This window comes from Hyperolius riggenbachi, chromosome 1, assembly GCF_040937935.1.
Source record: "Hyperolius riggenbachi isolate aHypRig1 chromosome 1, aHypRig1.pri, whole genome shotgun sequence".
NCBI classification, from domain to species: domain Eukaryota; kingdom Metazoa; phylum Chordata; class Amphibia; order Anura; family Hyperoliidae; genus Hyperolius; species Hyperolius riggenbachi.
Window position 1 is genome coordinate 198,657,998 of NC_090646.1, and position 144,179 is coordinate 198,802,176.

The 144,179-nt window shown below is 44.3% G+C and overlaps 1 protein-coding gene across 2 annotated transcripts; it reads right to left on the reverse strand.

Moving 5' to 3' along the window:
• Positions 1-3,864: 3,864 nt before the first annotated feature.
• On the reverse strand, positions 3,865-114,913 carry NAA15 (N-alpha-acetyltransferase 15, NatA auxiliary subunit). 2 transcript variants are annotated; one of them, XR_011031290.1, is made up of 21 exons: positions 114,533-114,913; positions 79,792-79,876; positions 74,267-74,371; positions 72,772-72,929; positions 72,497-72,631; positions 56,636-56,789; positions 54,284-54,403; positions 47,923-48,018; positions 47,731-47,837; positions 47,570-47,642; positions 40,662-40,831; positions 37,872-38,024; positions 36,113-36,241; positions 34,463-34,676; positions 31,630-31,823; positions 23,025-23,133; positions 22,039-22,137; positions 19,948-20,091; positions 15,005-15,102; positions 5,492-5,880; positions 5,257-5,342 (listed from the first exon to the last, which is right to left on the reverse strand). XR_011031290.1 is itself a non-coding variant. In XM_068279729.1 (20 exons), exons 1-20 carry the CDS (start codon positions 114,584-114,586, stop codon positions 5,142-5,144), a joined length of 2,598 nt encoding a protein of 865 aa, XP_068135830.1. In that variant the 5' UTR covers positions 114,587-114,911; the 3' UTR covers positions 3,865-5,141. The 2 variants fall into 2 exon arrangements, 1 of the variants encoding a protein (XP_068135830.1); XM_068279729.1 differs by lacking the exon at positions 5,492-5,880 and having other exon boundaries at positions 3,865-5,342; positions 114,533-114,911.
• Positions 114,914-144,179: the final 29,266 nt, after the last annotated feature.

Below are 144,179 nucleotides of genomic sequence, written 5' to 3' on the forward strand. Positions count from 1 at the left end.
TGCATTTACTGGTGCAAAGCTGTCTCTTATGTGCATTTATTGGTGCAAAGCTGTCTCTTATGTGCATTTACTGGGGAAAGGCTGTCTGTCATGTCGTGCATTTACTGGGGAAAGGCTGTCTGTCATATCGTGCATTTACTGGTGAAAAAGCTGTCTCTTATGTGCATTTACTGTAGAACCGCTGTCTGTCATTATGTGCATTTACTGGTGAACAGCTGTCTGTTATGTGCATTTACTGGGGAACCACTGTCTGTCATTATGTGCATTACCTGGTGAAAAGCTGTCTCTTATGTGCATTTACTGGTGAAAGGCTGTCATTTCGTGCATTTACTGGTGAAAAGCTGTCTCTTATGTGCATTTACAGGTGACATATTGTACGGCTCACGGAATTTCATTTTAAAATATGTTGTGTTTATGGCTCTCAGCCAAAAAGGTTCCCTACCCTTGCCCTAGATGCATGGACAACAATGAGACCTGGCATATTTATAATGTGTATTTGGCCAAAGTTCAGAGTAACCCTAACCCCTTTGGGACTAATAGGCTGTGGCCCCTTAAGAGCCAGAGCCTTTTTTTCTCCTATGTTAGTGCTGTGATTTGCTCATGGAGTGTAGCGGCAGCTAGAGTGATAGGAGCGCACAGTGACAGGAGACGGAAAGCCATGCCCCTGGCAGGGATAAGAGCATATATTTCAATCAGCAGCATCTGGAACAGGTTAAAGGGATCCTGAAGTGAAAGGTATATGGAGGCTACCAATTTTTTTTTTTACAGCGCCACAGAATATGTTGGCACTTTATAAATCACTATTTCCTTTTAACACCATGCCGATTGCCTGGCATCCTACTATCTCTTTGGTTGCAGTAATTTCAGAATCACCCATCACATATAGGATGCCAAGGAACAGCTGCTAAGGTGTATGAAACCTGCTGATAAGCCGGTACCAAGTCTCGACTGGATCGCTCAAAACGGTCCTGGAACAAACCACTTTAAAGAAGAAACGGCACACCACTGGCTACAAAAACATTGCTCTGTTCCGCAGTACACAGCAACATTTTTGCAGCCAGTGCTGTGCCGTCTCTTTGATGTGGTTTGTTTCAGAATCACCCACCTGAAAGTAGCTAATCTTGCCAGACTTTTGTCAGACATATAATCTACATGGTTGTTCAGGGTCTATAATTCAAAGTATTAGGGTACCCATACACTACGATTTCCCATTGAAATACAGAAGACTATCACTGTGTTCGAATCTGCAGTGAAATCGCTAACACAGATGGTGACCAAAAAAAACTATTTCCATTCGAAATCGATTGATTCAGTCGATCTATCGAGACAGAAAATTTTGCTTGATCGCCGGCAGGTCGGGAGCGCATCGTTAGCCTCGTTCGATGCGGCAACGACTGACACAGCAGTAATATCACCTGTCCGCTGGCGCGACTCTCCGGGTCCCTGCAGTCTCTCACTTCTTCCGGTGTCTTTCTCTTCACTTCCTGTCCCGTCCTGTGAGAAGGCGAAGTTCAAACCGTAAAATGCCCTCTACTGCTTTTACTTACGATTGTCACAGGACGGGACGCAAAGTGAAGGGGAGAACGGAGGACACCGCCGGAAGAAGTGAGAGACTGCAGGGACCTAGGGACTCGCGCCAACAGACAGGTAACATCATTGGGGCGGCAAGGCAGGCGGCAGCTCCACAGGTTGTGAATCGATTTTATGCTGAAATCGATTCAAAATCTGTGTGCAGTGTATGGGCAGCCAATAGATCTCTCTCTGATCAGATTCGATCAGAGGAAACTATCTGTTGGTCGATCTGGTGGCAATTGACCAGTGTATGACAGCCTTTAGAGGCAGAGGATCAGCAGGACAGCCAGGCAATCTGTATTTTTTTTAATTATATTCATTGTATTTATGAACCACCAGCATATTACGCAGCGCTGTACAATAGATACATGAGTTAACAAAGGAAATGAATAGGTCATCCTTAATATTCCTGTTGCTTCAGGTTCCCTTTAAAGAGTAAATCTGCAGAATATGCAAGATTCTAACAAAGCCAAAAAAACTGCAAAACATGCTACTTACAGGCTATTTTCCATTCTGTTAAATATAAAATACTATTTAAGATCCAGAGTCCTGAAGATAGTGTAAAGCACATAAATACCCCCTAGGGGACAAGAAAAAAAGGTTCTTTTCCGTTAGCCAGGCGCATCCACTAGGTGGCGATAAAACGTCACCAGAGTTACATCTTTCCCTACTATCCATTGCGGCCTGGAGGGGGAATAGTAATTAACGCCACCTGGTGGTTGCGCCCGGCTAAAGGAATAGTACCAGAAAAAAAATTACAAGCAGTGCAGATAACAGAAGACATGCAAAAAAAAATCCCACAATTTAACTTTACAATTTTAATAATTGTACCCCTGAGAGCGCAATGCCGTGAACTAATGACCGCTTATGCTGCTGCATGTTCATAGAGCTAATGTCCAAAGCCTCCAATTTGACCACTTTCATATCATACGAGAGCAAGCAGATTTTAAATACTATGAATAGATTGTGTAAGCAAGCTCTTATATTACATAGAAGTGTATACCACATGGATACTACATGGAAGTGGTAACATTGGCCAATCAAAATTGGACCCTTAAACCTGGTACACACTTTCAATAATGATTGGCCCATCACTGGTCAATTTTACCACTTCCATGTAGTTTAACCGCTTACCTACACAATGTATTCAGTATCTGTTGATCCTCATGCTGAGAATACACGATATGGGGGGGGGGGGGGGGGGGCAGATTTACTTTTGGATCGATTTCCATTCACTTATATAAGAAAAATTGATCAGAAAAACGATCGAAATCAGATCAGACCTGTTGGAAATTGGTCAGTGATTGTATCAGGATTTAGATTCCTATTTTTTTTCTAAATGATGCTAGAAAATGAATGCAAATGCAGCTAGCAGTGTGGTCAAGCCAATTTATGCAGGACACAGACTACTGAAAGTGGGAGTAGTTCTTTATTAAAAAGTGGAAAAAAAGGCAAGCAAGGGAGGGAAGAACATAGTATGTAATTTTCTCTGCATGAAAACAAGGTAATCTGAGCTGATAAACCTGCTAGACTTACTTGCCATGGTAAGTGAAAAAGTCTCCTTTGTAGCTTGAACTCTTCATTCTTAGGTGGACACGTTTAGATGTACAGGGTGGTATATACTAATCTGCTTATTTTAGGACTTTGAGGAATAAACAGTAAATATTCATGATAAAAATTATTTAACAAATGTTTTGGTAAAGCAACCAAAACTGATTCCAGAATCAACATGACAGGATTCTGAATCACACCCCATCTTCTACCATTTGGGGGCTCTGTTGGCCCGAGTCCTCAGGGCTTAGCTTCTCCTGCAGCCACCATGGAGCTTTTAAAGCCAAACTAAACCCACCCTCAAGCAAGGCAATTTGTAATAGCAATAAGGATGACGGGTGAATATAAACAGTGTAGAGAATCAGTCAGAATACCTGTTTATGGGCCAAACATGTTCTCCATAGCTTGCATTGTCACCTCTAAAATCAGCTGCTGGGCAGCTCAGTCTGGTGTGATCATGTGACACCCAAAGTAGGAATCACAATACAATATGGGTTCAATTCAAGGTTTAGTTGGGCTTTGAATGTGAACTTTACAGACTGCTGCAGAAGTGAGATGAAGCAGTGTATGGAACCGCTGAGAATGAGGACAATCTCACTGCAGCATCCCATGACAGATAACAGTGGCTTGAGAGTGACTGAACATGCTGACATTCACTTGAAGCAAACACAGAATATCATAGCATTTAGCGTATGCAGCAGCTGTATCCGAGGAAGCACATGACTGTCAGATTGGCTCACATATTTTTCAAAAGGTTTTATTGCATTATATTTGGTACCTCATGTTTGACAACAAAAAGGAAACATCATCGGTAACTGCAGAGTAGAGAAGCTGGTCTGGGGAACAGAATCTGCAGCTTTACTGCAAAGTGTGGAGCTTCTCTGATAACTGAGAGCAAGTAGTAGCCATTTAAGAAATAAAGGGCTTCAAGTATTACAAATCTGTGACACTGTGGAAATAATCCAAGAGGTATCTAAACTGCAGTATCTGCTTGACATGAGCAAGGCCTGCTGAGGTGATACTTGTCCTAAAAGACCACCAGCCTACTGGGATGCCACGCCTCCAAGCCAAGTGCGGATTACACTGCATTTCCTCCCAGAAACAATAAGGCAGCTTCCTGTCAAACCGCTTCTGTACATGTCACAATACGGTGCATGATCTCTTTTGGTTCTCGCAACAGAGTTTGGCTGTTTGGCAAAAACTGTAATCTTTAAAAAAACAAAACGAAAAAAATTGCAGGGGCCTAAGTTTTATAATAATAAGCATTACTCAAGTTTTTTTTTTCAAATAGGTTATTCTAAAATTGATCAAAAATAATAAAAAACTGTGTAAGCACAAACACCTTTAAGTATCTCGAGAACATTTTTTTTTCTTTTTTTTTTCCTTTTAAAGATAATATACTGTAAGTTGAAGAATGTCCGCTATTCCCAAGATTCCCATTGTGTTGCATGTCACTGAATATCACACTTCCTCTAGGTCTCTGCAAACCGTGGAGTACTTCAAAAGACCTGGAAAGCCCAGAACATCTCTTGTGCTCATTAAAAAGAAAAAAAAATCCAGTGCTAAAACAGCATCCTGACCCTGTGCAATGTCCGAGCTGTCTGTACAACGCAGGCCCCTCTGACATTATGGGAGTGTGCTGTCCAAGGACAAAGACAAGACTGGAGGTAATATTTATGCCACACACCTGCTCTAACCACTGTAACACCCTTTTGGCCATCTCATAAATGTAACTGTTTTAAAAACAGGGTAGTTTATTCAGATTTTATTCCCTCCTCAAATTTTAGCAGCAAGTTATTTTTAAGAAACCGCTCCACCCATATTCTCTAATACATCGTTATTCTCTAGATTTTTTTTTTATCTTCAGCAGAATATAAAAAAAAAAGTAAAACAATCTTTAAAGGCAACAATTCTTTTACTCCTTTCATTCTCCACATAAGTTACAGAGTAATACAGCAGGTGCGTGACAAAAATATTAGATAGCTGATATGGTCCAATGTCTGTTCGATATCAGATGTTCACATTTCATTTGCCAGTTCTTCTGGTTCTGCTGAACTGTCTCCGTTAATTGTGATACTCATGTCCTCTTCATAGCCAGGTGGCATGAAAGATAAAGCATAAGGATAGAGCTTGTGGCAGCTGACTCTGTAGGATTCAGCAATTTCCTTGTTGTCTCCTAAGTTGCCATCCCGCAAGGCTTCTAGCACATCGGTGCAGGTCTGCATGGCACAGAAAGGGAAAGAAGAAAATAAAAACCCTATATATGCATGTAATCTATCACAACATTAGTTCATGGTTATCCTACTAAAAATGTAAAGTAAAAGTTCTGGCTGGCAAGTGCTTTGAAGTGTCAGTAAGTTTCACTTACCTGGGGCTTCTGCCAGTCCCCTGCAGCTGACCTGTGCCCACGCCGTCCTGGACCGGTCCTCCGTTCCCCAACAGCAGCTCACTTTTCTTCACGCAGTGGAAGACTTATAAGTCGACAACCACTGTGCCCTGGCCACAAATATCCTCGTACGCGTTCCCGTAGCCAGGAGGCACAGTACGAGAAAACCTCTAGTGCACCTGCACAGTACGCGCTAGCTATGGGAGAGCGAACGAGGATGCGTGCGGCCAGGGCTGCGCAGGCACAGTGCACTCCAACTGCGCAAACTGAAAGTGAGCTGTCGCGTGGGAATGGAGGATCGGTATGTCACATAGCGGGCACAGGTCGGCTGCCTTTTTTTAAGGAGATTTCAGTTCCGCTTTAAAGCAAACCTAAAATGAAAATAAACTTATGAGATGATTGAATGTGTAGGACTGATGGTAAATAGAACATTAGTAATATAGAAAAGATTCTTATATTTTTATGTTAAGTTGAAGATGTGAATTTTTAAGATCGTTTTCACATTCGGTTTTCCGTATACAGGTAGTCCCCCTGTTAACAAACGAGATATGGACTGTAATTTCGTTCTTAACCTGAATCTGTTCTTAAGTCGGAACATTGTGCCATCTCTGTCCCCTGTACCTCCTCTGTGCCCCCCTCTATGTCACTTCTGCCCTCTGTACCTGCTTATATAGTGTAAAATCCATTTTTTCTTTGAATTTTTTAAAATCAATTTTCTCAAAAATTCCAATTTGAAAAAGGTTTTTGAGTTGTTCCCATGGAAACACAGAATCCATGAGTCAGAGACTACAGGTAGCCATACACTGGTCGATTTGCCATTAGATCGACCAGCTGACAGATCCCTATCTGATCGAATCTGATCAGAGAGGGATCGTATGGCTGCCTTTACTGCAAACAGATTGTGAATCGATTTCAGCCTGAAACCGATCACAATCTGTGGAGCCGCCGCTGCCGCCTGTCCTCCTTCCCCCCCTGCATACATTACCTGAAGCTGGCTCTGGGTCCTCTTCTCCGCGCTGCACCGCATCCCAGCATCCTGCACCGCATCCCAGCATACACTGTGCCACTCCGTGACCAGGAAGTTCAAATAGAGCGCCCTCTATTTGAACTTCCTGGTCACTGGAGTGACACAGGAAGTTAATGTACGCTGGGATGGAAGCAAGAGCGGTGCAGCGCGGAGAAGATGCGGAGAAGATGCCCGGGAGCCAGCGTCAGGTAAGGTATAACTGTATCGGATCGGCCGCCGCTAGCGACCGATGGAAGTAACCCGCACAGCGCGATCGGCGGACCGATCCGATTTCGGGAGGAAATCGGATCGGCGGGTGCGTTTAGCACGAACGATTGGCAGCAGATTTGATCCCAGTGATCGAATCTGCTGTCGAATCGGCGGCAAATCGGGCCAGTGTATGGCCAGCTTACCTGTATAAACTTCCATGCTGTTTTATGAGATTTTTCATATGCGTGTAACTGGCAGTCATTACATTGGAAACTGATGCAATGTCCTAAAACATACAGCATGTTGTCAGTCTTTTTTTACCCACACATTTACATGCAGAGATTTGCATTTTATGAAAGTAAGCACATTAACTTTCATTGTAGTCTGGTCTTATGCATTTTCTTCATGTGGTAAAACGCTCAAATCTGCATGGTGTGGAACCCCAGCCTGAATTCTACAGAGCAACCATAAAAAAAGTAAAATCTGCTTCATTCCATTGCAAAACCAAACAGAATGAATGACCATATGAACTTCTCAGCACTAAAACATTATCAGCTTTGCTTCCTCAGCCAAAATAAAGTGTTTTGCTTTCTAAATACTTTTCAGGACGTTAGACTAAATTTGACTATTTAACTCATTTTTATAGATAACGGCAGTAGATTTTTTTTTAAACAACTGCTGTACAGAAAAAAATGGAAAGCAACTTGAATTTCTTAACCTTCCTGGCGGTAAGCCCGAGCTCAGCTCGGGCTATGTCGCGCAGGAGGATTTTTCAGGCCCTGCTGGGCCGATTTGCACAATTTTTTTTTATTACACGCAGCTAGCACTTTGCTAGCTGCGTGCAGTGCTCGATTGCCGACGCTCCGCACCGATTTGCCGCTACCCGCCGCCCCCCCCCCCCCCCCCCCAGACCCCATGCGCAGCCTGGCCAATTAGTGCCAGGCAGCGCTGAGGGGTGGATCGGGACTCCCTTTGACGTCACAACGTCGATGACATCATCCTGCCCCGTCGCCATGACGGGGAAGCCCTAATGGTAATCCCGTTTAGAACAGGATTTCCTGATGGGCCTGATCGCCGGAGGCGATCGGAGGAGGTAGGGGGATGCCGCAGCTCAGCGGCTGTCATGTAGCTAGCGCTAGGCTAGATACAAGATTAAAAAAAATAAATAACAAAAAAAAAAAAGTTTAAATAGTGCGGCGCTGCCCCCTGGCGTTTTAATTGACCGCCAGGAGGGTTAATAGGACTATTCCTATATGTACCCATGTTTATTTTATGTCATGTCAGTTTTGGTATCCTTTAAACACTGATAAAGTGAGTCTTCAGGCAGAAAAATGTTACCATTTAGCAGGGCTGTGGAGTCGGAGTCGTGGAGTCGGAGTCGTGGAGTCGGGCAATTTTGGGTGCCTGGAGTCGGAGTTGGGAAAAAATGCACCGACTCCGACTCCTAATGAATTTGTAACTGTAATTAAAATAGAAAATATGATAAAATGTTCTATTTCTCAGATAATAGTCATTAAAAATAATGTATATATACAGTATATATACAGTAATAGCTGTGCTTAGTCTACAAAAATGAAATAACCCAATCAAAATTAGTTACTTGTGCTGCTTCAATAAAGCAGTCCCGTATTTTTAAGGTCAGATATACAGATCTGATTGTGACTGTATATATGATGTGTACACAGGAATCTCTTCTATATACTAAATAACATCTATGCTGTAAGTATAAAGCCTGATGTGTAGCTGTGTCACTAATAGAGATGGTCAACGAGATGGAAATAATTCTGCATTGATGCTGATTTATGCAAATGTATGCACTCCCTTTGCTGATGAAATCAAATAATTTGATATGTTGTTAAAATTTGGTTTGGTGACTACAAATTAAAGGGTACCTGAGACGGATGAAAAGTAAAGTTTTATACATACCTGGGGCTTCCTCCAGCCCCCTTCAGGCTAATCAGTCCCTCGCTGTCCTCCACCACCCGGATCTTCTGCTACGAGTCCTGGTAATTCAGCCAGTCAGCGCAGTCCGGCCGCGTGCCGCTCCCACAGCCAGGAGCGTTCTGCACCTGCGCAACAGTGCTGCACAGGTGTAGCATGCTCCTGGCGGGGGAGTGTGTGCATGCGCACTACGCCCGACTGGCTCAAGTACCTGGACTCATAGCAGAAGATCCAGGTGGTGGAGGAGGACAACGAGGGACTGATTATCCTGAAGGCGGCTGGAGGAAGCCCCAGGTAGGTATAAAACTTTAATTTCATCTGTCTCAGGTTTACTTTGTCACACAGTAGTACTATACTCTACATATGCACTCCCCACAGAGCTGCAGGGAATCCACTGAGAATGCTGTGCACATTGAACACAGAGGTGTTGTCTGTCACCCATAAACCTTGTTCAGATTGTGCATGAAGAATGTGTAATAGAGGAAGAATCTCCTCATTCCTCTGCAGAGTACCTGCACATCATTCTTACATGTACCCACACCTTACATTGCCTAGGGCCTGATAGATGTTCTTTGTTCCGGTTTATACCTTTTACAAGTACTCTTACCAAGGACTAGTTTTAGTCTAAAGGGAATAAATATAGTAGTCTACATATCCTTCTCACTTCAGTTGTCTTGTAAAATTCCTAAGCGTTGGCAGTTAAGAGACGAATTTCATGTTACATACTTTTAATCAACAAAATTGTAATATGCAAATTAGAGTAGTCGGAGTCGAGGAGTCGGTGGAATCCTAAACTGAGGAGTCGGAGTCGGTGGATTTTTGGACCGACTCCACAGCCCTGCCATTTAGACAGGTATTTAATGTTGTCGTCATCAATTATCTGGCTACTTCCAGCCCCCTGCAATCCTGTGCTGTCAGCGTTATTCCGCGCTCCTTGGATAAGTGGCAGTAGCCTTCTGACACCTGCATGTGAGTATCTGGGCTGTTGCCTCCTGAGTGCACTACCATAGGTGTTTGTGTAGTTAGTACAAATTAGAATTGTGCATGTGCAGAATGCTCCCGGCCTCGACAGCACGATCGAGGAGACGCACTGCCGGGGCCACACATATGCAGTAACTTGCAACTGGCGAGTTGGCCCGCTTTCAGAAGAGCACTGCTGGTGAACAGAGCCACGCGGAATCACAGCGAGGGACCAGCGGGCTGAAGAAACCCCAGGTAAGTTAAACTGGCATCATTTATTAATTTTAGGTACCCTTTAAGATACATGTACAATGTTATTTTAACAGCACTTCTTGCTGTGTTTGGTGGAAAGAGGCAAATTTGCAGCCGTGTGTCTTTTTTTAAAGCTGTGAATCATGGTGAACACATATTTGATATATTTGCAGTCTTTCAAAGTGGTGCACATGGTTTAGTGACCAACCAGTAATCCCCCAATTCTTGAAATAATCTGCCACCAAACGTGTCTCCCCTCTGCCTGTTGCAAGCGCAGTAGTTGGCAGTTGTATTATGCGTACACAGCTCTGCGTCCACGCCAAGCATATTGCAGCTGCCTTTTAGTTATATAGATAAGGTGGTGATCACGCACGGTTGTGTGACACTTTATAGGTATTACCACTGAAACGTATTGCAGAAAATCATCACAGGGAACATGTGAAATATTTAAAAGTGGCAATCACTTAAAGGACACCTGAACTCAGAGGTATGGAGGCTGCCATGCGTTTCTTTTTAAATAATACCACCAGTGATCTGATCTTTGGCAATAGTAGTGTATGAATCACACATCTGGAACATGCATTCAGCTAATCTAGTCAGACTTCAACCAGAAACATCTGATCTGTTTTCAGAATAGACCAAATCTTGTCACACATGAGGGATCTCACACTGGTGAGGAACCCTATTCATTCACTGTGTGTGGGAAATGTTTTGCACAGAAATCAAACCACCTTATACATGAGATCTCACACTGGTGAGAAGCCCTATTAATGTACTGAGTGTGGGAAATGGTTTTCAGGGAAATCAAACCTTATCAAACATGAGATATCTCACACTAGTGAGACACCCTATCCATGTGCTGAGTGTGGGAAATGTTTTGCACAAAAATCAAACCTTACACGAGCTCTCTATTCATGTGCTGAGTGTGGGAAACGTTTTACACAGAATTCAAACCTTTTTGTACATAAGAGATCTCACACTGTGGAGAAGCCCTATTCATGTACTGAGTCTGGGAAATGTATTTGAAAAAACTCACTGCTTATCAGACACTTGTGTTGAGTGTGGGAAATGTCTTGGCTATAAGTGTTCTGATTCACTGTTTTTTTTTTGCACAAGGAATCAGTTTCCTACAATGAAATCCTGAAGACTCATGTTGCTCAGTGCATTAGTTTGTAAAGCATTAAAGTCCCTCAACTGAGGTAACATAAAGTGGGGTGTGCGTAATTATTCAGCCCACTTTGGTCTGATTGCAATCAGTTGCCCATATACATTGCCTGATGAGTGCTAATGACTAACTAGAGTGCGCCTGTGTGTAATCTAATGTCAGTACAAATACAGCTGCTCTGTGACGGCCTCAGAGGTTGTCTAGGAGAATATTGGGAGCAACAACATGCTGAAGTCCAAAGAACACACCAGACAGGTCAGGGATAAAGTTATTGAGAAATTTAAAGCAGGCTTAGGCTACAAAAAGATTTCCAAAGCCTTGAACATCCCAAAGAGCACTGTTCAAGCGGTCATTCAGAAATGGAAGGAGTATGGCACAACCTGTAAACCTACCAAGACAAGGCCGTCCACCTAAACTTACAGGCCGAACAAGGAGAGCGCTGATCAGAAATGCAGTCAAGAGGCCCATGGTGACTCTGGACGAGCTGCAGAGATCTACAGCTCAGGTGGGGGAGTCTGTCCATAGGACAAATATTATTTATGCACTGCACAAAGTTGGCCTTTATGGAAGAGTGGCAAGAAGAAAGCCATTGTTGACAGAAATCATAAGAAGTCCCGTTTGCAGTTTGCCACAAGCCATGTGGGGGACACAGCAAACATGTGGAAGAAAGTGCTCTGGTCAGATGAGACCAAAATGGAACTTTTTGGCCAAAATGCAAAATGCTATGTGTGGCGGAAAACTAATACTGAACATCACTCTGAACACACCATCCCCACTGTCAAAAATGGTGGTGGCAGCATCATGCTCTGGGGGTGCTTCTCTTCAGCAGGGACAGGGAAGCTGGTCAGAGTTGATGGGAAGATGGATCTAGCCAAATACAGGGCAATCTTGGAAGAAAACCTCTGAGTCTGCAAAAGACTTGAGACTGGGGTGGAGGTTCACCTTCCAGCAGGACAATGACCCTAAAGTTTAGGGCCTAAACATAAAGCCAGGGCAACAATGGAATGGTTTAAAACAAAACATATCCATGTGTTAGAATGGCCCAGTCAAAGTCCAGATATAAATCTAATAGAGAATCTGTGGCAAGATCTGAAAACTGCTGTTCACAAACGCTGTCCATTTAATCTGACTGAGCTGGAGCTGCTTTGCAAAGAAGAATGGGCAAGGATTTCAGTCTCTAGATGTGCAAAGCTGGTAGAGACATACCCTAAAAGACTGGCAGCTGTAATTGCAGCAAAAGTTGGTTCTACAAAGAATTGACTCAGGGGGCCAAATAATTACGCACACCCACTTTGCAGTTTTTGTTTTTTTTAAATGTTTGGAATGATGTATGATTTTTGTTCCACTTCTCACATGTACACCACTTTGTGTTGGTCTTTCACGTGGAATTCCAATAAAATTGATTCAGGTTTGTGGCAGTAATGTGACAAAATGTGGAAAGCTTCAAGGGGGCCGAATACTTTTGCAAACCACTGTAAGTAGATAAGGCAGCATGGTGGCATAGTGATTAGCACTCTTGCCTTGCAGCCATGAAGTTTGTATGCTCTCCGTGTGTCTGCATGGGTTTCCTCCAGGCACTCAGGTTTCCTCCCACATCCCAAAAACATACAGATAAGTTAATTGACTCCCAGCTAAATTGGCCCCAGACTACAACACATACACTACATGATACATACATAGACTAAGGTAGGGGCTAGATTGTGAGCTCCTCTGAGGGACAGATAGTGACAAGACAATATACTCTGTACAGCACTGCAGAAGATGTCAGCGCTATATAAATAATAATGCTTGCTCAGGGTCTATAGCTAAGAGTATTAGAGGCAAAGGTCAGCAGAACTGCCAGGCATCTGCATTGCTTAAAAGGAAATATGGCAGCCTCCATATCCCTCTCAGTTCAGGTGTGCTTTAAAGTTAACCTAAGATTGAGAGGGAGAAAAAAAAAATAAACTCCCTCCAGCCCCCTTGCCGTCATCCTCTGCCACAAGGATTGTCCGCAATTGACCCTGAAAGTTCTCCTGTCACAGGTGTTCCGTGTATACGCGGGCCCGGCCGTGCAGACTGAAGGACTTTCCAGAACAAATTGCAGACAATACAGGCGGTGGCCGGCGAGGGAGTAATAAGCCTGGAGTGGGTATGTACAGTGGAGGAAATAATTATTTGACCCCTCACTGATTTTGTAAGTTTGTCCAATGACAAAGAAATGAAGTCTCAGAACAGTATCATTTCAATGGTAGGTTTATTTTAACAGTGGCAGATAGCACATCAAAAGGAAAATCGAAAAAATAACCTTAAATAAAAGATAGCAACTGATTTGCATTTCATTGAGTGAAATAAGTTTTTGAACCCCTACCAACCATTAAGAGTTCTGGCTCCCACAGAGTGGTTAGACACTTCTACTCAATTAGTCACCCTCATTAAGGACACCTGTCTTAACTAGTCACCTGTATAAAAGACACCTGTCCACAGAATCAATCAATCAAGCAGACTCCAAACTCTCCAACATGGGAAAGACCAAAGAGCTGTCCAAGGATGTCAGAGACAAAATTGTAGACCTGCACAAGGCTGGAATGGGCTACAAAACCATTAGCAAGACGCTGGGAGAGAAGGTGACAACTGTTGGTGCGATTGTTCAAAAATGGAAGGAGCACAAAATGACCATCAATCGACCTCGCTCTGGGGCTCCACGCAAGATCTCACCTCGTGGGGTGTCAATGGTCCTGAGAAAGGTGAAAAAGCATCCTAGAACTACATGGGAGGAGTTAGTGAATTACCTCAAATTAGCAGGGACCACAGTCACCAAGAAAACCATTGGAAACACATTATACCACAATGGATTAAAATCCTGCAGGGCTCGCAAGGTCCCCCTGCTCAAGAAGGCACATGTGCAGGCCTGTCTGAAGTTTGCCAATGAACACCTGAATGATTCTGTGAGTGACTGGGAGAAGGTGCTGTGGTCTGATGAGACCAAAATAGAGCTCTTTGGCATTAATTCAACTCGCTGTGTTTGGAGGAAGAAAAATGGTGCCTATGACCCCCAAAACACTGTCCCCACCGTCAAGCATGGGGGTGGAAACATTTTGCTTTGGGGGTGTTTTTCTGCTAAGGGCACAGAACAACTTAATCGCATTAACGGGAAAATGGACGGAGCCATGTATCGTGAAATCCTAAACGACAACCTCCTTCCCTCTGCCAGGAAACTGAAAATGGGTCGTGGATGGGTATTCCAGCACGACAATGACCCAAAACATACAGCAAAGGCAACAAAGGAGTGGCTCAAGAAGAAGCACATTAAGGTCATGGAGTGGCCTAGTCAGTCTCCGGACCTTAATCCAATAGAAAACCTATGGAGGGAGCTCAAAGTTGCACAGAGACAGCCTCGAAACATTAGGGATTTAGAGATGATCTTCAAAGAGGAGTGGACCAACATTCCTCCTAAAATGTGTGCAAACTTGGTCATCAATTACAAGAAACGTTTGACCTCTGTGCTTGCAAACAAGGGTTTTTCCACTAAGTATTAAGTCTTTTATTGTTAGAGGGTTCAAAAACTTATTTCACTCAATGAAATGCAAATCAGTTGCTATCTTTTATTTAAGGTTATTTTTTCGATTTTCCTTTTGATGTGCTATCTGCCACTGTTAAAATAAACCTACCATTGAAATGATACTGTTCTGAGACTTCATTTCTTTGTCATTGGACAAACTTACAAAATCAGTGAGGGGGTCAAATAATTATTTCCTCCACTGTATATTTTTTCCTCCCTCCCTGTCTCAGGTACCAGTTAACGTGATCACATGTTTAAATGATCCGCAAGAACTAACCGCACCTTCCTAGTGACCAGATCACCATTATAAATCTCACCTCCTGCACTCTGCAGGATGCGCTCACTTTTCTCGAGAGCGTTCTCGCTAATCCCTATTCAGCAAACCTTACAGGCAGCAGGCCGTACAGACAACAGACTTACTTGGAGGCTTCGGTTAGTGAGAGGTTCATCCAATGCTGTGGCTAGCTCTACTGCTCTCTTCTGACTTGAGGCATCCAGATAGTACATCATTTTGGCAGCTGTAATAGGAAAATAACTTATCAGTAAAATAGCGATTCAAATATACAGGTACAGATCACATTAACCACTGGTGCTGCGTCTGATCGTGACGTGTGCAAACTTGTACACTCCTTGTCAAGTTTTTGATACTGACCTTAAGTTTAACTCATTGACTTCTTCAAGCCTGAGATAGTATAACTGGAGGTTCAGCAAGCTATGGAGGTATGCACTTTGCAGCATTCTAAAAATCAGAATTCTGCAGCAATTTTTCTCTCAAAATAGAAACGTTTTTCACGGCTAAGCAGTGTTTTTACAGAGAGCTTTGTAATGATTTAATCGGAGCATCACTTGATGCATTAAGCTGTCCAACCCTTCAAGTGAAGCTGAACAAATATCCATGCATAAAAGTTCTAGTAGCCATGTGTACAGTATGTGAAAATTATCCTGCGTGCTCAGTAGTATCACAATGTAATTTGTGGCAATGATCTATTTCACACTAGGGGATTGGGAGGACTGTTTTGGGGGCAGCGATAGTGCATGCGTGACATTACACAGCGGCGGAGGAGCGGTGCAAACAATGGTATTGGCATCGCTGGGGGTGAGTAGATCCACCGGCCGATCGCTCGCGGGTTGGGGGTTGCTGTGCAGGTCTGATTTTTGCCTGAGGCGGTCATTATCGCCGCTTAAGCCATGCATGTGTACTGGGCCTTTAGTCTCCAATCTTTTGTTACACTAAATTCCTGTGAACATGTTAAGCAACTTGTGAAACAATAGGAAAAGAGAACACACACCATATACTGTACATAAACAGAAAGGATCAAGATGCAGTGTCCTCCCCAGGATCAATCAGCCGGGCGGAGCGCCCGGGTAAGTTTAATTACCGCCCGGCTGATGAGACTACATGCCCCGTTGTGTCCGAGCCCAAGTAAAATAAGTTACTGCCTGGCTGATAAATCTGCATGTCCCTGTCATCCCGAGCCGCAAGTGTCCGTCCGGCTGTCAGATGCGCTGCTTCCCCTCTACACTCGAGATCTCGCGCTTCCCGGCGAGCTCGTGCTTTGATAAGCTTATCAAATAAGAGGCATGACTTTAGCGCTAGCCGCGTTCTGCAGAGCAGTGTGCCGCATGTATGTCTGTGAGAGCTGTGTAGGGACGTGTGTAGAGAGGCATGTGCGCAGCTCACTGACAGATGAATCAGTCTTGCTCCATATGCAGGCTAGACCTGCAGTGGTTGGCAGCGCGGCGCTGGCTGGCAGAGGTGGATGGTGTGCTCTGGGTGATCAGCAGGGTTGTGCCCTGTCTCGCAGCACGGAGCAGGTACTGAAGCTCGGGGAGACCTTTGGGGAACAGCCGAGGATCAATGTGAGGAGCGATCTGCTGCCATGCTATCTGAGAGGGAGGGAGGGGGGCGCTATCTACCCACCCCACTAGCCTGACCTACCTACCCACCCCACTAGCCTGACCTACCTACCCCCAACCCCACTAGTCTGACCTACCTACCCACCCCACTAGCCACCAGTCTGACCTACCTACCCACCCCACTAGCCACCAGTCTGACCTACCTAACCACTCACCCACCACACTAGCCACCAACCTGACTGACTTACCCTCCCACTCACCCCACTAGCCTGACTTACCCACCCACTCTACTAGCCACCAGCCTGACCCACTTACCCACCCCACCCCACTAGCCTGAACTATTACCCACCCACCCCACTAGCCTGAACTACTTAAGGTGGCCACTAATGATCCAATCTTTTTCATCCAATTTTACCAAATCTATGTAGTATAAGGGTAAATTGAGTGAATATACTGAATGGATAATTTAGGCAGCTACCTTATATTACATAGAAATGGTAAGATTGTGTGAAAAAGATTGGATCATTAGTGGCCACCTTTACCCACCCACCCCACTAGCCACCAGCCTGAACTACTTACCCATCCACGCCACTAGCCTGAACTACTTACCCACCCATCCCACTACTAACCTGACCTACCTACCCACCCCACTAGCCTCCAGCCTGACCTAGCAACCCTCCCACCCCACTAGCCTGACCTAGTAACCCTCCCACCCCACTAGCCACCAGCCTGACCAACTTAGCCACCCACCCCACTAGCCACCAGCCTGACCTACACCCCACTAGCCTGACCTAGTAACCCTCCCACCCCACTAGCCACCAGCCTGACCAACTTAGCCACCCACCCCACTAGCCACTAGGCCTGAACGATTTATCGTTTTAATATCGAAATCGCGATCACGATTTTTGCCGATATTCCGCTGGACCTGTGCCCTCCCGCTGTGCGCAGCTCTGTGTGTAAACTAGCAGCGGCTCTCACTCCCTGCGGCAGCTTATCTTTCCTTCTGCCTAGATCCCCCTCCTCCCCCTCCTACGTCATCAGCCCTGCTGCGAGAGCGCGGCTCAGGCTCTTGCTAATGTGACACTTTCCTCCGCAGATTGTTTGTTTATAATTCTGCAGACCACGGGGAGAGATTTAGCTAATGTCTGGCTGAGTTTTCCTCCCCCTTATTCAACAGTTCCCATGCAAGCAGGGAGCAGAGAAGGAATTCCCTCCCCCTTCATTGCCGAAGTATAGGAGAAGAGAGCATGTGGATTGAGCTGCACAGCCTGGGGGAGATTGAGTAAGCAAGACTGAGTGCATGACTGTGTATATCTGTGAGTGTTTCACTGTGTGTATCAGTGAGTGCTGGAGAAGTTTGATTGTGTGTGTGCGCATATTAGTGTGTGCTGCAGGATGTGTGTATCAGTGAGTGTGGATAAGTGTGTATGTGTGCATATCAGTGTGTGCTGCAGGATCATCTGAGTGTATCAGTAAGTGCTGCAAGATGGAGAGGTGTGTGTGTGTGTGTGTGTGTGTGTGTGTGAGATGGATGTGTGTGTGAGATGGATGTGTATCAGCGCAAAGGCCCCCCCACGGCTTACTTTTACGCTACCTATCCCACACCTGACATTAACCGTTCCCACCGCCTCTGTGACATGACTTTTATCCCAAGCACACACCCCCAGCATAGTAATATGTACTGCATGGGGAATCAAGGGACAGTGGCATGATAGCTCCCCACCCCCTCGACTTGGTCTAATTTTTTCAATTTCTACTGTCTATTTGTTTGGGCTTAGGATTTATCACAGCTCTGCTCCGCCTCCTTTGCGCAGACGAAGAGGCACATGCTTAAGCTTGATTTTGCAGAAAATCGTGAATCGAATCGAAATCGCAATTTCTGACAGAAATCGTGCAATTCAAACTTTTCCTAAAATCGTTCAGGCCTACTAGCCACCAGCCTGACCTACCCCCCACTAGCCTGACCTAGTAACCCTCCCACCCCACTAGCCACCAGCCTGACCTACACCCCACTAGCCTGACCTACTTACCCACCCACCTCACTAGCCACAGCTTGACCTACTTACCCACTACATTACAGTTGGCTACGCCCATGTAATGGTTCCACCCATTTTCCAGCATGGTCACGCCCATTTTACCCCACCCGGCTACTTTTTCATGCCACCCAGCTGAAAAAAATGTCTGGGGAGAACACTGAAGATGTGTAAAGCCTGTTACACCCCTTCTATCTCTGTAAGATACTTAAAGGACAACTGTAGTGAGAGGTATATGGAGACTGCCATATTTTATTTCCTTTTAAGCAATACCAGTTACCTGGCAGCCCTGCCGATCCTCTGCCTCTAATACTTGTAGCCATAGACACTGAACAAGCATGCAGCAGATCAGGTGTTTGTCTGTTTTGTCACATCTGAGAAGATTAGCTGCATGTTTGTTTCTTGTGTGATTCAGAGACATGTCTGCAGCCAAATAGAGCAGCAGGGCTGCCAGGCAACTGGTATTGCTTAAAAGGAAATCAATATGGCAGCCTCCGTATGCCTCTCACTACAGTTGTCCTTTAAAGGGATCGACCCTTCAATCTGATGGAAAAATTGCATGGTCTGTGCTAGGCATTAGACAAGATGGCAAAAATATTGTCCAACAATCATTCCACCTTTAAACTCTCAGACTTAGTATAAGGCTATGAGTGGTACTCACATAATGTTGCAGCCAACACTTGGTGCTGTATTTAAGCAACAGCACTGTGAAGGTGGCCACTAACTATCCAATTTCTTTCAAAAAATCATTCGAGCTATCAGATAATTCTGATCGGAAGTGAAATCTGTCACTACACCATCAACCAACCAATCTTTGCTTCCCATCACAACAAACAAGAAAATCCAAATTTTGGTTTGACGAAAATCCAATCGGACAACCATTTTTATAAATGTTTGCAATCAATTGTGCCCATCAACGGAAATGATTTACAACCAATCCGATCAAATTTTTAATCGCTCAATCGATTTTTGCTAGAAATTGGACCATTAGCGGCCACTTTACGTTCACACTCCAACAGAAAACAGTCTGTTTTGCCGGATCACAAAAAATGACAGTAAACAGATCCTATGTTCATCGGGCCTGTTCACACTGTCAGTCCATGATGGATATGTTCCAGGAAAAGCAAAGCAAACTCCCGACCTGCACAATGTTTCCGGACAGCGCATGCGTTACCCACAGAATCCTGTGGTAGAAACGCATCTGCTCTCGACTCAATCGGAGTATACACTGCAGCATTTGTGATCCGGCTAAATCTGGACCAAGCCTAAAGGAATCTCTCTTCAGAGAACATCCTCAACAGAAAAACATACACAGTTGTGAATAGATTTAGTGCTGTGACAACTACAGACTTACTGTTTTAATCAGTCCCTAGTTGTCACCTACCATGATGCGGAATCTATGTGAACAAATAAGTTTGACATACTACCTGACTGTATTACACATAGTAGTTTGGAGACAAGTTTATGGCTCACCTGATAACCGGTGGGGTATCGAGTCCTTGTTCTCTTTCAGGAAAGTATTGTTAAAATTTGCAGGGCTTGTTTCCCCAAACAGCCTGTTCATTTCTTGTTTTAACACTGTTCTAACGGATTCATTTAGTTCTTTGCTCTCAGATACTGAAAAAACAAAGTGATTTGCATTTCACCCTTCAAAACAAAAAACTCTTGTGTGCAACTATAATATAACAAAGTATTAGCATAAAATGTTCTGTTACCAGTAACTCCTATTCTAAATACCTATTACAATCCCATGATATTGTCTCTCTCTCAGAAGGTTACACACTGAGAGAAGCAGCACAAATCTAACTATAATCCCAGAGAGAGGATGCATCATACTGAAGTCCCACCACACTATCAGTTTATTCTGATTGCAGGGCTGATGCAATACAGGAAGATCTTTGCTATACGCTTATTTGCTAGAAATTTATTTTTATGTTAAAGCGGAATATAACCCTGCATTTCAACTTTGCTCTAAAACATTATTTACAGTATATTATATGCAACCAGCATTTTTTTTTTACTAGACCAGCATTGGAAGGGTTACACAGTGCTTTAAAGTTCCTGGAGATTTCTGCAGATGCATCCGAACTTGAGAAAGATACATTTTGTTTACATAAATGTATCTAAGTGTTGAATGTGACTCATCTCTCTCACTGAGAAGGAGTTGGAGGACAGCCAAAGAGTGTGTAACATTTCTAAATATATACATATAACTAAATAGAATGTAACTATCTGAACGTCTGCATATCTCTCCACGGAACTTAAAACCTCTGTGTTTAACCCTTCCAATGCTGGTCTAGTAAAAAAAAATGCTTTTTGCATATAATATGCTGTAAATAATGTTTTAGAGCAAAGTTGAAATGTAGACTTATATTCCGCTTTAAGCAAGTGGGCATTTTTAGTGTCAGGAATCCTTTAATTGCTTGACCTGCACCTCACAGTCAATTTCTCCCGGCAATTCATTGAATAGTTTCCTAGCATTTGTTGCAGATGTCAGCAATATTACCGTAGTCATAGTCTAAAGTAAGTTCAAATAGCATTCATCTTAAAGAGAAGCTAAAATCAAAAGTGATATTTATGGGCAGACACAGATGTTCAGCCTGTATAGTTGTCCTGTAGTCTTGTTACTACTGTCTCTCAGAGTTGCCAACCATCTAATCCCTACCTGCTTCATATGTCCATTATAGGACAACGCCAATTTTGAGGGGAATTTCACCATTTGTGGCTCTTATCCAACTCACTTTTTCTCCTAAGTTTTCTCCTAGGAGAGAGTTTTTCATCTTCTGTTTAAAAGGACCCTGGAGCAGTGCGATAAAAAATAATTTGAATATCTGAACTCACCTGGGGCTTCCTCCAGCCCCCCCCCCCCCCCCAGCCTGCGAGGTCCCCCAGCATCCTCCTGGTCCCTTCCATGATCCCGATGGCGGTTCTGGTAATCCAGCTACTTCGGTTGAAGTCGTGCATGTGCGGAAACTGGGAGTGCCCAGGGGAAAGCCATGCAAACATGGGACGACATAGAAACCTCATGCAGACACTATCTGGGAACCAGCACTGCTATTCATTAAGCTACCATGACATGGTGCAGGCTAACTGATATTCCTTCCCTGAATGCACCAGTTTTTATGGACTCTGTAAACTGTAGCTTTATCTGTATTTTGTCATTTATATGTTACTCTTGATGGAGAAAATAAAAAAAGATCTAAACCACCATTTACAATGGGTGGTGCCCGTTGTACACACACAGCAGTGAAAGATTTAAAAAAAAAAAAAAAAAAGCCAGTACATTCACAAAACATTGTATAAATTGAGAAGTATGGAATTGTTATCAAAAATTTACACAGCCACAAATGTAACCAGACTTTATAAACATTCACTCAGCGATCTGCAGTCAGGATGACAGTAATAGCTAAGAGATTGTAAAATATTTGTGAAAGCGCAGTCTTCATATTTATACCTTAGAAGAGTACATGCACAGGATAAATCTGTAGATGGTGGTTACTAAGAAGCAAAATAAAGGCTGGATAACATGTGATGTACCCTCTTATGCTCGACACAAACTCTTACCTGCACAGAAGAAACGGACCAAACACTGGTGGAGCCAAGGGTGGTTCGGATCAATAGCAAACGCCCTCTTCACAGATTGCAACATCAAAAGGAACTTTTCTGTTGTCAAATAAAATGAACATGACATAAAGAGAGCCAAAGTGACAGTAATATTAGCACCGGTGTGTGACAGCTTTATGAAAAACCATGAAAGAGAGTTACTAAACGACCAAGCCACGAGCAGACATTACAATGACATGTCTATATTCACATATACCTACTAACTGACTCGAAAGCATATCATCCTAATGAGTTTGCCTCCATACACTCTAGATTTAACCTGTACTATAGAGGTCCTGTGGAGGTAGTGGAAAAAAATCTTCAAGCATAAAAAAAAAAAAAAAACACCAAAAAAGATCAAATGTCCATGCTGTTGTCCGATAAGCAAGTCTTTATGCGCCGTCATGACATGGCGATTATGACAGAAAAAAAAAAAGTCCATAGCTGAACACAGATTAACATTAAAGAGAACTCGAGGTGGGTTCTAAGAATGCCATCAGCACACAGAGGCTGGGTCTGCATATAATGCCCAGCCTCTGTTGCTATACTGCCCCCCCCCCCCCCCTCCCCCCGGCGTGTTGCAGCTGGCTGTTTACCTTTAGCAGTGTCAGTCCCGCTCCCTCACCTCCTCCATAGCGCCGCCCCCATTTAGCGGGGAGGGAAAGGACACAGGCAGGGAGTGGCGCCAGAGGAGGTGGGGACCGGCGAGACTGACACTGCAAAAGGTAAACAGCCGGCTGTGACCCGCTGTGTGTCGCTAGCACGACGTTTGATTTATGGGGGCATAGCCGAGCGCGGGGGGGGGGGGGGGGGGGGGCTGGGGGGAGCAGTATAGCAACAGAGGCTGGGCATTATATGCAGACCCAGCCTCTGTGTGCTGATAGCATTCTTATAACCCACCTAGGGTTCTCTTTAAGCTTCAGCACAGGCAGAACAAACATGCTTACCTTTCCTGAAGTAGATTTCAAAGGCATATAGATGAGTTTCTATTTTGTTCTTAACCAAGTTCTTCAGCGGCGTTAAAAATTTTATAGCTTCTTCCAATGGATTTTCCACCTTTGTATTTAAAGATAATGTAGATGTAAAAGAATACTCACTGCAGCTGATAACTACTGAAGGCTAGTATAGTAATTGAAAATCTGATTTTAACAAAATAAAGCACTTTCCTTGAGCGTTTTGATTTAGCAAAACATTTCAAATAGCATAAATGAAAATGGCATGCACAAAAATGATGGAACATATGACCTAATATATGTAGAGGCAATCACTGCACACAAGCTATTCCTGTAGCTCTCAATGAAACTTCAGCACCTGGCAACAGTTCCCACTGTTCCTGAATAAACTGTCCCAATTGTGTCAGGATGTCAGGATTTAGGCTTTGTTCACATCTAAAATTGAAAATCGCTGGTGGCAGCAATTTTTGCTTTTTTGAGTGAGTCCCCCCCCTTCCCCCCCAGTGCTCCACTACACGCTACGATTTTGTGCAAATCGCTTTTCTAGGCGCTTTTGCAAAGAGATTCCGTTTTGTCACTTCCTGTTGTCAGTCAGGAAGTGAACTCTTTGACCCGGAAGTAATGTATTTATTCTTAAAAACGCAAACGCAATTGCCGCATAAAGCAATTTTCTGAGAGTTTAGTGCTGTTCCTATACCTTCCATTAAAGCAAAATCGCCTCAAAAATGGTACAGGCACCGCTTTGCAGAGTGCAAAGTGGACGAAATGTACAGATATGAACCTTCTCAGAGAATCATTGTACAAGCGTTTTGTGGGCAATTTTGAAATCGCCTCCCATATGAGGATGACTTCTCCGCAGTGGGAGGGACGAGTACTTAACCAGTTGCATGCAAGCTGTCACAGGAAACCAACATCCTCCAATGGTAGACAGGTCATGTGTATGCTAGGTGTGTATTTTATCCCACAAGTGGGGCTTGCACTCTCTTGCAAGTAGGCACTTATCTGTTTTTAGGTAGCGCTGTTTATTTCTTTGCCACGTACTAATTTAATTCATTTTTGGTCAGCTGCTCCCACTTAACAGCCATGCTTTTGGTGTATATGCAGAGCTTCTGTTTGGGTTCAAGGTGCGTTTGTAGTTTCTGGGGGGGCTCAGCGCACCTCTGATTGTAGGCCATTCGGAAGTGGCCTGGTGATGCGCTGGTCCACCTTTTGCGCAATTTTCAATGTTCAATTTTGAAAATCGCCTGCACTTGAACAAGGTATGAAAACGCCCTAGATGTGAATGAGCCTTTTCCAAATTGGATGTTTTCTCCAGAATATTTTGACATTTTCTTACAATTGCCCTCTGAACAGATTCAAAGCACCCCCGTCAGATGCAGCAAAACAATCAATACTGCTCCATGTTTCGCAGCAAGTATGGGGTTTTCTTTTAAAGCTTGTCCTGCTGGCATCCCTCCATCCTCCCTCTTATATGATCAGTGTGTCTGGGCCTCTGTGGCTCCTCACAGCCATGTTGCTGTTCTTGCGATCTTTCCATGAAATGTCAATTTAACATGTTGGGAGGAAACAGTGATACAATGCTTTTTCAGCGTGGCAGGAAGCAATTAAGACACTAGTCTAGTTTAGGGGACCAGCAGGAAGCTCTGCTAACATGATTGGGTGTACAGCACCCTCTCAATCCATTAGGTTTCCGATAGGTTATAGTAAACTTCCCCCATACTATCTGACCAATTGCATCACTTTGTATTGCATCACAGGGTGACGTGGATCCCCTAAACTAGACTTATGCCACAATAAAAGCCCAAGCATACTGATTGGACTGGAGAAGGTACTGTGCTGGCAGGAGAGGTAAGCTATTTTCTGCTTGGCACTTAAAGCTCTGTACACATGCTGGACGTGTGAGCGCGCATGTGTGTATATGTGTATGTGTGTATTGTGACACCCACAACCCCATGTTCTCCTACTCATCCCACATGTTCAGTTGTGTGTGTTGCATTGGTGCCCCTCCCCCTGCATAGCAATAGAACATGTCGCCATCCTGCAGGCTAGCGATGCGTCCATACAGCCTCAGCCCCCAAATGTTAAGAGTCATGGGCAATAGTCCTCATCCATGTGTAGAAGGCTTGGCCTTTGCCTTGGGAAACAATGGCTGAAGGTGGCTCTTATAAACAGGGCTGTGGAGTCAGAGTTGGAGTCGAGGAATCTGAGCAATTTGGGTAGCTGGAGTCGGAGGTTACATAAACTGAGGAGTTGGGAGCCGGATGATTTTTGTACCAAATCCACAGCCCTGGTAAGTATTAGACTAAGGAGTCGGAGTTGAGGAGTCAGAGAAATTTTGTGTACCTGGAGTAGGAGGTTTAAAAAAATAAATAAATAAAACACGGATTTTTTTTTTATTCCACAGCCCTGCTCATTAAACAAATTTGTAGTGAAATAAAAAAAAAAAGTCAGACAGTATCGGGCATACCGCTAAGGAGGCTAATGACTGTAGTGTCTCACAAGTAATGCTGGGAATACACAATGCGTTTTTTCAGTCGATTTACCGCTCAATTCTCTTATCTTTTCTTATCAATTTCCATTCACTTCTATGAGAAATCAAGTGGTAAAACGAAAGTAAGATCAGACATGTCGGACATTATCTATCGAACCATCTATCAGCTGGAAAACCGCATGGTGCGATCCCAGCATAAAGATCTAAGTGCCTCTGTGAATGGAGTTTGGCATGCCTTCTGTAAAATAAAAGCCTAAGGATTTCCCCATCAGTTCCACTTCTCATCTCCATGTAATTTACTACAGTGTGTCCTCTTTGTAACCCTAAAGTGCCCAATGCTCCAACCTATTACATTTTATGTTTTTATGTGTTTTGTTTTTTTTTGGTTGGGTGATGCTGGAATACACTGAAGTCATGCCAATTCCTGAAAAAGAAGATAATCCAGCCCTACAAGGCAGATGTAAAATGTACTTTTTTTTGCAGCAAATTCACATATTAAAAAAAACCACAAAGTTTCCCAATTAGCCCCTTCCTGCCCACCTAACGCCGATAGGCTTCAGGAAGGTGGCAGCTCCAGGACCGCCTAACGCAGAAAGACGTCAAGTTCGCACGAGCATCCCCGCTTGAGTGACGGAGCTCAGCTTCCTCAGCCTTCCAGTGGCGATCGCCGCTAGGAGACTGTTAGATGGTGAAACCGCCGTCTATTTACATTGTACAGTGCTGCGATCTACTGCAGTGCTGTGCTGGGGACAGCTGTGTCACTCGGCTGTCCCCTGGAGAGGCTACAATCGTGATTCCCTCTCATAGGCTGAAGCCTATGGTCCTGAACTGGTTAAACAATATGCACAACATATAAACAATATAGATGGCATTAAAATAATATAACAGTTAAAGTGACACTGAAGTGAAAAAAAACTTCCGATGTAATGATTTGTATGTGTAGTACTGATAATTAATAGAACATTAGTAGCAAAGAAAATGGTCTCATTTTAATATTTCGATTTTTTTTTATAACATTGCATCATTCTGACATATTTGCCATTACAAGCCACACTCTGAATTGTAAACTATAACACAAGCAGAGCTAATGTACCTGCAGTAAAAATCCTATCTAAATCTGTCTCTGTGATGTATAAATGCTCCAGAAAGCAGCAACCAATTTGGTCATGGAGCTCAGAGAAGCTCTTTTGCATAAATAACTGTAGTTTCTTAGCTCTTCCTGTACCGGAAACAATATCTGTGCTGCTAATGTTCCTTATCTTGGCTTTAGTTTATTTTCACTTTAGATTCCCTTTAACCACTTTGTCCTTTAATACAGTATATCTCGACGTAGATATACTGACCTGCTTGCAGCCCTGTTGTGCAGGGACAGGTGCGCTTCAGAGCGCACCTCCCAGCACTAACAGCTACAATACTAATTGGTGAAAGGGAAAATGTTCCCTTGTAGCCAATTAGTAACCCCTCCACGGATGAACGATCACCACTGTAGCAAACAGCGTGATCATTCATCCCTCCACTCCGTGGTCGGATCTGCTAAAAGAAAAGGATTAGAAAGCAGCCTGACTCACCTTTTCCTGTTCCAGCGACCAGCCTGCAGCCCAAGCCTCCGATCGCCGCTCTGCACGCAGCCCTGTGATGCTGAATAGCCGAGTCCCGGCTTGATGACGTCATCAAGCCGGGACCCGGTAACCGGCATCACAGGGCTGCGTGCAGAGCGGCGATCGGAGGCTTGGGCTGCAGGCTGATCGCTGGAACGAGATAAGGTGAGTCAGGCTGCTTTCTAATCATCTTTTTTTAACAGATCTGGCCACCGAGGGGGCTGCCTGGGTGGGGGGTGGGGCATCTGGCTGGCTCCTATGGGGGTGCGTGGACCCCTGGTGGGGGGTGGGGGGGGTAAAATGTGCAGCTGGGGGGGGACGACAATAAAATAAGAGGGGGTACAATTTTATTTTATGCTTATAATTTTATACTGGGGGCAGATCTGGCTATAATGGTGGGGGGCCCTAATCCAGGGTGCACCCGCTAATCCTGAGGGTGCATCTGGCTATAATGGGGGACCACTATTCCTGGGGACACATATGGACACATGAGGGGCAGCAATCCTGGGGATACATCTATCTATCTATGCTGGGAGGTGCCAAACACAGAGGACACATTGGGCTATACTGGGGGTGACTGATATTGGGGACACATCTGGCTATAAGGGGGGGTCTGATACTCGGGACACATTTTGCTATTTATACTGGGGGACAGAATACTGGTGACATGTTTTTATCTTCTGTGGCACTTTTTATTTTTAAACTGGAATTGATAAAAACTGAGCAAAAATGCATTTTTTTAATTTTTCCCCTCTTTTTCCCATTAAAATGCATAGAAAACTTTTTTGGTCTAGGGACAAAATACCCGCCAATGAAAGTCTAGTTTGTCCTGAAAAAAACGATACCTAGATCATTTAGGTGTCGTGAGTAGGGATAAAGTTATGGCTGATTAAAAAGGGACACCGCTAAAGCGTCAAAGCTGCTCTGGTCAATAAGGGGAAAACAAGGTCTGGATGCGAAGTGGTTAAAGCAGTTTAAAACCCTGACATAATATGCAATAAAAACATGTTTTCCTAATTTTTATATGCCATACGGTTATCTTATTTGCATTTGTGCACAAGTATTATTCATTTAGATATTATAGGTTCCAAAAAGCACATTTGTTTGCTTTCTGAACTGACTTTGCATTGTATTAACCTCCCTGGCGGTTAATTTATTTTTCAACATGGCCAAAAATCCTTTTTTTTTTTTTTTTATTTTATTTTTTTTGTTTCACGTAAAGCCAGAGTGGTAGCTACATGAAACACCACTAGAGGGCGCATGTGTCCCTCTAGTGCGTTCGTCGCCGGCATCAATAGCAAACAGGGGAACGCGTATATAACGCGTTCCCATTTGGCTTCTCCTGTCGCCATGGCGACGATCGGCATGACGTCATGGACATCAGCCGACGTCCTGCGCACTCGAGCCAGCCCATAGCACTGCCCGGAACTCATTGATCCGGGCAGCGCAGGGCTCTGGCGGGGGGCCTCTTCCGCCGCTGCGTGCGGGCGATCGCCGCAAAGCGGCGGCGATCGAGCTGTGCGCGCGGCTAGCAAAGTGCTGGCTGCGCGCACAGCACTTTGAATGGGGCGAACCACCCCAGCAGACCCTGAGAAATCCTCCTGCGCGGCATAGCCCGAGCTCAGCTCGGGCTTACCGCCAGGGAGGTTAATAACTGGTTTTATTAATTATGTAGTGAAGGCAGTGACAGTGTCTCTGCCTCCAGCAGCTTCTCCACAGTCAGAGAATGTGTCACATTCCTCACTTGATACATTTAAGTAAACACAAGATAATCTACAACTTCTGACGTGTCCACATTTCACTACACTGAACCTTCAAGCTCTGTGTGTAACCCTTCGAATGCTGGTCTAGTAAAAAAAAAAATGCTGGTTGCATTTAATATGCTGTAAATAATGTTTTAGAGCAAATATGAAATGCTGCGTTATATTCCGCTTTAAAGAGGAACTCCAGTGAAAATAATGTAATGTGCGTAGCCTCCCTGGCGTTCTATTTCCCCAGGATTTCCGTGCAAAAAGTGGTTCAATTAATTTCCAATAATTGTCAACCTTTTTTTTTTTTTTTTGCAATCATTTTTTTTTTAAATATTGAATTCAATACAGGTTATTGTATTGAATTAAACTAAAAAAAAGTGTTTACTGTGAGATGTTGATGACACTGTGTGACCCTGGTGTCATCAACGCTGATCGCCGGGGGACATGAAGCAAAATCTGCCAAGGGACATGGAAGAAGGCACCGAGGAAGCTATCAGAGGTACGCAACGAGGGATCAGCTCGCCAATGGTGAATATAAGACCCAGATGTGTAGCCAGGTGTATAGTTTTGCCAGATGTATAGGTAGGCAGATATTTTACCAAATGTATAGGTAGGCAGATATTTAGCCAGAAGTATAGGTAGCCAGATGTTTTACCAGATGTATAGGTAGCCAGTTATTTAGCCAGATGTATAGGTAGCCAGATGTTTTACCAGATGTATAGGTAGCCAGTTATTTAGTCAGATGTATAGGTAGCCAGATGTTTTACCAGATGTATATGTAGCCAGTTATTTAGCCAGATATATAGGTAGCCAGGTGTCCCCCCTTGCCCCCCCCCCCCCCCCGATCCCCCACCCCCCAGTCTCCTCTAGCCCCGATTTACTAACCCGAGGGTTGTCTCCTGCGGCGGCTTCTGTGCAGGGGAGGGGGGGGATCCCTCTTCCTTGTGGGCTGGTGGCTGGTCGGGGATTCCCCCTTCTGCGCAGGGGGGGGGAGATCCCCCTTCTATGCGGGCTGTTGGCCTGGTGTCTCCTTTCTGCGCAGGGTGGGGGGGGGGAGATTCCCCTTCTATGTGGGCTGGTGGCCGGGTGTCTCCCTTCTGCGCAGGGGGGGAGATCCCCCTTCTATGCGGGCTGGTGGCCGGGTGTCTCCCTTCTGTGCAGGGGGGGAGATCTCCCTCCTATGCGGGCTGGTGGCCGGGTGTCTCCCTTCTGTGCAGGGGGGGGAGATCCCCCTTCTATGTGGGCTGGTGGCCGGGTGTCTCCCTTCTGCGCAGGGGGGGAGATCCCCCTTCTATGTGGGCTGGTGGCCGGGTGTCTCCCTTCTGCGCAGGGGGGGAGATCCCCCTTCTATGCGGGCTGGTGGCCGGGTGTCTCCCTTCTGTGCAGGGGGGGAGATCTCCCTCCTATGCGGGCTGGTGGCCGGGTGTCTCCCTTCTGTGCAGGGGGGGAGATCCCCCTTCTATGCGGGCTGGTGGCCAGGTGTCTCCCTTCTGTGCAGGGGGGGAGATCCCCCTTCTATGCGGGCTGGTGGCCGGGTGTCTCCCTTTTGCGCAGGGGGGGAGTCTGCTTGGTGACGTCACCAAGCCGCGTACTGTAATTACACAGACCGGGACTTCAGCGATGGAGGAGGAGGGTGCCAATTGCAGCCGGCGCAGGAGACAGCCCTCGGGTGAGTAGTGTAGGGCTGGATACCGGGGAGGATAGGAGATCAGGAGGGGGGGGGGGTACGGGGGGACGCACGTGGGATCCGGAGGGAGGAAGAGGGAAGAGCCACCCCCAGCCAGCCCGCACAGAAGGGGACCCCCCCACACACAGAAGGGGGAGTCCCCGAACAGCCCGCATAGAAGGGGGATCTCCCCCCCCTGCGCAGAAGGGAGACACCCGGCCACCAGCCCGCATAGAAGGGGGATCTCCCCCCCTGCACAGAAGGGAGACACCCGGCCACCAGCCCGCATAGAAGGGGGATCTCCCCCCCTGCACAGAAGGGAGACACCCGGCCACCCCCTCCGCACAGAAGGGGGAATCCCTTCCCGCACGCACTTTCTCTGCCCGCCGGCTGCACAGGGATTCCCCAGAGTGGCTGGATGCTAGTTCTGCTCGCTGGGGGTAGCACAGATCGCTACCCACAGCGTGCTGACAGGCATCCAGCCACTCTGGGGAATCCCTCTGATGAGGGAAAAGTGGAGCAGGCGGTGCAGAGAAACAGGAAATCTCCCTGGCAGTATTGACGAGCCCAGCTCGTCATTACCACTTTCAGCATGTTTCTGCTGGACGAGCCAGGCTCGTCATTACCTCCAGGGTGGTTAATTGTTACAATAATCATTTATAAGTAATTTAGTCAGTGTTTGCCCATTGTAAATGCTTTCTGCTGCCTGATTTACTGACATTTACCACATGGTGACATTTTTACTGCTGGCAGGTAATGTCAGTGGAAGGAGATGCTGCTTGCTTTTTTGGCAGTTGGACCCAGCTGTAAACAGCTGTTATTTCCCACAATGCAATGAGGTTCACAGATCCCACTGTGGGAGAGGTTTCACCACAATATCGGCCATACAGCACCCCCTGATCCGTTTGTGAAAAGGAAAAGATTTCTCATTGGAAAGGGGGTATCAGCTACTGATTGGGATGAAGTTCAACTCTTGGTCACGGTTTCTCTTTAAAGGAACTGTAATGGAGTAGTCCTAAGCAAATGTGTACTTCATTAATCATTTGCACAAAGCTACAACAAAATGATAGTTCTCCATTTGCATTTTGAATACCTTTGCTAGTTTTTCAGGAATGAGTTCTTCCTTTGGACCTCCAATTTCCTCATCATCATCCTCCTTTTTCTTTTTCTGGTTCCTCTGCTGTTTCTCCTTCTCAGCAATCTTCTTTTCTTCCTCTAGCTGAGCTTTCTTCTGTGCTCTCCTCTGCTTATTGCGCAGCTTCTTCAGCTCTTTGTCAGACATATTGGCTGCAAAATAATTACATTAATGTAAATGAAAATATATTAAAGCAAACTCTGGGCATGAAATAAAACCTGTAGGGGTAAAACAACACATCTCCCCAGTGTTTCTTACTTTCAGGTGTCTTCTTGCCTGCAGTAACTATGAGATGTTTGGAAAATATCTGCTGCACCTTTAAAGCTATCGAACCCTGACCTAGGACCAGCAGAAGCCTTTTTGGGAAGGGTAGAAAGTTTTCTCCTTGCAGGTAAATTTCAGTGCCCAGAGTTTATAAAGAGGAGCACTTTCAATGATTTTGGCCAAAAGGCTAGCCTTTTTTTTTCTTATCCTGAAAAGACAAAGTATATCAGCACAGCGGAGTATGCCATCCCTTTGTAGCCCTTGATTAAAGACAACCGGCCACTGCCCTCCGAGAGACGGCTCACCCTATGCCTGCTGACACGACATTAATGCTATTCCCCCTCACAGATGTCACAACTGAAGGGAGGCACACATGAAATTTAAGCTCCGGTGATGGCCATGCCCAAATTAGTCACTGAGCACCGTTATTGCCATAATTTACATTACGGCCTATGGTGGCGCCCAAATCATCAGCACAGCTCGATGCCAAAATTAGCTGTCTCGACTGAGAAAGAAACGCTGCTATGGAACCATGTTTGTTAGTACAGTAAGAGATGTAGATATACCTTCTGAAGGTCCTTCTCCTCCCATCGCTCCATCACGGCGGCTCTCCACTGTGAATCCCTCCACTGGCTTCCTATCCAGTCCAGACTCAGATTCAAGATACTGCGTCTGGCCTACAAATCTGTCCACAAAATCTGCCCAAGCTACATTTCCAATCTTACTCAGAGGTACACACCTAGCCGCTCACTCCACTCCAATGAATTTTGCCTGACTGCCCACCTCCAGGTCTTCTCAAGAGCTGCTTTAACACTATGGAACTCCCTACCTCCCCCCATTAGGGTTTCCCTCAACCTTCAAAATCTTCAAGAAGGCACTCAAAACTCACCTTTTCACTCTGGCCTACCCCCCTTCACTACTGCCCTAAACCCACTGCTGAACTCTGGTCCCCTACCTTTCGTGTCCCCACCTCTCCCTCTAGATTGTAAGCCTTCGAGCAGGGTCTTCCTCCTTTTGTGTCCTACCTGATCATGCACCTCCATTACAGTACACCCATCCTATGGATCTGAGTGAACTCGACTTACCTAATCTCCATGCTCCCATCCAGTGACTGACTAAGCATTACCTTGTACTCATACTGTGCTTTGTGACATTGTTTTGCATGCATTCCTGTATTGTCTTATTGCTGTATGTCACCCCTAAATATTGTCTAACTTGTGTTATGCAGGGACATGCAGGGAGCTTGGAGCTGGACAAAGCCCTGGGTAAGTAGCACTTATTTTGTTAGAAAATCCCTGATAACTCCTTTAACTGATGTCCAGAGCTGCATAATATGTTGGCGCTTTAGAAGTACAATAAATAAAATAAAGGTGCAATTAAGCTCAGACGAAGAAAAAAAATGTTCAAGGCCAGAAAGAAAACTTATCTTTCAAAAAGGATTATGATAAGTAACTGAAAAGTATGTTTCTGTTTCAACATTTTTATTGAGTTTTCAAAAATAGATACATACAACAATGGTCATGGACCAATATAGTAAGAAGACATTGCTTAAGTATAGTAGAGTCTATCAATTAAAAGCCTTGTTAGGTTAGCCCTAGGCAACTCATCCAACATGACCACTAACGATACAATTTACTGAACGATAATTTATGAACAATCATGAACGATCATTTATGAACGATTGTAAACAATCCTTTGGGACCACTAATGGACAAAATCTCCTAACCAATCCGATCAGATTACTGAAATCGATCCGAATTTCATGCTCAGGCATCTCCTGCACAGTAGAGCCGATCAGACTCTGCTATTTCCACCTGAGCCCAGAGGAAAGCGGAGGCTCACACAGGCTTTTTATGATCCTGGAGCCAGACAGGATTTCCGGCAGCTGACAGTGATGAGACAGAAGAGGATAGGGGAAGCCTTATTAGGATCCAGAGGCTTTCCCCTCCCAGAGGTAAGTACTCCCAAGGGGCTCTTTTTTCTCCCTTACAGATTTACTGTAATCCCCTCCCGACTGCCCAATGCCGATTGGCAGCCCTAGGACCGCGTAACACCAATTGGCGTCAAGTCATGGGTCAGGGTTTTGCAGGAGATCGTGCGCTCCTCTATCAGTCTCCCAGCGGCGATCGCCACTAGGAGATTGTTAGACAGTAAAACCGCTGGCAATTTACATTGCGCATTGTTGCGATCTATGGCAGCGCTGTACTGGGGACATCCATGTTACTCGGCTGTCTCCTGGAGAGGCTTAGAGCGCGATTGGCTCTCATAGGCTGATTTATGATAGCTAATCGCTGTGATTGGCTGGTGTGTGTGTGTGTGTGTGTGTGTGTGTGTGTGTGTGTGTTTTTTAATAAAAAAAGATAACCACTGCAGCGATCAGAGCCCACCAACAGAAATCTCTGCTGGTGGGCAGAAAAGGGTGGGGGATTAATTTGTGTGCATGGATGCGTGGCTCTGCAGCAAGCCATTAAAGCTACTAAGCCCTAATTTGCAGCATGAATGATAAGAAAAGCATTGTTCTACATACCTGTGTCAGCCTCATGCTCCTTATTCTCATCCGTTAAAGGGCTGTCATGAAGTTTAAGGTATATTTCTATAGCGATTCGGGCAGCTTTGAAGTAAAATGGGTGCTGTCTAAGTACATCTTCTAACTTTAGCAAGTCCACATATGACCTGAGTGTAATTTTCCTCATACAGTAGGTGTGGAAGTCAAACTGGTCATCAGTAATCTCCACAAAATGCTGAAATAAAGCAAAACACAAGCACATTTCCATTAATTTAGTTGCTACAAAACACTGCATATTGCATTGTTGTATATTGCTATTTTTTCCCCATTATGTAATGATTCCACATTTACCACAAAACAAACAGGAAATATATTCAGTTTAATTAAAATGGAAGGTAAATAAATTGAGTATCTCAAATAGAAGGGTCAGCTGGATAGCGTACTGGTTACCCGGAACTTGAACTGAGTAAAATTATTTAAAATGAACACGATGTACCTTCAAATTATTATTACATACTTACCTTGCCGTCATTTTCTTTTAACGACTCCTTACAGTTCTGACTACCGGTAGATCTAGTCAGACTTGTCTCTAAGGAAGCTGAAAGCATGGGCCCTTTTTCATTATATCAGTTGCTGTCAGTTATAACTGAAAGGACAACTGATGTGCAAGGTACTGTCTCAAGCGATATCACTGGTTAACAGAGCAGTTACGGGGTCATCGCCATTTTTAAAATGGAAGGCAGAGAATTCCATTGATCACAGTGAACAAACAGGAAGAGGGAAAGGAGAAAGATTGATGAGCAGACTACGTGGGAGGTATAAGTATGAATGTTTGTTTTGACTTATTTTTCAGTCCTGGTTTGCTTTAACCACCCTGGCGTTCTGATTAAATCGCCAGGGTGGCTGCGGGAGGGTTTTTTTTAAATAAAAAAAAAACTATTTCATGCAGCCAACTGAAAGTTGGCTGCATGAAAGCCCACTAGAGGGCGCTCCGGAGGCGATCTTCCGATCGCCTCCGGCGCCCAGAATAAACAAGGAAGGCCGCAATGAGCGGCCTTCCTTGTTTTGCTTATATCGTCGCCATAGCGACGAGCGGAGTGACGTCATCGACGTCAGCCGACGTCCTGACGTCAGCCGCCTCCGATCCAGCCCTTAGCGCTGGCCGGAACTTTTTGTTCCGGCTACGCTGGGCTCAGGCGGCTGGGGGGACCCTCTTTCGCCGAGCGGCGGCGATCAGGCAGCACACGCGGCTGGCAAAGTGCCGGCTGCGTGTGCTGCTTTTTATTTCATTAAAATCGGCCCAGCAGGGCCTGAGCGGCAGCCGCTGGCGGTGTTGGACGAGCTGAGCTCGTCCAGACCGCTCAGCTGGTTAAGGGTGTTAATGTTGATGTAGCATATGAGTTTTTGACCAGGGTTTGAATCCCGGCTCAAGCCAGTATGTAAACAGTAAGAAGTCTTTGGGCAAGGCTCCTGGTTATGTGTGGAGCGTGTCCCAAGTGGCTGCAGCTCTAGCGCTTTGAGTCTGCCAGGAGAAAAGCGCAATATAAATGTGTCTGTTGTCTAGAACAATAAAAAGGACTGAAGAGCGCTCTTGCCATGTAAGCAAAGGAAAATAAAATCACCGAAATTAACTTTTAAAAGTTACAATTAGAACAAGCTCTGAACACTTACTCGCTCAATTTCATGGCATTTTTTAAGTGCTTCGCCAAATTTGTTCATAGATTTGTATGCCTGGGCACACTCTGTCTGGAACCACATGCATTGCATCTCATTCAGGTTCTCCACCGCTGACGTGCCTTCCTGTAATAAATCACAGCTGTTATCGTGCAAACTTGCTGGCTCTTTACATTCAGTTATAGAAAGCTAACGTTGACCAAACTATTTATGAAGTATTTTTCAATACTGAAAGTTAAATTTAAAGATTGTAAATCAAACCACACAATTTGTTTGATGGATCACAGTCCGAGGCAATCAGCCATTTGAATGGCAACTTTTTTTTTTTCTTTAAATCTTTCTGATCAGATCCATTACAACAGATACAGTTTATCCTTGGCCCGGTTAATGTAGTGTATGTTTACTGTAAACTAAAAGATGAAATGCAAACAATTGGAGGCACACTTCCTCACACAGAGATTTTCCAATTTGAGCAAGGCATTCCTTATCTTGAAAGAACACATTAAAGCACGCCTGACCTGAGGCAAAGCTACCCAAGGTAAGCACAGAGGTATGTTCTTGCTAGAGCCACATACCTTTGCATTATCTGACCTTATTCTCTTTCTTTCTAGTCCCCATAATTACTCCTTAACTGGTTTGATTTTTGGCTTAAAGCAGACCTGAACTCAGCATTTCCTCTCTGCTCTAAAATATAAGAAACAGCATAAAAACATTTCTATGTTACAGTGGATACAAATCCTGGAATAAATCTGCAGTGTGTCTACTTCCTCTCTTTAACTGACACAGATGAGAGATCAAATTACAGTTGTGCTTAGTCACAGGGGGAAGGGGGGGTATTAGACAGAATAAACTCTCTAAATACATACAGGGTGCAGTTCTCGCTCTTTTTTTGTCCGGCGTCAGAGTTCAGGTCCCCTTTAAGGCAAACCTAAGCCCGAGAAAGCAAAAGGATTAATACCGTACTTTCCTGGGGCTTTCTCTAGCCCCATGTAACCTTTCAGCTCCCTCGTCATCCTCTCCATTGTGCACAGTTGAAGTCTGTGATCAAGCTTGGTTGCCGACTACCGTGCATGTGCGGCCCCGGCCGCCCGTACTACTTAATCCACTGCTGAAATGCAGTTAATGTTAAAAGAACTGCGCATGCACAGAATGCTCCCGCCCACAGGAGTGAGATTGGGTGGTGTGCACGGCTGGAACTGTGCAGTTGGCCCACGACTTCACAGGGCTGTTAACGGTACAACTGTGGGGACCCAGAGGTGGCGAGCGAGCAGGCGGAGGGGCTGGAGGAAGCACTAAGTAAAAATCCTTTCTTCTCTTGGTCTCAGGTACACTTTAAACTACACTTTTTAGAGATTAAATGGTAGGCTTGCTGTGTTGCCGTGCAACATCCTCCTACTATTAAGGGGCGTAAGGTAGGAGAGAACACACGGCTCGTCCTGTCAAAAAAAAAAAAAAAGGAGGTATGCGGCTCCAGCAAGAACATACCGCTGTGCTTAGCTTAGGTAGCTTTTCCTTGGGTCAGGTATCCTTTAATAACCACATTTGCATATTATATACAATCAGACACTAAATGCACAGACTGTGCTTAATGAATGAATCTGAAGATAGGGAAGGGTTTAGCTACATCCTATTAGTGAGAGTTATTGTTGATTTATGGCTGCTGTGCACTTGGAATAAGTTTTCTATTGATAACATTAAATGTTAACATGGGATAAAATTAATTTGTAGTAATAGTTTAGATACAAGTAAAACAAACCCTTGTAAACTTTGAGCACATTTCTTCTGCCTCCTTTATCAGGTTGGCTTTTAACATGTATTTTGCACACTTGGAGTTGATAAACCTATCCGCTGTGTCCAGGGCTTGAGCTTCATCCATCCACCGAGCTGCCTCCTTGATATTGCCAGCATGCTGAAAGACACAGAAGCTATTGTTACACAGCTGTTTTGAAGGGTTTGCTCGATCACTAAAAGGTGCCCCATAAGTTTAACTATGATGCGCAGAATCGACCAAGAGACAAATCTCCCTCTAATCAAATCTGATCCAAGAGAGATCTGTCAGCTGCCCATACACCACAGGGCGATTCCCAATCAGTTTCAGCATGAAACAGCTCAGAAATCGTCTGAGCCTGCCGCCTTGCTGCTGCGTGTGTGCGTAATGTATCTGTGCTGTAATGTGTATTTATACCTTACCTGTCCTATGTCGCAGTGTCCACCTCTCTCAAATTGACCACATACATGCTGCCGGCGGGCGTGTGACGTCACGCGCTGGCATGCTATGCCTTGGCAGCGTGTATGTGGCTTATTGAAGAGAGTCAGAAGATGGACGGACAAGGACAATGGACAGGTAAAGTGTAAATGCACATTACAGCACATATACATTACATACATACAAACAGCGCCACATGCTTTGTCCCGATATCACTTGCCGCCGCACACCCAATCAAGCAAGTTGTCCCGAAATCTTTGGCCACCATAACAGTATTTTTAACCTCCCTGGCGGTAAGCCCGAGCTGAGCTCGGGCTATGCCGCGCAGGGGGAGATCTCAGCCCCTGGTGGGGCGATTTATGTGCTGTAAATTGCTGTGCGCGCAGCCAGCACTTTGCTAGCCGCGCGCACAGCTTGATCGCCGCCGCTCTGCGGCGATCGGCCGCACGCAGCGGCTGAAGAGGCCCCCCCCCGCCAGAGCCCTGCGCTGCCCGGATCAATGAGTTCCGGGCAGCGCTATGGGCTGGATCGGGTGTGCCTGACGTCAGGGCGTCGGCTGACGTCCATGACGTCATCCCGATCGTCGCCATGGCGACAGGAGAAGCCAAACAGGGGAACGCGTTATATACGCGTTCCCCTGTTTGCTATAGATGCCGGCGACGATCGGACTAGAGGGCCACATGCGCCCTCTAGTGGTGTTTCATGTAGCTACCACTCTGGTAGCTTTACATGAAACAAAAAAAAAAAAAAAAAAAAAGGATTTTTTTAATAAGGAAAAAAAAAATTAACCGCCAAGGAGGTTAATCTTTGCTTGCTAAATATGTTTTGCACCAACTACTACCTGATCGCTACTACTCCCAGTACCCACGTTGGATTTGGGCAACAAGCCATATGGAAGCTGCTGATTGCAAAAGCAACCAGTGCACATTGCAAGTTAATGCGGACCCAAACCAAACATTTTTTTTTAATTCAAAATATTTAGTTGCACCACTCTGACACATACAAAGCTAAATAAACACTCCTTCAAGCCTATGAGCATTTCAGTGCATGCTTTTCACCCTTCTTTTTTTATTACTAGGGTTATACAGGTGGCAATCATTAGCAATTCCTCCTTTGCTGGACACCTCCTACTCCACCAGTCTGCCGGATTCTGTCCGGGCAATATTAAAGGAAGGGAGGGGTTCCGCCAATAAATGTAAAATATTTTATATTTGTCTTCATGCAGCTGAAAAAAGGCTGCTATTTATTATTATAATTTAGAAAATAGATTTTATTTCTGAAATCTTGTATTTTTAATTTGCGTCCACCTTCAGGGCTGGTTTACATGGATGGTTCTATGTCGGTAAGCGATGGCCTCGGCGCTCGTTGTTTAACACTGTCCATTCAGATGAATGGGCATCCACCCATTTGATTGATAACCAGCATTTGTACAAACGCCACGTTTAGATCCCGATTTTCACCATCTTCCACTTAGGCGATCTGCTTCCAGAATTGTTTACCGCCTCGTTTCCCTGTCCCCCAGCAGGGATGAAAAACGCCAGGAAGTGCCAAAAGCCAACAAATGCTTTTCTGCATACTTGAAACGAGACGCCGGGCTGCCACTTCAGACATCTGAACTAGCCCTTATGCTGGGAACACACAATGCAATTTCGAAAAAGGAATCAATTTTGCAAAGTTATCATTGGAAAATCGGTTGCTTTATTGATTGGGAGCAGTTTGGACATGTACACATGATACAACTTCCCATCCGACCACCTGTCGATCAGACAGGAAATTGCATTGTGTGTTCCCAGCATTAGTTAAAGGGACTCCGAGGAGTGCCCAAATGTAAAAGAATACACTTACCTGGGGCTTCTTCCAGCTCAAGGTAGGCAGCGAGGTCCCACGGCGTCCTCCTGGCTTGACTCCTTCAGCCGCCACCCTCGTTTTCAGCGTCACCCGGGCGTGGTGTCGGACGGCTCTTCCTGATTAATGACGCAATGAGTCATCACGGCAGCCGGCATGACAGGTCTGCACATGTGCAGGTTTTCCACGCATGCGCAGAGCTGTGACGCATTGCGTCATTAATCAGGAACAGCCGGTCGACACCACGCCTGGGTGACGCTGAAAACGAGGGTGGCGGCTTAAGGAGTCAAGCCAGGACGCCGCCGCGGGACCTCGACGCCTACCTTGAGCTGGAAGAAGCCCCAGGTAAGTGTATTCTTTTACATTTGGGCACTCCTCGGAGTCCCTTTAAAAGTCACTTTAAGTGAGATAAGGTAACGAATTTACAAAAGGTAATGTGTAGCTATATATCTAGCAGTCTTCATGCAAAAAAAAATAAATAAATCCCAATCCTACCTTATATATTTTAGCTTTCACAAGGAACAGTTCAATCAGCGTTGGTGTGCTTTCAATAGCTGCATTAATGTAATCCAGAGCTATTAATGGCTGACCAATCTTGTCATAGTGCTGTGCCAAGTAGTACTGTACCCATAATAACGTAGTTGGAGGCTCTTCTTTGCCATCATCTGTGAAAGGAAACAGCATAAAAAATAGGATTACATAACAAAAAGTAAAAAGACTATGCATGAAAACGCAAAATACTAAGAACGATATCTAAACAAGAGAGAACACTGCAGCTTCTAAAGCCAGAGCTGGTTACATCTCTCATTATGAGCTATAAAGCCCAGCTCTCAGTTTCAGAATTGAAACATTAAAACCTGTGGAAAGCATACAATGAATGGAGGCTACAAGTACCAGCTTATTAGAAGATTGTGTTTGTGATCCCTGCGAAACCTCCAGTCACACATTTGGGGACGCATTGAAAAAACATAATTGTTGCTGGTGCTTCTACAGGGCTCCTTGCAGTTAACGTGAGTGTAAAGGCAAAAAAAATAAATAAAACATTAAGATACTTATCTATGGACAAGGAATGCCCTGGATCCTATTAAGCCTTCCCTGTCCTCTCTTGAACCCCTTGTTCCACTGTCATCACACCATTTTTGTGTTTTGTTTTTTGCTTTGGGAAGATTTGAAAGCACTCTTGTACCCAAGTGTTTCCTAATATGGGCGGCTCTGTACTACACATGCGCAATACAGAGCCACCGGTCTTCCTAAGCACTCTGACACGAGTGCTTCCGAAGCCTCTCAAGGGCTCACAGACACCCATCGACCAATTGGTCGGGTTCACACAACGGGGGTGACAACAATAGAACGAAGGAAGGAAGAGAAGACAGGGAAGGCTCTATAGGAACGAAGGAAGCAAGAGAAGACAGGGAAAGCTCTATAGGATGCAGAGAGTTCACATTCAGAAGGCAAATATTTGACTTTCGTTTTGCCATTAAACCTTAACTGCAAGGAGCTCTGTAGAAGCACCAGCAACAATTACTTTTATCAATGTGTCCACAAATATCTGACTGGAGGTTTTGTAGGGATCACAAACACAATCTTCTAATAACTGGGTACTTGTAGCCACCTTTCAGTGTATGCTTTGCACAGGTTAATTTTTAAGTGCAAATCCATCCACTTTTTAAGCTATGGATAATTAAGAGAGTGACAAACTACTGTAAGGCTTAAAGTGGAATATAACCCAGCATTTCATCTTTGCTCTAAAACATTATTATTTACAGCATATTATAGGCAACCAGCATTTTTTTTTTTTTACTAGACCAGCATTGGAAGGGTTACACACAGAGCTTGAAAGTTCAGTGTAGTGAAATGTAGACGCATCCGAACTTGTAGATTATGTTATCTTGTGTTTACTTAAGGGCTCGTTCCCACTGTTGCGACGCGATTTCGGCCGCATTCCGACGCTTGTAAAAACGCATGCGGATGCGTTTCCGCATGCGTTTTTACCCGCGATTTCGCATGCGATTTCGCATGGCAGGGTGCCATGCGAAATTAACCATGACACTGCCAGGGCAAAATAAAATTGAAAAAGGTGCGAAATCGCGGGTAAAAACGCATGTAACAAACGCATGCGTTTTTACTATTAAATACATTAGCGGCGATTCGCACGGATTCCCGACGCAGGCGAAATCGTTGGCTCTTTTGTGCGTTTTTTTCACGCTGAAAAAAACGCACCTCAACAACGCTACAGTGGAAACAGGCCCATCCACTTGTATTACATGTGCGGATCTGCATGCGTTGGACGCATGCAGATTCGCGATAGTGGAAACGAGCCCTAAATGTATCAAGTGAGGAATGTGACACATTCTCTGACTGTGGAGAAGCAGCTCCACACGAAGTCAAAGCATCTCTGCCTGAATGAATGAGTGAATAAAACCAGTTAATAAAATGCAAAGTCAGCACAAAGCAAAAAAACCTGTACTTTTGGGAACCTATAACTGCTAAATAAATAATAATACTTATGCACAAATGCAAATACGATAACCGTATGGCATATAAAAAAGTAGGAAAACATGTTTTTATTGAATATTATGTCAGGGTTTTAAACAACTTTAACAAGCTTTAGTAGTACAATGTGTTTTGGGGTGTATTTTTACACATACCCATGCTGGGTGGGAGAAATAACTCTGTAAATGGACAATTGTGTGTAAAAAAAAAATCAAAAGATTGTCATTTACAGAGGTATTTCTCCCACCCAGCATGGGTATGTGTAAAAATACACCCCAAAACACATTGTACTACTTCTCCCGAGTATGGCAATACCACATGTGTGGCACTTTTTTGCACCCTAACTGCGCTAAAGGGCCCAAAGTCCAATGAGTACCTTTAGGATTTCACAGGTCATTTTGCGAAATTTGATTTCCAGACTACTCCTCACGGTTTAGGGCCCCTAAAATGCCAGTTCAGTATAGGAACCCCACAAATGACCCCATTTTAGAAAGAAGACACCCCAAGGTATTCCGTTAGGAGTATGGTGAGTTCATAGAAGATTTTATTTTTTGTCACAAGTTAGTGGAAAATGACACTTTGTGAAAAAAACAATAAAAATCAATTTTCCGCTAACTTTTGACAAAAAATAAAATCTTCTATGAACTCACCATACTCCTAACGGAATACCTTGGGGTGTCTTCTTTCTAAAATGGGGTCATTTGTGGGGTTACTATACTGCCCTGGCATTTTAGGGGCCCTAAACCGTGAGGAGTAGTCTTGAAACCAAATGTCGCAAAATGACCTGTGAAATCCTAAAGGTACTCATTGGACTTTGGGCCCCTTAGTGTACTTAGGGTGTAAAAAAGTGCCACACATGTGGTACCGCCGTACTCAGGAGAAGTAGTATAATGTGTTTTGGGGTGTATTTTTACACATACCCATGCTAAGTGGGAGAAATATCTCTGTAAATGACAATTGTTTGATTTGTTTTACACACAATTGACCATTTACATAGAAATTTCTCCCACCCAGCATGGGTATGTGTAAAAATACACCCCAAAACACATTATACTACTTTTCCTGAGTACGGCGGTACCACATGTGACACTTTTTTGCAGCCTAGGTGCGCTAAGGGGCCCAACGTCCTATTCACGGGTCATTTTGAGGCATTTGTTTTCTAGACTACTCCTCGCGGTTTAGGGCCCCTAAAATGCCAGGGCAGTATAGGAACCCCACAAGTGACCCCATTTTAGAAAGAAGACACCCCAAGGTATTACGTTAGGTGTATGGCGAGTTCATAGAAGATTTTATTTTTTGTCACAAGTTAGTGAAAAATGACACTTTGTGAAAAAAACCCAATAAAAATCAATTTCCGCTAACTTTTGACAAAAAATAAAATCTTCTATGAACTCGTCATACACCTAACAGAATACCTTGGGGTGTCTTTTTTTCTAAAATGGGGTCACTTGTGGGGTTCCTATACCGCCCTGGCATTTTACGGGCCCAAAACCGTGAGTAGTCTGGAAACCAAATGTCTCAAAATGACTGTTCAGGGGTATAAGCATCTGCAAATTTTGATGACAGGTGGTCTATGAGGGGGCGAATTTTGTGGAACCGGTCATAAGCAGGGTGGCCTTTTAGATGACAGGTTGTATTGGGCCTGATCTGATGGATAGGAGTGCTAGGGGGGTGACAGGAGGTGATTGATGGGTGTCTCAGGGGGTGGTTAGAGGGGAAAATAGATGCAATCAATGCACTGGGGAGGTGATCGGAAGGGGGTCTGAGGGGGATCTGAGGGTTTGGCCGAGTGATCAGGAGCCCACACGGGGCAAATTAGGGCCTGATCTGATGGGTAGGTGTGCTAGGGGGTGACAGGAGGTGATTGATGGGTGTCTCAAGGTGTGATTAGAGAGGGGAATAGATGCAAGCAATGCACTGGCGAGGTGATCAGGGCTGGGGTCTGAGGGCATTCTGAGGGTGTGGGCGGGTGATTGAGTGCCCTAGGGGCAGATAGGGGTCTAATCTGATAGGTAGCAGTGACAGGGGGTGATTGATGGGTAATTAGTGGGTGTTTAGGGTAGAGAACAGATGTGAACACTGCACTTGGGAGGTGATCGGACGTCGGATCTGCGGGCGATCTATTGGTGTGGGTGGGTGATCAGATTGCCCGCAAGGGGCAGGTTAGGGGCTGATTGATGGGTGGCAGTGACAGCGGGTGATTGATGGGTGGCAGTGACAGGGGGTGATTGATGGGTGATTGATAGGTGATTGACAGGTGATCAGTGGGTTATTACAGGGAAGGACAGATGTAAATAATGCCCTGGCGAATTGATAAGGGGGGGTCTGAGGGCAATCTGAGCGTGTAGGCGGGTGATTGGGTGCCCGCAAGGGGCAGATTAGGGTCTGATCTGATGGGTAACAGTGACAGGTGGTGATAGGGGGTGATTGATGGGTAATTAGTGGGTGTTTAGAGGAGAGAATAGATGGAAACACTGCGCTTGGGTGGTGATCTGATGTCGGATCTGCGGGCGATCTATTGGTGTGGGTGGGTGATCAGTTTGCCCGCAAGGGGCAGGTTAGGGGCTGATTGATGGGTGGCAGTGACAGGGGGTGATTGATGGGTGATTGACAGGTGATCAGTGGGTTATTACAGGGAAGGACAGATGTAAATAATGCCCTGGCGAATTGATAAGGGGTGGTCTGAGGGCAATCTGAGCGTGTAGGCGGGTGATTGGGTGCCCGCAAGGGGCAGATTAGGGTCTGATCTGATGGGTAACAGTGACAGGTGGTGATAGGGGGTGATTGATGGGTAATTAGTGAGTGTTTAGAGGAGAGAATAGATGGAAACACTGCGCTTGGGTGGTGATCTGATGTCGGATCTGCGGGCGATCTATTGGTGTGGGTGGGTGATCAGTTTGCCCGCAAGGGGCAGGTTAGGGGCTGATTGTTGGGTGGCAGTGACAGGGGGTGATTGATGGGTGATAGGTGATTGACAGGTGATCAGTGGGTTATTACAGGGAAGGACAGATGTAATTAATGCACTGGTGAATTGATAAGGGGGGGGGGGGGGTCTGAGGGCAATCTGAGCGTGTGGGCGGGTGATTGGGTGCCCGCAAGGGGCAGCTTAGGGTCTGATCTGATAGGTAACAGTGACAGGTGGTGATAGGGGGTGATTGATGGGTGATTGATGGGTAATTAGTGGGTGTTTAGAGAAGATAACAGATGTAAACAATACATTTGGGAGGTAATCTGACGGCGGGTTTGCGGGCGATCTAATGGTGTGGGTGGGTGATCAGATTGCCCGCAAGAGGCAGGTTAGGGGCTGATTGATGGGTGGCAGTGACAGGGGGTGATTGATGGGTGATAGGTGATTGACAGGTGATCAGTGGGTTATTACAGGGAAGAACAGATGTAATTAATGCACTGGTGAATTGTTAAGGGGGGGTCAGAGGGCAATCTGAGCGTGTGGGCGGGTGATTGGGTGCCCGCAAGGGGCAGATTAGGGTCTGATCTGATAGGTAAAAGTGACAGGTGGTGATAGGGGGTGATTGATGGGTGATTGATGGGTAATTAGTGGGTGTTTAGAGGAGAGAATAGATGTAAACAATGGATTTGGGAGGTGATCTGATGTCGGATCTGCGGGCGATCTATTGGTGTGGGGGGGTGATCAGATTGCCCGCAAGGGGCAGGTTAGGGGCTGATTGATGGGTGGCAGTGACAGGGGGTGATTGACGGGTGATTGACAGGTTATCAGGGAAGATAGATGCATACAGTACACAGGGGGGGGTCTGGGGAGAATCTGAGGGGTGGGGGGGGGGGGGGGGTGATCAGGAGGGGGCAGGGGGATAAAAAAAAAATAGCGTTGACAGATAGTGACAGGGAGTGATTGATGGGTTATTAGGGGGGTGATTGGGTGCAAACAGGGGTCTGGGGGGTGGGCAAGGGGGGGGGTCTGAGGGGTGCTGTGGGCGATCAGTGGGCGGGGGGGGGGGGGGCAGATCAGTGTGTTTGGGTGCAGACTAGGGTGGCTGCAGCCTGCCCTGGTGGTCCCTCGGACACTGGGACCACCAGGGCAGGAGGCAGCCTGTATAATACACTTTGTATACATTACAAAGTGTATTATACACTTTGTAGCGGCGATCGCGGGGTTAACATCCCGCCGGCGCTTCCGTATGGCCGGCGGGATGTTACGGCGGGTGGGCGGAGCCAGTTGCCGGGGGAAGCGCGCGTCATCAATGACGCGATCGCTCCCCCGGCATGCCTAAAGGACGCGCCGCCTGAAGGCGTATTGCGGTCCTTTAGGCGTCCACTTTGCCGCCGCCCATGGGCTGTGGGCGGTCGGCAAGTGGTTAACACATCTCAGGCCAGAAACCCACTAGGAGCCATTTCTAATCGCTAGTGATTTGAAAAAGCTTTTGCTAATGCGATGCTATGGGGAATTTTTATAAAATCACATCACTCAGGAGGAATCACACCCATAGCATTACATTAGCAAGAGTTTTCAAATCACAAATCAGAACAATTGCTCCTAGTGGCTTTCTGGCCTCAGGTATGACTTTCCCTTCATAGGCAGAGGTTTCCTCTTACTTCCAATCAGGTTTCCCCAGCAAGCATAAGGTGTAATCTAATAGAGGTTTTAACCCTCATCTACCCTAAATAAAAACAGACCTTCAATTTTACATCTAGTTACTATGAAAGGCCGAGCTGTGCTGAATAGGTATATCACACTTGCCCACTCTTCTCATTCAACGTTTGGATTACACTTAGTACACCACTGAATTGAAACGCTTCCACATGAACCAAACCAGTGGACAACCCCAGAAAGGTGCATGCTGAAGGGCAGCAGTGTTAACCTAGGTGGTGGCAGTGGTACATTATTAAACTTTTAGCAAAAGCACTACTAAACAAAACTCTACAGTTATTCTTACCATTAATGTTAAACAGTCGACAGCTTTTTAATGATGTCTCATACCCTACTACAAGGTCTTCAATAATCTCCACCTGGGGACATGTAAAATAATGTAGTTCAGTCACCAATGTGTAAATTACATTCTAATATCATTTATATAAAAATAAAAGCAATGCCTACCTTTTCCTTATCACCGTACAATGACCGCAAAGTATTGAAAACAGGAGGACACCCTTTGCTAAAGTTCATTCTCAAGTATTTATCCAAACATACTCTAAATTTTTCACCTACAAATACAAACAGAGCAATTTTAGTGAACATAAAATATGGCATTAGATGTCTAGGAGCTGGAAAACACATTTCTTTACATACCAGTTAGGAAGTTTAAAGGCAGTCTTCTTGGCACCAAACCCCTTGGATATTTCGTCCAGCTGTCCGAATAAATCTTCAGTCTGTCTTCCACAGTTTCTACAAATCCATACAAACATTTTTATTACATGGTTTGCTCTACTTGCAAAGTAAAACACCGAAACCACCAATTCTATCCAAAAGTAAACATTCAGCTGAGTAAAATGTAAAGTATTTAAATGAAATGAAAGTTTTGTTTTGAAGACAGATAGATTAGAACATATATGGTATTTATCGCTTTCCACACTGAAGATGTTACTTCAACTGCGTATGGTGTCACCAGTTACAAGAAGCGGTCTAGCTTGTCCAGACAGACAGCATGAAATGGACTTTTTAGTGATGTTGGGAAGGGTCGGCAAGCTTTGTCACAGCTGACCGGATTCCCTCAAACTGTAGCATCAGCAGAACCGGAAGTCAGGAGAATCTCACAGAGACAGCAATAAAATACATAACATTTCTTAAACAATTAGGATTATTCTTAGGATTATTATTTTTTTAAACAGAAGTTCATGTCCAATACAAACCAGTCAAGCATACACTCGAACGGTTCCTATGCTCAGACCACACCGCTGCCCCATGTACTTTTGTTACTATGTTAACCAGATTTTTCCTAATCACTGTAATAAATCTAATGCCACTGAACTCTGAAGTGGCCACAAGGATTAGCCTCAAAAGAGTTTCCTTATAGCAGTGAAGTGGAAGAAACTCCTAGCACTTTGATTTGCGCCTCTGGCGGTTTGATTCTTTCCAGATATTGGGTCTAAAAGCCGTACAATTTATTCACAAGCTTTTAGACCATAATAACAAGAAAGGAAAAAAAAAAAACATACCACAGAGAGATCTGCAGCAGCTCCTGAACATAACTCACTGAGGCACGGGATTACCGCTCTGAGCTGCGGATTTCTGTCCCGAGCCTGGCTCGGGATTACCGCTAAGGAGGTTAAGAATGACAATCATCAATGAGGGCTCTGAACCAGCGTTCTCAAACTCAGAGCTACTCTGCCTTTAATAAGTTTTACGTTTTGTCACTCAAAATATTCCATAACGGATTTGGGTGACAATATCAGGTCAGATGATACTCCCCAGCATTGGATTTTTTACCCAGCAGATTGCTGAATATTATGCAGAAGGTGGTCTATTGAGTTGTGTACATGTTCGCATGGCGAAAGCTGGAACGAGCACCAAAAATGATTATAAAATATAGTCTGGGTGGAAAAAATGTCAATGTCTATTGCTTGAAGGGAGCTACAACAGTTCTAACCTTCAAGCCTTGTTTTAGGACTGGGACTCACAACAAAACGATATCACAATCTCTAGCGTTTTGTGGTAGCACTTTGTAAGAAATTTTAGAAGCGGTTTTCGCGTTCCAACACTACATTAGAGCGTAAACGCTCACAAAATGCTGCATGCCCTTTGATTGTGATTAGCTCTAATCACAATCAATCTAGTGAGTTCACCTCCATCCACTTTCATTGGCAAAACGTTTTTGAAATTGCCGGCGAGTGTGGGCGATCCAAAAACGCTTACAAAAGCGTCAGTGTTCTCCCTAGAGCCATTTAAGTGGGCGGGCCGCCCGGGTAAATGCTTTTACCGCCCGGACGTTATTTATAGCCTCCTTCCATGGCTGGCTGAAGGTCTTTGATCTTCACTTTTCTATTCAGTTCAGCGGCAGCGGCGATGTCAACGCAGAGCAGACAGCCCACGCTGTCAGTCAGAGACATGATCTCCCCCTCCTTCTCAGCTTCTTCCTATCAGCAGCGTGGAAGAGGGGCGGGGAAAGCTCGTAACAGCACAGAGCAGAGGAGTGTGACCGCGGGAGCTTTGAAGGAGCTGGAGGGCGGGGCGTACACCGAGGGAGCAGACTGACTTGCATGGCTCTATTCCTTATGGTGAGTAGAGATGGGAAGTTCGGATCTTTTCAATGATCCGGATGATTCGAATCGGATCATTGAAAAGATCCGGATCTTTGATCCGAATCTCGGATCATTTTACAAGGGAAGCATTCCGGGGGTGAAATGACTAGCAGGACAGGAGAAAGGGAGGGGGATGGACACTCAGAAAAGGGGAGAAGATGGACAGAGGGCAGGGAGTGGACAGAGAAGGGAGGAGGGAAGCAGAGCAGAAATGTTTGCTTGCACACAATACCCACATTCCGCAGTCATATGCTTTACATATATTTCACCTACATGTTCATCTGTATACCTTGAATGGAAACGTCGCACAGTGATAGAAAGCATTCCCCAAAGATAAGTGCAGCTGTTAAGAGCAGTGCAGGATGCCCAGCAATCACAGTGCCTGCAAAGTTACTGAGCTGTGCTGAGCTGAGCCAAACGTTTCCCATGTGTTCACTGTGCACAACTACGGAACAGACAGCCTATAATGAGCAGCACGTTATAGCCAGTATGTGTGCTCTACACATATCTGGCAGTGGCACCCATGTCCCCTCTACCTGTCCCTGTGCAAGGCTGGCTCCCCTGAGTCCCCTCCAACAGAGCGATCCATCTCTGCTCTGCTTCCAGGACCCCGCTGCCCGCTGAGAGGGGCAGTGTCGCTCCTGGCCCCGCCCCTTTTGCGATCCGAATCACTCATTTTGATGATTCGACTCACAAAATAGATTCGGATCAAAGATCCGAATCGTTCATGATCCGGACAACACTAATGTCAGTGCAGAAGCACAAAGCCCCTTCCTCTCCCCCTCCCTTCCATTCATCAGATAAGCTTTAATGTGTCTGTGGGCCGCTCATTAACAAATCAAAATGTTTATTTACTCCAAATTGTTCAAGCATTGAGAATTTACACTACCAGGGATGTGTCATGAGAGCTATAAGGAGCAGTTTACAGCCAGATGCAGGAGAAGCCATTCACTCAGCCTCCTATCTCACTACACACACCTTTGTAATCTAACACCAAATGTCTTTCTCTAGTTTAAATTAACCCCTGATTCTCCAGCTTTCAGAATCTGCACATGGATGGCTAAATGTTCAGTTTAGCCTGCCTGGTCTCAACTGTTATGCTTAGTTCACAATGCAATTTTCTCTGATTGACGGTCCAATCTGTTATTTCCAACACGTCTTATCTGATTCCCAATCGCTTTTCTAATCACGTCTATACAAAATGAATCAGAAAAATGATCGAGAATCAGATCAGACCTGTCAGAAATAACCGATTCGACTGTCATTCTGACAGAAAATTGCATTGTGTGTACTAAGCATTATAAAGACAATCTAACTTATATGCTCACAGAGAACTGTGCTTAAAATTAGCATCGTTTTTACTAAGTCCCTACTGGGGTTCTTACCACCCCTGGTGCTGCCTGTGTGATTAGTCACCACTCTTCTCTGGCTCCTAGTGTATGTCCAGCAGCAGGAGTCATGCACATAGCATGCACCGGGCATGTTATCTGGTCATTGTCAGTCATGCATGTGATGATAGGGCTATGGCACCAAGGCCCCATTCACACTGGAATGCTTTTCAGGGGTTTTTCCAGCTCTTTGCTGATCGCCAGTGATCAGCAAAGTGCTATGACAATGTTACCTTATGGTAGCAATAATACTGCAGTTGTTATTAGTTTAAAATCGCTAATGTGCTGCCTGCAGCATTGTGGGAGCGTTCACAATGTTACTCTTTCCCAAAAGAGATGTCCCCCTCTCCACCCAGATTGGTGCCAACCTCTCCCGACCCAGCGTAACTCTCCCTCTGCCCTTAGTATTAGTTTACTTCCTCACCCAGTAGCACCCAGCGTGACCTTAATTCATCACCCGGCTACTTTTCCATGCCACCCGGCTGGAAAATATTTCTGGGGAGAACACTGAGCGTACTAGTGGGTTCCAGCCTTTACAGCTGGAACTGCACTGAGCTGGAAAGGTTTAATCATGGCTAGACTAAGCAGAAGCGCTGTTCTCTGTTGCCAGTTAAGCAATAGGGAATACTCTAGTATTATCGGTGTAGGGCGAGTTGATGCAATGCATGTTGTGGTGCACTGCTGCATGTAAACTCACTGCCCATACTATTCGTCATGTTCATTTCTTTGCCTTGTAACAGACTATGTTATTCAAATTAAATTTCTACAGTACTTTTCTGGATAATGTGTGTGAAAACATGAATATTACACAGCAATTGTACATGCTATTAACAGGCGCATAACGCAACGCACATAATGCAAACTCAGCCAAAATCAATTTAGTTTTTACATAATTTGCACACTAGCCAATAAGCATCATGTGATTCTAAGCTTTTCAAAAACGGTTTCATGTGGAAAACTGATATTTAAAGGGACCCTGAGCTTACATTAAAACAGGCTAATGAACTTACCTGGGGCTTCTTCTAGCCCGCCATAGTTGATAAAGTCCCTCGGTGTCTTCCGGGTTCCCTCTGTTCTGCACGTAGCAGCTCCGTTAAGTGGAGACTTCGGCCAAAGTTGTAAGACAGTGTGCCTGTGCGGCTCCTATGCGCGCCTGTTTCCGTAAGAGTTATGCACATTTCATTCTTTCAACAACAGGATGTGCGCAGGTGCTTACGGCGACTTTGGCCAAAGTCGCCACTTAACGGAGCCGCTGGGGCAGAATGGACGACGCCAAGGGTCTTTATCAACTATGATGGGCTGGAGGAAGCCCCAGGTAAGTTCATTAGCTTATTTTAATGTCAGATCAGGGTCCCTTTAACATCTGTATTTAACCACTTCACCACTGAGGGGTTTTACCCCCTGAGCACCAGAGCAATTTTCACCTTTCAGCGCTCCTTCCATTCATTCGTCTATAACTTTATTATTACTTATCGCAATGAAATGAACTATATCTTGTTTTTTTCGCCACCAATTAGGCTTTCTTTAGGTGGGACATTATGCCAAGAATTATTTTTTTCTAAATGTGTTTTAATGGGAAAATAGGAAAAATGTGGGGAAAAAAATAATTATTTTTTAGTTTTCGGCCATTATAGTTTTTAAATAATGCATGCTACTGTAATTAAAACCCATGAAACGTATTTGCCCTTTTGTCCCGGTTATAAAACCATTTAAATTATGTCCCTATCACAATGTTTGGCGCCAATATTTTATTTGGAAATAAAGGTGCATTTTTTTCAGTTTTGTGTCCATCCCTAATTACAAGCCCATAGTTTATAAAGTAACAGTGTTATACCCTCTTGACATAAATATTTAAAAAGTTCAGTCCCTAAGGTAACTATTTATGTATTTTTTTTAATTGTAAATTTTTTATTTTTTTTTAATTACAAAAAAAAAAAAATGGGGAGTGTGGGAGGTAATGAGTTAATTTTATGTGTAAAAGTCATTTATTTGTATGTGAAAAATGTGTAGGGTGTAGTTTACTATTTGGCCACAAGATGGCCACAGTAACTTTTTGTTTTAATGCGACCTCCAAGCTTCCTTCCGGAAGCTTGGAGGAAGTATAATGAGCATGGACACGTGAGTTTTTTCTCACAATGATCGCGCTGCCCATAGGAGAGCAGCTGATCATTGCGGGGCTTAGATCAACGAACGGGAATGGATTTTCCCGTTCATTGATCTCTGGGCGAGCGGGCGGCGGCGGTTTTACTAGCGGCGGGCGGCGTGTTTACGAGCGGGAGCGCGGGCAGCGTCGGGAACGCGGAAAGTACGTGTTTCTCCGTCCCTGGTTTTTAAAGGATGGAAAAAGGGGCGGAGAAATACGTACGCGCGGGGGTAAAGTGGTTAATCACCACAACAAATGACTTGAGTATAAAGTGAAAGGTAGGAGATTTATTTTGCTCTCTAGCTTTAAGAAACATGTGAAACTGCATTTTATATCTTTTGCCTATAATTAACCAGTTCACCCACAAGGGTTTTTACCCTAACAGACAAGAGCACTTTTCACCTGTAAGTGCTCCTCCCTTTTATTACTAAATAACTTTTTTACTACTTATCCCAAGAAAATGATCTATACCATAGCTAAAATACAGAATCTGCCATTGCTAATTTTTGTTAATATGGCCCTATTTCCCCCTTAGATTTTTCATTAGTAAGGTAAATAAGGGACTACACCATTACAAGTTTTTTTTAACATGTGATGCAGCCATGTCAGAAAAAATGTTCTTAGGAAGAGTCAGTCATGTAACCCAGTGATCACTTCAGAAAACAGGCAGCTGCCAGAAAAGTGGGAGCTGTTTCTCGAGCACAGGGTGGGTCACATGAACCAGCCTCACTTTCTCCCTCTTCTACTGAGATATTAACTCCTAGTGGCCAGTGATGCAAATGACAAATTGTGGCTGGAAGAGCTTTACCACAGGAATACCCCAAAATGAGCATAGTTAAGGATAAACCGATTTTTGTATGCTGCTGAATATATATACTTGCCTGGTTTAAGGGCATTCTCCAAACCCTTATAATAGGCCCAATTCTCAGGACTCCTTTCTTGCAAACACTGGTAAACCTCAGCTGCCTCCTCAAGTCGACCCAAGTGCAGCAATAACTCTCCTGAAAAAAAATGGCAAAAAATGGCATCAATGTGATAATAGAAATCTAACCTGTAACAGTCCACAAAGAGAATAGTTAGTCTTTCCTCCATCATAACTAATGCACTTTACAGGATCTAAAGAAAAAAATAATTTGCCAGACAATCATTTTGTTTCTTTGTCACAAAACTGAAGTAGACAACTTGCATAAACCTTTGCCCTTCTTTGGGTTAAAAATGAGGAAAAACAAGATTTTTGGTGGTCTTACTTATCAATACATTGTGTAAAATGGCATTGTATTAATTTCATGGTAAAAAAATGTGAGAAGCATTTCTATTTCACCAATAAAAAGTGACCAAGCAGTAGGAAAAGTGGAGCTAGATAGCTATACAGTATACACTTTAATGAGAACATTTTTCACCATTTCATGACCAAGTACTTTCATAGTGTGCATCTATTATTGGCAGTCATGGATTAGTTAAACTTAGAATGTTGAAATACTTCAAAATGACAAGACGTTCTATGGCTCTTGAAAGTTGTGGTTGGATGTTATTATGGCATTATTAATGAGGATATACAGTACATTAAGAGCAGTTTACTGTAGATTTTAAGTTTAATTATTACATTTCAACTCAAAACTTGCACAACCAGGAGCTGCAGGCTCTTCAAAAGTCCTCAACTGTATTAAGCATCCTATTTTAACTTAATTGGCACATTGCAACAGGTGTACAGTAAAACCCTGTGAAACAAGACCATAGAACAACCAACCTCCCTCATCCCCATCCTCTCCACTGAGATGGTGCTGACACTACTTTAACACTAGTCCACAGCTCTAACATGACCAGAGTACATCTTTTAAAGGTAGAGCAAGTTGCTCTGATAGTTGTAAACAAAGTGCACAACTGTGGCACTTATGTACATTCTACCAAACCTGAGCATTTAATTATGCACAACTGAGTAGTGCCTTGTTGCCACTGGTGCCAGCAGCACTTGTGCCAATATGAATATGCATCCGAATCCACTAACCATGACATGCACAGCTAGGAATCAATCACCGCCACGTGGGCCGGAGCGAATTGCGCCGGTGCAGTAGTTCTGCGCCTGCGCAGTCAGCTTTGCCCCACGTGGCGGTGATTGACAGCGCCACTCGCGCAGGCGCAGTACAGGTCGCCCTGACGTCATCGCCGGGGACCGGGACGGAGCTGCGGCGAACGGCTGAAGGGAGAGCTGCGGCAAGGGACATGCTGGGAGCTTGGAGCTGGAGGAAGTAAGTAGCACACTTATTTTGGTAAGATTGCCTGATAACTCCTTTAAGGGGACTTTTTACAGGCTACAGAAAAAGCATCTTAAAGGGAAGGTTCAGGGAGGGTGGGTTAAAAATAAAAATCAATTTCCACTAACCTGGGGCTTCCTCCAGCCCGTGGCAGGCAGGAGGTGCCCTCGCCGCCGCTCCGCAGGCTCCCGGTGGTCTCCGGGGGCGGTGGCGCGCCCGACCTGGCCAGGCCGGCTGCCAGGTCGGGCTCTTCTGCGCTCCAAGGCCCGGAACTTCTGCGTCCCACGCCGGCGCTCTGACGTCATCGGACGTCCTCCGGGCTCTACTGCGCATGCGCAGAACTACTGCGCATGCGCAGTAGAGCATGGAGGACGTCCGATGACGTCAGAGCGCCGGCGTGGGACGCAGAAGTTCCGGGCCTTGGAGCGCAGAAGAGCCCGACCTGGCAGCCGGCCTGGCCAGGTCGGGCGCGCCACCGGAGACCACCGGGAGCCTGCGGAGCGGCGGCGAGGGCACCTCCTGCCTGCCACGGGCTGGAGGAAGCCCCAGGTTAGTGGAAATTGATTTTTAACCCACCCTCCCTGAACCTTCCCTTTAAGAGGAGTGGGAGCAATGGGCTGGTGCAAACTAATCCAAACTGAGCAGAGGAAGGGTTACTGCAGCTTTAGATGGGCCTTAAGACTTAAAACTTTCAGTATATCCCCTCACTGCTCCTTGTAGGACAGTGCAGCTCATTTGCAGATTCCGTGGAGCCTGGTAATCCAAACCCCATTTTCGTTGCTATCTGCACCAGCCCTCTCCTTGCGAAGATAGATGAGTGACAGATGGCCTACACACTCTGAATGCCCTACAGTCTCAACAGGAGAGCTGCAAACAACAGCTCATAATTCATAAATCACAGTATTTGGAATTTTTTAAAAATGTATTCACGTTTTATCTTACTAAAGGGCTAGTAAAGATATGAAAACGTGCAAAAAGTACCTTTTGTTTCCTCAACTGCTAACTTGTCACAGATTTGCTTTTCATAGGTACAAAGATGATCTAACGCCTCTTTAAAGAGCTCAGCTTCACGAAGAACTTGATTCTGATAGAGCAGTAGTTCACTATACTCATAATCAACTTTGTCTGGGGAAGTCTGAAAAAAAAAAAAAAAGCAGAGCATTACTTTTAAGGAATTAAACGCATTACACTAAACACCAAATAGAGAAAAAATAAAATGACAAAAAATAAGCATAATAAAAACAACTTGTAGGGGGCACTATATTTAACCAATACCAGCTTTTTACCTGTTCAAGCTGAAGCATACACTATAATTAAATTTTAAAGTTTTATACTCCAGTCTGAATAAAACTCCTAATCACTTTACTAGCAGTTGGCTAGTTAGAGCAGTTTACAGTTTCACTTAACAAAAATAAAGGTGCCCATACACTTACTCGATTTCCCGCCAATACACAGTAGATTCGATCACTGATCGAATCTGCTGTGAAATCGATGCGCAAATGCTGACCGATTTCCGTACGAAATCGTTGGATCCCGCTGATCTGTCCGCGCTGAAAATTTCACTCGATCGCCAGCAGGTCGGGAGTGCATCGATAGCGGCGTTCGAACGACCGACGCTAGTGGCAATACATTACCTGTACCGCCGGCGCGTGTCCCCGCGGTCCCTTCTCCGCGCTGGGCTCCGTCTGGCTTCACTTACTTCCTGTCGGGGAACTTTAAACAATAGAGTGCCCTCTACTGTTTAAACTTCCCCCGACAGGAAGTAAAGTGAAGCTGAAGCCCAGAGCACGGAAGAGACAGCGGAGACCGGGGGACTCGCGCCGGCTGGATCAGGTAATGTATGCGGGGGGGGGGTGGAGCATGGGGGGGGGGCGGCGGCGGATCCGCAGATTGTGAATAGATTTAATAGTGAAATCTATTCAAAATCGGTTTGCAGTGTAGGCAGCCAATAGATCCCTCTTTGATTAGATCACAGAGAGATCTATTGGCTGATCGATCTGGTGGCAATCGACCAGTGTATGGCTGCCTTAAGAAGTTTCTGCATTTGAAATCATCCCCATTGCAGCCCTACTTCAGTTGAAGGTGGTCTTATAACCTATGTCCTATCAGGCAGGTATAGGTTTACACATGTGTAACCACCTCCCCGCACGTGATGTGGAAAGGGGGGGGGGGGGGAGAATGGCTTACAGGCCATTCTCCAGGATGAAGAAAATAAACTAAAACTTTCTGCAGCCTACAGGAAGGTTGGTAAGGATGCACAGAAATGCAATTCTAACCTCTACCCTTAGTGGATACAGTCACACGTAACATATACTTTAATGCACATCTCTTTTATAACACATGCATTAATAGGGACTTTGTGTAGTAACAATTTCCTCACTTTTGCTAATTCGGGACTAGTCAAGTTTAGTTTATTTTGCCAAGTCACTGCCTTGGTGCAACATATTTAAGTTTGAAGTTGTTGCTTCCACGACTAGCCACACAAGTGTTTTGCTTCCTAAGAGTCTTTTCAAGAGTGAAGATGCAGACATACAGTACATCAGCAGTTATGGCCCTTTTACACTAACTTGCATTTTGCAATCTGATTTCAATAGCTAACGGATCGCAAAAAGGCAGGGTGTAGTAAAACGAATGAAAAAGGCACCGGCCACTTCCTTGATTAGAGCAACCAGATTGCGTTGCAATTTTTTTCCCCAAGAACAATCGCCATCCTGCCATGTTTGGATACAATTGAGCTCCTATACTGTGTAAAGTAGCTTAATCGAAATCGCCTTGGTGGAAATTACTTTAAAACACAATCAAGCTGCGATGCAATCGCGTTTCATAGTGCAAAAGAGCTCTTACTTAGCAAAGCTATTTGCTAACCGATTACTTTGCTAGCAGTCAAAAGTTTTCTTATTAAGCTACTGATTTATCATTAGCTTTCAAACAGGATTAGCCCTGTACCTGGTTCTGGTTTATCCTCCACTGCACAGGTCCTGTACATTACAAAAGTGCAGTCTAAAGTTGCCCAATAACTGTACAATTTCTAGCAAAGTATTGCCCGAGCGATCAGATAAATGCAATTGGAAACAATGTTGTAATACATCGATTATTTCACAATCAACAATGCAAGCTGTCCTTCCTATCCATCATAACCGATTATAAAAAAACATTTTTCCGCCACTAAATTGTCGATCACCACTAGGATTGTTCACAGTCGATTTGGAACATCAATGAGGTTTTTTTTTTCCTGCCAATCCGATTGCATTTTTCGGATTACTCAGGCAATTCTTCGTTAAACATTATACCATCAATGAGCGCCTTAAAGTGTACCCGAGGCGGTTTTAGATGCAAAAAAAAAAGGAAAAAAAAAAAAAAAAAAGAGAGACTCAGAGGCATGTTCCCAGCTGAAGGACATGCCTCTGTGCCTTCCCGGCTCTCAGTGACCGCTAGCCCCCGCGGGGAGCAGCGGTAGTAATGGACACTGCCTAATCCTTCAGGCAGGGAACACACTTGACTTTCAGTTTTCCGCGCGCGTTTTTCTGCATACTTTTTCTGCACACCAAGTGTGTTTCCATGCAGGAAAACGCGCGCGTTTTTTCACAGCAGCTGATGTAATTGATAGGGAAAACTGCCAAAATGTGCAGAGTCATCATGCAGAATGTCAGGTTTTTTTCTGTGCGCGAACAAAATATTAAGTGTGTACTAGCTCATTGATTAACATGAGTTCTCAGTTTTTCTATGCAGAAAACGCGTACGAAAACAGTCAAGTGTGTTCCCTGCCTCAACAAATCACCCCCCACTCCCCCAGATCAGATGGCATGCTTTTTAAAAAAAAAAAATTCAGAATGGCTCGTGTTCTCTAACTAAATGTTCATCATTTCTCATCAGTTATACGACAAAAAGGAGAACTCTCCCAAAACAGTGACAAAAATGTGTCAAATTTTGTACCCCTTCCTACTCTATCCACAAATGTATTGAAAAAAAAAAATGATGATGATGATCTGGGCTGGATACCTTACAAGTAGAAGTAAAATATAACCCTAACTATTTTAACAGCATTAACAGCTGACTTTAAAGAGACTCTGAAGTCTCATTTTATTAATTTAATCTTGTTAAGCATTAGGGTTGTCGCGATATACCGGTATTGCGATATATCACGGTTTCAATGTGCATGGTTATCATACCATGCACATTGACAAAATACTGGTTTTTCCACTTCCGCATTCGCCGCCCATCACCACTCAGCGAGTCGGCTCTCAGGCGCCGGATATGACGCGCGTCCAGTGAGGACCCCAGCGGCGCACTATGGGGAGCACTTCTCCTGAGTCCTGGGCTGGCGTCATCAATGACGCTCGTTCTCGCCCAGCGTCTCTGCACTTTAAGTGAATAAAGCACTTAGGACTGAGGACTTGGCTGCTGACAATTGAGTATTTGTCCCCTGACTCCCCTCTCCCTCCCTCTGGCTCTCCACTTAATTCTAGCTACACCTATCCCTATGCTGCGGCCACCTACCACTGGCTACACCTATCCCTGGCTACCTATGCTGCGCCACCTACCACTGGCTACACCTATCCCTGGCTACCTATTCTGCACCACCTACCACTGGCTACACCCCATCCCTGGCTACCTATACTGTGGCCACCTACCACTGGCTACACCTATCCCTGGCTACCTATGCTGCGGCCACCTACCACTGGCTACACCTATCCCTGGCTACCTATGCTGCGGCCACCTACCACTGGCTACACCTATCCCTGGCTACCTATGCTGCGGCCACCTACCACTGGCTACACCTATCCCTGGCTACCTATGCTGCGGCCACCTACCACTGGCTACACCTATCCCTGGCTGCCTATGCTGCGCCACCTACCACTGGCTAAACCTATCCCTGGCTTCCTATGCTGCGGCTACCTACCACTGGCTACACCTATCCCTGGCTACCTATGCTGCGGCCACCTACCACTGGCTACACCTATCCCTGGCTACCTATTCTGCACCTCCTACCACTGGCTACACCCATCCCTGGCTACCTATGCTGCGGCCACCTACCACTGGCTACACCTATCCCTGGCTACCTATGCTGCACCACCTACCACTGGCTACACCTATCCCTGGCTCCCTATGCTGCGGCCACCTACCACTGGCTACACCTATCCTTGGCTACTTATGCTGCAGCCACCTATTACTGGCGGGTGGGGGCACATTATTTAATGTAAGGGGGTGGGGCCCAGGTCCAAATAATTGTTTAATACCGTGGAATATTTTTTGACGGTTATCATACCGTGGAATTTCATACCGTTGCAACCCTATTAAGCATTATATCCTAAGTGGAATCGCTGCAATCCCGTCGCAAAACGAGTGTTTTTTTTTAATAGAGAAAAAGCCCTGCAAAGCTCCCGGGCTCGCAGGGCTTTACTTCCTTGAAGAGGCAGAGCTTTGAGCTGTAAGCTCTGCCTCCTCCGTGGTCAATCACTGCTGATCGCTGCCTACCCCTCTCTGTCTTCTTTCACTGAGAGGGGCGGGGAGAGGCGGAGATTGATTGCAGGGAGGCAGAGCTACAGCACAAAGCTCTGCCTCCCCAGGGCAGCATAATCTGTGACCTGCAAAGTCGTGGAACTTTGCAGGTCTTTTTCTCTATTAAAAAACACTAATTTTGCAGCGATTACACTTAGGATATAACGCTTAACGAGATTAAATTTAAAAAAACTGAAAAAAATGAGACTTCTGGGTCTCTTTAACCACTTGAGGACCCACCCTTTACCCCCCCTTAAGGACCAGCGCTGTTGTAGCTGATCTGTGCTGGGTGGGCTCTGCAGCCCCCAGCACAGATCAGCGTGCAGGCAGAGCGACCAGATCGCCCCCCTTTTTTCCCCACTAGGGGGATGATGTGCTGGGGGGGTCTGATCGCTCCTGCCTGCCGGGTGTTGCGGGGGGGGGGGCACCTCAAAGCCCCCCTCCGCGGCGAAATACTCCCCCTCCCTCTCCTACCTGGCCCCCCCTTGGAGATCCGGGCTGCACAGGACGCTATCCGTCCTGTGCAGCCAGTGACGGGACGTCCCGTCACATGGCGGCGATCCCCGGCCGCTGATTGGCCGGGGATCGCCGATCTGCCTTATGGCGCTGCTGCCTAGCAGCGCCGTACAAATGTAAACAAAGCGGATTATTTCCGCTTGTGTTTACATTTAGCCTGCGAGCCGCCATCGGCGGCCCGCAGGCTATTCACGGAGCCCCCCGCCGTGAATTGACAGGAAGCAGCCGCTCGCACGAGCGGCTGCTTCCTGATTAATCAGCCTGCAGCTGGCGACGCAATACTGCGTCGCTGGTCCTGCAGCTGACACTTTGCCGACGCGCGGTATGAGTGCGCGGTCGGCAAGTGGTTAATAAAGCATGTATACGGGGCTGATAAACAGCCATTTGTGAGGTTACAGAAGGCTGTTATGAAGGGGAGAGCAGGGTAAATAAAATAGAGAAAAAAGGAAAGTTAATTAAGCAATTCAGTAAAGTAAGAAAGAAAAAAAAATATTTTCCCTAATTTCATTTATTGTAAAATACAACTTCAAAATATTATTGTGTAGTAATTAAAATGGTTAAATTAAAAAGTACTCCTGAACGTTTTTTTTTTTTTAACTTCCCCAGCATTATTTCCAAATTTATTGTCTAAAAGCTGTGCAATTTTTGCACAAGCTTTTAGGGCCTATTCACACTAGAAGCGCTTTTCTGAGCGTTTTGCGATTGATTCGCGGCTTTTAAAATGGCTCCCATTCACTTTCATTAAAATCGCGGAACAATCACGTAAGCGAAAATCGCTGCGATTTTTCCGCAATTTTAAAACTGCTAATCAATCGCAAAACGCTCAGAAAAGCGCTTCGTGTGAATGGGCCCTTAAACCCTAAAAACAATAAAAAAAAAAAAAAAAAAAAAAAAAAAAAAAAACATACAACAGATCTGCTGCAGCTTCTGCATATAACTCACTCAGGCACGGGATTACCACTCTGAGCTGCGGATTTCCGTCCTGAGGCTGACTCGGGATTACCGCTAAGGAGTTTAATGACCGGGTCAAAAGAATTTTTGATTGGTTTAACCCCTTCCCGACCGCCTAATGCCGATAGGCGTCGGGAAGGTGGCTCCACCAGGTCCGCCTAGCGCTGATCGGCGTCAAGTCCTGGGGGAGGAGAATAGCCGGGATCATGCGTTCGCATCCCCACTGACAACCTGCTAGGCACGATCGCGGCTGGAAGGCTAATAAAAGTAAACGCAGAGAGCGGTTGAACAGCACCTTGATCTAATGCAGCGCTCAAACGATCGTCTCTCATAGGCTGATGCCGGAGATTGGGTGTTGGGGGGGGGGGGGGGGTTGGGGGGAGGTGAGGGATTAAAATAAAGACAAAATACGTTATTTAAAAAAACAAAATTAATTTAAAAAAAATACAGATCTCAGCAGCAAATAGGTGACACCACAAGAAAGCTCTGTTTATGGCAAGAAAAAGGGTCAAGATTAATTTGTGTGTTAAGTTCTGCAGCGAGCTGTTAAAGCTTCACAGCACTGAATTGTAAACAATGGCCTGGTTACTAGGGGGGTGTAAGCCTGTGGTCATAAAGTGGTTAACAGAGGCGCCAAAATAGAATAAAATGTTTAAAAAAAAACGTTTGAGGTAGTGGTGGATTTACCTTCCACAGCAAACAAAATTCTCTTCAAATCACTGCGGTTCAAAAAAAGAAAAGCCACCGCATAACTCGCCTAATCCGGGTTTCCCTCACTGCTTTTTTCAATATCAGGTCTTGCGTTCCACCACAGCAGTGGCACTGACAAGGAAGTACGTTGGAAGTACCGTACTTCCTGGTTGACACCATTGCAGTGAAAATGCCAGGGTTTACGAGAAGACACTACAGCGGAATGGGAGAGATGACAGGATGGAAAGGACAGCGGGACAGGGGAACCAGGAGTAGGCGAGTTATTCTCTGTGGCTTTTTTTTTTTCACGGGCATGGAGGGGCAGTACAACACGATCAGGAAAGTAGAGGACATTCCTAGGAGAACTGCCACTTCCTCCCTACCCAAATTCAACATTCTTTACCAGTCCAAGATTTCAACAATAATGCGGGGACCACAGGGGGTACTGGACCACCACACATAAAATGTTCTTCATAACATGCATACACCCCCCTCTCAGTTCAGGGGTACTTTAAAGAGGCACTATTAGCAAAAACATGCCCATCAAAGTAAACACATATGTAAGTAGATAAATACTTCCTCTACTTACATAACTGATGTATTGCACTGTCCTCGGTTTCCTTCAATATAATTTGATAGTACAAATAAAGGGTCATCCTTTTCATGGCAGGGGCCATCTTGATTCCTTCGGGTATATTCTTCCCCCTCCCCGCACCCCCCTCCTCCCCGCACTTATCCCCAGCACAGCGGGGAGGAAAAGCTGCAGCTGGCAAAGACTCGCCTAACAATAGATCCAAGCGCTGCAGTTCCCCCCTATACTCTCTGCACTACCACCGGCGGCAGTGCAGAGAGTATGGGGGGAACTGCAGCGCCTGGGAACATTATTCCTGGAGTCTGTGCGCTGCCTTTATCCTTCCCCAAAGTTCTGTGCGGGGAAGAAGGATAATGCGGCGGCGGCGGGCGGCAGAAGGGGGGCGCGGACATCACACTGGAGGAGGGGGGCAGAGGACAGTGAGAGGAGATAGCCTCTAGCCCCCCTCCGTGCGCTCTTACAGCGGCTACACCGCTGCAGACAAGGGGAGAGCAGGCGGCCAATCGCAGAGCAGAGCGGTGATTGACAGAGGCTTCAGCCAATCAGCCTGCCTGTCATTTCTGTTCTGCGGCTTGCGTCCTGCAGGCATGGGGAGAGAAAAACCTCCCAGGAAAAAAAGTAAGAAGGATTTTAAGTTTTTGCATTGCCTTATTACAATCCTTTTTGTGTATGTAATAGGCTAAAAGAGAGAATAGATTTAACATATTATGCCTAACAGTTACTCTTTAACCACTTCAGGACCACAGTCTTTTCGCCCCTTAAGGACCAGAGCCTTTTTCTCCATTCAGACCACTGCAGCTTTCACGGTTTATTGCTCGGTCATACAACCTACCACCTAAATGAATTTTACCTCCTTTTCTTGTCACTAATACAGCTTTCTTTTGATGCTATTTGATTGCTGCTGCGAGTTTTACTTTTTATTATATTCATCAAAAAAGACATGAATTTTGTCAAAAAAATGACTTTTTTAACTTTCTGTGCTGACATTTTTCAAATAAAGTAAAATTTCCTATACATTTGAGCGCGAAAGTTATTCTGCTACATGTCTTTGATAAAAAAAAAAACATTCAGTGTATATTTATTGGATTGGGTAAAAGTTATAGCGTTTACAAACTATGGTGCCAAAAGTGAATTTTCCCATTTTCAAGCATCTCTGACTTTTCTGCGCACCTGTCATGTTTCATGAGGGGCTAAAATTCCAGGATAGTACAAATACCCCCCAAATGACCCCATTTTGGAAAGAAGACATCCCAAAGTATTCAGTGAGAGGCATGGTGAGTTCATAGAAGATTTTATTTTTTGTCACAAGTTAGCGGAAAATGACAGTTTGTGACAAAAAAAAAAAAAAAAAAAAGTTTCCATTTCTTCTAACTTGCGACAAAAAAAAATGAAATCTGCCACGGACTCACTATGCTCCTCTCTGAATACCTTGAAGTGTCTACTTTCCAGAATGGGGTCATTTGTGGGGTGTGTTTACTGTCCTGGCATTTGGGGGGTGCCTAATTGTAAGCACCCCTGTAAAGCCTAAAGATGCTCATTGGACTTTGGGCCCCTTAGCGCAGTTAGGCCGCAAAAAAGTGCCACACATGTGGTATTGCCGTACTCAGGAAAAGTAGTATAATGTGTTTTGGGGTGTATTTTTACACATACACATGCTGGGTGGGAGAAATATCTCCGTAAATGACAATTTTTTTATTTTTTTTACACACAATTGTCTATTTATAGAGATATTTCTCCCACTCAGCATGGGTATGTGGAAAAATACACCCCAAAACACATTATACTACTTCTCCTGAGTACGGCGATACCACATGTGTGGCACTTTTTTGCACCCTAACTGCGCTAAGGGGCCCAAAGTCCAATGAGTACCTTTAGGATTTCACAGGTCATTTTGAGAAATTTCGTTTCAAGACTACTCCTCACGGTTTAGGGCCCCTAAAATGCCAGGACAGTATAGGAACCCCACAAATTACCCCATTTTAGAAAGAAGACACCCCAAGGTATTCCGTTAGATGTATGGTGAGTTCATAGAAGATTTTTTTTTTTTGTCACAAGTTAGCGGAAATTGATTTTAATTGTTTTTTTTCACAAAGTGTCATTTTCCGCTAACTTGTGACAAAAAATAAAATCTTCTATGAACTCGCCATTCTCCTAACGGAATACCTTGGGGTGTCTTCTTTCTAAAATGGAGTCATTTGTGGGGTTCCTATACTGCCCTGGCATTTTAGGGGCCCTAAACCGTGAGGAGTAGTCTTGAAACCAAATGTGGCAAAATGACCTGTGAAATCCTAAAGGTACTCATTGGACTTTGGGCCCCTTAGCGCACTTAGGGTGCAAAAAAGTGCCACACATGTGGTACCGCCGTACTCAGGAGAAGTAGTATAATGTGTTTTGGGGTGTATTTTTACACATACCCATGCTGGGTGGGAGAAATATCTCTGTAAATGACAATTATTTGATTTTTTTTACACACAATTGTCCATTTACAGAGAGATTTCTCCCACCCAGCATGGGTATGTATAAAAATACACCCCAAAACACATTATACTACTTCTTCTGAGTACGGCGATACCACATGTGTGACACTTTTTTGCAACCTAGGTGCGCTAAGGGGCCTAACGTCCTATTCACAGGTCATTTTGAGGCATTTGGATTCTAGACTACTCCTCACGGTTTAGGGCCCCTAAAATGCCAGGGCAGTATAGGAACCCCACAAGTGACCCCATTTTAGAAAGAAGACACCCCAAGGTATTCTGTTAGGAGTATGGTGAGTTCATAGAAGATTTTTTTTTTGTCACAAGTTAGCGGAAAATGACACTTTGTGAAAAAAAAAACAATACATATCAATTTCCGCTAACTTGTGACAAAAAATAAAATCTTCTATGAACTCATCATACACCTAAAAGAATACCTTGGGGTGTCTTCTTTCTAAAATGGGGTCACTTGTGGGGTTCCTATACTGCCCTGGCATTTTAGGGGCCCTAAACCGTGAGGAGTAGTCTTGAACCCAAATGTCTCAAAATGACCTGTGAAATCCTAAAGGTACTCATTGGACTTTGGGCCCCTTAGCACAGTTAGGCTGCAAAAAAGTGTCACACATGTGGTATCGCCGTACTCAGAAGAAGTAGTATAATGTGTTTTGTGGTGTATTTTTACATATAACCATGCTGGGTGGGAGAAATATCTCTGTAAATGACACATTTTTTTATTTGTTTTACACACAATTGTCCATTTACAGAGAGATTTCTCCCACCCAGCATGGGTATGTGTAAAAATACACCACAAAACACATTATACTACTTCTCCTGAGTATGGCGATACCACATGTGTGACACTTTTTTGCAGCCTAGGTGCGCTAAGGGGCCCAACGTCCTATTCACAGGTCATTTTGAGGCATTTGTTTTCTAGACTACTCCTCACGGTTTAGGGCCCCTAAAATGCCAGGGCAGTATAGGAACCCCACAAGTGACCCCATTTTAGAAAGAAGACACCCCAAGGTATTCCGTTAGGGGTATGGTGAGTTCATAGAAGATTTTATTTTTTCTCACAAGTTAGTGAAAAATGACACTTTGTGAAAAAAACAATAACAATCCAATTTCCGCTAACTTTTGACAAAAAATAAAATATTCTATGAACTCATCATACACCTAACAGAATACCTTGGGGTGTCTTCTTTCTAAAATGGGGTCACTTGTGGGGTTCCTATACTGCCCTGGCATTTTACGGGCCCAAAACTGTGAGTAGTCTGGAAACCAAATTTCTCAAAATGACTGTTCAGGGGTATAAGCATCTGCAAATTTTGATGACAGGTGGTCTATGAGGGGGCAAATTTTGTGGAATCGGTCATAAGCAGGGTGGCCTCTTAGATGACAGGATGTATTGGGCCTGATCTGATGGATAGGAGTGCTAGGGGGGTGACAGGAGGTGATTGATGGGTGTCTCAGGGGGCGGTTAGAGGGGAAAATAGATGCAATCAATGCACTGGGGAGGTGATCGGAAGGGGGTCTGAGGGGGATCTGAGGGTTTGGCCGAGTGATCAGGAGCCCACACGGGGCAAATTAGGGCCTGATCTGATGGGTAGGTGTGCTAGGGGGTGACAGGAGGTGATTGATGGGTGTCTCAAGGTGTGATTAGAGGGGGGAAATAGATGCAAGCAATGCACTGGCGAGGTGATCAGGGCTGGGGTCTGAGGGCGTTCTGAGGTGTGGGCGGGTGATTGGGTGCCCGCAAGGGGCAGATTAGGGTCTAATCTGATGGGTAACAGTGACAGGTGGTGATAGGGGGTGATTGATGGGTAATTAGTGGGTGTTTAGAGGAGAGAATAGATGTAAACAATGGATTTGGGAGGTGATCTGATGTCGGATCTGCGGGCGATCTATTGGTGTGGGTGGGTGATCAGATTGCCCGCAAGGGGCAGGTTAGGGGCTGATTGATGGGTGGCAGTGACAGGGGGTGATTGATGGGTGGCAGTGACAGGGGGTGATTGATGGGTGATTGACAGGTGATCAGTGGGTTATTACCCGGAATAACAGATGTAAATATTGCACGGGCAAATTGATAAGGGGGGGGGGTCTGAGGGCAATCTGAGCGTGTGGGCGGGTGATTGGGTGCCCGCAAGGGGCAGATTAGGGTCTAATCTGATGGGTAACAGTGACAGGTGGTGATTGATGGGTAATTAGTGGGTGTTTAGAGGAGAGAATAGATGTAAACAATGGATTTGGGAGGTGATCTGATGTCGGATCTGCGGGCGATCTATTGGTGTGGGTGGGTGATCAGATTGCCCGCAAGGGGCAGGTTAGGGGCTGATTGATGGGTGGCAGTGACAGGGGGTGATTGATGGGTGGCAGTGACAGGGGGTGATTGATGGGTGATTGACAGGTGATCAGTGGGTTATTACCCGGAATAACAGATGTAAATATTGCACGGGCGAATTGATAAGGGGGGGGTCTGAGGGCAATCTGAGCGTGTGGGCAGGTGATTGGGTGCCCGCAAGGGGCAGATTAGGGTCTAATCTGATGGGTAACAGTGACAGGTGGTGATAGGGGGTGATTGATGGGTAATTAGTGGGTGTTTAGAGGAGAGAATAGATGTAAACAATGGATTTGGGAGGTGATCTGATGTCGGATCTGCGGGCGATCTATTGGTGTGGGGGGGTGATCAGATTGCCCGCAAGGGGCAGATCAGGGGCTGATTGATGGGTGGCAGTGACAGGGGGTGATTGACGGGTGATTGACAGGTGATTGACAGGTGATCAGGGGGGATAGATGCATACAGTACACGGGGGGGGTCTGGGGGGGGTCTGGGGAGAATCTGAGGGGTGGGGGGGTGATCAGGAGGGAGTAGGGGGCAGATTAGGGACTTAAAAAAAAATAGCGTTGACAGATAGTGACAGGGAGTGATTGATGGGTGATTAGGAGGGTGACTGGGTGCAAACAGTGGTCTGGGGGGTGGGCAGGGGGGGGTCTGAGGGGTGCTGTGGGCGATCAGGGGGCAGGGGGGGGGGAATCAGTGTGCTTGGGTGCAGACTAGGGTGGCTGCAGCCTGCCCTGGTGGTCCCTCGGACACTGGGACCACCAGGGCAGGAGGCAGCCAGTATAATAGGCTTTGTATACATTACAAAGCCTATTATACACTGTTGCAGCGGCGATCCGGATGCCAGTAACCCGCCGGCGCTTCCGAACGGCCGGCGGGTTACGGCGAACGGGGGGCGGAGCCAGTCCCCGGCGGCTGATCGCGTCACGAATGACGCGATCGCCGCATAGCCACTCCCGCAGCCGCCCCCGCCGATGGGCGTATTGCGGTCGTTTGGGCCCGGACTTTGCCGCCGCCCATCGGCTGGGGGCGGTCCTCAAGTGGTTAAGCTAATGGTTTTGGATACAAATTTATGCAGCTTATACTTGCTTTTTACTTGTCAGTATAATAAAGAATAATTTCTGTATCAGACCTGGCTTCCATTTTTCATGCACTGCAATAATCCATCAAATACCAAATTAAATACTGCATGCATCTTTTAAAAAACAAAAAATACCGCAAAGCCCACTCCAGTGTAATATATGAAAGAGGTTTTAAAGGGATACTGTAGTGGGGGGGGTCGGGGGAAAATGAGCTGAACTTACCCGGGGCTTCTAATGGTCCCCCGCAGACATCCTGTGTTGGCGCAGCCGCTCACCGATGCTCCGGCCCCGCCTCCAGTTCACTTCTGGAATTTCTGACTGTAAAGTCAGAAAACCACTGCGCCTGCACGCCCGTGTCCTCGCTCCCGCTGATGTCACCAGGAGTGTACTGCACAGACACAGACCACACTGGGCCTGCGCTGTGCGCTCTTGATGACATCAGCGGGATCGAGGACACGGCAACGCAGGCGCAGTGGTTTTCAGACTGTAAAGTCTGAAATTCCAGAAGTGAACCGGAGGCGGGGCCGGAGCATCGGTGAGTGGCTGCGCCAACACAGGATGTCTGCGGGGGACCGTTAGAAGCCCCAGGTAAGTTCAACTCATTTTACCCTGACCCCCCTACAGTATCCCTTTAAGCTGAATGCCAATGTTATTGCACTTGGCATACATAAATAGGCTCATTCTAGTTTTAGTGTAATACTATTGAGGAACCCCAACTCCAAATCTACCCTCCAGTTATCCTGCTATAATCAGTAAAACAATTCTAAGTCCCTAAGATGTGCAGCCAAATTCTACACGACATTCCCTACCTGGGATGTGCTGGTTGTTACTCATCACTGTGGCTCTAGGATTGCTGGCTCCACTACAAAGAAGGTAAACAGGCGTGGGCGGGTTACTGCATGCATGTCCACACGTTGTGTAGACTTGGTAGGAATGCAGTTGACACGCTAGAGGCCTTAATGATTATTGGCAAATCATTGGTAGGGAGTGCCATCCAGAATTTGGGAGCATGCCTGGGGGACAATAGTTTACCGTTTTTTTACTTTAAAAAGGTAAAGACTGTTTTCCAAAATAAAAAGCGGGGCCATTCCTGACTCCTGGAAATATTTTCATCATTGTGAACTAACCCGAAGCTCCTTCCTCCATGCAGTTTCTGTAATTATACTGTATATCATCAGCAGCACAAAAGTTAACAGCCACTTCAGCAAAAAATACCCAGTGTAATTTTTTTTTTTATTTTTTTTTACACACTAATACAAAAAAAGTGATTGTAAGGGCTGTTTTACACTATACTTCTTGTTGGCATATATGGCAATTATGGGTGGGGACAGTGGAAATAAACCTGTTTCTTAGGTCCTCTTAAAACAGAGTACATATTTTCCCATATGAAGACTTCTCTCTATTCCTTTCCCCTCCTCTTGAACTCGCTCCCTCAAGAAATCTGCCACTCGTCTGTTTTAAGCGCATACTCTCCTACCTAAGGTACTTCAGTCACTAACAACCATTTTTATCATCTCTTAGAGCTGGTGCACACTGAGCGGGTTTTTTTGGCGTTTTTGCAGCCGCTTGCGGCTGCGGATACGCTTGGTCAATGTATCTCAATGGGGTGGTTCACACCAGAGCGGGAGGCGTTTTAAAACGCATACTCCCGGGGTGAGGCATTTTTTGGATTGCGGAGGCGTTTCTGCCTCCAATGTAAAGTATAGGAAAACCGCAAACCGCTCTGAAAAACGACAGTTCAGAGCGGTTTTGCAGGCGTTGTTACAGAAGCTGTTCAGTAACAGCTTTACTGTAACAATATACGAAATCTACTACACCAAAAACGCTTCCCAAAACCGCAAAATGCTAGGTGAAACGCTACAGAAAAATAAGAAAAAGCGTTTCAAAATCTGCTTGCATTTTGCGGATGCTAGCGGGTTTTGGTGCGCCCCAGGCCATACACAGCTTTCCTTCACCTTGTGTCCCAACCATTTAACCTGTAGACTGGATGGCCTTTTGGCCAGGGCTCTCTCCCCTTCAGTCTCTCAATGCTGTGTATTATGCGCACATATCTTCTACCCCTGGGTAAAAATCTGTAGTTGATTTGTTCATTGCATCAGCTGTAAACTACCACTGCCTTGTTTTGTTAACTGTTGTATTGTTTAATTTGTTTCGTTATACTGTTAAGCGATAAGCGATCTGTTTTTGGAGTATACCAATAAATGTCCCTTTTGTGAATACACAGTTGTTGTGTCTGCTTGTAGGAGGTGAGTCCACCACTGCCTCCTAAGCAACAATTTTAAAACTTTTAAATATTGTTTTTATCCTTTTGGCGCCTCTGTTCCTGATCATAATACTGATTGTATCCACCTTTGGTGGAGGGGGATACCCCTTCTTGTCTTTTCAAGCCTACAGAGAGCGACTTCTTAATCCTGAGTGGGGACAGGCTAATCTCCTCACCTGCCTATACAGTGGTTGCCTGGAGGTAACCCTGGTTTGTGAGTATACATCTCATACTCTTTCTAATTATCCAATTGCCTTGACATACTACACCATATTGGGCTCTCGGTTCTTCTCTTTTTCATGTTTCGTTATACTGTACCCTTTATTATCTTGTACAGCGCCATGTAAGGTGCCAATGCTGTACAAATCAATTATAAATACTTGAGCTCAGCTTCATTTTAAACAATTTATAATTTCAATTGAGACCCTGTTTATTACCTGCTGAGTCTTACGGAATTCCTCTAGGATCTTAGCAGCCATTTCATAGTCTTCTAGCAAATGGTATGCAATAGCATACCCAATCCAAGAAGCCCTCTGTGCAGGCCTCAACTGCAACAGCTGATATCTGGTTTCCTGCACACCAACAATATAAAGAAAAATATTAAAAATAATGAGAATACAAGAAAAACAAACACACACACACAAAAATGTTTAAACTAGTAATAGTATATGTTATTACTTATATGGGCAGATGGGAAAAAAATATCACATACCCGATAGCCTTCCAAGTCTCTCATTTGGATTTGAAGCAAAGAGAGATCCCTTAGGATTTGGAGATTGTCTTTGTCCCATTTCAGTGCATTCCTGTAACACTTGATGGCTTCATCATACTTTTTATCAGACCTTTGTAATAAGCCATACACATGCCAGCCTTGATAAGAAGGTTAAAGTAAACAACATGGACAGCAGAAACATTATAAATGGTCTCACAAGTAGTACATATGCATTCTTTCCATCATTTCCATATGGAGGTCTTATTCAAATGTGGATCAGCCTTTTTACCCTGGAGGAATCCTTCAAATAATTGTCCCCTGCATTAAAGAGTAACTGTTAGCCCCCAAAGTGAAATTTAAATCTCTACAGCAATGTTTTATTATTTAGTATTAAAGTGATTCAAAAATCCAATGCAGAACTTAAAAATCAATATAATTTTGTTACTATGTAGCCTTTTGCCCAAGCTAATGACGCAAAGCCACATATCTGATACTGATGAGCATGCAGAGCATGCCTAATTCTGCCCGACCCCCCTCTCCCCCCAGGACCAGGTGCCGATCTATTCGCACCACAAACAGCTGACCGCTCTGACAGGGAGAGAGAGCGGCAGCACTTCCAGCGCAGCCACGCAGAGCAGCCGCCACCGAGTCACATGTGAGACATGTGAGAGAGATGCACGGTGGCGGCTGCTCTGCCGTGGCTGCGCTGGAAGTGCTGCCGCTCTCTCTCCCTGTCAGAGCGGTCAGCTGTTTGTGGTGCGAATAGATCGGCACCTGGTCCTGGGGGGGAGAGGGGGGTCGGGCAGACATAGGCATGCTCTGCATGCTCATCAGTATCAGATATGCGGCTTTGCGTTATTAGCTTGGGCAAAAGGCTACATAGTAACAAAATTATATTGATGTTTAAGTTCTGCATTGGATTTTTGGATCACTTTAATACTAAATAAAACATTGCTGTAGAGATTTAAATTTCACTTTGGGGGCTAACAGTTACTCTTTAACGGAGGGAGAGGGAATTCATTTTACAGGATTGTTAAAAGTCAGAGAGGCTAAACACTTCTTATTGTAACAGACCCCATTCCACGTTTCTCCTTTACAGGGCACCCATTTCATGCCCTCCATTATCGCACTCCCCATTATAGTTACCCGGTGTTTTCTCTAGCCTCTTCATCTGCTGTATACACATCCTTAATTCTGGCACCCCACATTTATTCATCACCAATGTAATGTGTTATAACAGTCACATGGCCACAGCGCCAGTGATGAACACGTAGTAGAATTCAAGATGGGCAGAAAATGAGTGAAGAGGACACTGAGAAGCCATGGACATCATTTTGAAACTTTCTGAACCTACTGCTCACCTCAAAGGGGAAAAATGCCAGGGAACCCCTGCAAAGTTATCACCATGGGGTTTCATGGAACAGTGGTTGAGAAAGACTGACCTAGATAGACTACTTAGATTTCATTACCAAGAACACAACTTTGCAAAGGATACAGACATGACTCTTAAGGTCATTTCTAAGTCCTCGTCGTACAAGATCGTAAGCATCCTCTTTTTTTCCAAGGCAATTTAAAGTCAACCCTTTCATGGCCAAGGTTTCTGCAGAGAACAATCAGAATTAGTCAACTTGTGGTTTAGTTTGCTTAGATTAATGCTCTGAAAAATTATTAAAATCCCATTTGAATGCACTGTAATTCCACATTGAAATGAATACATAATTTAATCCTTTCAGCCATACTGTGCTAAAAACAATCTGTTTCTCCAGTTACATACAGATCAAATGGACTAGTTGACCAGCTGGCTGCAGTCTTACTGCTGCAAGGCATTTTTACAGATGCCAGCCAGCAACAGACTGTAGTGTGAATTGGCCTTGTTGAGAACAATGGAGCGTATATAGTACAGTACAAGCATTTTGCACCAAAGTGTACATTAAGAACCAACCCTAGGCTAGATCAAACCGTATGCTGGGCATACACGGCTCGACGCAGGCTTATCAATAGAGCCGCTGATGGCTCGATTGATAATATCCAACGTGTCTGATCACACCGGGGATAGATTCCGCGCTCGACACCCGCGGGCGGACAATAGCGGCGAATCGAGCGGAAGATAAGAAGCGCCGGCGGGGACGAGCGGGAGTCGATCCGGGCGCACGAGCGGGGACGCGGCGGGAGTCGATCCGGCGGCTAATCGGCCGCCGGATCGACCCGTGTATGACCAGCATTAAGTGGTTCCTGACATTTAGTGGTGCAAATCAATAGGACCTTCTCAGAGAGGTCAGGTCACACTACAAATTTGGTGCTAGTTGGCTTTCCTAAAACATGTGCAAAACAGCACTAGCAATTCTCAGTACTTAAAGAAAGTCTGAAACGAGAATAAATCTCGCTTCAGACCTCATAGCTAAACCGCCGCTATCCCGCGGCTTAACGGGGGTCCCTTCACCCCCAAATCCCCTCGTTTCAGCGGGGGAGCGCTTCCTGGTTGGGGCAGGGCTAACCGCCGCAGCCCTGCCCCACACGCGTCTGTCAGCGCGTATCTCCGCCTCTCCCCCGCCCCTCTCAGTCTTCCTTCACCGAGATGGGCGGGGGAGAGGCGGCGATGCGCCGCTGATAGACGCGACTGGAGGCAGGGCTGCAGCCGTTAGCCCTGCCTCCAGGAGCGACCAAGTGTCGCAGTGGGGGGTTTGGGGGTGAAGGGACCTCCGTTTAGCGGCGCTATAGCGGCGGTTTAGCAGGGGCACACATGCCCCTGCTAACTATGAGCTCTGAAGCGAGATTAATTCTCGCTTCAGAGTCTCTTTAAGTGCAAATTCCCACGGGACGCCTTAAAGTGGAGCGGTCAGCCATTCTATCCCTGAAAAAAAACACAAATACATATATAAATACTTGCTCTACTTACATAACATGTATTGCACTGATCACATTTAGATTTTAGTGATTTTTCCATAGAAAAAAAAAAATTCTGTCCATCTTGAAGCCAATCCTGAAATTTCCTCCCTTACTGTCTGTGTATCATTGCCCCCCCCCCCCCCCCCCCCAGTCTTCATACACTCCCACCCAGCTCTGCAGTAGAAAGTGCATTAAAAACCAATTGGCCAATTAGTGACGAACAAAGGTGTAGGAGGGAGAGAGGCTTCAACCAATCAGGCTGCATTATAAGTCTGAGGGGAAAGTAAAGAAGAAAAAAAAAACCCAGCATGCTCCGCAACTTCCTTTGTGCGGCAGATGTAACTAATAACTGTGGAATGATGTTTTATGGAGAAGAAAAGTAAGAGTGATTTTTAACTTTAGGATTGCCTGGTTAGCATCCTTATTACTTTTTTACCAGATAAAAATAAAGACTTGATTTTTGATTTAATGCCCAACATAACTTTTTAAAAACACACAAGAATGTAACTTGGATATATTGTTAAATTAGTCCCATAAATGTGGTTAGATTTGAGATTGAATGTACCTCAATGAGGCCAGTTTATACTACAGACTTGTCCCTAGCTGGCTTCTCTAAAGTGCCTGCAGCAGGGCTGAAGCGAAAAAAAAAATATGATAGTCAATTGGTTGTGTACTATAAATAATTACTAGAAGATTAGCAGCAAAGAAAATATTCTCATACTTTTATTTTCAGGTATATAGTGTTTTTTCTAACATTGCATCATTCTATAATATGTGCAGATTACACAACACTCAGCATTCAAAATGAGTCTTTCAGAGCAGTCTGTGAAGTAATGACCTCTCCTCTAGCAGAGGAAAAGTAAACAGTCCAGGAACAGTTGAGATAATAAAAGTCAGATAACAGCCCTCTCCACGACTAACTTAGTCGGAGAGCTTAATGACTTGTTTGCATAGAGATAACAACTGGAGTTTCTCAACTCTTCCTGTACTGGAGACAATTACACTGATGTATCTGATCTTAATGTTTTATTTCTTAGCTGTGCTACACATACAAATCGGCTTTAACCACTTCACCTCGAAGGGTTTTTCCCCTTAAAAAAACAGAGCAATTTTCACCCGTCAGCACTCCATCCATTCATTCACCTATAACTTTATTACTACTTATCACAACAAAACAATCTATATCTTGTTTTTTTCGCCACGGATTAGGCTTTCTTTGGGGGGGGGGTTACTTTTACTAAGAATTATTTTATTCTAACTCAGTTTTAATGGGAATAATAAGAAAAAAATTCATTATCTCAGTTTTCTGCCATTATAGTTTAAAAATAAAACATGCTACCGTAATTAAAACCCACACATTTTATTTGCCCATTTGTATCGGTTATTGCAACGTTTAAATATTTTATTTGGAAATAAAGGTGGATTTTTTTTAGTTTTTGATCTATCCCTAATTACAAGCCCATAATTTATAAAGTAATTGTAGTATACAGTTTTTATATACATATTAAAAAGTTCAGTCCCTAAGGTAACTATTTATGCATTTTTTTAATTTGTATTTTTCAAATAAAAAAAAGGGGGGGGGGGGGGTGTAATATTAAAATTTGGCCACAAGATGTCCTCAGTGGTAACTTCAGCTTACAGTACTATTAGTACGGAAACGGAAGCACTACATGGACGGGATTTATGAATGGCAGAGCCATTCACAGGGGAACTTAGATCAATGGATGGGATTTGTTTTCCCATTCATTGATCTAGCGACTAACGATTGGCGGTAATGAGCGCGCTGGGGGGGGAGGGACGCAGTACCTACGCCCCTGCACAGAGTTGTGGCATTTTGCAGGTAGTTACTAGTGCCGGGGGGAGGGGAAGTGGTTAATGCTGGGAATACACGGGTCGATTCTGAGCTGATTAGATGGTTAGATAATTTCTGACATGTCCGATCACTGTTCAATCGTTTTGCCACTCGATTTGTCATTGAAGTGAATTGAAAAAAAGAGATAAGAAAAACGAGCGAATGATAAGAGAATCGAGCGGGCAAAACGATCGGGCGCAGAATCGAGCGCCAGAATTGACCTGTGTATTCCCAACATAAAAGAAGCCAGCCTGTAACAGTCGGGTAATGTGACCTATCCTCATGGAGAACAATGGAATTTACAGAGCTCCAGCATTCTGCCAGTGTTGTACAGCATCACTACTGAAAGAAATCACTTGATGTGTAAAGTAGCCTTGCTTTGACTACAAACAGAATTCACATTGTCCTCCCCCATATTGTGTACTTTCCTAACCCTAAATCTTCGGCAACTACATGTTTTTAACCTTACTGGCGGTAAGCCCGATCTGAGCTCGGGCTATGCCGCGCAGGAGGATTTCTCAGGCCCTGCTGGCCCGATTTGCATATTTTTTTTTTTGGTACACGCAGCTAGCACTTTGCTAGCTGCGTGTACTGCCTGATCGCCGCTGCTCCGATTCGCCGAATCGCTCGGCTAGCTACATGATTTTTAAAAAAATTGACCGCCAGGGGGGTTAAAGAACAACAACAAATAAAGGTATAAACTGCAAACACAGTTCCTACGCAATGCCTAATTCAGTTACACTTCATGAAGTTCTCCTTTAAAACCTGAGTTTTATTTGGTCTCGGGCTTAGTTCACACTAGGTTCGCTATGCTGAATTTTGAGGGAATGGGCAATGGACTTAAAGAAAACCTGTAACAAAAAAAACCCTCCCCTGAGGGGTACTCACCTCGGGTGGGGGAAGCCTCCGGATCCTATTGAGGCTTCCCTCCTCGGCCCCATGGCGGCGGCAATAAAGCTCCCCGAACAGCGGGGATGTAAATATTTACCTTCCCGGCTCCAGCATAGGCGCAGTATCGGCTCTCCGCTTGGAGATGGGCGGAAATAGCCAGTCACCGTTTCGCCTATCTCCGTGCGGAGAGCCGCAACAGCGCCCCCGCTGGAGCCAGGAAAGGTAAATAAATCAGCACTCGTCAAGGGAGGATTGCCGGACACTCAGGGGGAGCCAGCGCTGGATTGCCTGTAGCTACAGGCGAAGCCTCATTGGGACCCTGAGGCTTCCCCCTCCCGAGGTGAGTACCCCCAGGGGAACTTTTTTTTTTTTACAGGTGTTCTTTAAAAGTGATGGGATGAAGTTGGCAATGATTTTCTATGGGCTGGCTCACATCTATCCATCTGTACCAAAATGTCCCCAAAATAAAACATATTTGTAAGTTGCATTTCTGCAATGGGCAAACCAGACCACTACAATCTTTTTAGACAGGACATCGTGTTACCATTCACTTAGTAAACAGCCAATCCGAAAAGCCGACCCTTTTTATACCAAAATTTTGGGCTAAAAGTGGGCAGGCCAACTTATCCACGAGTGATAGGCCTATGTATGTGAGCCCCCTATACAGAATATGCATTGAAAGCGTACCAGTAACCTTTCCTCGCACCTCCTCTGCAGCTTTGCAATTCACTGAGAGGGCACTGGGACTTCACTGTGATGACATGAAAGCAAGACACAAAGCAGTAAGGAAGACACAAGGACTGCATCTGGAGTGAGTAGAGGTAAGCTTCCAATGCACACTATAAAACAGGGACATGCTAGTAACGCACGCTCTGACTGTTGGGCTACGGTAAGGCTCTGTTCACATTGTACTTAAAACATTCCATTTAGCAAATATGAACAGATCCCAACAGACCCTATGCAAAGCAATAGGATCAATTCATTTCAGTCCGTTTCAGCAAGTATAAGGAGTCCACAAAAATTGCGTATTGAATGGATCCAATGGATGCATTGTGGGTAAACCTAACGGATGGCAACAAAACGGAAAGCACAGATGAAAAAAATGGTACCTGATGTTAAAAACGAATCTGTGTGAAACTAAAAACGGATCAGTTTTCAATCCATGCAGTGTACAATGAGCCTAAGACACGGGGATTGTCACATCAGTGGGTGACAGTTTATTTTTTTAAGCCAAAAGTGGGGGTGAGGTCTTATCTGGGGGGATGAAACCTGTAGCCAAGCATAGACCATCTCTGGAGTGATACAGTGTACCTGTACAAGACAACAATACAATACAATACCCAAAAATCCATACAAGTATAATCATGACATGCTTTTGTACTACAACTCACCTCCATGTTCAGCAAATTTAGGATTGGACAGTATCTGCTTGCAAAACTTCAACCCATTTCGATATTGCTTGTGTTCATAACATCTCTGAATAAAACAAAACAGAGGAGATAATACATTAAATGCGATAGTCGCAAACATTTAAAATATAGATTATTGCTTCAAAAATATCAAGAATCAGTCAGCGACTGACTTCCCTTCCAGCACCCCAAAGCTAACTCAAGTGCCCAGCTGTACCCTGGCAGGGTTTTTAAATCACACAATACAAAACTGCAAAATCCAGTGCACACAACTGTATTTTCAATCTAAAACTCCCAAATTCCCCCAAATGCTGTTTATACTTTACTAATGAGGGGAGAAGCTTTTTACTGTAAAATCCCACATTGTTCATCATCTTGAAGTAGGGTAAGCCTGTGGCATTGCAGTGGCTTGGCCAGAATATCTGTAGCCCACCAAATATATCTGTGTGTACAGACAGGTGTGACCCAATGTCAGCTAAGCTAAGTCTGGCCACCAGACTGCTTACAGGCAGGTGCTATTTGCACTGCTTTTATATACAATTATACAAATTTAAAATATAACACAAATGAAACAGCAACTAAACGATCAAAAGGACTTTATGGCACACTGCTGTCTGGGAGATTTCCCACACTCCATTAGAAGAGAAGAAATCTCTGCCAACAGGGACACAGACATGATACATTTGCAGTAGTCCCTTGCTTGTCACCTCACTCACAGAACAAGACTCTTTATTAAGAATCCGAACATTTGTTTAGCGCATTTCTCTTGTTGGACTCACAGCGTTCAAGAGCCCACCCTGCAGTGCTAGGGAGAGTTGCCTTGAACTCCTTATAAGGCCTGGGGCCCACTGCAGCTGTTTCAGTGGTGGTGAGTGGTTTTCGAGGAATTGCTGGCAATTCCAAAAGCGCTAGGCTAATGAAAGGGCGATTGACAGTGATTCCACAGGAGCAATTGCGAAATCGCAATCGCGTTACCTACAGCATTTTTGAGTCATTTAATTCAGGGAAATCAGAAACCAAAATCGCATTACTTAAAATAGCTGTTTTTTTAGTAGCAAAATTGCTCTCAAAAACCATCTCTGTTCAGTTTTTGACTCTGCAATTTCATCATATATTTATTTTTATTTATTGTATTTATCAAGCTCCAACATATTACGCATCGCTGGATCATAAAACACTAACAGATAAGAAGAAGAACCAAGAACTCAGTCTAGGGGAAAAAACAGTTTTGGATAGTACAGTATAATCTTGTTATAGTAAACTGTTCTAGTAGAACTTCGGTTACAGAAAACTAAATGTCCAGGCCCTGGCCAAGTGCCATTATAAGTATATGGGAGTAACGTCTGGTATAGTAAACCCAGATATCACAGAACAGTTATGGTGAACCTGTGTTTTAGCCCCTTCGGTATTCTGTTACTAGCTATTGTGTAAAGTGGGTGGGCCCATGTGTCATACGTCAGTCGGAGATCCATGAATCATGGTGGGCGGACTGGCAGCCACTTGGAGCCTGCTTTCTATCTGCACACTACTCTGAGCCCACGTGGATTACCTCAAAAACAGCGGCCAATGCATGGGCTAAAGACTGCAAAGCTGCATCTACTGGTGAGGACTATGATTCCTGAGTAACCTGCTGATTACTGAGGGAATTGTCTGTCATCTGTGACTTGCTTGTGGGGGATCCCTGTCACTGCAAGTAGCGCTAAAGATATGAGGCCCTAACATGATAGTAAATTGTAGTATTTCTGAGCTTTTTATTGGACAAACCACACTCAGGATTCTGCTGTTGCAAGAAAACCTAAGGCTGGAAAAAAGCCAAACATTTTAAGTATCTCAACTGTCACAAAAATCTTTCAATCAGCTTAACACGGAAAGCTATAAAGCATTCACACTAACCAAATCAAATCATAGAAAATAATAATGTGCTTTGAAAGCAATAAAATAGAACTGGTCTTTCAACCTAGAATCTGTTTCCATACAGACCCACCTTACCAATCTAAGGAACTGGCTCAGCCAGTATAAAAACTGTTGCAACTGTCAACACTAAACTATATTTCACATAGCAACCGGACTCCTCGAGCCGGTTTTTGACTGCAAGCCTCTACCAAACAACAAATTAATGTTAATGTCCCTGTAGGGCGACACCTTCCCTGAAATTAAAAATAAAACTATCACCAGCTCTGTAGCAATATCCGGTACAAGAGGCAGACACGCTGCTAGATGTTAGTTTCATAAGCCATAATTCTCTGACTGTAAAATCTAGTTCTACATGTCTGATTGACCTTAGTTATTCCGTATCGATGTACAGTAGAACCCTTTATAGCAAACTCCAAGGGACCAGGAAAAGAAGTTTACTATATCAGAATTGGTCATACATTGTAGATTTATACAGATGCACTTACTGGGACCTGAGGACTGAGTTTACTATATCCAGAGGTTTACTATATCAGGGTTTACTATAATGAGATTCTACTGTATTGTGAAAAATTGCTCAATTTTAGAATGCCCCCCCCCCCCCCCCCTCCTCAAATAAAAAAATCACCAGCTCTCAATGATAATAATACTAAGGGCTCATAAAAAGTTGCAAAAAGTCTTTTCCACCAGATAAGAGAATTAAATAATAAATAAAAACATTTTCATCTTGACCTACTCAATGTTACTCCTAATTAAGCGATTCCTAAAGTGCTAGGATGGTCATGGCAGTCACAAAATCAATGTGCTTAAAGAAAACCTGAACTGAAAATTAAAAGTCAAAATAAGCATACACAAGTCATACTTACCTTCCATGTAGTCTTCTCCTCAGTGTCTTTCTCCTGTTCCGCGTCCTGTTTGTTCATTGTGATCAAGGGAATTTTCCGTCCTCCATTTTGAAAATGGCCATTACCCATAACAGCTTTCTGGTCAGCACACAGTTAAACTGTAACATCCCCCACTTGAGTTATAGGGAAACATGGACATTACCTGGTCCATCAGTTTTCCTCTCAGCTATAACTGACAGCAACTGATATATTTCAGATCTGACAAAATATTGTCAGAACTGGAAGGGGTTATTGTCAGAAGAAAATGGTGAGCTTCTGAGAGGAACTGATGGCAAGGTAACTATGATGTTCATTTGAAGTTACCTCCTATGTCTATTTTAAATATTTTTACTCAGTACAGGTTCTCTTTAAGACCACATTCACAGTGGTGCATTGCGGTGTAACAGCCATTTTGTAATGCAGCTTACTGCACTGCAATACCTATGCAATGTTCACAGGACGCATTACAGAACAAAGTGTGGCATGGAAACGTACCGCATGCAGTGAATTACTGCAAAACGTGTGCATTATTGGTTACAGCGACACATACCGTATTTTTCGGACTATAAGACGCACTTTTTCTCCCCCAAAAATAGGGAGAAAAAGTCCCTGCGTCTTATAGTCCAAAGGCAGGGAGTCCCCGACTTAATGATCGCCTGCCGATATGAACCGTGGACTTGCTGCGATGTCGGGGACTCCCTGCACTCCCTGGGGGCTTCCTGAACTTTCCCTGCATAAATGTAATTAGCGGCAGTGGCAGCCGCTGTCACTCACCTCATCGCTGGAGCCCGCGGTGATGAGCTTCTGGCCCCCTCCAGTCCTCGGTGTTGTCCTCTGAGTGTCCGGCGTCCTGATTGATTGCCCCCTCTGTGAAGAAAACAAGCAGCGGCAGATGCAGACATCACTCACCTCACCGCTGGAGCCCGCGGTGATGAGCTTCTTGTCTCCTCCCGTCGGCGGTGTTGTCTTCCGTGTGTCCAGTGATGGATTCCCCCTCTGAAGATTACAATCAGCGGCAGCCCCGGGCAGCACATACCTCATCCTTTGAGCCCGCGCGGTCAGCCGCTCTATCACACGCCTTCACTCAAGTGCCGGTCGCGTCTGTAATGACGCATACAGACGCGACCAGGAAGTACCGGCACTAGAGTGAAGGCGTGTGATAGAGCGGCTGACCGCGCGGGCTCAAAGGATGTGCTGCCCGGGGCTGCCGCTGATTGTAATCTTCAGAGGGCGAAACCTGGGTGCGTCTTATAGTCCGGAGCGTCTTATAGTCCGAAAAATACTTTTTATTGACACTATTCTTCACTGTATGCAGTGCAATGTGCGGGTATCATGGAGCTGCTTTCCTGAAACTTTGCATTTCTGCTGTCACAGGGAACGCAAAACAGAGCTACCACTGTAAACAGGGCCTCAACTGAAATTCCACCAACATCCAAAAAAAGCCCATTAAAACTGCTCAATACTATTGGCACTATCCTATTATCAGAAGTGTTTGTTCATTCACAGGCAAGTGGCAAGTGTTTTGCTTTCTATTTACTTTTCAGGAGCACTGCCTGGTTTTGAATGGTGAATTTGCATATATGAAGCACCGTTTTTTTGTTAACACATGCGATGAAAAGTAAAAAGGAAACTTAGGCATGGTACTATATGTACCCATATTTATCTGATCATGTCAGTTCAGGTACACTTTCATGCCTGCTGTTTCAAATACCGCAAAACATTACTAGGCTAGAGAGGAACTGATTTTTTTCACAAGTGTTAGAAGACTATTTATAAAATTATTTTAAAAAGCTGGAGTCTTTAGATTCTATAGCCCAAGTAAATTCCAGCAGTTAGGTAACTCAGGCTCCTTTTTATTTTTGAATTTTCTCTAAGGGCTCGTTTCCACTAGTGCGGTGCGAATCGCCGGGATTCCACCGCTGACGAAATCGCACGCGGATGCGATTCCGCGTGCGTTTTTTGCCGCGATTTCGCATAGGCAGGGTATATGCGAATTTAACCATGTCACTGCCTGATTCAATTTACATTAGTTTTCATGCGAAATCGCGGCAAAAAACGCATGTGCGTTTTCCCTATTAAATACATAGCCTGCGAATCGCCTGCATTCCTGACGCAGGCGAATTCTGCAGGCTCTACCGTGCAGAAAAATCCTGCACAGAAAAACGCAGGAAAAAACTGACAAGTGGAAACAGGCCCATCCACTTGTATTAGTTATGCGAATCCGCATGCAGAGAACGCATGCGGATTCGCTCTAGTGGAAACGGGCCCTTACTGTTGGCAAAGGCGTTTGCTCTGGTGTTGAACAGACTGACTCCTGAATTCCATTTTATTTTGACCACCCTTGTGAAAATAACAATTCTTCATTTTTTTTTTAAAACTAGGGAGGCCTCTCTCCAAGTTAGCTGATCTACAAAACCATATACAGTACCCATAACAATGAAGTGACAAAGGGCAACAAATGACCCTTTCATGGTGAAAACGGTCATCTAACATTATTGTATCAGTGGTTAAATATATAAAATTAAACCTTAAGGTACGTACGCACATCTAATTTTACCACCTCCATGTAGCATGAGGGACAGACAATTTTTAATATGTACAGATTGTGTAGGTAAGCCCTTACAATACTTGGAAAAATGTAAATTGGCCAATCAAAATTGGATGTGTGTACGCACCCAAGTACACCATTTTTTTTTCACTCCTTGCCAGCTAAAGGTGCCCATTAACCAGAGCTGTGGAGTCAGAGTCTAAGCAATTTTTGGGTGAATGGAGTCAGAGGTTACATAAACGGAGGAGGCAGAATCGGTTGATTTTTGTACTGACTCCACAGCCATGCCACTAACGGTACACTTTTCAGCAAAGAATTTCCCAATTGATCAAAAAAATTGTGATCGGATTTAAAATATCGTAATATATTGATCAGTTCACCATTGATTAAAGTGGACCCAAATTAAAAATACAAGATTTCAGAAATAAAATCTACTTTCTAAATTATAATAATAAATAGCAGTCTTTTTTCAGCTGCATGATGACAAATATAAAATATTTTACATTTATTGGAGGAACCCCTCCCTTCCTTTCAAATTTCCGGAATTTTTCCGGCAAACCGGTGGAGTAGATGGTGTCTGGCAATGGAGGAATTGCTAATGGCTGCCCCCAGTATAACCCTAGCTATGAAAAGAGACGGGTGAAAAGCATGCACTGAAATGATCATAGGTTTGAAGGAGTGTTTATTTATCTTTGTATGTGTCAGAGTGGTGCAACTAGATATTTTTAATTAAAAAAATGTTTGGGTCCGCTTTAACCAATTTTTATTTTCCATCCATCATAACCAATTATTAAAACAACATTTTTCTTATGTAACAATCATTCACAGTTGATTTGGGACATCAATGAAGTTTATTTTCTGCCAATCCGATCCCATCTGATCGGTTGGGTGATTCTTTGAAAACTATATAGTTAGTGTACACTTTAAGTGTGCACACACATCCAATATTGAGTAGCCAATAATTGTCCAATTTTACTAAGTTCATGTAGTATAATGTTCAACAGAGATTGAATACTACCGTATGAACAGATTGTATAGGTAAGCTCACAAACTAAATGGAAGAAGATGTAAAACTGGTCCAAATGCAGAATCTTGACACCTTTCCATACAGATCTCTCTGCCCACTAATGATATAATTTTTCTACAATCTTACCATTTCTATGCAATATATTGGTATACATATGAAAACGGCGCCGGTAGACTTGGGCGCATGATACAGCTGTTATATGGCTGATCCTGCTTCTGCACAAGCCCGGGCCGCATTAATTACTATTCCCCCTCCAGGCCGCCATGGATAGTGGGGAATTATTGTGTTTTTTAAAGGGAACCAGAGAGGATCAAGTATACATACCTGGGGCTTCCTCCAGCCCCATACGCACGGATCACTCCCACGCCGCCGTCCTCCGCTGCCTGGATCCGCCGACACCGGGTCCCGTCATTACCGCCAGTCGGCCGGCGGACGCGGCCAATTCTCCACATCACAGGGGGTTCCCTCCATACAGATCCACGTGTGGCTGCCTACTGCGCAGCCGCATGTGTACGGGTATGGAGGGAGCCACTGTGATGCAGACAATTGGCCGCGTCCGCCGGAAGTGACGGGCCCGGTACCGGCAGATCCAGGAAGCGGAGGATGGCGGCGTGGGAGCGATCTAGGCTTATGGGGCTGGAAGAAGCCCCAGGTATGTATGAAATCTTTTTCTATTTTAAAAATGCATTCCTCTCTGGTTCCCTTTAAGCAACTTCGGCTCAGTCTTCTGACGGAGCCGACGTTACTCACTGAGCACCGCTATAGACTGATTCCCATTATAGTCTATGGCGGCGCTGGCTGCGCCCAAATCTAGCAGCGCTGAAAAGCACTACTCCGATATATTGGACTACCTAAAATAGCAATTATTTTTTGGCCCCTTTTAACCCTTTACACACTCCTAGGATTTCTGTTTTACCATAAGCTGCAGGGCTGTGGAGTCGGTACAAAGATCCACAGACTCAGACTCCTCAGGATAGGACTCCAACGACTCCTCTAATTTGCATACTACAATTTTGTTGATTGAAAGTATGTAACATGAAATGCATCTCTTAACTACCTATGCTTAGGAATTTTAAAATACAACTGAAGTAAGAGGGATATGGAGGCGGCAATATTTATTCCCTTTTAAACAATACCAGTTATCTGGCTAGCCGGCTGATCATCTGCCTCTAATACTTTTAGTCAGACTAAAGCTAGTCCTTGGCAAGAGTACTTGTAGAAGACAGGAACAAAGAACATCTATCAGGCCCTAGGCAATGTGACTTTGGGTACATGTAAGAGTGATGTGCAGGTACTCTGCAGGGGAATGAGGCTATTCTTCCTCTATTACACATTCTTCATGCACAATCTGAACCAGGTTTATAGGTGATAGACAACACCTCTGTGTTCAATGTGCACAACATTCTCAGTGGATTCCCTGCAGCTCTGTGGAGAGTGCATATGTAGAGTATAGTACTACTGTGTAACAAAGTAAACCTGAGACAGATGAAATTGAAGTTTTATACATACTTGGGGCTTCCTCCAGCCCCCTTCAGGCTAATCAGTCCCTCGCTGTCCTCCTCCGCCACCTGGATCTTCTGCTATGAGTCCAGGTACTTGAGCCAGTCTGGTGTAGTGCGCATGCACACACTCCCCCGCTGGAGGCGTACTACACTTGAGCAGCACTATTGCGCAGGTGCAGAATGCTCCTGGCTGTGGGAGCAGCACGCAGCCGGACTGCGCTGACTTACCGGGACTCATAGCAGAAGATCCAGGTGGCGGAGGACAGCGACTGGATTAGCCAGAAGGGGCTGGAGGAAGCCCCAGGTATGTATAAAACTTCTTTTCATCCGTCTCAGGTACCCTTTGATATGGAACTAGCATGGCTACCACAGCATCTTGCAGCGGCATGCTATGCCATCCTGTTTGCGTTTAGTTGGACCATCATTTAAATTTTCAACAGGACAATGACCCCAAACACACCTCCAGGCTGTGTAAGGGCTATTTGACCAGGAAGGAGAGTGATGGGGTGCTGTGCCAGATGACCTGGCCTCCATAGTCACCAGACCTGAAACCAATCGAAATGGTTTGTGGTGAGCTGGACTGCAGAGTGAAGGCAAAAGGGCCAACAAGTGCTAAGCATCTCTGGGAACTCCTTCAAGACTGTTGGAAGATCATTTCAGGTTACTACCTCTTGAAGCTCATCAAGAGAATGCCAAGAGCGTGCAAAGCAGTAATCAAAGCAAAAAGGTGGCTACTTTGAAGAACCTAGAATATGACATTTCCAGTTTCACACTTTTTGGTTATGTACTATACACATGTGTTAATTCATAGTTTGGATGCCTTCAGTGTGAATCTACAATGTTCATAGTCATGAAAATAAAGAAAACTGTGTACACATTTATACTGTACAGTCACAATCAGATATGTATATCGGACTTTAAAGATACGGGGGACTGCTTTATTGAAGCAGCACAGGTAACTATTTTTTGATTGGTTTATTTCATTTTTGTGGATTAAAGGAATACTTGGAAGTCATTTAAAAAAAATGACTTTTACTCACCTGGGGCTCCCCTCAGCCCCCTGCAGCTGAACGGTGCCCTCGCCGTGTCCCTCCGACCCGGCTGGTCTCGCTGGCGGCCACTTCCGGTTTGGCCGTCACCGGCCGACAGGCTGTGAACGCGGCTGATTATCCGCGTCCCCGGACGCAATAGCGCCTTCTACACTGCTATTGCGTCCGGGGACGCGGATAATCAGCCGCGTTCACAGCCTGTCGGCCGGTGACGGCCGAACCGGAAGTGGCCGCCGGCGAGACCAGCCGCATCGGAGGGACACGGCGAGGGCACCGTTCAGCTGCAGGGGGCTGAGGGGAGCCCCAGGTGAGTAAAAGTCATTTTTTTTAAAATGACTTAAGTATTCCTATAAGCACAGCTATTACTGTATATATAAATTACAGAAGGATTCGAAAGTTTGGGCACCGTTATTAATCGTCACGATTTTCCTGTGTAAATTGTTGGTTGTTACGATAAAAAATGTCAGTTAAATATATCATATAGGAGAGACACACAGTGATATTTGATAAGTGAAATGAATTTTATTGCATTTACAGAAAGTGTGCAATATTTGTTTTAATAAAATTAGGCAGGTGCATACATTTGGGCACTGTTATTTTATTGATTCCAAAACCTTTAGAACTAATTATTGGAACTGAAATTGGCATGGTAAGCTCAGTGACCCCTGACCTACATACACAGGTGAATCCAATTAAGAAAGAGTATTCAGCTGTCTGTTTCTACAGTTAGGAACATAGAGGAAATGGAAGATCAAAGGCTCCGTTCAAGTTAAGGCTCGAAGTGGCATACGAAGAAAAATATAGGCTAGACAGAAGCGACGAATGGTGAGAACAGTCAAAGTCAACCCACAGACCAGCACCAAAGACCTACAACATTATCTTGCTGCAGATGGAGTGTCTGTGCATCGTTCAACCATTTTGCGCACTTTACACAAGGAGATGCTGTATGCAGAGTTAGCCTTTTCTCCACCCACAGCACAAACAGAGCCATTTGAGGTATGCTAAAGCACATTTGGACAAGCCAGCTTCATTTTGGAATAAGGTGCTGTGGACTGCTGAAACTAAAATTTAGTTATTTGGGCAAAACAAGGGGGTGTTATGCTTGGAGGAAAAAAACAACACAGCATTTCAAGAAAAACACCTGCTACCTGCAGTAAAATATGGTGGTGGTTCCATCATGCTGTGGGGCTGTGTGGCCAGTGCAGGGACTGGAAATCTTGTCAAAGTTAAGGGTCGCATGGATTCCACTCAGTATCAGCAGATTCTGGTGACCAATACCCAGGAATCAGTGACAAAACTGAAGCTGCCCCAGGGCTGGATCTTTCAACAAGACATTGACCCTAAACACTGCTCAAAATCCACTAGGGCATTCATGCAGAGGAACAAGTACAACGTTCTGGAATGTCCATCTCAGTCCAGACCTGAATAGAATTCAAAATCTGTGGTGTGAGTTAAAGAGAGCTGTCCATGCTCGGAAGCCATCAAACCTGAATGAACTAGAGATGTTTTATAAAGAGGAATGTTCCAAAATATCTAAAAACAGAATCCAGACACTAATTTCTGCAAAATGAGGATCTACTAAGTATTGATTTCATTAATTTCAATTAAATGTATGCACCTGTATAATTTGGTTTAATTACTGCACACTTTCTGTAAATCCAATAAACTTCATTTCACTTCTCAAATATCACTGTGTGTGTCTCCTATATGATATATCTGACATTTTTTATCGTAACAACTAACGATTTATACAGGAAAATCTTGACGATTAACAATGGTGCCCAAACTTTTGCATCCCACTGTATTTATGATGACTATTATCTGAGAAATAGACCATTATCATATTTTCTACTTGAATTACAGTTTAAATTCATTAGGAGTCAGTGCATATTCTCCCAACTCCGACTCCAGGTACCCAAAAATTGCCCTGACTCCTCCTCCTCCTCCTCGACTCCGACTCCACAGCCCTGATAAGCTTGCTGGGCAATCTGTAATTCAAAGTATATTAGACTCAGTTTACCCTTCTACTAGCTAGATTCAATAAGATTATACAAAAAAAAAAGGATGTATTAATCCTGAGCACATTTCTTTTAGTGATAATACATCTGTGCTATTGGTTCTAATACAATGAAAAGCAAGTGTGGCACTCCCTAACCAACAGAGTAAACCACATACCGAGCCCCTTATACATGTAACACTGGGTACACATGATGCAATTTCCTGTCAGATCGACAGGTAATTGACGGGAAGTTGCATCGTGTGTACATGTCCAAACTGCTCCTGATTCCCGATTGATAGCAGAATTGATATTTCGATGACACTTTCCCAAAATCGATCAGGATCCGGACGGAAATAATTGGTTCAATCCCACTGATCAGACAGGAAGTTGTATAGTGTGTACCCAGCATAGCATTTCCAATTCAGATCAGATGAGAGAATAGAACAGTAAATGGAGCATCAAAACTGTCAATATTCTAAATATACACAACAGAACTGATCAGCAATGCATCATATCCAAGCTTAGAAAAAAAAAGGGGTATAGCAACAAATAATTTTGCATATTCTATAGGAAGGCTTGCCACTGTGGCTATATATGACCTAATGGCAGAATGCAAAGTTTTAATTATATTTAATTTCAGTAAGTTAGAAATTAAAGTAATGTGTTAGAAACTTTATGTGGGTGGAAGCTGGCAAAACTGCTGAAACATTGTTAAAATATAGGCAGACTTGTTTCTGCCTCTAGCAGGAAGCATATGAACAGGAGGGGACCTTCTTTTCTTCTAGGCACCAACCAGAAACTTGGAAAGAAGGCAGGTCATAGCTTGCAAGGAGCTGCAGTTAAAATGCTCATCTCACAGCCCATCTGCACCAGTCAGCAAAGACATAGATCAAGTTACCAGTTAGGAAGCAACCACAAGTCACAGAGAAAATGTCTATTCAGATTATAAGAAGGCAAGGAATATATGGTTATATTTCACAAATAATTGTGTATGAGAAGCATAGAAAAATTAATAGGGAATTCAGGAGCCAGTCGCTGTCCAATCCAGAAAATCAATATAGGAGTCAGCTACACCGACTACCGGGCTCATGGGGTTTTCCAGGACTAGTGTATTACACAGAAGTTTAAGGCAGGAAGCACACTTATTTGATTCACACTCCAAAACACGCACCACTGCACTTGTCATTGAAGTCATGGGCCAGCTCAGGAATCACAGTTTTTTGTGTTCATCTCCATTCTGTTTGTTTTGCTTTTTGTGCACATTGTACATGTTTACATTTTCAATGTATTTCACCGCAATATAAAAAAAAATGCAAAAAAACAACAGAAAATGCAATTGAAAACACATAAGCAGAGTGCCAGAAAACAACTGGGAAATCTTAAAGGGGAACTGAAGAGAGAGGTATATGGAGGCTGTCATGTTTATTTCCTTTTAGACAATACCAGTTGCCTGGCAGCCCTGCTGATCCTCTGCCTCTAATACGATTAGCCATAGCCCCTGAACAAGCTTGCAGCAGATCAGGTGTTTCAGTGGTTCAGACTTATAAGTCTTAACTGACAAGACTAGCTGCATGCTTGTTTCTGGTTTTAATCAGATACTACTGCAGAGAAATAGACCAGCAGGGCTGCCAGGCAACTGGTATTGATTAAAAGGAAATAAACATGACAGCCTCCATATACCACTCTCTTCAGTTCCCCTTTAAGGACAAGTGTGCTCCCGGCCTAACATTACTAAGATTTCAGTACAAGAGAACAGCATAAAAATAGCACTTAGTGTAGTGGTTTGAAAACCACTATTGCTGGCAGCAAAATTAGTGTTTTTATAGTAATTTGTGCTGTCTAAAGACGGCACCCAAATTACTCACTGAGTGCAGCTATAGTCGTAATTCCTATTACTAAACTATGGCGGCACTGGCTGGACTCAATTCTCCAGCACTGTTTTTACAGAGCTCCACTCCCACAAACTCGTAGCCAGGTATAGGTGCCCCCAGTATAAGTAGCCAGCGATAGGTTTAGCCAATAATAGGTGGCTGCAGTATAGGTAGGCAGGAAGAGGTTTAGCCAGTAATAGGTGGCCGCAGTACAGGTAGCCAGGGATGAGTGTAGCCAGTAATCGGTGGGCGCAGTATAGGTTGCCAGAGATAGGTGCAGCCAAGTATATATAGACAGGAATAGGTGCCCGCAGTAAAGATAGCCGGGTGTCGGGGGACGGAGCGGCGGGAGTAAACACTCACTTGCCAGTGGGACATGTAACACAAGAACAGGAAGTAGTATACGCATGCAGGACCCCCGGCGAAGTGGGTATCTGTTGACCAACACCGCTGTTCGTGCGTCCGTCGCATCCCCGCTGCTGCGTCGTCCTTCCCATGCAGAAACCAGTAAAACGCGATTGTGTATGGTAGGATTACCATGCATAATCAAACCGCAGTTTACAGTCATACCGGTATACCACGGCAACCCTAGTCTGTTATCTGGAAAAGTTGTGCAGGTTGGGACTTAGCAGCAATGGTGAAAGTCTGTAATAATCTTGGGGGAAAATCTAGCATACCATATGTATAGCTGTCCAACAATGTTATTTATTGAGCCGTCATGCCGGAACACTAAACAAAGGAATACTATTATCTTATAGTTCTTCTCACTCACTCATCCATTCCTTGATTTCCCTAGGGTGACAGTGCTTTGAACAAGCTTTCCTTGGTTACAGCTGAGCAATGTGTATTGTAGCTATGTCATGTGGAGAAGGGATGATGGCACACTGCACAATGGAGCAGCTTCTGGTGGGAGGGGTAAGGTGGGAAAATAAGTGCTCTCCTCTCAACTGGCTAGTGTGTGCAGGGCTGAAAAAAATCCACTTGACTCTAAAAGAATATAGGATATGCACAAGTTGCCCCTTTAAGCCTGGTACACACATCCAATTGTGATTGGCCAATGACAGACCAAATTTACCAATGTCATGTAGTTTGACAGCTACACAATTTGTTCATAGTATTAAAATTCTGTTAGCCTTCATACTACATAGAGGTGGCAAAATTGGATGTGTGGACTTTAGGCCACGTTCACGGAGACCTTGTATTTCCTGTGACAGCAGCAATGCAACAGAGATGCAGTGCCGCATGTTACCCGTATGTGTTGCATATAGTCAATGAAAAGTGTACTTTAGGCCTCTTGCACACATGCGAAACCCGATTTTTAATCGGTACTGCATGCTGCGTTTGTTTTGATAGCATCCAGGGAAAATCAGAATCGTAAATCGGATTTGCAGTGTGCAGGGGGCCTAATTGTATCAGTTAACGCACATGGTTTGTGGGTAAAACATGCCACACTACCACAAATGCACCTGGCTGGCACACTGTAAACATTGATATACAGGGAGTGCAGAATTATTCGGCAAATGAGTATTTTGACCACATCATCCTCTTTATGCATGTTGTCTTACTCCAAGCTGTATAGGCTCGAAAGCCTACTACCAATTAAAGGGAACCATAACTGCCGTGGGAAAATAAATTCACTTACCTGGGGGCTTTCCAAAGCCTCCTGCAGCCGTCCTGTGCCCGCGCCGGTCCTTTGGTGCCCTCCGGTCTCCCTCCGCCGCTAAGTTTCGATTTCGGACGACTGCCAGTCGTCCTCGGGCCTCTTCCGCATTCCTCGTCGTAAACTGCAGTACAGCGCACCCGCATGACGCGTTTGGCGTCATGCGATGACGCGTTTGGCGTCATGCGGACGCGCTTTACTGCAGTTTACGACGAGGAATGCGGAAGAGGCCCGAGGACGACTGGCAGTCGTCCGAAATCGAAACTTAGCGGCGGAGGGAGACCGGAGGGCACCGAAGGACCGGCGCGGGCACAGGACGGCTGCAGGAGGCTTGGGAAAGTCCCCAGGTAAGTGAATTTATTTTCCCACGGCAGTTAAGGTTCCCTTTAAGCATATTAGGTGATGTGCATCTCTGTAATGAGAAGGGGTGTGGTCTAATGACAACACCCTATATCAGGTGTGCATAATCAATAGGCAACTTCCTTTCCTTTGGCAAAACGGGTCAAAAGAAGGACCTGACAGGCTCAGAAAAGTCAAAAATAGTGAAATATCTTGCAGAGGGATGCAGCACTCTTAAAATTGCAAAGCTTCTGAAGCGTGATCATCGAACAATCAAGCGTTTCATTCAAAATAGTCAACAGGGTCGCAAGAAGCGTGTGGAAAAACCAAGGCGCAAAATAACTGCCCATGAACTGAGAAAAGTCAAGCGTGCAGTTGCCAAGATACCACTTGCCACCAGTTTGGCCATATTTCAGAGCTGCAACATCACTGGAGTGCCCAAAAACACAAGGTGTGCAATACTCAGAGACATGGCCAAGGTAAGAAAGGCTGAAAGACGACCATCACTGAACAAGACACACAAGCTGAAACGTCAAGACTGGGCCAAGAAATATCTCAAGACTGATTTTTCTAAGGTTTTATGGACTGATGAAATGAGAGTGAGTCTTGATGGCCCAGATGGATGGGCCCGTGGCTGGATTGGTAAAGGGCAGAGAGCTCCGTCCGACTCAGACGCCAGCAAGGTGGAGGTGGAGTACTGGTTTGGGCTGGTATAATCAAAGATGAGCTTGTGGGGCCTTTTCGGGTTGAGGATGGAGTCAAGTTCAACTCCCAGTCCTACTGCCAGTTTCTGGATGACACCTTCTTCAAGCAGTGGTACAGGAAAAAGTCTGCATCCTTCAAGAAAAACATGATTTTCATGCAGGACAATGCTCCATTACACGCGTCCAAGTACTCCACAGCGGGGCTGGCAAGAAAGGGTATAAAAGAAGAAAAACTAATGACATGGCCTCCTTGTTCACCAGATCTGAACCTCATTGAGAACCTGTGGTCCATCATAAAATGTGCGATTTACAAGGAGGGAAAACAGTACACCTCTCTGAACAGTGTCTGGGAGGCTGTGGTTGCTGCTGCACGCAATGTTGATGGTGAACAGATTCAAACACTGACAGAATCCATGGATGGCAGGTTTTTGAGCGTCCTTGCAAAGAAAGGTGGCTATAATAGTCACTGATTTGTTTTTGAATGTCAGAGATGTATATTTGTGAATGTTGAGATGTTATATTGGTTTCACTGGTAAAAATAAATAATTGAAATGGGTATATATTTGTTTTTTGTTAAGTTGCTTAATAATTATGCACAGTAATAGTCACCTGCACACAGATATCCCCCTAAAATAGCTAAAACTAAAATCAAACTAAAAACTACCTTCAAAAATATTCAGCTTTGATATTAGTTTTTTGGGTTCATTGAGAACATGGTTGTTCAATAATAAAATTATTCCTCAAAAATACAACTTGCCTAATAATTCTGCACTCCCTGTAGAGCAGCCGTTATGCCGCACCGCAACTCACCACTGTGATTGTAGCCTCAGAGTTTGCACTGCCAACACTACAGAGGGGTTTAGTGGCTTGTTTCTAGCTCATAAAATGCAGTCGTGCAATACTGCAGTATGCAGTAAGGGTAATAAGGTTTCTCCTTTCAGGGATTGGAGAAGGTCAGTGTTAATAGTAGGGAAGGTGATCTACAAAGGCTGTTGAGTAGAAACATTGGTTGATATCAGCGATCAACCAGAAAAGATTCTATCAAATCTATTGATCAATCTATTTGTGGCGATTTTGATCGAATTTGATCTGACAGGATGGAAAATCTAGGTCGATCTGCTGCTGGTGGCAGATCCCTGGCCCATAGAGTTGCATTGGATCTAATGGTCCAATAATGCATTTAGATAAATTTCCAATAGATTTAATTCTGAAATGTATTGGAAATCTGTTCCTAGTGTGTGGCAAACGTCAGATAGATTCCTGTCAGATCCGACTTGACAGACATCTGACAAATCTATCTGAGTTTCAATCTGCTGCAAAACTATAAATGTATGGCCACCTTAAATATAGTATATTTTTCTAGATTTTGATGTTCCGCCATTTTTTGGGACTATTTAGAATAATTTTTTCTTTTAGATTTTTGTTATACAAGTGTACATAGACAGATTTTATATTTGAATATCCATGTCACTTTAATTTTTCTTTTCCTATGTCACTAACTTTTTTCCTGCCCTTCTTTACTCAAATGGTGGAGAAATTAGCAATGGGGTTTGGGTTAGGAATTTAAATATGGTTGATGCAGTACACATTCTTTCAGACAAATAGCTAAACGGGTCGATAAACGCACCGTTTAGCGGCCGGTTGCTGGGGTCAATCACCCTTTGGTTGCAAAACACTGCAACTGAATTGGAGCATTGATACCACATGCTTGTCAGTGGTTGACACCCAGTAAAGAAAATAAAATAAAATAAATTAAAAAAAAACACGCTACAGCACCCAGGAACGTCTACGGACATCGCAGATGCAAATGCAGTGGTCGCCACAAATGCTGGACACTTGCAGCTGGCTGCAAGCACCCTGCACAGAAACAGGAGAGGCTGACAAGCAGTAAAGTACGCGGCTGTCAGCCGTTCCTGTAAAAGAGCCCTTAAGTTATGATTAAGGGTCAAGTGCTCAAAGCATTCGTTACTGTCTGAATACATTGAATATAACTATTGCAATCAGACATAGCTGGCCCTTGAACTTGGAGTTCAGCTTGCATCTCTGATGTTTTTTTGATTTTTGCACAGAAGACCCCAGGGCTGTGAAGTCAGTACAAAAATCCACCGACTCAGACTCCTCAGTTTAGGATTCCTCCGACTCCTCTAATTTGCATATTACAATCTTGTTGATTGAAAAGTATGTAATGTGAAATGCATCTCTTAACTGCCAACGCTTATGAATTTTAAAAGACAACTGAAGTGAGAAGGATATGGAGACTGCCATATTTATTCCCTTTAGTAATAGACTAGACCTAGTCCTTAGTAAGAGTACTTGAAAAAGGTACAGACCAGAAGAAAGAACATCTATCAGGCCCTAGGCAATGTAACTGTGGGTACATGTATGAGTGATGTGCAGGTACTCTGCAGAGGAATGAGGGGATTCTTCCTCTATTACACATTCTTCATGCACAATCTGAACATGGATCAGGCCCTAGGCAATGTGACTGTGGGTACATGTAAGAGTGATGTGCAGGAGAATGAGGTGATTCTTCCTCTATTACACATTCTTCATGCACAATCTGAACCAGGTTTTTGGGTGATAGACAACACCTCTGTTCAATGTGCACAACATTCTCAGTGGATTCCCTGCAGCTCTGTGGGGAGTGCATATGTAGAGTATAGTACTACTGTGTAACAAAGTAAACCTGAGACAGATGAAATTAAAGTTTTATACATACCTGGGGCTTCCTCCAGCCCCCTTCAAGGCTAATCAGTCCCTCATTGTCCTCCTCCGCCATCTGGATCTTCTGCTATGAGTCCAGGTACTTGAGCCAGTCGGGCGTAGTGCGCAGGCACAGGCGCACACACACCGCCGCAAGCATACTACACCTGCGCAGCACTACTGCGCAGGTGCAGAATGTTTTTGGCTGTGGGAGCGGAACGCGGCCGGACTGCGCTGACTGGCTGAATTAAGGGGACTCATAGCAGAAGATACAGGTGGCGGAGGAGGACAGCTACTGGATTAGCCTGAAGTGGGCTGGAGGAAGCCCCAGATATGTATAAAAATTTCATCAGTCTCAGGTACCCTTTAATTTGTAGTCACCAAACCAAATTTTAACAACATCAAATTATTTGATTTCATGAACAAAGAGAGTGCATTTGCATAAACCAGCATTAACGCAGAATGATTTCCATCTCATTGACCATCTCTATTAGTGACAGCTACACATCAGGCTTTATTCTTACAGCATAGATGTTATTTAGTATATAAGAGATTCCTGTGTACACATCATACTGTATAGTCACAATCAGATATGTGTTTCTGACTTTAAAAATACGGGGACTGCTTTATTGAAGCAGCACAAGTAACTAATTTGTATTGGTTTATTTCATATTTTTGTGTACTTAGCACAGCTATTACTGTATATATAAATTATTTATGATGATTATTATCTGAGACATAGAACATTTTATCATATTTTCTATTTTAATTACAGTTTAAATTCATTAGGAGTCAGAGTCGGTGCATTTTTTCCCGACTCCAGGCACCCAAAATTGCTCCGACTCCACAGCCCTGGAAGACCCAGACTGGACGCGACTGAGCCGTTACTGGGGCTGATTCTGGTTGAACGGCAGACTGCATGACGGCGACTGTGGACTCAGACAGGCTTATGGGGCTGGGGGAAGCCTCGGGTAAGTATCAAATCTTTAGTTATTTTGATCTCTGGTACACTTTATGCTGGGTACACACTGAGATTTTCTGGCCAATTTACTGTCAGATCGATTACTTCCAACATATTCGATTTGCTTTCCGATCGATTTCCGAGCATTTTCCGATAGATTCCCTATTAAGGTGACCAAAAATCGATCGGAAAATGCTCGGAAATCAATCGGAAAGCAAATCGAGCATGGTGGAAATAATCGATCTGACAATAAATTGGCCAGAAAATCTCAGTGTGTACCCAGCATTAAAGCTGCTTGGAGATGGTCTTATAGCCTTTTGGCTCAATTCACTAAGACCTGTCCGTAAAAAAATAAAAAAAATAAAATCATAGGTCGGTAAAATACAGTATTCCGAATTTTAGATCTTTTCTCCGAATTTACTGAAAAACATGTTTCTCTAAGACACGTTTGGTAAGAAGTAGACACTAGCTGTGGACTATGTCTCGGCAGCAGGATGAGTTCTGCAACAGCGATATTCTACCACTAATGTCCACAAATGATTTTTCAGGCAGTCGGCCTAAAACATGAGCCTTCCTTTGCAAAAGCTGCAACACAACAGTAAAAGGCACCCCAGCGTCCCTTTAGATCTGCATGCATGCCACTAGAGGGCCCCCTCTCTGTATCAGTCTATCCATTTGCATGTCTAAAGGGATACAGGAAACCCTCTATAAGGGCCCGTTTCCACTAGGGCGAATTCGCATGCGTGGCCTGCATGCGAATTCGCATAGGCAATGAAAGTGGATGGGACTGTTTCCACTTGTCATTGTTTTCGTGCGTTTTTCTGTGCAGGATTTTTCTGCACGGTAGGGCCTGCAGAATTCGCCTGCGTGAGGAATGCAGGCGAATCGCAGCCCATGTATTTAATAGGGAAAACGCACGTGCGATGAAAAGTAATACAAATTGAGTCAGGCAGTGACATGGTTAAATTCGCATAGACCCTGCCTATGCGAAATCGCATGCGAATTCGCGGCAAAAAATGCACGCGGAATCGCATCCGCATGCGATTTCGTCAGCGGTGGAATCCCGGTGATTCGCACCGCACTAGTGGAAACGGGCCCTAAATGTTCCCTGCTCCTGCATCTCCTGTTTTCTTTTTTAACTTTCTGACGTCCTGCCCGTCAGTGCATCAGTATAAATGGAGTGAGGAGTAGGCTGGGAAAGCTCCTGCTTTTGGCTCTGTCCTTTGTCTGCGCAGGCATCAGGAGATTCTAAACTGTCGCCATGCAGATCTTTTGGTGACGTTGGGCGCCACTGTACACACTGTACAAGAGTTATGCTCTATTTCACTGATGAAGCAGACTAAATTAGCATGTTTAAGTAGCTTAAATCTGTATGTGCTTCGTCCACCATCTGAAATATCCCCTACTTGGGCGATTAGTCATAAAACAGGTTGGAATTGTCTGGCTGCTTCAAAGCAACCAACTCATGCATAGTAGGTTGCATTCAGGAGACCACAAATACAATGTATACAATGTAGTCCCCCTATTCCCCAACAGTATATGCTCTGCTAAAGATTTCACTACCTTTTATTGCACTGCTTAAAAAATATGTTTCAATGTGAAACATGTCCAACTATTTATGGAGTGAGACTTCGGCCTGGATTTTAAAATAGAGCACACCCCTTCTTGCTACACTAAGCTACTCCTATAACCAAGTGACACTGTTTTTCATCATGTGACAGAATCAGTGGACATTGGTTTGGTGACAAATGGCCATTGTGGATTAAGAGGGATGAAGGAGTAGGCACACTTTACAACTCAGGAGGGAGTTTCCATCTGTGAATAGTTGGACATAAATTTTAAAGAACAAAAGGAATGCCAAAGACTGTCTGTATTACGGTACATACAGGATCTTCTCAAAAAATTAGCATATTGTGATAAAGTTCATTATTTTCTGTAATGTACTGATAAACATTAGACTTTCATATATTTTAGATTCAAATACACACAACTGAAGTAGTTCTAGCCTTTTATTGTTTTAATATTGATGATTTTGACATACAGCTCATGAAAACCCAAAATTCCTATCTCAAAAAATTAGCATATTTCGGGGGGCGGAGCTTGCCATGGCGGCGTGAAGACAGGCTTAGGCAGAGCTCCTCACTCAAAGCATCAGAATCAGCCATAAATACGCTTTTACCTAACCACAGTTCTCTGGAAAGCATGCCCGGAGGGTCCAGGAGGAAAGCCAACACCTCTAAAGCACAAAAAAAGAAAGATCCGAAGCAGCAGTCCGTCACACAATATCTGAATACCCGCGCTACGGAGAAACACCATAAAATGGCGGAGGCAGCGGAACCAGAAAGCGGGAACTCCAAAGAAGGCAGCAGTGAAGCTACCACCCGATCGCTAAATGAAATCTGGGATTTCTTACACAGTCTGCCAACTAAGAGTGATTTAGCGGAACTAGCTGACAAAATCACGACTGCCACGAGGGAAGACCTCCAAGAATTAAACGCGGTAGTGACGGAAAACAGCAACCGCATTACCAGCGTGGAAGCCACCATTGAAAGTATTCAAACAGAACTGGCAAATCTAAAGGCGGACCACAAGAAACAGCAAACGCTGAATGCTGCACTCAGAACAGGCATGGAGGACCTACAGAACCGCAGCCGGAGGAATAATATTCGGATCCGGGGACTCCCAGAGTCAGTTCCTAACACCCACCTCCTCACTACGGTTACATCCATCTTCAACGGCCTTCTGAGAAATCCGGATGACACCGACATTAGGATCGACAGGATTCATCGTGCACTGAGGCCTATTCCAGCTGACAATGAGCCCCCACGTGACGTGATATGTAGAGTACATCACTTTGCATTAAAAGAAAATATCATGCAGGCGGTCAGGAAACGAGTCGAAGTAATCCATGAAGGATCCCAACTTAGTTTCTTTCAGGACTTAGCCCCCAGCACGTTAGCACAACGCAGAGCCCTGCAGCCATTGCTGAAATCACTTCAGGAACAAGGAGCAAGCTACAGATGGGGATTCCCATTCCAGGTACAAATCTCCAGAAACGAGAAGTCCTACATCCTACGCACCCCATCCGACCTACCGGAGCTTTTCAAGTCTCTGGATCTTTTAGAGGTGGAGGTACCAGAATGGAACCCGGAGCTGATATTCTCGGGCCTGCCGCAACGGACCCGCCGTCAGAAGCAGCTACGGAACAACCCAGCTGGCGGGATCTAACAGAGGAGGGCCTGCTCTGGATCACTACTTTCAGATAAGTGGGGGAGATTTTTTGTGGGACATGTGCCGGGTGGGATGTGAGACATAGCTAGGGCCCGTGCATACTAGGCCCTTTGACGCACTTCACTTTGTAAAACAGGGGAAGGCAATGGCAAAGAGGACAATGGTGGGCACTAGCTCCGGAAGGATTTAGCCTCTACATATATGGGACAGAAGACACTCACTCTGCTTCACATGGGATGGTAGTTGAGGTGGGGAGGGAGACATATTTGAATGAGACGCTATAAACAGGGTTAAAAGCTGCTGCGGCAGCACATACGGCGAACTATGCTTGACTTTTTACGCTTGGAAAAGAGGAGCAAACTGTACACTTGGTTTGAGCAAAGCACCCTTGAAGCGGCTCCAGGAACCTGTATCGTGCACAGAGGAACGGACACGGACAGATACACAGGGAAAGACGGATATAAGCGACCTATGCCGATCCAATGTGCTAACTTGTCATTATACAATGCTAAATAGCAGTTGATTATCATATAAGATGCATAATACCTGTTTAGAGGGTCATACTATAGGTTGCTGGGAATTGGTTTCAGGGGGGAAAGGCGTACTACTAGTGCTATATTCATTGCTGGTACTTGACGGTATGTGGTAGAAGCTAGGTGCTACTATTTCTATTGACATACATATGCAAATATCTACTATATTCCATATCTTCGCTAAAAGCTTGTAAGCGTTGTTTATGTAAGCCCCATAAAGCACAGAGACCCTGCTGAACACCCTCCCCAACACATATATCATACAGACAAAAGCCCCTACCCTCCTCTCAGAGCACTGAAATATAGTTGATCCTCTCATTCTTCAAGGCGATTGACTGCCTCTCAGCCTATAAGGAGTAACTATCCCATATAATAAAGTATGCTAACATGCCTACCCCACATTTAATAACGAAGCCTACATAAGGCAGAGTGAAACAGTAAACCCCCCGCCCGACCCTGGCGTCACGAGAAACCCCACGCTGGAAGATTTTGCTTAGAAACGGTATACACATAAGAGAACTGTGATTATACACACAACCAGGTTGGTTCCAGCTATAGCCCTGTTTCGCTACCATTGAGTGGGGAGCCGATGCTAGAGCGATAGTCGTCATGACTTCTTCTATCCCACATAGGGCAGCCTTTACGGCTGATATTCACAAGGTGATAAATACTTGTACCATTAATACATGTATGTTCTTAGTTAATAGTTTGGTTTCGTTTATTGGGTATCTCAGAGTCTGCATTCAAGGTGAGGGGAGACGTATATTAAAATGACACAATTGAAAATAGTGTCGGTTAACGCTAAAGGGCTAAATATACCGGAAAAGCGTACTGCACTACTGCATGACATGTGGAAACAGAGAGCTAGTGTAGTTCTGCTACAGGAAACACACTTTAAGGGAGACTCTCACCCACGTCTCACTAAAACATTTTCACGCAATATATGTCAGTAATTCCCCTGTTTCTAAATCAAAGGGCGTAGCCATCTTACTGGCCAATCACCTTCCATTTACCGATATTGAAACAAAGACAGACGACCAGGGTAGGTACATAATGTTAAAAGTATTAATTAATGAACAGAAACACACAATTTGCTCAGTGTATGCACCCAATGTTGACCAAGTGCCCTTTTTGCTAAATTTTCTAGAGACCTTAGACTCTTTTAGAGAGGGAAGTGTAATTATTGGTGGTGATTTAAACATAGCCTTAAATCCCAGCTTAGACACATCTCATGGAAAATCTTCCACCTCCTTTCTTAAGATTAATAGACTGAAGAAGGCCCTGCAAGAAAGACAACTTGTTGATTCATGGAGGTTGTTGAATCCCCAGTCCAGAGACTACACTTTTTATTCGGCGCTACATACAACCTACACAAGAATAGACTATATATTAATATCCCATAATTTACTCTCAGACACACTTAAGACAGACATTGGAGTGATCTCCTACTCAGATCATGCCCCTGTATCTATTGAACTATACAGCAGTCCGAAGAAGGGGAAGCCCTTTGACTGGAAATTCAACACCTCTATGCTTTCTAATAAGGAAAATGCCAATCTAATTGATAATGAACTGAAAACTTACTTTAGGCTTAATGCTACTGAGGAGGTGCCTTGTTCGATTGTCTGGGAAGCACACAAGTGTGTTATCAGGGGATACCTGATTCAATTAGGTACCAAACTCAAAAAACAAAGGGAGAAAGAACTATTAGAGCTAACCACTGTGATCCAGACCCTCGAGCGAAAGCACAAACGCTCACTAGCGCCTCAAGACCTGTTGCAATTGTCAGCAGCCAGGACTGCTGTCATGAGAATTATGAAAACGAAAACACTAAAAGCTGCACACAGGTGTCACAATGCTTTCTACCTAAACGGTAATAAACCTGGAAAACTACTGGCAAGGGCACTTAGAATTCAACAACAAAGAAACTATGTCCCACAGGTCGTAGATGCTAAATCACGCAAGCACATTCGTAATGAGTCTATCGCGCAAGCATTCAGGGATTTCTACCATAAGCTCTATAATTTGCGTGGAGAGTCTGGGGGAGATAGGAGACATATAAGAGAAAAAATGAAACAATATTTAGTGGAATCTAAAATGCCATCTTTGACACAGGATATGGCAAAAGATATGGAGGAGGAAATTACCGAAGATGAGATAACACGGGTCATAGCTAGCATTAAACCAGGTAAGGCACCAGGACCCGATGGCCTGCCGATAGAATATTACAAACATTTTAAGCATACGCTGATCCCACACATGTGCAAAGCACTTAATAAAATTGCAGACCCAGATGGTGATGAGACGATCCCGCCTCAGGATTTACAATCACATATATCAGTCATACACAAAACAGGCAAAGACCCAACAGCATGCCCTAGTTACAGGCCTATCTCACTACTAAATTTAGACCTCAAAATCTTTTCGAAAATACTGGCCAACAGACTAGCTGAACACATGAGACACCTGGTGCAATGGGACCAGGTGGGGTTCATACCAGAAAGGGAGGGTAGAGACAACACAATTAAAACCCTAAATGCACTGCAGTTCGCCCGGTCGGAGGCAATCCCGCTTATGCTGCTCTCTACAGATGCTGAGAAAGCCTTCGACCGGGTAGACTGGATGTGGATGACAGAAGTAATGAAATATATAGGTGTGGGAGGTAGAATGCTAAACTGCATAAATGCATTATACTCCAGACCATCAGCACGCATTAAGGTTAACGGCACCCTGTCAACCTCCTTCCCAATCACAAATGGGACACGACAGGGATGCCCGTTTTCTCCCCTGATCTTCGCCCTTACTCTAGAACCTCTCCTATGCCATGTTAGGGATAACGCAGATATTAAGGGGCTTAAGATAAAGGAACAGACGATTAAGATTGCGGCATATGCCGATGACCTATTATTTTACATAACGAATCCAGTCATATCTCTACCCAATTTAATATCAGAGATCCATAAATTTGGAGAATTATCCATGTTTAAAATAAACATGGACAAATGCGAGGCCTTAAATGTCAATCTCCCAGCAGCCACTGAGATAGACCTGAGAAGAAACTTTCCGTTCAAATGGAATGATCGTCACATCACATATCTGGGCGTTAAAATTACTCCAAATATCAAAGATATATTTGCCACCAACTACCCTCCAATGTTAGATGCTCTATCCTCAGATCTGAAAAGATGGGACAAACCCCAGTTTTCCTGGCTGGGACGTATTTCCATAATTAAGATGAACATTATGCCACGTCTCCTCTATCTCTTCCAGACTCTCCCGGTACAAATCCCAAACGCATTCCTCCGCAAAACACAGATGGTCTTTGGCAGATACATATGGAAAGGGAAACCACCTAGGATCAAACGTCAAATTTTATTTAGAACCAAATCAACGGGAGGCTTAGCAGTCCCGAATGTGAGCAAATACTACTACGCCGCAGTACTAACAAGGCTGATAGATTGGCACAGACATGGAAGCATGAAACAATGGGTAGAAGTAGAACAGAGGCTCACGAGTTACCCGCTGATTAACTTACCCTGGTCGTCAATAGGTCCCAGAAATGACTGGTCATCATCCGACCTTGTGCATAACACTCTACGAGTGCTATCTAAAATACGGTCTATGCCAGATGTCTCTCCATGGCCTACCCCGTGGACACCAATCTGGGATAACCCGGAATTCACACATGGCTGTATGGAAGGTTATTTACGCCAGTGGAAGTCTAACGGCCCCAATAAAACTACTGATTTTTGCAGAAATGGTAGATGGTTATCACTAGAAGAGTTGCAGCAGATTTATGCGAACAATAAACTAGACTGGTGGGGCTTTCATCAAATTGGACATTTCATAAGATCCACTGGCCTACAGCCCCCCGTGGTAAGAGACAGTACGGAGTTCGAAAGACTGTGTTGGGCTGCCGAGCCCTTGCATAAGACACTCTCATTGATTTATGCTATAATAATAGATAGTGACATGGACTCACTTACATATCTGGCAGCATGGGAAAAGGATCTGGGGGTATCTTTTAGCAGGAAGCAGAAAACCTTAATGTGCACCTACGCACATAAAACTTCCATCGCGTCACGAACACAGGAGATTAACTATAAAATATTAACAAGATGGTACTATACACCACTTAAACTGTCAAAAATCTACCCTGACAGAGATCCCACGTGCTGGAGATGTAGACAAAGCCAAGGATCCATAATACATATATTATGGAACTGCCCCCTTATAACACCCTTTTGGCATAAAATTGAACTGCTCATTAAAGAAATGACAAACAGAGAAACACCATTCTCTGTCCAATTTTATATATTGTATTGCAATGACTGGAGTATGAAGTCCTTCAAGGGTTCGGTAGTCAGACACATTCTGAATACTGCAAAAACGCTGCTCATAAGAGCGTGGGGAACCACGAAAATTCCAACAATAGCGGAGATAGCTAAGGAACTAGATTTAATCTATGACCTAGAGAGCACAGTTTTCGCTATACAAGGTAGATCGGAAAAATTTTCCGACATATGGAGATTATGGTCCTTCTACAGACACTCTGAAGAATTCAAACAGATACTTGAAGGGGAATAGCCACAGAACCCAGAGGAGCCACTTTGGCCTTGATCCGACCAACAAATTCTCCCAACCTTTAATAATATTATTAGCATCCAGTGCAGACTCTGAGACCCACGGTTTTCATGTTAATGTTATTTTTTCATAGGTTTAAAAATGTTGACTATTTTCATAAGGGGAAGGGCTAACACAGCACCGTTAGAAGGCCCATGATAAAGAACACAAAAGGATATAGATTGCATGGCTAGGAGACCTTTTTAAACGGCAGAAGGACTTCCTAACATTTTGATACAATAATCAAGACAAGAACTTTCTACTCTATGACGTTACATACTTTTCGGAGGTAACAACTTCCTTTTGCTGTATTGTTCCTGTCTATATTTTATTGTCAACCACAATAAAGAATTTGAAAAAAAAAAAAAAAAAAAAAAAAAAAAATTAGCATATTTCATCCGACCAATAAAAGAAAAGTGTTTTTTAAACAAAAAAAAAGTCAACCTTCAAATAATTATGTTCAGTTATGCACTCAATACTTGGTCGGGAATCCTTTTGCAGAAATGACTGCTTCAATGCGGCGTGGCATGGAGGCAATCAGCCTGTGGCACTGCTCAGGTGTTAGAGGCCTAGGATGCTTCGATAGTGGCCTTAAGCTCATCCAGAGTGTTGGGTCTTGCATCTCTCAACTTTCTCTTCACAATATCCCACAGATTCTCTATGGGGTTCAGGTCAGGAGAGTTGGCAGGCCAATTGAGTACAGTAATACCATGGTCAGTAAACCATTTACCAGTGGTTTTGACACTTTGAGCAGGTGCCAGGTCGTGCTGAAAAATGAAATCTTCATCTCCATAAAGCTTTTCAGCAGATAGAAGCATGAAGTGCTCCAAAATCTCCTGATAGCTAGCTGCATTGACCCTGCCCTTGATAAAACACAGTGGACCAACACCAGCAGCTGACATGGCACCCCAGACCATCAATGACTGTGGGTACTTGACACTGGACTTCAGGCATTTTGGCATTTCCCTCTCCCCAGTCTTCCTCCAGACTCTGGCACCTTGAATTCCGAATGACAAGCAAAAATTGCTTTCATCCGAAAAAAGTACTTTGGACCACTGAGCAACAGTTTAGTGATGCTTCTCTGTAGCCCAGGTCAGGCGCTTCTGCCGCTGTTTCTGTTTCAAAAGTGGGTTCATGCTTCCATCTGCTGAAAAGCTTTATGGAGATGAAGATTTCATTTTTCAGCACGACCTGGCACCTGCTCACAGTGCCAAAACCACTGGTAAATGGTTTACTGACCATGGTATTACTGTGCTCAATTGGCCTGCCAACTCTCCTGACCTGAACCCCATAGAGAATCTGTGGGATATTGTGAAGAGGAAGTTGAGAGACGCAAGACACAACACTCTGGATGAGCTTAAGGCCGCTATCAAAGCATCCTGGGCCTCCATAACACCTGAGCAGTGTCACAGGCTGATTGCCTCCATGCCACGTCGCATTGAAGCAGTCATTTCTGCAAAAGGATTCCCGACCAAGTATTGAGTGCATAACTGAACATAATTATTTGAAGGTTGGCTTTTTTTTATTTTAAAAACACTTTTCTTTTATTGGTCGGATGAAATATGCTAATTTTTTGAGATAGGAATTTTGGGTTTTCATGAGCTGTATGCCAAAATCATCAATATTAAAACAATAAAAGGCTTGAACTACTTCAGTTGTGTGTATTTGAATCTAAAATATATGAAAGTCTAATGTTTATCAGTACATTACAGAAAATAATGAACTTTATCACAATATGCTAATTTTTTGAGAAGATCCTGTACATAGGTCCAGAAAATGGGACAAAAACTCATCAATGTGCTGCTATTCTACACTGTCCAATCAGTAGGCTGGGAAGAGACTCAGCAGACTGTGCTACAGAGACTAGAAAGGAGTACACAAATAATCTATTTAGCAGTCAATAAATTTGACATACAGTAGAATCCCTTTATAGTAAGCTTCAAGGGACTTGGCCAAGTAGTTTACTATAATGAGATTCTACTGAATTGTGTGTCATATACCTGTAATTATCTGTCAGTTCAAATTTTCAAGTTCAGCCTTACCACAGCTCTTTACATGTTAAGTATTTTAACAAGCTGCATTATAAATACATACCAGTTTACTCTGATGAATACTCTACAGGTCTGCACATATTCATGTAGCAGCAACCGCTTAGCATTGCTTACACCCACTACTGAAATAGAAGCGATTACTCCAAGTGATGTGTACGCATCCCTAGAACATCCACAGAGGAGCGGGATCTGTACTCCCTGTGTTAATGTGCCATTGCAGTAAAACTAAATGCAGTAAAACTAAATGTAGTAATGCAAAAGCATGAGTGAAGTCTCATTTCCTGCTTAGTGCAGACATCTGAGCCAATGAGAGTGAGATAAAAATTTGGAGTATCATCTTTTTACAATAAGCTGTATACAGTTTCTTTCCAGCAATTTCACTACAGCTACCATTGAAAAAAAAATAAAACATAATGGCATTGGTCATTAAATTGCTTGTGAAGTGGTGATACTTATATAGAATTTTGTATTAAAATTGAGTTTCTCTAACTTCTCTAACTTTTGGCATCAAAGACAACAAAAGCAAAAATAAATAATTGGACAAAGAAAGCAAAGATAGATATGCGGAGATCAAATTTTTCATTGTGGATGTCTTTGGATAACTCAACAGGTAAGCAACATGCAGGACTCTAGAGCCAGAAAGAATGTGGAAACCCCACTGGCCCTGTGCTCCTACACATACAATATACGCTAAGAAACAGAAAACTCACAGGCACAAAACAAAAGGTAGCAGCATACTTTATTTATAGAGCCATAAAATATATAGCCTCTATTATCTTAATTTGGAAAGAGGCACAAATCGGCACATAGAAATCGTTGCGTTAAAGCGGACCTGAACTCAGGACTTCCTCTCGACTCTAAAAGATAAGCGACAGCATAATAATCTTTAAAGGGAAAAAATTAAAAAAAATTAAAAAAGAGACACCCTCATAGGCCTCATTCACATCATGATGCGCAGATTGCGGAACACAACGTGTATGATCGCACACCATCTGCACCACTACGCACAGCACACAGTGAATGGGTCAGCGCTGTGCTTGCAGCTATGATGAACGTCAGAAGGGCTGTACATGCCCTTGTCACGTTTTTGCGTGTCGCACATCATACGCGATTACAAATGCGCATGGAAGCGTGCCATGAGGCAAACGAGGCCTTATAGCTAGTATAACTCATGCAATAAATCTGCAGTGTGTCCACTTTCTGCTTTCATGGAAGCAGACAGTGTTAACATCCTGTGTTTACAAATTAGCTGCTCTGATGAGATTCCTGAGCTGACCACAGAGATCAAATTACACAGACTAAACTCTAAAGGTGCCCATACATCTAGCGATTTTGCAGTACGATCAACAATTTGATTATTTTATCAAATCAAGAAGGAGTAGAGAGAAAATCAAGTGTGTTCCAGAATTCCCAAGCGATAAGTGGCTGATGAGATGTCGGATCAACCAGCTTAGTTGATCGAGCAGGATGCAAGATATAGGTCGATCACACAAGAATTGACTACTGTTCACATGTCATTCGATTGATTTTTGCATTCAGAGCATGGAGACACAACATTGGTCAGATCGATTAGTGAAGGTGAATCGCATAGGAATCACTTGTAGTGTGATCGCTTTGTTGATTAAATCAGAATCGCTAGATGTATGGCTACCTTAAATATATCCAGGGTGGATTTCTTTCTGTTTTCCTTCTGTCCTGTCCACTTTAAAAGGCCTCTGCAGATAATGAATAAAAGTTGCCTGAAACTGAAAAAAAAAGCAGATTCTTCTGCTTGGAAATGTTGGGAATGACTGGGGAGTGCTAAATAATAGTAGTCGTTCGTGTTGATCTTTTAGTGAGGAAACACTGATGTTAGATTTTCGTATGAGAGGATAATGTCCAATTATCAGGTGGCAATCATTGAGTCTGTACACTGCTATACAGTGCCAGAGACTTGAACAAAAAACAACCAGCAATCTGAACTTTGCATCAGATTTCTAGGTAATGATTTTTCTTTTTAAATGGTAGTCATCCAACTGGACAAACTTAAGTCTTTGCAGTGTATAAGTTTGATATTTCACAAAAATCAGCATGTTCTTTTGTTGAGCAGGGAATAAGCCAGGAGGTATACCTGGTATTTTATCAGTCCATAGATATACAGCATTATTTTACAGAGATTAGACTGACTAGCAACAATTGCAGGCCTACCACCTGCAAATTTGTTCTCAAACATTGCTCAGCCAAAGGTGCGACAACACAGTAGCAAGCGTTTTCTCCATACACCGTCACCGACATCAACATCCCAAGTGCTACTAACCCTATGCTTGACAGGAGTCCACTACGATGGATAAGGCTGATCAGCTGAAGTGGCCAATATCAACTTGTCAAAGTAAAATGTGGACATCTGAGGTGAAACTGATGAGAAACAATTGTATCTATCCTCCAACTCCTAAAACTTACTTTTTTAGATATCTCACAGTTTTAGTTGATATTTAAAGAGAGTGAAGCGAAAAAAATGGCTACATTTACCTTTTAATTCGCTTCAGAACTCTCAGCCGTAAACCGCCGCATCCCCGCTGAAAAACGAGGGCTGCAGACCCCCCAAATCACGGGGGTGGGTTGAGAATCTGGCTGGCGCTTCCTGGAAGGGGCAGCGCCCTCTGCTGTAGCTCTGCCTCTTCTGATGTAAATCATGGCGGATCGCCCCTCTTCCTTCCTTCGCGATTCGTGCGGCGATTGACGGCAAGAGATGCAGAGCTACAGCTCATAGCTCTGCCTCTCAGGGCAGCACAATCATGACCAAGTTGGTCGTCGATGTTTGCTCGGGGGTTTGCAGCACTCGTTTTTCAGCGGGGATGCGGCGGTTTACCACTGAAAAGACGTCTGAAGCTAATTAAAAGGTAAACATAGCAAAAAAAATGTGCTTCAGAGTCTCTTTAAATCTAGTTTTTACTGTTTCATTGTCTCAGCTCAATGACACCTTCATTGAAGTATGCCAGAGCTCAAATCTATGAATTATTGACCCTTTATCTCTTTCCAGCTTTACTGACATAAAAGTGTTTTATGGCTGTCATTACTTATTTGTGAGGGTTATGCTCTCCTCCAACCCAGTCCCGACCCGGACTGAAACTTAACTTGAATACATGATTTTTAACTTTTTCAGGCATAGACAGGTATAAAAAAAAAAAAGGAAAAAGAAAAAAAGGAACACAGCCTAGTTATTTGTGTGCTTGGCATTGTACATATACACGTCTATCTCATGTCACCTCCGTTGTCCTTTAAGAAATAAGAGTACTGTACTGCGCTATCCATCGGTAAAAGCAAGAAGTTTGGAATCAGGATTATAGAGTTCAGTAGAAAATTAAACTCACAGGATCCAAAGCAGAGTTGACCAGTGAGCTCAAGGGATACCTGTACAGACACTAGATAGTTTACTCAATCCGACCAGAATAACCAGATGACTTCACTTTAATGCAATGCTGAATCCAAGCTTAAATTTTGATATGGTACCCCTCAGAGGTAAAGTTACTATAAACTCTTTAAAGCTCTGCAGAAGATGTCAGCATTACATAATATGGCAGCAATCACTCAGAACATGGAAGTAGCCTATAGCAGTAATTGTGAACTGACGGCTGTCACCTGTAATGTGTGGGCAGTATAAAAGTTTCCTGTAAAAGGCAGTAGTCTGTAGCAGCCCATTGTACGGTGTGCTGAATAACTTAGTGTCCTACACATTTAAATCAAAACTGAAAAGCCGCCTGTTTAGTTTGGCATTTATGATCACATAACTCCCCCCCCCCCCCCCCCCCCCTGCATGCACCACTATTATTTATTTATTGTATTTCTAAAGCGCCAACAAATTAAGCAGCGCTGGATATTAGTTTAGGTTACAGACAATATTTAGGGGTGACATACAGCAAAATGACAATACATGAATACAAGAAAACCAGATCACACAGCACAGTATGAGTACAAGGTAATGCTTAGTCAGTCACTGGATGGAGCATGGAGATTAGGCAAGTTAGGTTTACTCAGATGCATAGCATGGGTTCACAGTAATGGAGGTGCATGATCAGGTAGGACACAAAAGGAGGAGGACCCTGTCCAAAGGCTTACGATCCATGTACTGATCTGAGACAAGCTTATGCGCTTTGGGTCCTATGGGAAAAACAAGCTTTACAAATGTTTCAATGTTGTTGTTGCAATCACAGTAAATTTAACTAAATGGATTAGTGATGTACAGTAAAATATGACAAAACAGTTTTGCTAGCTCTGCAATGAGTGTGGACTACCCTGAATCTGTATAGGAGTAGCCAGGTTTGGAACGCTGATGGCCAATACATGTCAACTTTATTCGTTTATCAGTTTTATGGTAATCAACAGTGTATCATAAACCCTCAGCAAAAGTCTATTTCTGCAGATGTAATTTTGATTTTTGTATAGCAAGTAACCCCCATGAAGGCAAATTTCAGCTCATCCCTACTGAGGACTCATTCATGCAGTACAGTGCAGTACTATGTACCATCTGTAGTGTGCAGAGGACAAAATACACTCCATAGAAAGCAGTGAAACAGTCCCACCAGCACAGTGCATTACAGAGCTATGCCCCTGCATACATTATATTGTGCTATCATAACTAATGAATGGGGTGAGGGTTATGGCATGAAGTATCATAGGTGGCCATGTGTTGTAGTGTAATGCAGGTTACCTGTTAGGAATAATGTAAATGAGCACTAATAGCCTCCTGTAATATGTCAGCAGTCACTAAGCCTCCTGTAATATGTCAGCAGTCACTAAGTCTTCTGTAATATGTGAGTAGTTGCTAGCAGTTCTTCAGTGACATGTGGGCAGGTGCTGGGCTTGGGACAGGAAACTAGGGTTGCAAGGTTAGTGCTGCTGGAGAGTCTTATGGGGTTAATTTATGGCATGCATGACTTTGCACATGCTCAGTATCATCTGTATGCTATTTTGATGGGTATGCTGAAATGTTGGATCAGAGGCACTATGTGTAACATGCCAGGCTGGTGGTAAGGATGGGCACATACATATATGCGGGCCCTTCTCTCCTGGGTACTATGCCAGTGCAGCGCAATGACAGCGTGCTCCGGTGCCCGGCCGCTGTGCCCCATCCACCCCTCCCCCACTCACCAGGATGCGTTTAAAGAGCGCGTTCTCCTTGGGCGGGAGGCTGACGCTCGGCATCTCGCGGCCGTTGCTCGCCCCTCCAGCGGAACCTCACTGGCGGCTCCTCACGCTGCCCCGGCCTGGCTTTCCGCGTGCTCCGGTCCACCGCGCCCCCCTCAGAACGGTGTGAGAAGAGCCGTACGTCAGCAATGTGCCTGAGAGCGGCGACGGAGGCGCTTCCTCACCCCCTCCCTGGCCTGTCAGGCCCCGGCCGGGCGCTTCACGTGCTAACTGAACAGACCCGACAAGAGGCACAGGCCAAAATGGCGGAAGGAGGAGGGATGGCTTCCCGGGTCACGGGGGGATCGGCGCCTGCGCCATGACCTGCTGCTCGGCTCCTTCCGCTGCCACTGACACCTGTGTGTGTGTGAGGCGCGGTGTGCGCTGCTCTGTAGTGACAGGGGGATAGCTGCATGACATGACTCTATCTACTATACTAACAAATGCTGCCTTATAAGGGAACGTGTATCTATACTGGCCCATCTGCTGCCCGTGTATAAAGCATATACTTCATATGTGCAGACAATGACTTGTCAACCCGCATGGCTCTGCATCATGTGACTAGTAGTGACCCCTTTGTTGGCCTATTAGCCCCTTATACATGATTCCTTGTGGTTCTTCTGGGTCACCATGAACTAAATGGGTATTCTATAGTTTGCTTCTGAAATGTCCCTACACATGGTGTCCACTGTCTTTTTATTGCAGCTTATTGATCGTCCTCCATTAGTGCCCATCTCCCAAATGTAAATACTTCCTGATGCTCCCAACTGTCTCTCTTTTGAAGGGACAGTCCCTCTTTGGGAACCCTGTCCCTCTTTCCTCCTCATTTGTCCCTCTTTCAGGACTTTATCCCTCTTTCTATGTAAATTTATTTATTTTTCTACTGAAAGATATTTAATTGCCTCTAAACTTTATTTCCACTTTTAAATTGATATATTTCTTATTTTCAAATGTTAATATGAAGGACAATGCACCAGGATATAAAAGGACGAGTGTGGTTTGAATTATAAAACAACATATTTTTCTTATGAAATCTTTATGGTACGCGTGACTAGGGATGTGGGCAGGGGTGTGGCAGGGGCATGGCTTAAGTGTCCCTTTTTCTGATCTCCAAAAGTTGGGAAGTATGCCACTAACTGTTCAATTTCTAGAGAAAAATTGTTCGAGCGATCAGAAATTCTGATCAGACTGGTTGTAAATAATCTCAGTTGATGGGCAGAATCGATTACGAATGATTATAAAAATATAATTGGATTTTCTTCAAACCAAAATTTGGAATTTCTCGTTGGCTGTAATAGACAGGACGCAAAGATTGGTTTCGTTGATGGTGTAGTGAACGATTTTTCTTCCAATCAGAATTATCTGATCTTTCAAACGATTTTTCACTAGAAATTGGATCATTAGTGCCCACCTTCAAATGCAACATTACCTAAGGCTAGGTTCACAGTGGGTGTTGTATTCCCTGTAAAAGCAGGAACAAAACAGGAAAGTTGCGCATTGTGTAGCATACGGTCAATAGAAAGAATGCTTCAGTGTTAGTTGTAATGTGAGCATTTTGCAATAGTGCACTGCGTGCAGTGCATTGGGATGATGCACACCGTTAAACCGCATCGGCCGCACTGAATGTTGCATGTAGGTGTTGCATTGTATTGCGTTCTGCATTACAATGTGGGCGTTACGGTTTACTTCAATGTACCACTGTGAGTATAGCCCCCTAATCCTAGTTCTTCTAACACTTGGGTTGATATGGTTGATTGAGGGTGCAGCGGTAACAGTGTGCGATATTGTGACGGAACCAATGGCCGCGCTGGCCCCCCGGTACACTTTCATTAAAATACTTTACCTGTCCACTGCTGCCGTTAGTGTCCAGCTGCTTCTGCATTTGTGTCCCATGTGAATACTGGCATATAGCCTGTGGGGTGCATGTGTCACACACGCCCCATTTGCTATATACCAGCATCTGCGTGAGCGCTAATTGGGTTGTACAGTGGATACTCGGAGGCAGCGGACAGGTAAATTATTGTAATGCACAGGTCCCGAGAGCACATTTGGGGGTACAGAGGCGGCATCACAAGGCCCATTTCATGCTGATATTGATTAAGAATAAGCCTATGGTGTATGGGCAGCCAGATCTCGCTCTGATCAGATTTGATCAAATAGAGATCTGTCTCTTGGTCGATCTGCCCATACATTGCTAGATGTATGGGAACTTTTAACACTAACCAATTTTCACCTGCCGTTACCTTCAGTTCTTCGTGCCTCTTGCTTTGGCTGTAAGGCTGGATGCACATTTTGCAGAATAGCTTGCGTTTTTCAGGAGTGCATGCAATTCTGCAAAGTGTTCTCTCTATGTCAGGGAGCACACTTGTCTGGGAATACACGATACGTTTTTTGCTTCAATTCTCTGCGCGATTTATTAACCATTCGATTCTCTGCTCGATTCTCTTATCTTCCTCTCGTTTTTCTTATCTTTTTTCCATTAGTTTCTATGAGAAATTGAATGGAAAAGAATCGCGCGGAGAATCGGACATGATGGAATTTTATCTATCGAAGGCATCTATTGGAACGATTCTGCCGTGAAAACGTAACATGTATTCCCACCATAACTTCCCTGGGGCTTCTAGCGGCCTTCTGCAGACGTCCTTTGCTCACACCAGGACAAAATGATCCTCCGGTCCCCCCCGGTGATGACTTGCGACATTAAAGTGAGCAGGAAACAGGGACCAGAGGATTTTTTTTATCCCGGCGTGGGCACAGGACATCTGTGGGGGCCGTTAGAAGCCCCAGGTAAATTAAGCAATTTTTTTTTTCTTAGTCCCCTTACAGTACTCCTATAAAACAGTACTCCTATAAAACAGTACTCCTTTAAGACTTTAACCACTTGCCGACCGCCCACAGCCGATGGGCGGCGGCAAAGTGGACGCCGAAAGGACCGCAATATGCCCATGGGCGTTGCGTCCTTTCGGCATGCCGGGGGAGCGATCGTGTCACTGGTGACGCACGCTTCCCCCGGCAACTGGCTCCGCCCACCCGCGACGACAACCCGCCGGCCGTTCGGAAGCGCCGGCGGGTTGTTAACCCCACGATCGCCGCTACAACGTGTATAATACACTTTGTAATGTATACAAATTGTATTATACAGGCTGCCTCCTGCCCTGGTGGTGCCAGTGCTCGAGGGACCACCAGGGCAGGCTGCAGCCACCCTAGTCTGCACCCAAACACACTGATCCCCCCCCCCCCCTTGCCCCCTGATCGCCCACAGCCCCTATCACCACCTGTCACTGTTACCCATCAGATTAGACCCTAATCTGCCCCTTGCGGGCACCCAATCAACCTCCCACACGCTCAGATTGCCCTCAGACCCCCCCTTATCAATTCGCCAGTGCATTATTTACATCTGTTCTTCCCTGTAATAACCCACTGATCACCTATCAATCACCCATCAATCACCCCCTGTCACTGCCACCCATCAATCATCCCCTGTCACTGCCACCCATCAATCAGCCCCTAACCTGCCCCTTGCGGGCAATCTGATCACCCACTCACACCATCAGATCGCCTGCAGACCCGCTGTCAGATCACCTCCCAAGTGCATTGTTTACATCTGTTCTCTCCTCTAAACACCCACTAATTACCCATCAATCACCCATCAATCACCCCCTGTCACCACCTGTCACTGCTACCCATCAGATCCCTATCTGCCCCTAGGGCACCCAATCACCCGCCCACACCCTCAGAATGCCCTCAGACCGCAGCCCTGATCACCTATGGGAGAACTATCTCTGTAAATGGACAATTGTGTGTAAAAAAAAAAAAAAATCAAAAAGATATTTCTCCCACCCAGCATGGGTATGTGTAAAAATACACCCGAAACAAATTATACTACTTCTTCTGAGTACGGCAATACCACATGTGTGGCACTTTTTTGCAGCCTAACTGCGCTAAGGGGCCCAAAGTCCAATGAGCACCTTCAGGCTTTACAGGGGTGCTTACAATTAGGCAACCCCCAAAATGCCAGGACAGTAAACACACCCCACAAATGACCCCATTTTGGAAAGTAGACACTTCAAGGTATTCAGAGAGGAGCATAGTGAGTCCGTGGCAGATTTCATTTTTTTTTTTTGTCGCAAGTTAGCAGAAATGGAAACTTTTTTTTTTTGGTCACAAAGTGTCGTTTTCCGCGAACTTGTGACAAAAAAATAAAATGTTCTATGAACTCGCCATGCCTCTCAGTGAATACTTTGAGATGCCTTCTTTCCAAAATGCGGTCATTTGGGGGGTATTTATACTATCCTGGAATTTTAGCACCTCATGAAACATGACAGGTGGTCAGAAAAGTCAGAGATGCTTCAAAATGGGAAAATTCACTTTTGTCACCATAGTTTGTAAACGCTATAACTTTTACCCAAACCAATAAATATATACTGAATGGATTTTTTTTTTTATCAAAGACATGTAGCAGAATAAATTTGGACAAAAATGTATACAGAAAATTTTACTTTATTTGAAAAATGTCAGCACAGAGAGTAAAAAAAAATATTTTTTTTACAAAATTCATGTCTTTTTTGATGAATATAATAAAAACGAAGGGCTGGTTCAGACGGACGTTCGGAGGCGTCGCGTTCGTTGGCGTCGCGGTTGCGGGCTTTCAGTAGCATTCGTGTTGCGTTCAGATGCGGTCGGGTTTTTTCTTCCCCTAGAGGGAGGGCTGGTTCAGACGGACGCTTGCAGAGCTACATGTAGCTTCCAGGGGCTCCTTGAACGCCAGGGAAAATCGGGACCCGAACGCCGCGTTCGTGTAAACGCGCTTGAAAGCTTGGTACAAACGCTCCCATTCACTTGAATGGGAGCGTTTAACACCAAGCCCCGAACGCTGGCTGTAAACGCTCTGCAAGCGTCCGTCTGAACCAGCCCTAAAACTCGCAGCAGCAATCAAATAACACCAAAAGAAAGCTGTATTAGTGACAAGAAAAGGAGGTAAAATTCATTTAGGTGGTAGGTTGTATGACCGAGCAATAAACCGCGAAAGCTGCAGTGGTCTGAATGGAGAAAAAGGCTCTGGTCCTTAAAGGGAACTTGTACTGAGTAAAATTATTTAAAATAAAAACATGAGGTAACTTCAAATGAACATTACATAGTTACCTTGCCATCAGTCCCTCTAAGAAGCTCACCATTTTCTTCTGACAACAATCCCTTCCAGTTCTGACAACATTTTGTCAGAATTGAAATATATCAGTTGCTGTCAGTTGTGCCAAGTAATGTCCATGTTTCCCTATGGCTCAAGTGGGTGATATTACAGTTTAACAGTGTTCTGACCAGGAAGCGGTTATGGGGTAATGGTAATTTTCAAAATGGAGGACGGAGAATTCCCTTGATCACAGTGGACAAACAGGCCGTGGGAAAAAAGAAAGAGATTGAGGAGTAGATTACACGGGGGGCAAGTATGACTTGTATATGTATATTTTGACTTCTAATTTTCAGTTCAGGTTTTCTTTAAGGGGCGAAAAGACTGTGGTCCTCAAGTGGTTAAGGATTCACAGTGGACCATTGCAGAACGCATGCATAATAATGTGTGTTAACCACAATGGAGACTAGACATAGATTCAGAGCCTGCATACAGCGGGAAAGAATAACACAATCTGCTAAAACCTGGGTCCTGATGATGCGCCACATGTGTTAAGGCGCGAAACGGCTGTAGACGCTTTACTGCCTGTACCTCTCTCCAAGATGCTGGTCTGTAACTATTGTTCATTGATTTTAAATGGAAGCAATAAATTGATGTTTTAGCCGGATGTGCACCGTCGCTGTTTCTCTACTCTCAAGTGTTTATCTATGGATGGATGAGTGGCACTCCTGAGCTGGTGATTAATATCCTGTGCATGGACTTTCTCTGCAAATAGTGATTACAATCTGCTAAAACGCAGTACTGTGATCTGGCCCATAGAACTGTATGGGTCATGAGTTGACATGCAGAATTATTCTGCAATGCAACTGATGCACTGTGAACAGAGCCTCAGGCCTAGCTCACAGTGCTCAGTTGCATTGCAGAATAAGAGCTGGTTCACACTAGGTCCGGAAATGTATCCGTGGCTCCGTTTTTCAGCCCTGATTAAAAACAGAGCCACGGACAGCACTGTTAAAAATAGCAGCTGTCTTCACCCAAGAAAAAAACGGATCCATCTGCATTTCCAGGGACTGTTTTCAAAACCTGAACGGAAGGTCCGGATCTGCTGCATTTTCACGCAACAGATCTGGACCCTGATACACAGATACATGCAGGGGTAGTGGCAGGCAATGGGAAAACAGATTTCCCTCTACAAGGATCTGTTTCTGTGTCACAGCCTGGGGGGTGGGAGAGGGGGCCGCCATGCTGGAGGGTGATAGCAGGCAGGACAGGGGTGGCAGCAGGGAGGGGGGACGTCCTCCCCTCACCTGGGAGCCGCTACCCTCCAGCTAGTTTAGAAAAACTTGTTACAATATATAGCAGGGAGTGGGGAGCTTACCTACTCCTTCGGTTCACGATACGGTTCTTTTTAATGAATCGCTTCGAATGAATCGATTCATTGAAAAGAGCCAAACTTCCCATTACTAGGAGCCACTGCCTGCAATGCCGCCCTCTGAAGTATAGAGGGCAGCATTGCAGGCAGTGACTCATAGTGATGGGAAGTTTGGCTCTTTTCAATGAATCGATTTATTCGAATCTATTTATTAAAAAGAACCGGATCGTGAACCGAAGGAGTAGGTGAGTAGTAAGCTCCGTGCTATACATTGGCCTCAATTCACTAAGATCATGCTGGAGATAATAAGGCAAGAGAAAACTTACCTCCACACAGTAAGAGTTATCTTATCTCTTCATTCCTTACGTTACCTCTTCTGTAGTTAATTTACCTCCTCTGTAGTTATTTTCACACGCAGTTAATGAACAGCCTGTCTTTAACTCTGGAGTTATTTTAAGGATTAAAGAGTTAACTTAAAGACAGAAGAGTTAACTTTAGGTTTGCCTGAGGTAAAATGTTTCCTGAATACTACATGCCTTATCACCATGGTAACAACTCTAGAAGAGTTATTGAGGACAGGAGATAAGCTTAGTGAATTGAGGCCATTGTAAGGCCTCGTTTCCACTATCGCGAATCTGCATGCGTCTTGCGTATGCGGATTCGCATAGACAATACAAGTGAATGGGCCTGTTTCCACTTGTGCGTCTGCGGGAGCGTTTTATTGTACGGAGAAAATCTGCACGGAACACCCTGCAGAATTCGCCTGCGTGTGAAATGCAGGCGAATCGCACACAATGTATTTAATAGGGAAATCGCAGTACGTTTTTTGCCGCGAATTCGCATAGGTACCAATGTAAATTCACACAGGCAGTGACATGGTTAAAATCGCATATACCCTCACCTATGCAAATTCGCGGCAAAAACCGCATGTGGAATCGCATCCACATGCGATTTCATCAGCGGTGGAATCCAGGCGATTCCGCACAGCAATAGTGGAAACGAGCCCTAACATGTTTTCCAAACTAGCTGGAGGGGTAGTGGGGACGGGACCCAGGTGAGGGAGGGGGGGGGGCGTCCCCGCTGGCCGCTGCCACCCCTGTCCTGCCTGCTATACCCCTCCAGCATGGCGGCTGCCTCTCCCCCATGGCTGGGCATACGTTTCCAGTCCGGTCCGGCTGCCTCTCCCCCATGGCTGGGCATATGTTTCCACGGACTGGAAACGTATGCTACAAAAACATAACTTTTAGGAAAATCGGGGAAGGAAAAACAAAAGTTTAGAAAAACGGATCCCTGTAAAACGGATCCGATCTGCAACAGACCATTGTGGACCTAGCCTTATTCTGCATGTGAACTCACTGCCCATGCAATTCTATGGGTCTGGTCACAGTACTGTATAATAATGGATCGTGTTATTGTAACTCACTGCATACAGACTTTGTGTTAAAGTCTATGTTCAGTCTCCATTGCATTTCACACACATTTTAATGTGTATGTTATGCAACTGACCACTGTAAATCCGGCCTGAGGCTAGGTTACAAAGCCTGCATGTAGTGAGTTAGAATAACGCAATCCGTTACAACGCAGAACTGTAAACAGACCCATAGCATTGTATGGACAGCGAGTTGACATGCAGAATTATTCTGCAACGCAACTATCCACTGTGAACAGGACGTCAAGGTGCCCACTAATGATACAGTCTTGATAGTACAATGTTACCACTTCTGAGCCCTTTCACACTGGGGTAGTGCGGTAAATTAACCGCACCCCACCGCAGGGCAATGAAAGTCTATGGAGAATTTTATTCTGACACAGTACAGCATGGTGCGACAATTGACGTTTTCGCTGCATCCCCGACGCTCGGACAGATCTACGTTACTGTGCGGTTCTGTAGTGAAGTGCGGCAGACTGGAAGTCATGTAAATCTATAGCGATGCATGTCAATGTGAAAACCCGCCGCAGTTTTACACATCGCGCATTCGTGGAAGCGTATTTTTTCTAATAAGCTTCTGCGCACGTGATTACACCGGCCAAAGGAAGTTATCGTTACTTCCTGCTTGGCCGGCTGCTAGGCGGGGATTACTAACAAGGTAATCCCTGAAGGCCTGTTTTTGGCAGTACAGTGTGAAGCTGGTCTCTGTAATATAATGGGCTAAATAAAGTAGTTTCCCTTCTACTACATAGATTTGGTAAATTTGTGCAATTAAGTTTGTATCATTAGTGGGCACCTTAAGATAGTTGAAATGTTGCACCAAAATTAAGTAACTACTGCTGCTGACCTGGTATTGTGTCTCAGCTGTAAATAGTCGAAGCACCATAGCGAAATCTAAGCATCTAAGAACGTAGTTTGGGTTCTTGTTTCTGGTAATCTTAGGTCTCCATTGATTGTTAGGTGGTGTCTGTATGCTTGTGTCTTTGGGCTGGTGCACACCAGAGCGGTTCGTTTTTCCACAAACGCAAATTCAGGGTCTGCAACATTTTTTAGATTTCTGAGGCAGTGGAAAACTGCTCTGAAAAACGCTAGATCAGAGCAGATTTCCAGGCGTTTTTGTTACAGAAGCTGTTCAGTAACAGCTTTACTGTAACAATATTTATAATCTGCTACACAAAAACGCTCCAAAAAATGCTAGGCATGTTTAGAAAACCTCTCTAAACATGCCTAGAATCGCTCTGAGGCCTGGTGCACACCAGAGGAGTTTTTCTGAGCGTTTTGAGTTTTTAAATCTGCTGCTAATGTTATCCTATGTGTCTGTGCACACTGGAGCAATGAGGTTTTGTAAAAACCCCATAGCATTACATTGGGAAGAGCTTTTAGAGGTTTCAAAAGCTCTTCCCAATGTAATGCTATGGTTTTTTTTTACAAAACCTCATTGCTCCAGTGTGCACAGACACATAGGATAACATTAGCAGCAGATCTAAAAACTCAAAACGCTCAGAAAAACTCCTCTGGTGTGCACCAGGCCTAAAATCTGCTTCAAAAACCTCTAGCGTTTTGCAGATCTGCTAGAGGTTTTTGGTGTGCATTGGCCCTTTGTGAGCTATAGCCAGGGGAAATATCACACATTGCATACATTGCTTGGCAAGGAATTTACACTTCATGAAATGTAGATGCCAACATACAATGCAGTGCTGAACAATAAATAAAGTTAGGCTTCTTTCACAGTGGAACATTGCGTTTGATGCGACGTTAAAGTCGCACAACCTGCCCGTAACGCAGCGCATGTAGGTTATGAAATTGGATGTTATTTTGCACTGCGTTATGTCTCTTGGTGCGACGTTTTTGTCGCATATTGATGGAACGAAAACAGCGCATGCGTTACATTTTTTTTAAAAAAAAAGAACATTACTGAGCATGTGCAACACACATAACACAGCAAATTTATTGCTAAACGCACAGCATGCAGCACTTTCTAAATATTGCTACACGGTACACACAACGCGACGTGTGCACTGTGAATGTCGCACAGACTTTGTATTGCTGTGCGTTAGTCTGTGTTATCATTTTTTATAACGTGCGACTTTAACGTCCCACTGTGAAAGAGGCCTTACAGAAAATGATAATAGAGGCGATGGAACACACAATACAGGAAGTAAGCATTAGGATACACAATGCCGGATCATGCACTGGAGAAAATAAGCTTCAATAATTCAGGCACACATTATTCTGTGGGCAGGGTGCACAATCACAAGGAGGAAGAGCCATGCCAAAAGCTTACCATGTAAATGGAAGGGGGGCTGTATCGAGAGGTGAACAACACAAAACATTCTCGCTATATATAACAGGCGTGCTTCTTATTTTATTAACAGGAGCCAATGCCTATATATCCAGAGATGTTTACTTTCACATTGGTGCCTCAGCAGTGGGGTGCAACATAGTTGTTGGTATAACGCGATGCATGCAGTTCAAGTAAAGCACACATTAATAGCAGTGAAGCATACGTTTATGTACTGTATGCTTCACTGTATGCATCATAGCGCACAAATAACATGCAATGCGGCTTTTCCACTCCGTTTCGATCCTGTTTTTCCAGGGAGTGCAACTCCCCAGTGTGAGAGCAGCCTAAACATTCTTTTACTAATATAATTCCTTTAAGGAGAGGAAGAAAAAGTTCATATTTTATATAGTATTCATAACTTATTTGGATCAGAGAAAAATCCAGTATCCACCATTTTTATAATTTCTAGTGTTTATTCATCACTGTCTGTGCCACATGTTACTGTGTGAATGTATTTTTGAGTGTTAGGCTGGTTTCACACCAGGACGTTGCGTTAGAGGGGACGTTAAGGTCGCATAACGTGCCCCTAACGCAACGCCTGGTGGTGTTGGAGCAGGACGCTACCAAGAGCCGCGTTAAAAACAGCTCTTGGTGCGCCTGCTCTGTTGGAGGCACTGCAGAGACCACGTGAGCGGAGCTCTCCGCATCACGTGGTCCCGCCAGCCAATCAGCGGCCGCTCCAAGAAGAAAACACTGCAAGTGCAGTGAATATTAAGTAGCCATGTGCCTGGCTACGTAGCGGCCTCTCCCCGCCTCCTCTCCGCCCCCAAAATAAAAAAACCCACCCGTACTGAGCATGTGCAAGCAGTCTAACGCGGCTCTGCCGCTTAGAAAGTACTGCATGCAGTACGTTGTCTGGTGGCGCAGCGTTACTATGTAACGCAACGCGGGCACTGTGAACAGCCCATTGATTTTTCATTGTTGTGCGGTGGGGTGCGTTACAGGCTGCTCTAACTTGCGCCTGTAACGTCCCACTGTGAAACCAGCCTAAAAGCGGATCCGAGATGAAAAACTAACTATAACAAGTAACTTGTCTATATATCCTATCTAAAGTTTAGATAGTTTACACAGCAAATCTAGCTGCAAACAGCTTCAATAGAATATAATTATTTCTTCCTGTGATACAATGACAGCAGCCATGTTGTTTGTAAACATTACACACAGGCAAGCTTATCTGCATCTTCAGCACTCAGCCTGTGAAAAAAACCTAATTCCTCCTCCTCCTCCCTCTGCCTCCGAAATCTCTGGCTAGTAATACCTCTTCCTCCTCCTGCCCAGACTGAGCTCACATGAGCCCTTGCTACTGTCTGAAAATGCCAAGGCTCTCTGAAAAGCTGTGGGCAAGGCTTGTTTAGTTTATAGGGAAACAAAAATAAAAAAGTATTTGGCTTGAGTAATGCCCTATAAACAATAGGAAACGAACACAATTATGCAATGAGTAAAAGGTCATCTTGGATCCACTTTAAGGGTTAACAAGTTTTTTGTTTGGCCACATCGGTTAGCACCTTCCCTTCCCCCAGTCTATGGCCTCAATTCACTAAGCAGTTTAGACTAGTCTACAGATTGTTTTTAGTCTACTGATGGTTTTGTCAGTTGCATCAAAGGAAAATTCACTATTATCAATTAGACCTGTTTTTAGACCTGGTCTAAACCATTTGGTAATTAGATGGGTAAAGCAGGGGAAATGATCAAAAGATGCAATTCATAAACAAGTAGCTATGACTGACATCCTTCTCCTCTGATGAGCTCTCCTCTTCATACAATTAAACTCCTGCATAATTAATTCAAAAGGTCCCATCCTCATGTCTAAAATACCTCACAGAATTACTTTACCTACAGAAATGAGCTGGTCTAATCTCTGTCAGAAAAAGTGGGCGTGGTTACTCCTTGTTTGCCTTTGTGAGTTGTGTAATTACTGAATGTTAGACCGGGTCTAAAAACAGGTCTAAAACATTACACCAAACCATCAGTAGACTAAAAATCATCTGTAGACTAGTCTAAACTGCTTAGTGAATTGGGGCCATGTAGGAGGAGCACAGCCACACCTGTTTTCAAGTGTTCTATATATGTTCTATACAACCAACAGGTTTTGGGCCAGGTCATCTCCTCATAGGGGATTCTCAGGGTTTTCTTTGTTTCAACAGCATTTCCTGAACAGCAGCTTAACTGCCAAAATAGTAAGATACCAGCCAGCCTCCCTACTCACTTGCACACTATTTTGCCAGTTAGACTTTGCAACTGCTGTTGAAAACAAAGAGAATCCCCCATGAAGAGATGGACTGGCCCAAAAACTGTCGGTTCTGTCAGATTTTAACTGCCTACTTTTTACGTGATAGTGGTGATTTAAAGAGGAACTTCAGTGAAAATAATGTAATTAAAAAAAAGTGCTTAATTTTTACAATAATTTACAATAATTTGTCAGTGTTTGCCTATTGTAAAACCTTTTAAATCCCTGATTTACATTCTGACAACTGCTTTTTTTTGGCAGTTGGAAACAGCTGTAAAAAGCTATTTCCCACAATGCAACAAGGTTCACAGACAGGAAACTGCCAGGAGTACCACGGTCCTCAGAGTTTCTTGTGGGAGGGTTTTCACCAAAATATCAGTCATACAGCACCCCCTGATGGTCTGTTTGTGAAAAAGAATAGATTTCTCATGTAAAAGGGGGTATCTGCTACTGATTGGGATAAAGTTCAATTCTTGGTCGGAGTTTCTCTTTAAGATGGTCATGAAAATATGTTAGGCCTCTTTTTCACTGAAAACCGGGATTGGTATTACAAACACAGTCTGATTTGATCTAGATTTTCTCCATTTATAGCAAACCTGAAGAGACTTAAAATACCTATTTCTAGATACTCGCCTAAAAGGGAAGGCTCTGGATCCCATAGAGGCTTCCTAGTCCTCTCTTGGAAAGCTTTGGAAGCACTTGCAATAACTGGCACTTGGCTGTACAATATTGCCACTTGTATACAATAGCTAAGCACCTGCACTCAAATGCAGACAGCAGACGTAGTGATTATATTGGGTTAGACATTAGGGTTAAGATATAGATTGGATGGAAAAGGGTAGTAAGAGGTCAGATTAAACAATTAGGGATAAGAGCAGGAGCACAATGGAAAGGGTGGGGTGTGAGGGGTAGGTTTAGGCATTAGGAAGAGTCTCACGTTGGGGGTTTATGTTAGGGCAGGGAATTGGGAAGGAGGAAGGCAATTTTTAGGTAGAGCAGATCAATGCAGAGCAGCATCACAAATACTGAAGAAAAAGATTATTGCAAAGTCAATCACAGACTATAAGTAAGATCTCTTTACTGATACTGATGTTGGCTTCACTTATGCTGGGCAAACACGGCTCAATCATCCCACTCGATCGATTCCCCGCTCGATTACGCAGGCGATTCTCTTATTTTCTGCTTGTTTTTTCGTATCTTTTTTCATTGTGTTCAATGAGGAATCGATCGGCGAAATGATTGGGCGGGAGATCGGACATGTCGGAAATTATCTATCGAGCCATCTAAATGGCTCCAAAACGACCGTGTATTCCCAGCATTAGTGCCCAAATACAGCAGCTACTGCAGGGTTTCTCAAACCTGTCCTGGTGACTCCCAACGGTGCATGTTTTGCAGGCAACCTCTCCTATGCACAGGTGGGGTAATCTGTGTCTCAGCTAGGGGGGAATCCATGTAGCTAAAACACTAATTACCCCACCTGTGCTTAAGTGAGGTTGCCTGCAAAACATGCACCGCTGGGGAGTCACGAGGACAGGTTTGAGAAACACTGAGCTACTGTATTAAATGTATTGGGCAGTACGGTGGTATAGTGGATCACAATCTTGCCTTGCAGTGCTGGCTCCCCTGTTTCGAATCCCCCCTAGGGCACTATCTGCAAGGAGTTTATATGTTCTCCCAATGTCTGCGTGGGTTTCCTCTGGATTTCTCCCAAATCCCAAAAACATACAGATAAGTACATTGGCTTCTCCCTATTTATTTATTTATTGTACTTATAAAGCCCCAACATATTACGCAGCAGTAAAAAAATTGTCCCTAGACTATGATGGACTTATGACTATGGTAGGGATTAGATTGTGAGCCCCACTGAGGGACAGTTAAAGGAAACCTGTAAACTGAAAATAAAAAGAATTTAACTTACCCGGGGCTCCTCCCAGTCCCCTGCAGTCATCCTGTCCCGCGCCAGGACAAAGCGATCATCCGGTCCCCCGCTGCGTCTCACTTTTGTTTTGTTAGTCGGCGGGCAGTGCACCTACACGGCCCTGGCCGGGTGCATCCTCTCTTCCGCTCATGTTGCCAGGAGCATCCTGTGCAGACGCAATATGAGGTTTTCTCATACAGCGCCTGCGCAGGATGCTCCCAGCCACGGGAGCGCAAACGAGGATGCGCATGGCCAGGGCCATGCAGGTGCAGTTGCCGTCAACTTGTAAGTCGGCGGTAACGAAAGTTAGCCATGGCGTTGGACTGGAGGATCTTTGAGTAATGACGCAGGACAAGACGACTGCAGGGGGCTGTGGGAAGCACCAGGTAAGTTATTATTATTATTATTAAAGAGACTCCGTAACAAAAATTGCATCCTGTTTTTTATCATCATACAAGTTACAAAAGCTATTCTAATGTGTTCTGGCTTACTGCAGCACATTCTACTATCACCATCTCTGTAATAAATCAACTTATCTCTCTCTTGTCAGACTTGTCAGCCTGTGTCTGGAAGGCTGCCAAGTTCTTCAGTGTTGTGGTTCTGTGATGCATCTCCCCCCTCCAGGCCCCTCTCTGCACACTGCATGTGTATTATTTAGATTAGGGCAGCTTCTCTCTTCTATCTTATCTTTTACAAGCTGGATACATCCTCCTCTGAGCTGGCTGGGCTTTCACATACTGAGGAATTACATACAGGCAGAGCTGTCTGCACTCTGTAGGAAGAAACAGCCTGACACTTCAGTGGAAGATAGCTGCAGGGGGAAAGAAACACACAAATTATCTCTTGAGATTCAAAAGGAAGGCTGTATACATCCTGCTTGTGTATGGATGTATTTTCTATGTGTGGACATACTGTACATCAACCTACTTCCTGTTTTGGTGGCCATTTTGTTTGTTTATAAACAAACTTTTTAAAACTGTTGTTAACCACTTTTAATGCGGCGAGGAGCGGCGAAATTGTGTCAGAGGGTAATAGGAGATGTCCCCTAACGCACTGGTATGTTTACTTTTGTGCGATTTTAACAATACAGATTCTCTTTAAGTTACATTTTTTTTTTTCAGTTTACAGGTTTCCTTTAAGTGACAAGACTACGTATGCTGTAAAGAAGATAAAGCTCTGCAGAAGATGATGGTGCTGTATAAATACTAACTAATAATCCATACTGCTCATATGCAAGTGTGGGTGTGCACAATACAGATCTGCTCCTCTTCGAAGTACCCGGGGACATGAGTGCTTCCAAAGGCTGCCTGAGGAGGGATAAAGACTTATTCAACCTGGAGGTGGAATCATTTCACTAGGGGGACTTGCTGGAAGGAGGTTATACAGAGAGGACCAGTAGGGCTCTATGGGATCCAGAGCCTTGCCTCTAAATAGAGGAGGATCAAACTTTTTTTAGTTCACTTCAGGGTCACTTTAATACAAGTACATTTTAGCCATTATTTTTGGTGTTTTGTTTTTTTTCTTATTTCTTTGGCTGTGGAGGATCTGACTCTTGCCACTGCAAGGACTGTTTGTGTCTGAATCATAGTGTTGTAACTGGGTTTAACCAACGGCGAATAGTTTTTATGAGACATAATCACTGAGGGCTCGTTCACACTAACAGAGTTTTTGCCCTTTTTTCAAGCGCAGGTGATTTTCAAAATCACCCTAAAAACGCTTGTGCAATGATTCCCTACGAGAGAGTTCATATCTGAGTGGTTTGATTCCGCTCAGCAAAGCGGTGCCAATACCTTTTCTGAGGCGATTCCACCTCAATGGAAGGTATAGGAAAAACGCTCACAAAAACTGCTTTGTGCAGCAATTGCGTTCGCGTTTTTAAGAATACATTGTATTTATTATTTTCTGGGTCAAAGAGTTCACTTCCTGACTTGCGTCAGGGAGTGAATTAAAAAAACGCTCTGGAAAAGTGCTTAGACAAGCGCTTTTAGCAAAAATGCACCACCCACCCAAGCGCCGTGAATCGCAAAAAAAAAATTGCGTCAAAAAACGCCCAACGCTAACGCGATCAGAACGCTTTGTGAACAAGGCCTAAGAGCAGGGATGGCCAAACTTTTTAGGCCAAGGGCCATATTGCTGTTCTTTAGAGTGCTAGGGGGCCAAACTTGCAAAATTAAACACTATTTTTGTACACTATGCCTGTGACATTTTGTCAAAAGATTTCCACTGGAAATACCCTTATACCGTGTGTAGTTAGCACAGTGGCAGCTTCTAATAAGTGGCTGTAACTGCTGCTGGCACAGTGGGGGATGATAATCAGTGGCTGCTACAGTGGTGGTTGATAACCTACAGGCGAATAAAGGGTGAGGCAGAGCAACAACACAAGGTGGCCCCTGCACATGGCACCACAGTTACGGCCTGCGGGCTGCATGGAATTAAAAACTAGGGGGGGGCCTTAGAAAAAGCTTGGTGAGCCGAATTTGGCCCTAGGCCAGACTTTGTACATGCCTGACTTAATGGAAACCTGAATTGAAAACTCAAGAGATAATGTAATGTACTGTATACTGTAGTGGCAATGGTATATATAATTTCCCGGGTCTCTCATATTATTATTTTTTTCCCTTTAGGGGTTTAATTTGATTTGTGACCTGCACAGCAATCATGTCAGTGTGATGTAAAATCTGGTTCATTCAGCTTCTAACAAAATTATTCAGTTTCAAGTTTTCAGGAATGTACTGAAACAGTATGGTTTTGGCTTCTGATTACTTTTCAGAAGAGCCATGGCTATATTCAAATAACTCATACTACATACTACATACATTCAATACTGGTTTAATAACTCTTGCAATTCAAGAAATACATCACATAGTGTGGGACCTCTGTGGACAGATGACAAAGTTCAAAGTAAACAAATGTGGGTTGTTCGGGTGAGTGGGAGCTAGGCTGGACACATTTTTTGGGAGGGAATAAGGGGGAGGGATGGGGGGGGGGTAGGTGGTGTTGAGGTGGCTGGAGAGGGGAAAGGGATGTGTGGTGGTAAAAAGGGAGGTTTGGGGGAGGGGGAGCCTTACTTTAAAGGGCATTATGAGATGAATTGCATATTCAGGAGTGATGCATCATGGGAAGCCACAGTTGCTCACTTAAAGCTGAATTATCACAAATACCTTCTGTTTTAAGAAGGCAAAATTACATTTAGCATTGCTTTTTAAAAGTGGGCTTTTTGATCTCTTTAAAGAGAAACTGTGACCAAGAATTGAACTTCATCCCAATCAGTAGCTGATACTCCCTTTTACATGAGAAATCTATTCCTTTTCACAAATGGATCATCATGGGGCTCTGTATGACTGATATTGTGGTGAAACCCCTCCCACAAGAAACTCTGAGGACCATGGTCCTGACAGTTTCCTGTCTGTGAACCTTGTTGCATTGTGGGAAATAGCTGTTTACAGCTGTTTCCAACTGCCAAAAAAGCAAGCAGCAGCTACATCACCTGCCAGCAGTAAAAATGTCACCATGTGATAAATGCCAGAATGTAAATCAGGGATTCAAAAGATTTTACAATGGGCAAACACTGACTAAATCATTTATACATAATTATTGTAAAAATGAAGCACTTTTTTAATTACATTATTTTCACTGGAGTTCCTCTTTAAGTCCTTTGTACCTTCATTGTGGTTCTGGGTCTGGGTCACCCAGACAGAGTATTCCTTAGTTTTTGGAACTTTCTGCTGAAAAATGATTTTAAAGAGAAGATAAAAATGATTAAAGTGAATTGAATAGGGGTCAGCAGTGGCGTAGCTAAGGTGCTTTGGGCCCCAGTACAAGTTGTAAATTGGGTCCCCCAAGCAGTCTATAGATAACAATTGATATGGCACAACAAAACCTACCAAGCACAGCCACAGTATCAGAGGTGTAAGAAGGGGATGGGGAACAGTTTATTAATGATTAAAATGGTTCAAAGTGTCTATAGAAGTGATCACTGCCAGAATAGACCTCTGCATCCCCTATTGCTACACCACTGTGAGCTGCGATGTTTTATATAAAAATATGACAATGTTGGCCTGGTTTTATTTTTGCATTTGGCTAACGGGCATTTAAAGGGAACCTAAACTGAGAGGGATAAGGATGTTTCCTTTTAAACAACACCAGTTGCCTGGTAGTTTTGCTGATCTATTTGCTGCAGTAGTGGCTGAAACAAGCATGCAGCTAATCCAGTCGTACTTCAGTCAGAGTATCTGATCTGCATGCTTGTTCAGGGGCTGTGGCTAAAAGTATTAGAGACACAGGATCAGAAGGAGAGTCAGGCAACTGGTATTATTTTAAAAGGAAAAATCCATATCCTTATCAGTTTAGGTTCCCTTTAACATATGAAATGTTATATGAAAACTGAACTTTAACTTTGCTTTTATAATTGGCTTAATAAGTCATCAAAAGGGCACTTCCCAGCATGGTCAGGCCTCTGGAGTTGTATTGCTTATTGCTGCATACACAAGCTGGACTAGTGTGACTTGTCAGGAACAAACTAATTCCTATGGGTTGGGCCAGGGCCGGGCCGAGGCAGAGGCAAGAGAGGCTCCAGCCTCAGGGCGCACTGTAGGAGGGGGGCGCACAACTCACTCAGCTATCATTCCCCTATTGTGTTTAAAGCAGAGAGAAGTAAGGAAGGGGATACTTGGCAGTGACTGCAAGCCAGATAACTAGAGATTAAGGTGTTGGGGGCCCTGGGGAGACTCTTATTCTAATAGAAATCAGTGTGTGACGGCTGGGGTGGGAGGGATGGAGGGGCACACTTTGGGGTCTCAGCCTTGGGTGCTGGAGGACCTTGTCCCGGCTCTGGGTTGGGCCCTCAGGAAGCAGGCGTTCACCCGCCACTTGAGCAGACCAGAGGGCAGCTGTCAGCGTTTGCTGCAACCGTGCATTAAGTAATAACCACAGCTATATTTGTATCTGCAGCTTACACTTCCGTGCATCTGGCTCTTCCAATTACAGACAGGCTCATTCCTTCATTTTGCACTGGCACCTTCAATTGCGTTATTTTGCATAGGTAGTTGTATTATACAGGTTTGCTTTATTATTTGCTTGCACTTTTTGTTAAGGATACCGATTCCTATGAATAAATTGATTTTTCTGCCTATTGATTTATGGTTTTTGGCTTTTGATTTATGAATCGTTTGCACTACAGCACTTTTGTAGTATATATGTACGTATGACCTATGAATTGTTATTGATTTGCATTACGGTGGTGTAGTGGATAGCGCTCTCTCAGCGCTGGGTCCCCAGTTTGAATCTCATCCCGGGCAATTTCTTCATGGAGTTTGTATGTTCTCCCCGTGTCTACGTGGGTTTCCATTTCCTCCCACCTCCCAAAAAGTACAGATAAGTTAATTGTCCCTAGACTATGAACATATTACTATGGTAGGGATTAGATTGTGAGCTCCTCTGAGGGACAGTTAGTGACAGCACTTTATACTCTGTAAAGCACTGTGGAAGATGTAAATAATAATAGACAAATTTGGGATTCCTTTATGTTATATTAATTATTGTTTTGCGCTTCCAGCACTTTCATAACCCTTCTACCTCAAACTATGCAATGTGCTCAGTGTCAGTATTGGCAATCGTGTTTGAATTTGTTGCCTGTACTTTTGCACTTTGTCAGTCTTTTTGCTGATTGATTTATTTCAGTGACCCACCATTTTCAATTATTCATTTACTGTATTTTTGGTCCTGGTGCCCCAATTCAGAAACCCACAATTTGTGACTGTTTCTTGCACATTGCACCCAAATTCTCTACAGCCCATGTGCCCTCCCCCCCTCCCCCTTTATTTTATTTGGTTTTCATTTTTTGGATCTGTAGCTGTGCGTATTACAGACGTTTCCTGCAGCTACAGCCGAGTGACAGCAAAACATTGGAGGGGACCGGGAGGATACTGAGGGATCTAACAGACTATGTGGGACTGAAAAAAGTAAAAGCCTTCTTTTTTCTTTGTTTTAGATTTACAGTTGCACTGGTGATTGCGATTTTTTTTTTCTAATTTTGATTTACTTGCCTACAGCAACTATAATTTTCAAATTGATGGAAATTGGTATTTGCATGGCAAAGCCAAATTAATTGATGTCTTTCTATTCTGTATTGTGAATGCAATCTGCACACCTACATATTAAAAATAGTCTGAAGATTAAGGGCCCTTTCACACTGGCGTAGTGCGGTGTGGCATTTTACCACAGGATACTGCTAGGGCAATGTAAGTCTATGGGGTAGTTCACATTGCCCGCGGTATGCCAGAAGTACCCTATCTAACACTGGCGCATACTTACGCTACCGTGTGACGGACCAGAAGCCATGTAAGTCTATGGCGACGCATGTTTTTAAAAAGTTTTACGTGTTGCACATGTGCACAAGCGTATTTTAGCAATACGCTTCCGCGCACGTAATCGCTTTGGCCACAGGAAGTGGTTGTCACTTCCGGCTTGGCCGGCTGCCAGGCGGGAATTACCGCGCACTAACATGGTAATCCCGGAAGTCCTGTTTTTGGAGGTGCAGTCTCCGCAGTGTGAAACCGCCTTAAAAGTTTCCCACTGCACATTACTGCCCACTTGTTATGCCCCAGGAAAAAGAGGAACTTTTGCAATACTGGTCAAAGAGTGCTTTGGTATTATTTGTAATTAAAGTGTACTTGAAAACAGATTAAAAAAAAAAAAAAAGCTAGATTCTTACCTCAGTAGAGGGAAACCACTGGATATTCCAGAGGCTTCCCTGATCTACCATTCCAGCGCTGGATCCCTGTATCCCTGTAAACAGATTACACATTATTGCTGAATATGTTGCTTGTGGATGTACTGCGCGACTACGGGCTGTGCCAGCGCACTAACACTGCAGGCTTTGTGCATGATCACAGAATAATATGCAGTGTGGCCGCACTTGTACACTGCAGATCTGAACAACAAGAGGGTCAAGGCTACTGCCGAAGCGGTCAAGGAGGTCCATAGGCTTTCATGTTACCATTCACATTTCAGCTGTGCATTCCCTTGTGTTACAATGTAACATGGCTGGCAACAATTTATTGGACAAGCACAAGTTTTCGCGTCACTTTCTATTGTTACTAGCAAGAAGGAAAGAACTCCAGGAACAACACGCTGTATTATATGCATAAAACATCCAATACTTGAATCCAGTCTTCTTAAAACGCAAAAAGCAGCATGGAATAAAACAATATACTTATCAGCCAAAGCAGTAAAACAGGAGGTGCGGAGGAAGGTCGACGATCGTTCCGCCCTGCAACGCTACTGTACCATACGGTCTTGAAAAAGCTCATATTGCAGGGCGAAGCGATCGTCAATCTTCCTCTGCACTCCTGTTATACTGCATTTGCTGATAAGTATATTGTTTTATTCCATGCTGCTTTTTGCCTTTTAAGAAGATTGGATTAAAGTATTGGATGTTTTATACATATACAGCGTGTTGCTCCTGGAGCTCTGTTCTACTTGGTAGTATGCATTGACTTCAGTTTTATCCGGATGTTGCACTGCATTTGTTGTATGGATTCAAAGTATCAAGCGTAATCATTGGTGTGCACTCACTTTTTCTCTTTTGGTTGCTCAGTTTCTATTGTGCTGCGGCTGCCGAGAGATTCTGCTAAGTGTGACCCTGTCTTTAGACATTTGATAAAGTAAGGTTAGTATTAAGCTTGGTTCACACATAAATCTACAGGTAGTCTCTGACTTATGAACGCCCGACTTACGAACAACCCACTGATACAAACGACATGGATTCTATGTTTCCATGGGAACAAGTCAAAACTTTTTTTTTCAAATTGGACTTGTAGTTTTTGAGAAAATTATAAGCAGGTACAGGGGGACACTGGGGGCACAGAGGAGGTACAGGGGACAGAGATGGCAAAATGTTCCGACTTGAGAACAGATTCAGATAAGAACGAACCTACAGTCCCTATCTCGTTCGTTAACTGGGGACTACTTGTATTCATTTCCGTTCCAGTCCAGTCCTGTCAGTTTTGCCTCAGTTTTAACTGACAGGATTGGAACTGTACACCTTTTATGTGTGAACACACCCATAGAAAACTGATACAAAACGGACAGGACAGGAGTGGACTAGAAATGTACACCTATTATGTGTGAGCCAAGCCAATTGAAAAACTCATGCAAAACTGAAAGGACTGGATACCTTATGTGTGAACCCAGCCTAAAGGAGAAGCACGCTTTAGACATCAGAGGCACTGCACAATTTAAAGGCAATGTCCAGACTCGCTGAAAAAAAAAAAAAAAGATCTACTTACCCGGGGCTTTCTCCAGACCCTGGCAGCTGCTATGTCCCACGCTGCAGTTCCGCTCTCAGCCTCCAGCACGGGGTCCCTGCCGGTGCAGAGGCCGACCTCGCGAGGTTGACCTCTACCGTGCCTGTCTGCACAGTACACTCCGGAAAACATGGAATTGACTCCGGACAACATGGACTTGATTGACAGTAGCACTCACACAGGTGCAGTAGAGGATGACCTTGCGAGGTCGACCTCCGCACCGGAGGGGACCGGGATTCAGTGGCTGTGAGCGGAGCTGCGGTGTGGGACATAGTGGCTGACAGGAGCTCGAAGAAGCTCTGGGTAAGTAGATCTTTTTTTTTTCTTTTAGCGAGCCTGGACATAGTGAAAATAACATAATAAAATTGCTTATGTTTTACAATGTTAATTTATAGATTATTTAGTCAGTGTTTGCTCATTGTAAAATATTTCCTCTCCCTGATTTACATTCCGCAATTTATCACTGGTGGTGATATCGTTATTTCTGGCAGGTCAGGCTTTCTCAACCAGGGTTCCCTGAAAGCCCAGGGTTCCATGATAATTCTGCAGGGGTTCCTTTTTTGTTTCCCCATTGTGGAGGTTGGGAGAAGGAAAAGTATTATAGAGATCACACTATATAATAGGGGGTGCTGTAAAAGGAAACAATTGGGGGTCAGAGTAATAATGAGCACATTAATAAAAAGCACTAGAATAAGGAGACTACATAACGAAGGACACTGTAATAGCCATAAACAGCCACAACAGTTTTTAAAGAGGATCTGTATCTAAAAAAAATGCTCCTGGGGGCAGGGGGGTTTATTGACCTCAGGAGGGGGAATCCTCTGGATCCTATTGAGGCTTCCCCTGTCCTCCTCCATTACACGGCAGCAGCGTTCGAGCTCTCAGAACGGTGGGGATGTACATATTTACCTTCCAGCGCAGGCGCAGTAGCGGCACTCGCCTCAGAAATAGGCAGAAATAGCCAATCCCAGTTGGGTCTGCTCTACTGAGCAGGTGCAAGTTTCCTGCGTCTGTGCAGTAGAGCGGACCCGACTGAGATCGGCTATTTCCGCCCATTTCCAAGCGGAGAGCTGTAACAGGAAAAGGTAAATATTGCACACCCTGACAAATTGTCGGCTGTGCATTCAGTGGGCTGCAGCGAGAACACCGTGGGACACAGGAGGACGGGGGAAGCCTCGATAAGATCCAGCGGCTTCCCCCTGCAGAGGCGAGTACCCCACAGGGGAACTTTTTTCAATACAGTATCTTTAAAGACCATGCCTCCTACAAAATAAATCCAGTGGTTACTTGAGATCCAAACATTACTTGCAGGGGTTCGTTGAAATCCAAAAAGTATTTTCAGGGTTCCTCCAGGGTAAAAAAGTTGAGAAAGGCTGTGCCAGATGATCTGTGCGGAATGTTCGTTACTGAAAGTTTTATGCATTAAAGGAGATTGCTTGCTTGGCAGCTGGATAAAAAAATATTTCCCACAATGCAACGAGGTTCACAAGACACTGTCAGGATCTTGGCATGACATCACACCGTGGGAGGGGTTTCAGCACAATATCTGCCACTCAGAACCAATCATGCTCTATTTGATAAAAGGTAAAGATTTTTCGTGGGAAAGGGGATATCAGTTACTGTTTGGGGTGATGTTCAATCCTGGGTTAAAGTTCTTCTTTAATACATAGGGCAGCACAAACTGACATTGCACTGTCACAGACCTTGTCCTGGCTAAACAACCAACCTGACACAGATGTGAAGTGTTTTTCAAATATGTGGTTGCATTTTTACGACAGATTTCCGATCATCTTGATATTGCTATTCAGTGTAGGATCAGACCCTTCATACGGTACCTAGTACTTTTAGCTAGCATCCATAAATATTCGTTTGTCCTGTTAGCCCTCCAACCAGCAGAGGGAGCAGTATATTTCCGTCAGTCGTCTAGTTCGCAGCTCTGCCTGACTTCGGTGCTCGTCGATGTAGTCTGGACTAGGCTTATTAAGTGAGCGTAGAGTGGATCGCTTGTTTTTCCGTCATGTTGCTGCTGTCACCGGTAACGAGGATGGTTAGAGGACCTGTACATAGGGGTGAGTGATAGAGGTAGCTGTGCTCGCCACCCTCCAAGGACTGAGCCTGTTACTCATGTAGAGAACAGGGACTGTGATCTCTTGCATACGGTGATTCTGCCTATCCCCTTGTCATGTAAAGGCTGACTAGGTTTTCCATGAGATCAGTGCTTTCTAATTTATTTGTTTAGGTTATCACATGCTTAGTCCGTTAATTTATGTTTTTTAACAAGTAAAAAGTATGTTTTAGCCAAAGTGACCTAGATGACTTTGGGCTCTATTCTCAATGAGTTACCGCATGAGTTAAATTAGGTAGTGATAAACACCGACCAAAATATCTCCATTTTCAAATTCACAATTTTTTTTTACCTCATGCGGTAAAAGTGAGGTAAAAGTGTGGTAATTACCTCAAATTTATCTCCAATTTGAGATTCTCAATTGAAAAGTTGGTGTTAATTAAGGATGTTTTTATCACCTACAAATGGTAGGTGATAATTATCACTTCTCTGCTTTTGGCCTTCAGGATGGAGCCTTTTGAGCTTTTTTTTGCTCGAGTTTATGTCAGTTTTACATAGAAGGCAGAAAAGACGAGTGTGTCTAATCTCAAGGCGCACTTTAAGACCTAGTACAGTCTTTTAGATGATTTAATAGATGCCGAGGAGGAAATTCATCTCTGCTCTAAAAGATAAGCAACAGCATAATTACCTTTAAAGAAAAACATTTCTTTGTTACAGCTGATACAAATCCAGCAAACAATTTCCAGTGTATGTACTTCCTGCTTTCATGGAAGCAGACATAGGGTTAACATCCTGTGTTTACACATTAGCTGCTCTGCTGAGGCAGCCAGCTGGCACAGCTGAGAGCTCAAATTATAGTTGTGATTATTCACAGATGAGGGGGAATTAGACAGGCTAAATTATATACATACAGGGTGCATTTCTATATGTTTTCCTTCTGTCCTGTGCAAGAGTTGAGGTCCCACTTTAAATGTGACTGGCTTTCCTGGGTCGTCTCTGTATAATGGGTGGCAAGCATATGGGCTGCCCTACAGTGGTCAAACAAGCTTTATTCCCGTACATATTACTGACAGTTTTATCACCTGTTTTATCACCTGTTTATCACCTGTTTTATCACCTGTTTTACCGCACTTTTATCAAACATTTATCACACTTGGTACATTTTTAGTGAATACTCACTTTTTTCACTATTTTTAGTGAATTATCACTGGAGGTAATTTTTCACCCAAAAAAGAGTTACCGCACATGGTTTTGTGAATAGAGCCCATTGGGCTCTATTCTCAAAGACTTCCCGCATGCGGTAAAGTACATGCGGGAAGTTTGCACCCAAAATACCGGCAAGTTGGGATTCTCAAAATGTTCCGCATGTTTTTTCCGCATGCGGAAAAATTGTGATAAAAGTGCGGGATTCATGCGGTAAAATTTCCGAAAAAGTCGGTATTTTCCGCAATAAAAGATCAATTCTCAAAGATGTTCAGGCGCATCATTTCTTCGTTAATTACCGAATTTTTATCACCTACAAGTAGTAGGTGATATATTCCGCATCCCATTGACTTTAATGAAGTGTGGAGGCTTAAGGGCTGTGCTTGGTGGACTTTAACTTTTTTTTTTTAAACACTTTTTCATGCGACCTTTTTACCGCATGATTCCCGCATGAATAATGCCTGTTTCCGCATCTTTTTTCCCGCATGCGGAAAACATGCGGAAAATGTTAGTGAATGCTGAAAAAATGCGGAGTTTACCGCTGGCGGGAATTTAGCGCTAAAATTTTGCGGTACTTTTGGCTCTTTGAGAATAGAGCCCAATGTCGTGCAGTTGTGGGTATTACTCTCCTTCTACACTAGGGGGAATATTTCTCTCAACAATACACATGGATATATAGCTATGGAAACGTATGAAATCCAATTTTATTTTCTTACCTGTTTATGGAATTGCAGTGCTACGTTTGATATTCTTTCCTGCTCCATAAAGTGTTTTTTTTTTTTCTTCTTACTCCTTTTGAATTGGACGTGTGTGATCTTTTTATAGCTGTCATAAGTCCCTGTTGGGGAAATTGTACATTACTGTTTTCTGGGGTTACAGATTACCTCCTAGGAGTGTGTAAGGGGCTACAAATGACCAAAAAGTCCTCTTACTAAAATGCAATAAAAAAATAAGCTTGCCTTCTTTAAACAGAAGGTATTTGGGTACTTATCCGTTAGCCGGGCGCATCCGGCAGGTGGCGCTAATTACTATTCCCCCTCCATGCCGACATGGATAGTAGGGAAAGATGTAACTCTGGTGGAGTTTTGTCGCCACCTAGAGGATGCGCCCGGCTAACGGATAAGTACCGGTATTTGCGATTATTCAGATTTTAGTGAGCATAGGATGTTTCCCACAATGGCTATCATTCATAAAGCATTTCCGCATGCGGAAATGCTAAAAACAGCTGACTTTACCGACCACTCGGCAAAGTCAGCATTCATAAAGGCTCTTTCCGCATGAAAAAATGACACTAACGAGCAGAGTGATAAATCACCGCCTCGTGTGGTGATTATCAGAACAAATGTAGCAAAATGTTCATTCATGAAGAACACCGCAAGCGGTGTCAGGTCGGGAAGTCCCGCTCCCTCTGATGTGGCGATACCAATGCAAGTGAATGGAGACACACAGACCTCCCAGGCAGCTGCAGCAGAGCGGAACACGGAGAAATGTATCAACTCTGCAGCTTCCGTGTCTCCACCTGCCTACCGCCTGCCTATCGCCAGCCTAGTTCGGGGAATCTCCGCAGTGCTACCGCACATGGATACTTTTCTGTGAATGCCCACCCAGAAGTCTAAAATACCGCCAGCGGTGTTTTCCCGCACTGATTCCCCTTACCGACAGCCTCTTTATGAATGATAGCCAATGCATCACTGCTGAATACACAAATCATCCTTTGTTGTCCCTGTAAGCTAAACACACCTCTAGAACTTCTGGAATGCAATGATGTGTCAGTGTGGTTTCCTACAGTGCAGTGCGCTGCATGTCATTCCTGGTAAGGGGCAGAGCTAGCGATCCCATTCATTATACTGAATGGGATCACAGGCTGAAGCGCCCCAAAATGCAGGCAACCATGCGCGGCATTTCATCAGTGAATTGCTGCACATGAATGGAAACGGCAGACAGTGCAGTCTATGCACTGTCTGCTGTCTCTGCGATTGCATTTCCATATGCACGCGTGAAAGTGCACTATATGGAAACGAGCCCTAAATTGTACAGAGACACAATAATCCAACATGCATACAGACTGACAGCAAAATATGATTTGCATATTCAGCAGTGATGCATTGTGGGAGACATCATATGCTCACTCCAATCTGAATAATAGCAGATACCTTCTATTTTAAGAAGGCAACCTTCCATTTACTGTTTTCTTTGATCTTGTCACCAGCATGTTATTAATTTAAGCTGGTGAATAACATAATACAGTGTTCTCCCCAGAAATGTTTTTCCAGCCGGGTGTCATGAAAAAGTAGCCAGGTGGGGCGAGATGAGAGAATGCAGTGCCGACGCTTCTCTGCACAATTCTGCTTACAGCATAGGAGGAGGTGAGCCGATGACAGCCGGGTGCTTAACAAAACTAGCTGGGTGGAGCACCCGGTTAAAAGGGCCTGGGGAGAACACTGTAATATAATTCAAATAAATGAGTATGGAGTGAGCTGCCCCTTTCTGCTTCACTAAGCTGCTTCCATTAGCCATCTATCACAGTCTCTAGTCATGTGACATTGGTAGCAGTGCCCTCTGGAGCTGGAGAGAAATTATCTTTATAGATGATCATCATACCTGTCAGTGTTCTCCCCAGAATTTGTTTCCAGCCGGGTGGCATGAAAAAGTAGCCGGGTGGGGCGTGATGAAAATGCAGGGCAACTCTGCTTACAGCATAGGAGGAGATGAGGAGCTGAGCCGATGACAGCCGTGTGGTCACCAAATCTAGCCAGGTGGAGCACCCGGCTAAAAGAGCCTGGGGAGAACACTGCCTGTGTAATTTAACAACATGGGGATATTACCCCTTTTGTTCGTTCTGTTTAACCCAATTCCAACAGTGCTAAGAAAGTAGAGGAAGGTGAAAGCTTGCCAAACTCCTCTTAGCTCATGTAAGGCCCAGAAGGAGCTTGTTTGTAACTCAGGAGTTAGTATTCCAGGAGCAGCAAGTTTCCTGTCAAACTTGATCACCTCTCTTAGGGAGAGATAAGGTGCCTGAAGGTAGTTCAGTTGTCTAGCAGCATAAATTCTGAAATGCTGAAGAGTGTATTCTTGGTTACCATCTCTACAGCTATGTCCTCTTTGTCTGGTATTGTTATATTACAAAGAGCAGCAGAGTAACCATTGTTTTATAGAGGAGGTCCTGATGTTTGTGGAGGGGCTGGTTTCAGACAACTTTTACTGTGGGATTCCTAGAAATCTTGTCCAGATAAGTATTTCTGTTTTTCACAAGTACCTGAAACATTTGAAAATTACTCTTAGGCTGCTTACACACAGGGACTTTACAGGCGGATGTTAGTGCGCCTGTAACGCTCCCCCAACGCACAGCAATGTAACACACAGCCCACGTTGCGTTACATGTAACGCTGCACGTTCTCCGGAAAGTGCAGCATGCCACGGCGTTAGAGCGGCTTAACCACTTCCCGACCGCCTAACGCACAGAGGCGGCCGGGAAGTGGAGCCCTTAAGGACCGGCTCACCCACAGAGGCGGCGGTCCATTTAAGGGCATGGGCGGAGCGATCGCGTCATCCGTGACGCGATCCTCCGCCGGCGCCTGTCACCGCTCGCTCGCCGCAACATCCCGCCGGCTATACGGAAGCG

Bases quoted from the DNA above. Each gene is read 5' to 3' on its own strand.
- NAA15 (XM_068279729.1), bottom strand. From the start codon at position 114,586: ATGCCGAGCGTCAGCCTCCCGCCCAAGGAGAACGCGCTCTTTAAACGC. The intron at 38,025-40,661 runs GTAGGATTGGGA...TGTGTCTTTCAG, and splicing joins TGAAAGCTAAAATATATAAG to CATGCTGGCAATATCAAGGA. The intron at 31,824-34,462 runs GTATGTAGAACA...ATTATTTTGCAG, and splicing joins GGAGCATGAGGCTGACACAG to CCAATATGTCTGACAAAGAG.